The 112,434-nt window shown below is 33.7% G+C and overlaps 7 protein-coding genes across 10 annotated transcripts; 5 read left to right on the forward strand and 2 right to left on the reverse strand.

The window, feature by feature from the left end:
* Positions 1-5,184: 5,184 nt before the first annotated feature.
* On the forward strand, positions 5,185-10,359 carry LOC105334151 (uncharacterized). 2 transcript variants are annotated; one of them, XM_034443962.2, is made up of 2 exons: positions 5,185-5,320; positions 8,758-10,359. In XM_034443962.2, exon 2 carries the CDS (start codon positions 8,765-8,767, stop codon positions 9,686-9,688), a length of 924 nt encoding a protein of 307 aa, XP_034299853.2. In that variant the 5' UTR covers positions 5,185-5,320; positions 8,758-8,764; the 3' UTR covers positions 9,689-10,359. The 2 variants fall into 2 exon arrangements, with proteins under 2 accessions (XP_034299853.2, XP_034299854.2); XM_034443963.2 differs by having other exon boundaries at positions 5,188-5,324.
* Positions 10,360-19,008: 8,649 nt separating this feature from the next.
* On the forward strand, positions 19,009-21,770 carry LOC105334150 (zinc finger and BTB domain-containing protein 49). Its single transcript, XM_066074789.1, has 2 exons — positions 19,009-19,077; positions 19,602-21,770. The coding sequence occupies exon 2, from the start codon at positions 19,623-19,625 to the stop codon at positions 20,898-20,900; it is 1,278 nt and encodes a 425-aa protein (XP_065930861.1). The 5' UTR covers positions 19,009-19,077; positions 19,602-19,622; the 3' UTR covers positions 20,901-21,770.
* Positions 21,771-25,342: 3,572 nt separating this feature from the next.
* On the forward strand, positions 25,343-32,794 carry LOC105334149 (A-kinase anchor protein 17A). Of its 3 annotated transcripts, none has more exons than XM_034443966.2 (7): positions 25,343-25,426; positions 26,800-26,938; positions 27,509-28,152; positions 29,182-29,330; positions 29,779-30,019; positions 31,636-31,833; positions 31,986-32,794. In XM_034443966.2, exons 2-7 carry the CDS (start codon positions 26,812-26,814, stop codon positions 32,397-32,399), a joined length of 1,773 nt encoding a protein of 590 aa, XP_034299857.2. In that variant the 5' UTR covers positions 25,343-25,426; positions 26,800-26,811; the 3' UTR covers positions 32,400-32,794. The 3 variants fall into 3 exon arrangements, with proteins under 3 accessions (XP_034299857.2, XP_034299856.2, XP_034299858.2); XM_034443965.2 differs by having other exon boundaries at positions 25,350-25,426; positions 26,778-26,938; XM_034443967.2 differs by having other exon boundaries at positions 25,350-25,426; positions 26,778-26,938; positions 32,004-32,794.
* A 2,036-nt stretch (positions 32,795-34,830) lies between these two features.
* Positions 34,831-75,902, reverse strand: LOC105334153 (arginine--tRNA ligase, cytoplasmic). Its single transcript, XM_034443964.2, has 15 exons — positions 75,756-75,902; positions 72,154-72,300; positions 71,685-71,867; positions 70,436-70,525; positions 70,020-70,198; positions 69,728-69,911; positions 68,379-68,508; positions 67,990-68,094; positions 67,558-67,736; positions 65,286-65,395; positions 41,863-41,968; positions 40,705-40,818; positions 38,178-38,236; positions 37,138-37,385; positions 34,831-35,068 (listed from the first exon to the last, which is right to left on the reverse strand). Exons 1-15 carry the CDS (start codon positions 75,795-75,797, stop codon positions 34,959-34,961), a joined length of 1,986 nt encoding a protein of 661 aa, XP_034299855.2. The 5' UTR covers positions 75,798-75,902; the 3' UTR covers positions 34,831-34,958.
* LOC105334147 (uncharacterized) lies at positions 51,670-54,298 on the forward strand. Its single transcript, XM_011437481.4, has 2 exons — positions 51,670-51,802; positions 52,197-54,298. The coding sequence occupies exon 2, from the start codon at positions 52,310-52,312 to the stop codon at positions 53,990-53,992; it is 1,683 nt and encodes a 560-aa protein (XP_011435783.1). The 5' UTR covers positions 51,670-51,802; positions 52,197-52,309; the 3' UTR covers positions 53,993-54,298.
* Positions 75,903-78,579: 2,677 nt separating the features above from the next.
* On the reverse strand, positions 78,580-87,423 carry LOC105328886 (low-density lipoprotein receptor-related protein 4). Its single transcript, XM_066075305.1, has 19 exons — positions 86,986-87,423; positions 86,396-86,648; positions 85,931-86,078; positions 85,677-85,787; positions 85,081-85,332; positions 84,648-84,798; positions 84,280-84,408; positions 83,976-84,084; positions 83,444-83,582; positions 82,685-82,804; positions 81,646-81,873; positions 81,183-81,363; positions 80,907-81,034; positions 80,580-80,736; positions 80,356-80,468; positions 80,118-80,243; positions 79,744-79,914; positions 79,092-79,251; positions 78,580-78,993 (listed from the first exon to the last, which is right to left on the reverse strand). Exons 1-19 carry the CDS (start codon positions 87,408-87,410, stop codon positions 78,723-78,725), a joined length of 3,372 nt encoding a protein of 1,123 aa, XP_065931377.1. The 5' UTR covers positions 87,411-87,423; the 3' UTR covers positions 78,580-78,722.
* Positions 87,424-91,271: 3,848 nt separating this feature from the next.
* LOC105328887 (sodium/glucose cotransporter 4) lies at positions 91,272-96,184 on the forward strand. The gene is made up of 15 exons (XM_034443969.2): positions 91,272-91,563; positions 91,674-91,745; positions 91,962-92,066; positions 92,202-92,261; positions 92,363-92,467; positions 92,629-92,734; positions 93,265-93,345; positions 93,439-93,644; positions 93,730-93,865; positions 93,951-94,058; positions 94,306-94,456; positions 94,632-94,800; positions 95,138-95,353; positions 95,449-95,581; positions 95,687-96,184. Exons 1-15 carry the CDS (start codon positions 91,480-91,482, stop codon positions 95,920-95,922), a joined length of 1,968 nt encoding a protein of 655 aa, XP_034299860.2. The 5' UTR covers positions 91,272-91,479; the 3' UTR covers positions 95,923-96,184.
* Positions 96,185-112,434: the final 16,250 nt, after the last annotated feature.

The raw sequence follows: 112,434 nt of genomic DNA on the forward strand, positions 1-112,434 counted from the left end.
AGTCAGCACAACAGTCATAGCCGCAGGTTTCGCATTTTACTTCTGATTCTCATGTACCTAACACAAGGGTGCTAATCTACGTCATCACCGGGATGACGTGAACATACACAGTCAGCCATTTTCTCTCGGTTCGAATAAGAGGTAAGGTTGTTTTGTACCCAGAGACTAAATACTTATTAAATACACCACTCTTACGGAATTACATTAGACCCACTCTATTATGCCAAAACTGTATAACTTTCCAAACTGCAGTCATTTCTGAAAACACCTCGCATTTATCCAAATGTATGCCGAGGTAACGTTAACGCACTTGCACTATCGTACATTCAATTCACACATTATATGCATGTTTTACAGATTATAAAACATATTTTTTAACAAAACTTATTATTAGCGGTCTTTTAGCCATAAATGAATTCATCTAGTCAATTTCAATCTTTAATTTGATATTGTTGACATTATTTGATGCTATTACTAATATGTTGATAACGTTAACACATCCATTTTTCAATGATAACGTTCACACTTTACTTATAATAACGTGTTTTCTTATTTTATCAATCTTATAATTATATACTTTTAATTTATAGGTGAAGATGGTTAAACGTAAAAGTCGATTGTGGCTAAATCACCCAAGATCAACGGCTGCAAAAATAAATTCTAAAAACAAACATATAGTAGAAAATATACCGGTATGTACTAGTGATTCGCCACACAAAAACAATACTCTAGCTTATTTTGAGACGAAAGATAAAAGGGACACCTTCTAAGTCACCTCCTTGTAAAGTATTCAAGCAGCGTTCGACACCATCAAAATCTCCATTTATCAAAAGACTGAAGAAGAATACGATTTTTGGGAGTTGATTTTAATCAACTCTTCTATGCAGTTACTCAGACAAACCGAAAGTGAAACAGTGTTTGGACCTCAGCACAAATCATCGCGGCTGACAAGACTTAGTTCTTGAAAATGATTTATGAATGCGATGTAATGTATGCTAAAGCATTGTTTTTCAAGGAAACTTATTTATAAATACCTTGAAAATAGTCAGATTTTAAATGGTACGAACAATTTAAATATTTTTTGTAGTCGTATGTATTCCTACGCCAGAGTTCAATATAGTCTCGTTCAACTCGACGTTCGGCTGTCTCCGTAAATGCTTGTCGGAGATTTACGGTGTCAGCCGAGCGTTTGGTTAAACGAGACTAGAGTTCAATATTGCTTGGATCCATACAATTTTCGAGAAATATTTTGTATTACTGATACATAGTTTGATTGAATCAATTTTACTCTAAATATTATTTAACAATATACATATGGGGGTTTCTCGACATTCTTGTCGAAAAAGTCAAAAAATTCATATTATAAAAATGTGTGTAATTCAAATACAAATTAGAAACTACATGTACTTGTCATGCAAAATAACATATCATTGATTTTAAGATAAATAAACATCGACAAATTCAACTCCCGTCAGTTCTTCAGTACTTTGATTTATGTATCCCCCTCTGTATCAAAATGTCCGTCGGTTTCATTTAAAATAATTAAAAATGATTTTGATCAAGAATCTCCCGGGTCGTCTGATGAAGTTTTGAAGTGTCAAAACAACCAAATAGAAAGTGAAAGCATTGGAGTAAAATGCACAGGGCCTTCTAAGAGTAGGCGTGCTCTGCTTGAGCGGTTTGAAAACAACACATGTGTTACATTCTTGTATCCAGACATAAATCTTACAAACTTTCCCCCAAATAAACCCCATCCAAATTACCAGAAGGATTTGGTTTCATTCATATACCGCATGGTATTTTCATTAGCGTACCATTCAACAACTTCCAACCACAGTTTAAATGCAATGTTTTTGATCGGGAATAAACCCTTCTGTACCAACTCGAAAAAAAAAGAACAAATCTTCTTTCAAGACCATGTTCTTTGAGTTGTTGTAAAACTTTTAAGATCATTGCATGAATATCAGCAGTGTCCACCGAGTCTGAAATACACGTATTGCCTACAGGTATTATACCAGTCTCGTCTGAAAAAGAAATGTTTGAATTGTTTTCAAACCGCTCAAGCAGAGCACGCCTACTCTTAGAAGGCCCTGTGCATTTTACTCCAATGCTTTCACTTTCTATTTGGTTGTTTTGACACTTCAAAACTTTATCAGACGACCCGGGAGATTCTTGATCAAAATCATTTTTAATTATTTTAATTTATTTAATTACTTTACAAGGAGGTGACTTAAAAGGTGTCCCTTTTATCTTTCGTCGCAAAATCAGAGTATTGTTTTTGTGTGGCGAATCACTAGTACATACCGGTATATTTTTAGGTCACCTGAGTCACTCAGGTGACCTATTGCAATTGGTCTTCGTCCGTCGTCGTGCGTCGTGCGTTAACAATTTTACATTTTAAACTTTTTCTTGAAAACTACCAGGCCAATCGTTACTATTTTTGGTGTGAAGCATCTCTATGGTAAGAAGAATCTAAAATGTGAAATTCATGGCTCTACCACCCTTGGGGTGCCCAGGGCGGGGCCAAATATGCAAAAAAGCCAAATTTTCAAAAATCTTCTTCTCTACTCCCACGCATGTGAGGAAAAAATCTGTTGCATGGTTATGATGTCCATGAAGCCCTCTACCAAAATTGTGAAATTTATGGCCCCAGGGTCAGGGGTTCTTGCTCTAGGGTGGGGCCAATATGGCCATATAGTAAAAATGTATTAAATCTTAGAAAATCTTCTTCTTTACTACCATATATATTTTTTAAAAAACTAAATGCATGATTATGATGTTCATGAAGCCCTCTACCTAAATTGTGAAATTCATGACCCCTGGGTCAGGGGTTCAGGATCTAGGGTGGGGGCCAATATGGCCGAATAGTAAAAATGTATTAAATCTTAAAAAATCTTTTTCTCTACTCCCATATATATTTGTTAAAAACTAAATGCATGATTATGACGTCCATGAGACCCTCTATTAAAATTGTGTAATTCATGACCCCTGGGTCAGGGGTTCAGGATCTAGGGTGGGGCCAATATGGTCAAATAGTAAAAATGTATTAAATCTTAGAAAATCTTCTTCTCTACTCCCATATATATTTGTTAAAAACTAAATGCATGGTTATGATGTCCATGAAGCCCTCTACCAAAATTATAAAATTAATGACCCCTTTGTTAGGTGTTCAGGCTCTAGGGTGGGGCCAATATGGCCATATAGTAAAACTGTTTTAAATCGTAAAAAATCTTCTTCTCTACTCCCACACATGTGAGCAAAAAACTGAATACATGGTTATGATGTCCATGAGGGCCTCTACTAAAATTGTGAAATTCATGACCCCTTTTTTAAGTGTTTAGGCTCTAGGGTGGGGCCAATATGGCCATATAGTAAAACTGTTTTAAATCTTAAAAAATCTTCTTCTCTACTCTCACACATATGGGAAATACTGAATACATGGTTATGATATCCACAATCTCCTTTACCTAAATTGTGAAAATCATGGCCCCTTGGTCAGGGGTTCAGGGGTTCAGGACATGAAGGGGGGGGGCGCAATATGGCAATATAGTGTTAATGCATTTAATGTTTCAAAACTTTCTTCTCTATTCCCACACGTCTGTATTATAAAAACTGACTAATAATTATGTTTACCAGGAAGTCCTCTACTGAAATTTTAATTTTCATGTCCCCTCAAGGATGGGTTTTGACTCTAGGGCAGGGCCAAAAAGGATGTATAGATGTTAATGCATATATCGTTAAAAAATTATCTTCTTTACTCCCACACACCTGAAAGGAAAACTGAATTCATGATTTTGTAGACCAGATCTTTTAGTTTTTCCCCAAAATTATAGGTTTTACAGTTCTTTTTGAAGTAAATGTGGTCGTCATTACAAATTTATAACCTAATTAATTAGATGCATATACGAGACTCCATGACAAGTTTGTGTATGGGATATATGCTACTCAGGTGACCGTTAAGGCCAATTGGCCTCTTGTCTACTATATGTTTGTTTTTAGAATTTATTTTTGCAGCCGTTGATCTTGGGTGATTTAGCCACAATCGACTTTTACGTTTAACCATCTTCACCTATAAATAAAAAGTATGTAATTATAAGATTAATAAAATAAGAAAACACGTTATTATAATTAAGGTGTGAACGTTATCATTGAAAAATGGATGTGTTAACGTTATCAACATATTAGTAATAGCATCAAATAATGTCAACAATATCAATTTATAGATTGAAATTGACTAGATGAATTCATTTATGGCTAAAAGACCGCTAATAATAAGTTTTGTTAAAAAAAATGTTTTATAATTTGTAAAACATGCATATAATGTGTGAATTGAATGTACGATAGTGCAAGTGCGTTAACGTTACCTCGGCATACATTTGGATAAATGCGAGGTGTTTTCAGAAATGACTGCAGTTTGGAAAGTTATACAGTTTTAGCATAATAGAGTGGGTCTAATGTAATTCCGTAAGAGTGGTGTATTTAATAAGTATTTAGTCTCTGGGTACAAAACAACCTTACCTCTTATTCGAACCGAGAGAAAATGGCCGACTGTGTATGTTTACGTCATCCCGGTGATGACGTAGATTAGCACCCTTGTAACATAAGGGGTCTACATATTGCATATCAATTTCAACAAGAGACACCCCTCTAACTAATGATAATCATTAAAAATCATTTCATGAATTTTAGCAACACTCATAAGCCTTCAAGTACAGCAACTCTCAATTTTACAAAAATATTGACCGGGTACTTTATTCGAAACTGTCCCTTGCTACCTTAACAGCTGTTCAATATATAAATGTAACGGTCAAAGGTGCATGAGTTATCTCTCTTTTTAAATCAGTTCTATTGGAAATGTTGCACATATTCAAAGTGCAAAATTTTTGCAATAAAACGATCAAATGTAGTCATGACGATGAAATTCTCAACAACACATGCATGACATCAGAGTTCTCCTCACAGATTTTAGTTCGATGCTAATCTAATTCTGTCTCCTCAAAGTTCGTTACGGGACTGATCGTATTAAATAATTTGTTCAGATTTAGCCTTAGATTTAAAGCGATTAAACAACGAAAAGCAAAATTTATTTGTCAGGTCGATTCCTTGAGGTAAAATTGTCATCTTAAGTTTACGCCAGAAATATATATTTATAGATTATCATTACCTATCAGTGGTCACGTGAATTTTCGTCCAATGAATGCAGACATAACTCGTTCGCCAACGCCCGTTATAATGGTGAAGCAGTAGAATTTTCAGTTTGTGGAACATTTATTTATATTTCAGTTTGGAATCTAAACTATAGGATATAACTCTAAAAAACGTAAGTATGTAATATAATATTTTTTTCCACTAGATTTCGCCTTTTGCTATGCTCACGGAAGGATTTGGGATTTTTTTAGTCATTTAAGAACTATAATTGAATTATAAATCAATCATAAAATTTATTAACAATCATTTATTTTGAAATTTAAAGTTGATTTACTGTTCGTTATTGCATTGTCGATGATTTATATACATGTAGTTGGTTTGGCACATTGGCGGCAATATTTTCCAAGATTCCGCCATTTTGTCACGGTATAGAAAAACACTTATAAAGATCAAATTCTGCAGAAAAATAATAATAAATTCACAATCATCAGACACCAAGTTTTAAACTATAACAAGTTATTTCCTATTTGATGCAAAACATTATACATAAAGCCGCCTTAAAGCGATTTTTTAAAATCTTGCACACTTAATGTTAATTGCACCTTGTAAACCTAATACGGTAAATGCGCTGATCTCAAATTTCACCCATTTAATTTCTCACAAGTGATTTTTTCAGTTTGCTCTTTAAACACAATGGTAACTATATTACAAAAGAAAATACCCATATAGACGGGAAATTTTACGTGGCTTAGAATGATAAGTATGTACACATCGATCCGCGTGATCTTTGACACTGCACACAAACATTGTCACTAAACGTCGGGGTTTTCAAAAACTGGTATTGTATATACTTTCCTAAACGATAAAGAGGAATTTTAAAACTTACGAGAGTTTCCAATAGCTCAAATAAAATCAGATCTACAGGTGTTTAACCGAGGGGGGTATAAAAATAGATCCTTTCAGAGGGGAGTTTGGCCGATGTAGATGTGCTATTAAGATCAGATTACATAATATATGTTATTATGTATAATTACATATACCGCTATATTTATAATCTGAACGTTAAAATGTTAACTTCCTGCAAAAACCACCTCAGCATATTTTTTTCATGCAGCGGAAACATGGTGTTTCCTTCCTTCCGAAATGTGAGAGGAATAACGTTAAAAATCTACGTCTGAGTTTAAAGTTTAGAAATGTAAATATTCGAGTGCATATTTTTTAGACATTTAGTCTTTGAAACAACGTTATAGGTCCCGAAGTTAGATGGTTATCCAGATTTTATAGATAATGTTAGCTTGAGGATTTCAATGGGATTTTATTCACCAGTATACTTGTAACACATTATATTACTCCACATGTTAGTCCATCGGTCAGCTGCCATAACAAACAAGTAAGCGATTACGACTTAAAGATAGCATACCAAGTACGAGTCCCCCGGGGATCTAGATGATCTAGATAATGAATGGCCCTCGAATACCTTAGTTAAATACCTACATTACTTATCTCCTGTAAACATCTTAGCGAATGCATTCATTATTGAACGTTAGTTTAAATACACGCCCATCGATGTATGCAAAGAAGGCACTCATAAACAGATAGAATTGGGGGGGGGGGTTGAAAATGTGAGAAATCTCATCCTAGCCATTTCTCATCTCCCCGCTCGCTTCTAAGATAAGCGGGCATCATCAATTTGCCATCCCCTCCAGTAAAATTCAGCAAAACTTGGTATGGCGTTGGATTCATTAAATGCCCGCGGAATTGCGATATATCCCTTATCAAAAGATACAAACAGTCTCTCTTTTCATCAATTTGGTTAACGAGTTTTCGTTTTAACTGACACCGTTGGATGATGAGTAGTAAATCGATTGAGGAGAAGGCACATCCGGGGGTTTACGTTAGGATTAAGGAGAATCAAACTGACTGAATATGTTTACTCGAAGAGCGTAAACTATTGAACATACACACTCGATGCTTCCATCCGCCCGGCATACTCATCTGATCACTGAGGCTGTGTAGAATTCAGACGGAATTACAATCCAATCAAAATTTATATCATACGGCAGCTCAATCAGTGACGCCAAATCAACCATTCTTTTTCTCATATCAACCTAATCAAACATATGCACTCAATTGTCACGATTCCTGATAAAAATGTATTGAGAAATTTTTAACTTGGAAATGAAACTTTTTCATTGGTCATAAAGAACCCTTCCTAGTATTTTATTTTAAGTATTTCCATATTTTCCTCTATCTTTATATAAATCTCTCCTTCTTAAGGAGATTGGTACAGTCTAAAACAGCTCTCTTATTAACCTCCTCCCCCGCAACCACACACTTTAACGCATACATGTGTATACTGTCCTTTCCGATATATTTTATTTTATCAAATAAAATATACAACATGACTACTTGTTGTATATTTTATTTGATAAAATAAAATATATCGGAAAGGACAATACCTTTGCCCCAACAATCACTCATTTTGACGCATACCTTTACCCCAATATCACGCACTTTAACGCACGTTTCGTTATTACAAATAACATGTAACTGTCACGGCTCTGAAAACACTTATGTTGATGCAATTATATTGAAAGACAACTGTAGTAAACTTGTGTCATTTGATTAATTGCAAAATATTTTGCAAAAATGTATATTTTATAATTCTTACAATGTTCAAGTCGCCCGATTTGTTCGCTTACTTCGTGCGACAAAAGTTTTGATGGCGGCGAATAAGTTTTACTGATTCTTCCAACGATGGCGATGGTATAGAGACGATACTCCTACACCTGCCCTCTACCACTGTCTCCCCAAATGACATCTCGTTAAGTCACTGTGGGAGTTCCTTCAATTTTGTTTAAACTACCCCCCCCCCCCCAAAAAAAAAAAAAGAATTTACATAGTACGGAAAATCAGAGGAATTTTTTTTTATACTTTGAATCGGCTTGTTCACTTTGTAATATATATGAATATGACTGAAAAAAAGTGTAACTTTTCATTAACTACTGATGACGAGTAAAATAACCCCCCCCCCCAATATTTTTTAAACACACAAGCTTCTCTGAGGCCGACTTTACACCACCTCCTCAATTTGCTCGGTGCAGCAACAGAACAACGGATTTTGCCCATATTGATCAGCTGTACTTAAAAAAAAACTCTTTAGAAATACTTTTGGTGAATTTTATAGAAATCGTTCGATCGATGTCCGGAAATAATTGGATTGTATCTTCAGTTTTTCAATGGGTAGATATAAAAGAAAAACGTCATAGGAAGGCCAAGTAACCAATGGTCGATATACCTTCATTTCGTTCTGAATATTTTTTGTCGCATTTCTAATGAAAAAAATCAAGTTTACCAAGGTTTAAATAAATGCAGTCAGATTGAAATTTGCATTGCACTTGCTCAATAACTGATCGGAAACTTTCGGACACAAACCGACTACTTCGAGCATATCAAAGAAAACTTATTCTTTAAAAAACGGAACACAACGAAATAAAAACACAGCATTTTATTTTTCCCGGGGATAGGAAGGATATCCGAGGAGAAATGTTGTTTGTATATTGTTAAATGTTATTTCATTATTTTTTTTAACCAATAATTTTTTCATAGATTGACAATGGGTTCTGAGGACAAATTCAGAATAAATCTACAGGAGCTGTTCGAGGACTATGCTTGGCAAAGGTTTTCTGCCAGAAGAAATATTGTTAGTCGGATATTCAGCAGACGTTCCAAATACTACATAGATATAAGGTGGGGCTTCATCGAGTTCAAGCACGAAACAACTAGATTTGAGGAGAGACCGGACGCGGTAGACAACACCCCTGCGCAAGTGTCCGTTTCCGGTGAAAGCGGAGCCCGCGAAAAGCCAAAGATATCGAGAGACGTTGTTTTGTACAAGTCCGACTACGAAAACAAGACACCATTGAATCAAGAGTACACCTTTAGTTCGACTAGGCAGACAACAAACTCCACCACAGTAGAGTTCCAGGAGAGCTACACAAAGGGAGGGGAATGTAACATAGAAATCAGTGTCCCTGGGGATCTGGTGACCGTTGGGGCGGGGCTTAGCGGCGAGTTGTCCGTTACCAAAACCGAGAGTGAGACTTTTGAAACCACCACCTCATGGACAGTAGACACAAAGGTCGGGGTCAAGACAGGTCACCGGGCCGAAGCACAGGTCCACGTGTCGGAGCGGAACTCGGTAGCAGACTTCGAGGTCAAAACGACCATGAAAATCACGGACGGCAAAGAGCTTCCGATCGCCATCCGCCGGTTGTCCGATGATAAAGTTGTCCACGTTGTTGTGGTACCGGATCTGCTGGACGTATTCTATGATCTAGTCCAGAAAAATCAAAATGTGACCAAGTCTGAATACATCGACAAATCAAGGAAAACTCCGCGCAAACGCCACAACGTCATCTTGTACACGCGCGGCACGTGCAAAAGTATTTCATGGAAAAACCAGCATGTTGAGGTTCATTCCGAGAGGATTGCATCATATTCTTGCAGTGATGACGATTCATTGAAAGGAGAGGATTAACGGAGAATTGGCTTCTTTAGAGAGGTGCTTGTGCTCGGATTACGGAATTATGATCCAATTCTGCTGTTTGTATGACTGTGATATGAAACGTTGGACGCGCACTTAAGTGTACTCGCATTTACATGAATACTTCTATGTGTATATGTTACATTAAAAGTTTAAAATTTATCAATTTAAACTTAACTATAATATTATCACAGTGCAAAATTGACTGTTCTATAATTATCTTTATTTCGGACTTCACTTTTCAAATACAACATTTATTTTTTGTCATATATTCTTAGAATTTAATGTTTACAAAGTGAATCAGCCATTGACACTTGGCAGACTCTTTATTTAATTGTTATTACAAATCAGACAGATGTTTCTCCCAAGAACTGCTAATCTCTTGAAACAACATTGCGTAATTATATGCCTTTCATGGCCTGGCCATCAAAGACTCATTGAGTTAATCATATTACCTAATACCTGTGAATCTTTCACTCAATTCATTTGATGTCATCAAATTGTCACTTTTACTCATTGTTTAGATTCTTATATATACTGAATTGTATTTGTCAATTTTGAGTTCGGAGGCCTGACGCATTACCGGCCACTTCCGTCTGTGTCGCTTATTTGTTTGTTATTGTTCATCTTTTAAATTCGATTGATAATAAATACGGAATCCTTCATCACTTGGTTTTATTTCTCTGGAATTGCATATTGGTGGACCCTTGGGAATACGGCATACATAACCTTCGTTTTTAACTTACGGCCCACGGCGCGCCTCAACCTTATAACTTGTTACTTTTACGCCAACATTCCCTCACCCGGTTTGTACTGCACACGACCGATGCAGATCCAGAAGAATACCATAGCACCGTAAAAACTACGCGGTCACATATATATCAAATACAAGTTGTGGATGAATTAGATTTTGTGATTTACATACCCATTATATAATAGTTGTGCTGCTAAATTGTAATACATATAGTAATAAATTTGAATAAATGATAGGTTCATAACTTCATATACGCTTTGTTATGTGACATGATCCAAGTAATTCTTGTTATCTGGGCAATGGACGTCTTTAATCTCATGAACACGCAAAATATGAGGTTTCAAAAATTGTCACTTTTTGCAATATATTCCTTTATGTTGACAGATGATATTTCTATAACAACCTGATTCCATTTTAGTAAAACAATTGATTTTAATCGATCAGGGCTTACCTTACTAGCATTTACCATGGTAACGCCTCAGAACAGTGGTTTCCACTTTATATTAATTCATTCATTCTGCTTCAAATTTAAAACATGCATGTTCACAAAAAAAACAAACAAACAAAAAAGCAAGCAAAAACAAATAACCAGAAAAAAGAATTACAAACAAACAAAACTGCTGAAATAGAGCGCATTTATCCGTTTACATAGTAATGATTTTCATCCTTAAACAAACTGAAGGTTTTCTTCTATTCCTCTTCAATTTACAAATGAAAGTGAAAAAGGATGGCCAAATGTCCAGTGACAAAATTGCATTTTGAAGATGAAAGATCAAACAACATTCCCAACAAAAAATGTTTTACTCATTCGGATCACGGTGTCTTCCCACAAATGTTTATTTAAAAATAAAATTTGGCACCAAATTTTATTTTTAAATAAACATTTGTGGGAAGACAACGGTAATGATACCAACAAGCCTAAGTGGGCGAACGCATATACGTACGTGTACGTGCGTGTTTGGTGTGTAAAAACGTCGTGTAAATTAACCACGTTCTGGCGGCTGGACACACCATGATGTTATTTGCTGGGTGTGTTCAATGTCTTCAATGTATTTTGAGATATGATAGACACAATTAATAGACCGTTAGCGCTGCAAAGAAAATATTTTTGACCTAAAAATTTGGTCTTCATGCATAATTTAATTACATAATACACGTCAAAGGCGTATAATGATTAAGAGCAAGTATCGGACATTTTTTTTTTTGGGGGGGGGGGGTATTTTTTAAATACTTTAAAGATCTATCAAATAAAATATATTGATGTACTGAACCACCTTAGCAATACATATCCGGTTTCCAAAACAGACAGAAAAAATTGTTTACCTATACACGTGCTTGTTCAGACAGGCGATCTCAAACAAATTATGCAACCGTCTTTGCATGCATGCTCGTATTGAACGCACACGTTATATAAAGAGTATTTATTCACTTGCTTACCCAATTATGATAAACCACAAGTCAAAACTTGATTCAAATTCAGTATTTTAAATGTATGCTATTTAAAAAATCATCATTCAATTTTCTCTCATTGCTGTGTAAAATTTGTTGTTCATGGCTAACGAGCAAAAAGCACTATTTGATTTAACCAAATCTCTGAGTAACGGGTCAACCTTTTGGAGCAAGAGCCCTTTCCTTTTATTCCAGTATATATGGATGAATATCATTGGGTTTTTTCCAATTTGTAATGCTAGTTTACTACTTCTTGTGTCTTACATTCTGGGTTTTTTTTTTTTACATATTTCTTTGAGGCGATCAATTAAGAGCAACAAACCAAAACCTTCACAAAAAACTTCGAGGCTTCGTGTGGTAGACAAAGCAGAGTCAGCAATGTGGCTCGACTTCAAGTCCCAGTGACCCTAGCATTCCTGTGTGTAGCACAGGTGCATGAGGACAGGGCCCTCCCCCACCCTGGGGTGGTAGACGAAGCTGTATTATTCAAAGAGGTGGTGTGATCTTATAAAAAATATTGGGGTTTTTTTTGGTTATTTTTATGCTTTGACGTTTGATCAAAAAGTGAAAAGTGTATGTGTTAAGTTTTGTATATTTGGTGAGATCGATTTTTATGTGGTAAATGTTTAAAAAGCAGAATGGGAAAAGTTCACTGGAATAAAAGTATTTACTTGATTTAAAGGTTTCTCTTTTCAACGATAGAAACAAACAATCCCAGTATTTTGTCGGTAGGACCCGGTCTCTCAGAATCCTCTTACGCACAATCGACTCAGCAGTTTCAATGTTTAGGATTCCTAGGTTACCTATCTTTATCATCTTTTTTTTTTTTTAAATCTTGCGTCTTGTTCTATCTTATTCTGGTGTGAGTTTGATTGAACCAGAAAAAGTCATTTTGTATAAACTATACAAATATTTATTTGATATAACTCTTATGCTGTCTAGCTAATTTCGTTAAAAAAATTTAAAGCTAACGCACTTCAGCTTCAGTGCTAATAATCACAAAAATGTGATTTTTAAGCTTTTTTAATTTTCTTGATTAAATTTTATCTTGTCCTTTTACAATATGTAAATAATACACATTTTACCGAGACGAAATCATATTTTAAAGTCAAATTGCAGAAATAAACCGTTAACTAGCGTACAGAGCAATATGACAAACATGGCAATTGCTTCGCAGAACTCATTTACCAAAATTCCTACTTGAGATGTTTGATAACAGAAACATGCAGATATAGGAAAAAACGGGATATATGTAATTCATTTTGCTTTTTTTTTCATTTATATAGAACTTTTCTTTATATAAGTGACACTCTCGTCTTTCTTGTTTATGGCCAAGGTCAATATCAGTAGACTATGAGGTCATATTTGTTCTGATAGACTTTGGATGTGGTCCAGAATTGTAGATTTTCGGCTAGTACTTAAAATACTTCAGTACCTGGAAACCACCAATAACAAACATCTATTTTTTATTTTATAAGACTTAAAAAAAAGAAAATTACAATCGGCCTGGCGTAGGTGTCAGTGTTTTTAGATAATAAAATGCTCTATGTGTTGGTCCATGGAGTAAAAGTAGAGAGCATTGCAGAAAAAAGAACCTTGCCTTAGCGGGTTACGTTAATTTTATTTACAATGGTCGTAGCTTTCATTAACACCATATAAACCATCAAAGAAAGCCTTTATTGTCAATATTTACATCTCTCTGTGTCTCTTCTCAATTACCCATTGTCCATATAAACTTAGCAGAAGTACGTTAAATTATCGTTATCGTTGATCAGTGCGTTTTAAAGAAGAAACAGCCAATTCTTCCATATATGGATCATACACTGCACCTATTTGTAGGTCTGACGTCAGTCTGTTTCGCCTGATCAATCACAAAATAATTCAAGCATATTTAACATCAAAAGAAATTTTTTTAAAAGTAACATTTTTAAAACATATCAAAGGTATTTGAATTGACATTGTCACTTACAGTGTATCAATAAAGTAAACACTACAAAATAACTGCAGTTCTAACAAGTTCAGACAACTGGTTTTGGATATAAAAGGTTGCAATATTTGATCTTCTCCATTTGTATTGTATAAATGTTAATTTGTATTGCATTGTTTTTCATTTCTTTTGTTTAATTTCCATTTGTATTGCATAAATTTATACTTGGTTTTGTTTTGTATAAATTTCATTTGTACAAACATTTCCTTATCAATATTACATGTATATATTTCAATCAGGTTGTTTTATATGTTGTTTATGTTTTTTCATTCTTATTGTGTAATTTCAATTTGTATTTGTTTATGTATTGTTTCTCATTTGTATTGAATAATTTGTCATTTGTGTTGCATAATTTCTCATTTGTGTTGCATAATTTTGCATTGGTGTTGTATAAGGTTTTTTTTTTCATTTCTATTGTATCATATAGCCATATTTTCGCCTATTTGTTTTAAGTTACCTCTGATGTATGAAATCAATCGATAATTAAAGCAATTCTTATTGATATATATTTAGGGAAATTGGATATTCTCCTTTCTCTCCTTTTTTGGAAATAAAACTTATAATAATTTACTTGAATATAACAAAAACCGGATCTAACCAGTATGATCAATGACAATTTTAACTCAATTGCCGCGCCTTTGAACGTCAGACTTAATTTCTGGCAAAAGAAGCCGTTTAAAAGAAAAACTATTTTCTTGCTAATTGTTTAGTTTTTTAAATTGTAACAATAATAAATGATAAATCATGTTGATATTTTTAATTTTTTTAATTATGTGTTACATAATATGTACATTATTTTCTGCAATGCAACCTACCTTCCCCACCTGACACCCTATAAAGTTTATGACTGTAAATCATTACACTGCCACTCAATCTAGGGACTTCAATACCTTTTTATAATTTTAATACGAATGCCAGTGATAAAATAGGTATGTTTTAATAAATTCTACTCTCAGGTCTCGACCCAAAACAGCAAACACCAAACAAGCCTAGCTATCAGTCAGAGGGACTTACTTGTCCTATGGCTTTGTATTCGGAGATCAAGGGAATAATTGTGAGGTCCGATCGATTAGAACCAAGGAATCCCAAAGGTTGGGTAATTGACAGTATCATGGTCGTGGTTTGAATAATTCATGAGTGCGCTTTACTGCAAACATAGAAATGTTATCTCGACCAGCAGCACAAACGATGAACAATTGTAACAGTTAATTTGATTATATCGCCATTACCTGGAGCAGGATAATTTTTTCTCGTCGATTTCCTCATGAATACTTTATGATATCAACAGAAATGAGGCGATATAAACACACATTTCTTCAACGACTGATACACAGCTGTGAGCATGGTACCGAGCATTTGGTTGGAAACAAATCCTGAAAATAAACTGCATACAACGGGCACCTGTCGTCGAATTCTTTGAAGGCGTTCACCAATCAACAGCAATGGTACATGATGTCTTGATTTGAGTGAAAAAAAAAAATTCAAAGAAGACATAAAACAACTTCAAGTTTGATCAATCAACATTTCATAATTCTAATTTTGATATCTATGAATGTTCATTTTAGCCTAAACTATAGTTAATGTTAAGTCGATAAACTTAGTTTATCGATTGTGAAAGTATGTTTAGCTTATTTTTATGAATTTGGCGTGCCGCATACAATATATCATATGATAAAGTGTTGATATTAAGAACAGATATACATGAACCATATGCAGGCACGTAGCGTTGGGGGGGGGGGGGGGGCGCACCAATAAAAAATTGAATTAACCTTGAGTTGGCCATAACACCCCCCCCCCCACACAGATTAGGATTTTGAAGATTTTTATAAGATGTCTTTTTTTTTTGCTTGTGAAGATTTTTTGGATGAGTCCCCCCCCCCCCCCCCCCCACCCACACACACACACTTTCAAAAGCGATGCTACGTGCCTGATACATGCATGTCGGTCTAACCATTTTATTTAAATGTTCATTGAGATATACTGAAATATACAGTTTTGACTGAATTTGTATAGGCCTAACCTTTCTAACTATGATTTCGGCGGAAAAGCCCGACCCCATGCATTCGGAAAAATATTACTGTTTGACGTTACGCAATTTTTTTAACTGATAGGCCTATAGGATGAATACGATTTTTTTTCAGATTACATGCATGTATCAGCACGAACACCTTTTAATAAACATATATTTTGTATAATTAATTGGAAAGTAATATCAAGTAATACACATTGGCGGATCCAGAGGAGGGTTCCGGGGGTCGGACCCCCCCCCCCTTCTCTGGGACATATGATTGTTTTAAAAAACGTTTAATGCCTATTCAAAGGCAATTTTTCCAATTTATAATAGAAATACTGTAATTATCTCAAAAAATGCTTTTAAAATTGCTTATTTAAAGAATTTCGTACTGCGTCCCATAATTTTGTTCTTATGTGAAAAAACCCTATCGATTTTTTATCGAAATAAAGTACATTGTATTCCCCTTCAGCATCTGGTGTTTACTACACTGAGTAAACATGTGGAAAATTAAAGAAAAAATACATAAAATTCAGCAGTATCACTAAAAATACAGATTTAAAATAACATCTACAATGTATTTTTACTCCTGACAAGCCATCGAGTAAAACGACGTTCAAGTACGAGTACACGCATTCGTTTTACTTTAAAAAGCCGCTTTCAAAGGTATTGTTTAGTTCATTAACTAAATTTATCATAATAAATTTTACTTCGTTTCATACGAAAAATACAAAGAAAATTACATGACCCGCTTATGCGGGTTATGCTATTTTTCTGGAATGCTAGCTACCTACATACCCACATGAAACACAAAAGAAAGCCTTTTTTTGTTTTGTTTCCAAGAATCGGAAATTCTATTACAAAAATGCCATGTAAAGGGTTTATATGTAAACCATTATGAAAATGCCCAACTTTTCAAAACTTTTCTAAATATGATCGCATCTGTACTAGTGCTGGATGATGAAGCGCACCCATCAAGTTCCCTGGGACGACAATTTTAACTGCTTTTACCATTGCACATGTACCATCTATTTAGCAGATAAATTATTTCCATTCTTTTGTCATGTCCTATCATTAAGACCTTCATTTAAGGGTGTTATTTACTCAGGGTTTGAGTTCTCAAATTCCAATTGTTAAAAAGTTCAATGTAATGAGTAAAATTTGTTCTAAACACAAAAAGTATTTATGAAATGAATTATTATTGACAAAACATTCAATAGTTTTACTTAATTATGGAATTATGCTCAAACAAAAATTGACTTTTAGCCAAACAGAGGAAATTCGGACTAAATTTTGCAGATTTTGTTTTCTGCTAAAAGTTTTTTGGCAGTAGTCTAATATTAAAAGTTAGGATTTTATATTTAAGTCTACGTAATTTTGCATATTTTCCGTTGGTTTTACCTCACTTACTTATGGCCCGAATAATAATAATATTGAAAAATGCTTAAAAACGATAAAAGACATCATATCTCAAAATTTTGATCATTGACCTCATATAAATTTTATGCCAACAGAATAAGGTCAATATAGGTAGGTCAATATCATAAATGTTTTTGTATTATCATCATTCAATTTTTTGTAAAATTGAATCAAAAATGGGTAGGGATTTGAAAACTGATAGAGGAAATTCGGACTGAATTATTTTTAAAAAATGATGCTGAAATCTTAATGTTGTGTACTTATTTAGTGCCACTACCATTTGTAAACTGTATCTTATTTTTTAAAGTGTTTAATTATTTGTGATATTTTTATAATTAAGAAAATCTCAATTGTAGTGTAAAATTTTATGGGATTTTTCTTGAATTTTCAATAAATATTCAATGGCCATTAACTCAAAAAGTAGGTCATTGACCTACTTTTCTGAAAGTGAAAAATAACAATACAAGCAAAGGTCTGTAACACACAATAGATGGTTTTTCATTATCATCAGTGGATTTTTTTTTCATTCTGAGTAAACGTCATCCTTAAGAAGGCAATCGATAGAAATCAAAATCGATAAATAGTTCAGAATTTAAAAACATCAAAGACATAAAAAAAATTACCAAAATAAACATTTTTATGATAGTTTCTCGTAAATAGGCTGTTATTTTTTTTGTTTCTTAGTGTTTCTTTTCTATCAAGCATAGACGCACTTTCTCATTGCTGGAGACTTGGGTTTCTTGAGGCTAGATACTATGCAAATCTTCCGTACCTAAACCAAAACGCTCAATAATGCAGTGCACTCTGCTGTTGAAATAGATGTGAAATAGATGGTGATGAGATAAATTTTTATTAAATACAGTTGTATACGCACGGAAAACGTTCAAAAAGTCCTTGTTTATTGACAAATGATAAATTTTGCACATATTGGTATTCATCAAATGGACCCCCCCCCCATTTCCAAATTGCTGGATCCGCCTCTGATACATACTGTTGGATTATATTTTAACGGATATAGAAAACTGTTGTCTATATAATATCGGAGGGGCAACCACGTTAATGCTAAATGTAACAAGTTTAAGCTGCACGGTCGAGTCCAATCCCTACGAGTGCTTCGATCACTTGTGTACAGTGGCGGATTCAAAAGGGCGCACCCCCCCCCCCAAAAAAAAATGTCAAAATAAAATTTAGGAGGCTTACTTTAGTTTTCATTGCGTATCTTTTACATCGTCCCGTTGAACATGATTTTTTAAACTGATTAATTTATTTACAGCCATTCCTAAGAAGTAATAAAAAGAAATGTTTCTTATATTTCTGCAATTTTAAGGCAGATTGTTTTGATGGGATTACTGCATGTATCTACAAACCTTTGAAAATTATAAATAATTTTTACACTTTTTAAGTATAATTACGAGAAGAAATATCACAAAAGTGAATATTTGAAGACTTCATTTTTACCCTACAAAATCTAGCGATTTTGTAGGGTAAAAATTGGCACCCCTTTATAACTTCAAATCCTGTGATCCGCACCCTGGTGTATGTTTAAGATTACATTACACCATTTTAATGCATTTATGAATAAACAGATACATTCTTCTCCATATTTACATCAACATCTACTTATAACATAAATAACAAATAACGTTATTGCATTCACGCGCGGCACATAGCAATAAATAATGATTGCGGTTACGGAAACTTTGGAAGATACGGGCATTTATAGAAATTTTAGGAAGGCTTTCATGGCGAAGTGACAGGCGAAGGTATTGGTGTTTCTTTTCAGTTGAGAGCCTGCCAACAAATGTGGGCATTATCAGAGCGATAAATGATAGTCTCAAGTCCTTGCATTCCAAATTTTTATAACACTCCTTATCGGTTTGTTGTGCAGAAGAATTAATTGTTGGTTCGAGGAAATTCTGACTAAAATTTAAGATCCATAACTTCTGAAAATTTGTCGTGAATAAAGACCTGTTAAATGGATAAGATCTTCAGTATTAACAAACAATATATTGTGTTATGAATTGTGTATATGCAGTTGATCCTCAGTTTCTTTAATTAACGGAAGGTCATCTTATTTCAATATAGTTTCATGTAACATATTACATGTATCTGTTTTATGGCTGCTTATCTTTATATGTTGTATTAATGAATTATACACAAAGGAAACATTTATTGCAGATTATAGATGTTTGTCCCTGTCGCTTTATTTAAAGCAAGTTAATTGTATACATCAGTTTTCAAAATGCAATATTAAAATTTAAAACATTATCAATACAATCTATTGCAGATAAATGCTGGAAGATTGACCATGACCGAGTACAAGAGACAGCCCAAAGAGGATGTGTGTCACTTGCTGCAGTCTGTGATTTTACAGATCTGTGAGGAACATTATCAATCACGCGGGGATGTAGAGGTGGACGCCATCATATGTTTGTCTACCCTGGACTCAGAAAGTCAAGATGTGGTCAAAATACACAAAGTTTTACCCTCTGGCAACAGAAGAAGTAGACCAGAAAGGACATCTCTTGATGCCAAGATTAAACATTCCAGAAAGCTGAAAAATACAAAGCAGCAACACTTCAAAAGAAATTCTTATCTATCTAGATATCCAAGAAAACAGTACAATGCAGTTCACATCACAAATGACCATCGCGAAGATCTTGGAGACACTGAAGCTTGTAGCTCTCAGATAGAATACATAAATGATGATGTTGAAAATAATCTAACACAAAATGTTTGTCATGTAGAAGGAGAAGAGTTGTCGAAAGAAGCTTCAGATGAACATCATGATCTGGATAATTGTATAGACTTTCCAAAGGAGAGAAAAATGTCAACAGATGAAATTGAACAAAATAACTTTATTCCGAATCAAACTGAAGAAGAAAGATTTGCCGTGTCAGATGTGTCCACAATCAAGATAGAACCCAGGGAACTAACAGATGAACAGGAATCCGAGACAAACCTGCCAAATTTTTCAAGTCGTCCAAAAAGAAAACAAAATCCGAAAAGAATTATACGCCTGCATGATTCCCAAAACCATTATCAAAATGATACAGGGAGTTTTGAAAGTGAAACAGAGGAACAATATTCCAATTTGACTCCAAAAGAAGAATTTGTAGAGGAGAAACAGGTGGTTGAAGACAGTGGAGATACTGATGAATTCCAGCTATGGTCAGCACAGATTAAATCCGAATTATACTCTCACAATCCTGAAGAAGATGAAGATTTGTTTGGGGAAACAGAGTCCAATCAGGATAATGTTGACATGGAAACCAGACACTCCTCCCCAGGGCAAGTAGAAACCCCTCCAAGGAAAGTTTTAAAGCTCGAGAATAAAAGGGTGACACAGAGTCTTAGACACAGTGAAAGCAAAGTATTTCAGTGCAGTAAGTGTGGTTCAGGGTTCAGCAGTAAGAAATCTCAGATGAGACATGAGCGGTACAATTGTGGGGACATTCCTCATTTTGAGTGTAACGTGTGTGGGAAATTCTATTCCAGGGCAGACAGTAAAACTAGGCACCTATGGAAAATACATGGTATTAAAATTTCCACCCCAGATAAAAATAATCCTACCGATTTTCCATAGCATTCTTGCAAAGAATTCTTTCAAACTTGATAATTTACAAAGATTAGTATGTATAACTGTAAAAGAAAGACATATCATTTTTTTTAAACACTTGTTAATGTCTTAATAACTTATATGATAAACCTATGGTATTTACAATGTAGAAGTATAGTACAAATACCTGTGGGTTAGAAGTTTGCATGGACTGTGGATATTACATGTAGCTTGGGTGGCTCAGTGCTAGAGCACCTTACTACAATGATGCAAAGGTCCCAGGTTTTATTCTGGGCCAGACACAAATTATCCAGCCTTTTCAATTAGTTGTGTAAATGTACTTACTAAATGTTATTATTTTTCGTTGTTACAATTATGTGTATGTTATTGGTAGCATCACTCGTTTTACCAGTTCAAAAGTGCCAGTATGTATGATTTTGGTAGCTCTCTGACTTTCTCTTTGGAAAAAAAATAATTGATGCTCTGTATTATACATTGTAACATTCAATTTGAAACTATTTTTAAATTCAAGAACAATTAAGAATTGACCCGTGACTATTAATTGGTATCATACAAATGTAGATTGTATAAATGGAATTTTCTTTTGATAGATACTTGAGCACAATAGTAGTATACATTGTATTCTGTCAATTTCTGTGACATTTTACTTAGGAGGAGTTGATTCCAGGTCTTATGGTAACAAGACTCTCGGTAATCATAATATAGTTGGTACTGTTTATATATTTGAGCAAGATATTTTTCCCAGTTTGTGCGTCATATCGATTTTCAGGATTATGAATCAATCATTTAGCTGTCATTGTCTTAATGTAAGAGGTCCTGAAGAGAATATACAATGTAGCGGTACATGTACATGTATATGTAGTATATTTCAATGGTTTACACTTACTGTCTTACTTACAGCAGACCTTGATGACTTGTTCGTTCAGATTCCATGAAACGGGTAGGTAGTGCTCATTCAACAAATACCTTTTTTAGGTCTTAGTATATCTTGTAAACTATTAGTATTAAAAAGATTGTTATTCAATATTCTTTACCTCAGGATATTAGAGACCAATGTTCATCTTCTTGTGATAAATAATGTGTTGATGTTATACTGAAAATTATTTAAATTTAGGGTATGTTTATGCACTTATAATACAGTGTAAGTAATAATTAAAACAAGTTTCTAGCCTGTTATGCAACATTTAGACATTGTTTTGTTGAGCTTTTTTGCTGATGTATATCTTCCTTCAATACAATTTAAAACAAAAAATGTGTACATATTTTGGTTCAAACAATTGCTACAGTTGCTTTAAAATGGTTTAAAATATAAGAATGTTTTGTTTTAAAATATAAGAATGAATTTAATGATTTCTTTATAATATTTTTTCCTGGTCAGGTATGAAAACAGGAATAAGCATGGTTGTGATTTTATAATAGCCCCATTTTTGTTTCTGGGTTTTTTTTTTCAATGTATACATGTACATTAGAATCGGGTCATGAAATGCAAGCTTTTAGGCTACCACTCAAGTACCAGGTAGTAAAGAAATTTGTAACAACCAGTATTAAAGGTGTAAAATTACATGTGATTATATTTGTTCAGTTGTTCATTCACCACTTGTAGATATGAAATATGTGACTAGTTTTAACATCAATCTGAAACTTGAAACTTAGTGTTTTATGAAAATTATATGACTTCATTCCACATGATAATAAATGGCTATCATTTGTTTTCAAGTCTTGTTTTATTTATAAACACACATTCGTGGCACCCCCCTGCTGTGACAATGTCTTTTGCTGTGTCTCTGTCTTCACCTTTATACATGTATTTTTTGTTTGATGATATTAAGAGGGCTTGATAGTCGTGACCATTTGTAGACTGAATTGATCTCCTTTAGAAGAAGAGCTCTATATAAAGATATAGGAAAACACCCAAATTTGAATGGTAGGTCATATGGACTTTTTCTTTACTAAGTAATTGTATATAGCTAAACGAATCGTATCTTAAAATATTAGGTAGATCTGATGGTTAATTTGTTGACCTTCCAGCCTCCTTTAAGGTATATATGGCATATAGTTGTCAACTAGATCAAAATTTTCAAAATATTTCACTTTATTACTTGTCTAGAGACATAGCCTTACTGTAATTTATATCACACCTGTCTACGAGTTTATATTTCAAGTAATTTCAAATTTTACAGCAGTTTATGCCAAATTTTAATTAATATCACCTCTAGAGTTTTCACTGCCTCAGGGCTTTATTACACAAATCGTACTACCAGCATGCAGCACGCGCAGATTGTACAGCAGTAATAGCATCCAATCTGTTTTTATATAATTGCATTAACATCTTCCTGTATTACATGTAATATCCTTATCAGTAATTTATTTTACATCTAACATCTCTTGAAGTTTGCATAATATTGTATGTAATAAATTCTTTTATGTTTATATTTCTAGTATTATACGTAATATTTAACTGTTTTTTTTTTCGTTTAAAAAAATAAACATCAAGGTAAAAACTTCACCGATATGAACTTGGTTGGTCACGTGACCAAATCCGGTAGAGCGTCAAAGGGCTTCTCAAAAGATTTGATCACGTACCAACCATGTTCATATCCCGGTGAACTTTTTAACGTTGTTTATTACTTATATTTCCGTTTAAAAAAAGCAAACCGTTCAGAATTATTACAATAAGCGTGATTAAATGTTACAATAATGCAGGCGATAAACTCGTGCGTCATTAAAAAGTTCACTTAAGTGAATGTTTTCTCTATTCCATTTGTTCATATAAGGAAGCATATCTATTTAGATTTCCTGAAAATGATTATTGCAAATATGAATTATCAAATAATTTTATAATAATGTTTTATTACCAAAAAATTAAAACAAGACAGAAGCGATCCCTAATCTCAAAAATTGATGAAAATCATTTGAAACTGCATGTATGCTTCATAATATTCATTCAAATTGACACAAATTATTTATTGCATTTTAATTCAATTACATATCTTCTCCTGTCTGTAGTTTTTAATACATGTAATATATTTCAAATTTACATGTATAAAGTTCCTGTCTTTAGATATTCTCCCTGACTGTTTTTATAACAACTTTGAGATAGATTCCCATGATTTTCTTATAGAATCAAAGGTACCACTGCGTCTTCCACTCAAACTAGGTTATAATTCAGACAAAAAGGTGATCAATGACAAACCTTTCCGTGATCTATGATCAGATATATGCACATGTAATCAGAGAGTATACATATAGCATCTGATTAATTTCTCTCCTGTTTTAAACAGCTATTAGAATATCACTTGAAATCAGCACCGTATTTTTTACAAAGCAACACGATATCAAAGATTTGAGGTAGTGTTCTACACTTTCCTATTTGAATGTGTTCTCGAGTAAGGGTTTTATGATTGTGCAAGTCAGTGGCGTCGGAAGCAAATTGAAAGGGTGGGGGTGGGGGCCTAGACTAATCATCAGAAATCTTGACAAGAAAAAAAAATACCAAAATCTATCTACTTCAATTTTCAATATTTCAATCTTTTTAAGGTAAATTTAGGAACACTTTTGTTTGCTGCTAGAAAAAGTGAGGGGGCAGAACCCTCCCTGATGCTATGTTCCTAATGGTTAGGTCTAACTTTGCAAAAAAAGGGGGTCTAGGCTTAGCCCCCCCCCCCGGTTCCGACGCCTATGCAAGTTGTGACATATATGTATATACATGTATATGTGTGAATTTCTTTCATTTTCATCTAAATATTTCTTCAAAATAGTTATAAATCTCTTGACTCTTACGTTATAACTAACAGGAAAACCAGTGGAAAAGCTAATTAAATCTACAATTTCATGATACTTTCTCAATTAGATTCAGAAACTTTTAAGGGCATCACCACTAGACCCGTAACATGTCTTTGTCCTAAACCTATATTGCTTAGAGGCCTTGTGAAGACACATAGAAACACGGGCCCATACCCCCTCCCACTTCCTTTTGCAAATTTTATCGACCCTTCTCTCAAATTAATGTCCTACCGTTCACCCCCTCCCCCCCAAACACACACTCACACAAACTTTTTGTCCCGTTTCTAAAAGCTATTTATTTTCTGTCGAAGATTTCTTATATGTACATACCTTTAGACGAAAGAAAATTTGCAAAAAGGAAAATTAAATAAAACTGTAATCAAACAGAGAGTTGAGATTTTCATTCGTTGGAGAGAAGGTCCACGAAATCAACGAAAACTTAGTCACCGCGAATTCTATGTAACAATTTCAAAGTACACTTGGTAGAACGGAAGGGATATATCATTTTACTTTTATTCTGTTGTTTGTTTAAACAAATACTTTTTTACTTTTATATGAATATATTTGGCAAATTAATATTTGTTCTACACCAATGTTGTTATGTTATGTACCGTTTATTCCGTCTTAGTTTTATTCTTCATTCCGACTCTTTTATTATTGCCCTTCATAATTTTCCGATTTGTTTTCTTGCCAAAGCCGAATGGAGGGTAACGGATAGCTTTGAAATAAAGGACTTCCAATGAAAACAGGTACGAAATGCAGAATCATATTTAATTCGTAGTTTTTTAAAGGAAAGTTTACATTTTAAAAGATTACATTCTTTTAACTTAATCATCCTGTTCATTGGAATACTTCGATCAGCAATCTGATTAGGGACGTCATTTGTACGTTCCTGCCTACGACTGGTTACACTTACGAGACATAAACCTGTCCACATTACTATTCCCCGTAATCAGCATGCCTAGATTAAAAGCATTGATCGTTGGAATTTTAGATTTACAATTAAAATATATATGTCTGCCTGAATTACCTTTTATGAAAATCAGTAGGTGAATTAAAAATATATTCTTATATAAATGCTGACAAAAATACAGAATGTATACAATCTTCACATTATTGATGCATATTTCCAATAAATATGAAGGCTGCATCAAATCTTTGTGATAAGATTTTTTGTAAAACAACCCAGGAGATTTGGACGAGGGTAGAAATTCCAACCTAGGCCTAAAAATTTAATGACAGTTATTCTGGGGTTTTTTTCATTCAGCAGTTTTAATTTAACTTTTAACTACTGCATCACAATTAAAATTGAAACATAGATGATTTCACAATACTTTTATAAATGGTGGAACTATTTTAACTTTGAGTACATTGACAATCATAAGATCAGAAGTGAAATAGTGAATTTTCTGAAATTGTGAACCCGGATAGTTTTATAGGCTGTGTGAGATATTAGAGAAACTGGGAGGGCAAATGAAGGACAATGCATTTAAATCTGTCAGCAAAATTTTTTTCTTAAAGAACCTCATGATCAGTGGTTAGCTCTTCACTCACCCAATTTTCCATCGTAAAAAGATGTAGTTTTGACATTGGTATTGAAAGATTAAAGTGATATTCAAGCAACGATGTGTGTATACAAATTAAGAAATGAGCGTTAGCGCATTATGAAAATTTGTTTGCACACACCGTTGCAGTTATGAGACTACATCTTTCAAAAGGTATGGATTTAATACTTAATTTTACATTTTTTAACTTCTTTCTTTGTCTGCAAATGTGAGTTATATCTTAAAATTCTGTTATTATCCTATGGGTACATGTAAGTTCAAATTAATGGAATAGCCACTTTATCAGCCACAAGTTCATTTGTGATGTTGCACTTTAACATGTTCAACGTTTGTGACATCCCAATAAATTAAAATTCATCATTTAATCTTTGAGCTCCTTGTGTGTTATGGTGTGCAGTAGCTTTACACATACTTTACATGGAAAAATATGTAGAACATAAATATTACCATAAAACTTTAAAGAAGCAAAATAAAAGCACCAATATTCTTATTCAAATTATTGATCTATATATACAAAGTTTTCAATGACTTTTACGGTACCATACATCTCTTCCAAGGATCTCTGAGTCATGGCTGGGACCACACTCTGCACAGATACTTCAGAAGCTGTAGAATTGTTCAAAGCACAAGGACTCTACTTAAAACCTATTGCCAAACTTACAGTATGTGTACAACTGCCAAAACTGAAAGAAATGGGTACGTCTCTTTTTCATTGAACTGTACATTTGCTTGTGAATCTAATTATTATTTGAAATTCTGTTTATTCACTTTAGCAGCTACACAAATCAGTGTTCTCATTAAACTATAGTGTAGAATAAAACTTTCTACCCTCTTAAATCTGTGGAGCAGGAAATGAGTATATTTTAATACACTTTCATGTTAGATATTGAAATCTGATTGGTTTAGATGCAGTTTATAATCCATTTTATTACCTACAGCGTTAGCAACACACTTGACAACAGGTATTGTTACATGTACATGCCTGATGGTTTGCCATAGAATTCTCGTCATTTCTAATGTTTTCTTTAATTAAGACAAATTAAAAGATTCAGTATGATAAAATAAATAGTGCCTGTTTGGAAGGGTAACAGTTGAAATTGACACCCCTCCGCTTCATGTCGGTTGACAATGGTTTTATCGGTGGTGTCAAATTCAACTTTTACCCTCCCAAACAGGCACTATTCATATTATGTTGTAGTTTAGAATTTTTTTTGTCAATATTTAAGACTATTATTTGTGAAATTTTGCATCAAAATCTTGTTTCAGGGAAGTCTATCTCAAACTGGGAGGTGATGGAAAAAATTAAACGCATGGCCAAACCTCACTCCTTTGTTTCCCTGAAGATTATCAAAAGCACAATGGAGTTTATGAGATTGGAAGGAGAGGCAGAAACAAAGACGGAAATCAAGGCCATTATTCAGTGTCTGGATGGCAGGACAATAAAACTGAGTGGCTTTCCTGAGGTTCTGAAGGTCAAGGCAGCAGAAGCCAAGGTCAGTCACCCTTCACAGCACGACTGGGACTCGTTCTTCAGAGACGCCAAAAACATGAATGAGATGAAACCAGGAGAGAGACCAGATACCATACATGTTAAGGACCTACCAACTAAGTGGTTCTCTCACAGACAGAAGGACAGACCCAGTGAACAGGTGGTCAAGAGAGTGTTTGAGAATTTTGGGGAGGTGCGGTGCTTAGACATTCCTATGTTGGACCCATACAGGAAAGAAATGACTGCAGTTAAATCCAATGGTCTGCAGACTTTCAGCTTTAACACAGGGATTACTTTTGATTTGTATGTTCAGTATAAAGAATATATAAGTTTTGTTAAAGCTATGGACTCACTGCGAGGAATGAAGTTGTTATATGTAGCAGATGATGAAGAAGAGAAGGCATATACATCTTGCATTAAGGTACACCCTTAATCTATTTCCTGACCACATATCAATTGGCTTGATTCAGGTCGGTCAGTTTTGTTATGAGGGGTATTGGATATTTGTACATGTCAGTATGAGGGGTATTGGATATTTGTACATGTCAGTATGAGGGGTATTGGATATTTGTACATGTCAGTATGAGGGGTATTGGATATTTGTACATGTCAGTATGAGGGGTATTGGATATTTGTACATGTCAGTATGGCCATTACAGGGACCATCGATTGTATTCTCTCTCCAAGTTAGCATGTTTTGATGAAGGAAAACAAAATTTGTGTATTTGATACTGTGGTTTCTTCAATATTCATTGAATAACAATTTTCGTGGATTTCGTTGTTAAGTTGATCCACAAAATTAAATGTTCATTGAAGTGCAAATTCAATTAACATTGTGTATTGATAGGGTCATTGGCAACGAATTTGCGTATCCTTGAAACCACAGCAAGCCATTGCTTTGAGACCCATTTTTCTGTGATACTGTATACAGGGTTATTTTTGCCTTATGTTGTTTTTGCAATTCTACACCTGCAAACAATGTAGCCCCATCTTGAATCCACGCAGACACAGTTTATCTAATTAACACAGCTATATAAAAATATTTTCGATTTAGCCCAGTCTTACTGGTAAATTTGTCTGCTGACAACAAGGGTGAAAGAGGCAAGAATGAAACAAAGGCAGGTATTTCCCTGTATACAGTAATGTGATAAGAGGCGGTATGACTACCAGGTAGTAGTCTAGTACAGGCACCATCAATTGTTTTTCTCAAGTCTTCATGTTTTGATGAAAGAAAGTAAATCATATCAATATGTTTAGATACATACATGGGATGTAATTTGAAAAATGATTTCAAAATAAAATAAAGCAATCTAAAAAAATTTCCCACACTATCAACCAACAGTTTAAACATTAAGAAAGAAGAAGAGGGCAAATAACAATATTTTAAGAGATGGCCTTAGTAAAGTTAACATTTACCATTATACTTAATGAAAATGTTAATATTATGTAGGTGGACTTTGACAAAACAAAGCATTTGTCGGACAGATCCATTAAAAAAAGAAGAATGGAACGAGAAAAATTAGAGCAGCTAGAAAGAGAAAGAGAAGAAAAAGTTCGCAAGGAAAGAGAGGAAGAAGAAAAAAGAATCGAGGAAGAAAAGTAGATGAGTTTATATATAAAACTTGTTTGATAAGAAATAAGATATAGTTCATATGATTTAAGGAGTGAATGAAATATTTATTAGTTTAATACGATATAAAATGGTTTGGGGGAGTTTATGCTTTATAAACTGTGATGCGGTTTATAAAAAAGTGTAAACTGTTCCAAACCATTTTATATCGTATAAAACCAATAAATATTGAATTTATTGCTTATAATTTAATCGTTTGCAATTAATTGAAGATAAAAAAAACAGTCAATAGACCTTTAAAAAGTCATTAAATCATAAAAAATTCAAACATAATGTCAGGCTGATTGATGCTACTCCACCTGGTATAAATTTCAATTAATTATACATTGAAATGATTTGCGTCTATATTGCCAGTATTTTTCCAATTTTGATATTTCAAACAATTTCCAACTGATTAAATGAATTCTGATTGCCTAGGAGGAAAAAAGAAGAAGAGGAGAAGGAGAAAGAGAGAAAACGTGTAGAGAAACTAGAGAAGAGGGAAAAGCGAAGACGTGAGAGGGAAGAGAAGAGGAGACTGAAGGCCCAGGAGAGGAAGAGGTTGGAGGAAGAGAGGCAGTATCAGGCGAAGATTCAAATGGAAGAGAGGCGGTTCTTGGTAGCCCAGAGGAAACTGGAGTCCATCAGACTTCTGGGGGAACTGTTCTCTAGAATAAAGGTGATTGCAGAGTGTTTATTGCATTTTATTGTATGTGTTAGAGAGAGAGACTAATGTAGACAGGTTTTGAAGCTGTGGTATATTTTAGTTCAGAGGACAGCATTAACACCTTTTTGTCTAATGAATTAGTTCATTTTATAGTTCATTATGTTGTTGATACAGGAGTAGCTGCAGAAATGTAGCTCTAAGGAAAAATCCTGGTTCCGGGTTCCCATACTGTACAGTTCTGTACATGCAACATAATTTAATTTAAACATATTTTATTGAGTAATCAAATGGATTAGGCAACAGGCAAAGCCTATATAAACCCTCTCCAAAATACAAAGTCAAGAAGTGGTGTTATAAAATAATCATAGAATATAGTATATAGTATAATTTACCAGTTTACAGATTGATATATTATTGATATTTTTTGTCTACAAGACAAAGGATAATTTGATAATAAATAATAAGCTTGACTTTTGTCATATAATTATAAATTGTAAGTTAATTTGTTGTTTAACATTTACATGAACACATTCATTCCTACATTTATAAACCCATCACCTCATCACCATACATGCAACATTTGCAATTTGCAGCATATAAAACTTTGTACTAATTTTGGACTTATTAAGGTAAGGTTTGTGGTTACAGGGAGATAACTCACACATTTTCATTGTGACGTAACACCAACTACCTTTTATTTCAGTTATGACGTCAAAATTTATATGACGTCATAATTGATTTCAGTTTTTTTTATTTCGAGAGGTTTTTTTAGTTTCAATGAAAAAATTAGAGGACACAAGCATTTTATCAATTTTCACGAAAACGAAATCACCATCATATGGTTTTGAATAGTGTTTTAGAAACATCAGATTACACATATTCTAAGATACGTTTTTCCTGAAATCGGTGGACTTGGAAAGGTTTCAAATAAGATGTTTTCGTTTACATAATAGTAGTTCAAAATTAAGACTTTTGTTGCATTTTATTCTATTTTTAGATAGTTCATCAGAAATCAATAAAAGTGAATCATGATATTAATAGTGATATTATTTTCGAACATTTTAAGCATAAATAACCCCCATAATATTCACGTATAAAATGTACATATTTTCACAAAATTGTTTACATTTCATCAAAATGAAAATTGGAAATCATGAACTTTGACCTTTTGTAGTTATAAAATGGGACGGGCAAAATTCATTTGAATTTCATGAGAAAAAAGACTTTAGTATAGTGAACAAAATGGTATGTAACTTTGGTACAACCTCTAAAAAATGCAAGCTGCAAACCTTACCTTAACCTTTTTTCTAACACATTTTATGTAAATATTCAAAAACAAAATTTCTGATACATTTTACTAAATATGTTATCAATTTACTTTGTTTGGAAATTCTTTTAAACATTCAACAGCCCTGTAAAGTAAAGTAGTGTGGTTTGTAGAAGTCAAAATGGATCTCCACAAAAAGTGGACACACTTTACTTTCTGAGGTCAAAGAGGACCGGTAGTTTAAGAGAAAGTTTACGGCAAGAAATGTGATATAAATATATATTACATGTCTATGTATATATTAATTTGAGAAGTTTGTTGATTTACTTGGTACATGTAGTTCATTTTGTTGTTTTTGCAGGCAGAGAAGTTGTCCAATGATTTGGTTCAGCGAGAGTTGGAGCTTGAAGTGGAAAGGCGGAAACAACTAGAGGAGGAGAAAAGAATCAAGGAGGATATGAAGAAGCGGAAACTTGAGGCAAAGAAGAGGAGGAAGGAGGAGCTCAGACATCATGAAACAGAACTGAGGGAGAAGATCCTCAAAAACTGGAAAGACAAGGTAGTGGGGTGGAACGCCAGCAACTGGACATAACAATGCTCAAGTTGTTTCCCTTTTCCAGTTTGAGATATTTTAATGTTTTGTTTGTAGATTTGAGAAGAATTTCATTTCATGTTTTGATACATGTTTGACTAAAATCTAATATTGTGTAGTTTTGTGTACATACACAGGAGGAAAAGAAAGAAGAAGAGATGAGAGAGAGATTGAGGAAAAGATTACAAGGAAAGAAGATTCTAAAGAGTGCTGCAGTGAAGCCAAACTTTACAAAAGTGACAGCAAGTTCAGAGGTCAGGCCCGCCCCCTCCCCTCCTGACTGGCGGCAGCGTGGGGAGGAGTGGATCAGAGAGGAGTATCAAAACAAAGTCCTGCCCAAGGACAGAAGACTGAAAAAACAGGCAGGGCACAGACTTCATAAAGGTATGCCTTATAATCCACACATGGAATGGAAAAAGAGGTTAAAACGAAAAGAGTCAGAAATGAGAAGGTGGAAAGAATGGATGGAGTGGAAGAAGCAGTTTTTGTATTGGAAACACAAATTCTCCATCCCTGTTCCTTATGTGGACTGATTGCATTATTAATTACAAGCATAATAATGTTCATTTTTACAGTGTTTAAAAAACACAAGCATCAACATTTCCTTTTTTTTAATATGTTGATTTTACATCTTTTTTTTACTTTTACTGTTTAAAACATTTGTTTTTCATGTGATATCGAAGGAAATTCATTTCTTTATGATTTTAAACTTTAATTACGGAGAAAAGTAGCAGATATTTCAAGGTAGAATATGTTTGAATTGAGTTATTTTTCTTTGTTCATGACAAGATTTTTCATACTGAACCAAGATCTGTTCATATTTTTTACTGAATGAAGAAATCAGTTGTTTATAAATATTTGTCAACAAAAATTCAAAACATGGAACTGACACAAGAAATCTTACAAATAAAAAATGTTGAAATTATAATGGTTTTGTTATTTTGATGTATGGTCCAAAGGTCTACATGTTGTCCTAGATTCAGCATTTTTATTAGCTCTACTGAACCAAAAGTTGTCTATCTTCTGTCTGTGAACTTTCATGTTTTTTACTTCTTTTCTACAAGCTAAATTTAACCAAACTGGGACCAATGAATTTTTATGGGAAGGGGATTCTAAATTGTAAATATATAAAGGTTGAAACCATTTTCAAGAATGAGATTATCACAAAACAGTGAAAATAAGGTGTTTATTAGAAAATTCTCTCAAAAACCACAGATATACCAAAACTTTTTATTTTTAGAGAAGATTCTAAATATTCAGAATATGGAATATGTTTAAAATCTTCTCAAGAACTACAATGCTACAATTTGTGAGATTTCTGTGCAAGCATCCTCAGATAGTGTTTATTATAAATTGTTAAAACTGTGACCCAAGGCCAATACTCAGGCCCGAAGAGGGGATGTTACTTTTCTACTGGGTCTGATTAAGAACATACATTGACAAAATTTGAGATTTTCCAGGGGTATCCAAGGGATAGTATTGTTTTCCAGCTTTAAAGAGTCATTTTCAGCTTTTATATAAAGTGCATTAGATCACCATGAGGTTGCATTCTTCACTCTTTCTGCTTTTAAATGAATGTTTAAGGAGACAACCCATTGCAAAATCATAGTACAGTCAAACTGGGCCTGTTTAAAAACTTGGAGATATCCGAGTACTCAAGATATCGGGGATAAATACTTTAAAAATCAAAGTACTGAAAGCCGGGCTCTTTTGATGTGTCATTATGCATATTGTGTAGTAAAAACTGGCAATCTCTCTCTCGTGCTTTTAATGTCGGAAACGCCAGAGAGCAACTAAATTGTTTTGTCAGTGGCTATAAATAAAATTATGTCTGTATAGTAGAAAAAAATCAACAGTTTCATTGAAATTTGAAACAAGCGTTATAAAATCAACCCCTTCCCCTCATTACTTCTATGTGCAGCTAAACACCAATGCTTCGAAAAGTAGTTCATGGAAATTCATGCGCATTGTATATGTGCCCAAAACGCATAGTCTTGTTTAAAAAACACGTAATTAATAAAAAAGAAAAAAATTCAACGCTAAATTTATTCGTAAACAAATAAAAAACCAATAGATTTGACAAAACATGGCTCTCCGTGTAACTATTTGGCATAGCGGAAGCTTTTACTCTGACGCTGCTCGGTTTTTTGTTTACCGGTACTTTTGAAGTTGTGCTATTTATAGTATCATTGGCGATTTGTCTGCCTACAGCCAGGACTCTGCTTTCAGCAGAGCCCGGCTAATAAGTGGTTGTGACTTACAAAGTACTATTGTGACTGGTGGATGACCTTTAAATTATTGTATTTCAAGTCATTTTCACCATACCAATTTAAAGTTGGTTGTTCTCAAAATGTATGGGATTTTTTATGAAATCAAAATATTGTATTACATGTAAATACCATACCTGCAATTTTTATTACTGATTAAATACTGATGATACATTACTATGGTCAAAGATTGCAATGCTTAACAGCAAGATATATCATATTACATTTACTGCAATAACACAAGATCTTTAGGTCTGACCTCTGCCGTATCACTTAACTGTTCACATTGTTTGCTGAAGTACTATATTTCATGTAATAATGACAACAAAGTGCACTCCATTCCCACTCAATGGCTGATAGGAATGGTATCAAATGGAAAATAAATAGGAGGTATTATGGAAGCCTATAGGTGCACCTCACAAATCACTACAGTGTTTCCAGAACCTGTTCCCTGGAATGGTGTAATCCATCCTGAGGGGCCTTGCTACCTATCCATCACCAGCCCCCTGTTTTGTTTCAGTACACAAAACCACATTACTATGACATTCACTCAACATGATGAAGTACATTTTCATGGATTAATCCTTGTAAAAAACATTACTTGACAAACTATGTTACGTAAATCTCATAAAAAAAAAATCCTCGCTAACTGCCAGAACCTTAACAAAAAAAAAATTCATGATGAAAGAATATAATGTAAATTTGTGATAAATACAATTTATTGCATTCACATTTTCTGTTTACTAAAGTTGTACAATTGGATTTAAGGTCTTCCAATTTCGCTGTATTGAATGGCTTTGATATGGATTTTGTGTGTCAATTCTATCACATTTTCTCCAGAGGATTTATTCCCAGAACATGGAATCCTGTAGCAATAACATTAGCTGTAGCTTCACACAACAAAAGGCGGCTCATATTGACTTTCACTATTGCTCCTGGAATAATAAAAAGATATGAATTAAAGCAATGGGTAATGATATATCCCTCCAGGAAAAAGACCCTACAATTAAAATCCTTTAGGCAGTACCAGGATATGACAGTAGTATCACCGCTGTCGGCTGATTCTACCTACAGATCCAGTTTTCAATTACCAGGTACATATTACCTAATATTTTCTGTTTGGCTGTTGTCTAGTCTATGAGAGAGAAAGTATCTACTAAATACAGAATGCAATAAGGAGTACTGAATGCTAAAGGGTTTATGTACCCGCAGGCAAAGATCGAAGATAAGAAAACTATAATGGGGTATACAGTACTTCCCCCTTGATGAATCATATTCTCTCAGCTTCAAGAAGAGTAATCATTAGATCAACTGTCTATTGGCTTTCCCTCCTAATATTTTTTACCTTCTACTTGGTATCACCAGCAACATGAAGACAATGTGATATTAATTGAAATATGCAGTTTTTACTGAAAACATCATAAAAACAACACATTAAACAATCATTAGCACTTGACCATTCACTTTTCTTGAAGCAATTTATAGCTTTTGGTTTATTTTTGATTTTATCTTTGGATAGAGACTGATTGTAAACAAGTATGATAAACGAGATAATAATTCAGCACATCAAATGCATACAGGAGCCGTGACAAAATCAGCTTCATTTTTAATGGGATAATGTGCAATATTTGATAGAGGAAAAATTGTATTTATAAATCATTAAATCAAATTCCCACTGATTGTGCTTGAGAGCCTGACAAACAAGAGCCAATGTCATGGTAATGAATTACAGCACTTGACCTTCAGCTCCTCTCTTGCTTTGTGTCTCTTGTTTTGCATTCTGATGTCACCACCTCAATTTCCATGAAAATGTTTTGCAAACACTCCTAATCTGTGATCAAACATGCATCTCTGTCAGTTTCAAAGCGCGCCATCAATCTAAGCTCCCCTGCTAATCCTTATCAGCCGCCAGCAATGCCATCCGGAGAGTTCCTGTCAAATTCTGAATAGCCAATGGCCGAACACAATGCCATAGCAATGCAAGAGACTGTCAGAAATTCTGAGTCAGCAAATGTCTCCACAGAAATGCTTAATACTTTGACATACTCATCAACTGACATAAATGGAGTTCCAGAAAGTCATTTGTTCATAGTCTGATTACATTTCTTATATTTCTTCGCATGCTTTAACCATTAAAACCCTTCTTAGCAAGAAAAATCCCATCTGTCCCTGCTCCACTTGAATTTCAATTCCCGAAAACTCAATCACATTCTGTTTCTAAAACTAAAGCAGGAGCCAACTTCATTCATCAGTTCGATACCAAAGAAGAAATGTAATTGATTTACTACATTAAATGGCAGCCTATTCCAGTAGAGATTACAGGTCTAATCCCTATGTATCCCCCTAGGTCTTGTCTTTAGTGGTATATACTATGTGAAGCTCTTTCCTGTGTTTCAAAATTTGCAAAAATGGAACAAATTTTTTATTTCATTCTAAATTTTGGCAAGTTATTTTTTGTGAATTTAAAATTATTTTATAGCATATAAAAACCACTATATTTTCTCTGTTTTTCAATATTGCCAAAAATAGATGATCATAATGAAAAAAAAAAATCCCCATTCAGCAAACTTAGAAACTAAGACATGTACTAAACAAGGAGACTGGTATATGTGGCAACGCACTTTGAAATTTTTTTTCAAAGTGCGTTAAATTATTTTGGACATAATTAACTCATTTTGAAAATTTTTCAAAGTATGTTAAGTTTTGGTTCAAATCAAGCACTTTGAAATATTTTTTCAAAGTGTGTGTTATGAGTGTAGACCAACTTTTTTTTATATCTTAATTGACACTTAACGCACTTTGAGAAAATAAATTTTGAATTTTTTTTAAACATTTAGATGTATAGTTGTCTTTATTTATGAAATATTAATAGATATTTCGTTTTTGATGAAGCGATACGGTGATCCATTCTTTCAGCATGTATATGTAGTGATATTTATACATATTTAAAACATTACAAATTAAAAGGTGCAATTTACTGATATTCTTTTTAAAAACTAGCTACCTGTTGTTTTGTCTTTCTCTATGCAGTAACAACTGTCATAGAATTCAGTGAAAGTGTTAGATAGTTCATAGAGGTATTCACAGAGCGTGTGCAGTAGCAGGTCGTCAAGGCAACGGAGAATGACCTCTGGTAACCTTAGGATGCACTTAGCGAGCTTCCACTCCTTGGGATGACCTAGATCTATCCTTGTTGTCCGTGCAGCTTGTTTCAAGTCTTCTTGAGAAATGTTTGAATTCCTTGCTATTGATCTGCAAGCAAAAATGGAGAACATTTTGAGGGATACAGAACTTTTCATACAAAGCATGAATAAACTTGGGGTATTAATGAAAACTCATTAATACCAATATTTTCTTTATACTTAAGCCACACTGATAAATCTCATCAACTCTAGTATTTTAATTATCCCTTTTGACATGTCAAGCTACTGATATTGATTTGAAAATACATGTATACATAGAATGTGCATCAGCCATCTCGAAAAAAAACCCCCTAAAAACATGCAATCTTAAAATTGCATTTGACATCTGTTTGCTTGCATGCTAGGATAGTAATATTGATAGAAAATTAAATGAAAACTATACATGTAGCATCAAAAGAATCTTCATCTTTGTAATATTTTTATCTAAAATTTATCCACAGCACATTTGTGAGTGTATACAAACTGTCCATTAAGACAAATTTAAGCCTCAGTTCAATTCTATTCATTCATTTCCAACTGGTTTCCCTTTAAGTAATTCAAACTTTATGCCTTTTCTGTACTTGTTAATCATTTTAATCAAACCAAAGCTAAAATTCCCCCATAACTATAGTTTAAAAAATTACATTTGGGAAATGCTTGGTGAAAATAATTACAGGTGCAATACAATTTATTTTTTAAAAAATGCATGTTATAAGATTATGTCATATTTAAAAGGAATATAATTTCTTTTTAGCCTTTTTATCAATTCCCCCTCTCTTTCATAGATTCTGGTGTTAAGCATTACCCATTTACCCATTCCCTTATTTTTTCATCATGCAGCCCTTCGGATACTACTAATTACCTGATCCTTGTCAGAGCGTAGAGTAAGTAGGCAGCTGTGTTACCTCGATCATCCAGCATCTGAAAATTAATCATCTCCTATATTTATTTGCAAATAGATTATCTAGTATTTAGCACTGTAATTCCATAACATAATAAGAATATTGAAAGCTGTGTCTCTTATATCACAGAATTAATGTCAACAGGCCTCAGTATTAGTAAGCTCAAATAAAATTAGTTTTCAGGCTACCATTCACAACACACACACAACAAGAATTGTCCATCTGCTGCCACAAACAGAAGCAGCTCTGTTCAATAAAATTATTTCCAGTATTCGGCTGTCAAATGTACACACCTTCTGGTGATTTGTGTTGCAAAAAACCTTGTGTCCATCAATTAGTAAATCCATTATAAAATTATACGTGTTACCTTGAAGCCACAATGAACACCACATAATTATTTTTTAATCCAATACAAAACAAAATTCACACTGGTGAGAGCTATAAGCTACTATCATACCTGTTAGAACATGAATTATATACACCAGTTGATACACATGATTAGATTTTGACTAAAATCATTATTTAAAAAAAAAAACAACATAAAAAGGACCAATAGCAACGCAAAGCAATTCTATTCAAGCTGTCTATTGGCATCTGATAGGGACAGTCGATCAACAAAACTTCCAACCATCAGTCTTATCAACATCAAAATGATTTTTTTTTCTTTAAAGAGATAAGAACTAGATACGGTTTCAGTCATATTTTGCCCTGTTTTAGAGTGATTTTTAAAAGTATCAACAAATATGAAAATGAAACATTTATTTACACAAAAATACCCATAAACTAAGAATCTATAAATAGTTACCTGCTTAAACTTTCACAAGGGTAATTGTGACGTCACAAACAGTGCATTTTCCCGTAATTTTCATAAAACTGAGCAGAAGACACCAATTCGTATGGGTTTTTTTTTAACAGAAAACTATGTCCGCAGCCATCGCCCACGATGAAACTCACATTATAACTTTATCATGTTTAAACACATAAAATATATTAATTTTGTTGTGGGCGACGTCTGCGGACACATTTTCCTCTTCAGAAAACTATGAGAAAATGTGTCATTTTTCACCATTTTTGACTAAATCTTAGAAATGTGCCAAATTGTTGAAGTCATAATTATTTTATGAAACAAGATAAAAATGTATATTTTAGCATTTCATATACACAACCTGTTCAAGATATTATATGTGTATTTTCAGGAGATTTAAACAACTTTTCAATTTTAGGGCAAATATTTTAAAGAAACTGTACCTTCTTCTTTCTAAAGAGTGAAAGAGATGTTTCATTGTTTAATAATAAGTTTTTGCTGTGCCATCTCGGTTACCTTTGTTCTGTTTGGAACATGTGCCCTTCAGGGAGGGGACATGTGCCCTTCAGGGAAGGCTTGCAATGTACATTACCAACTTAAAGACTTCAAGCCAATCTGTTTATTCTAGGACTATTGTCAAAGTAGCATTATATTAAGGAAATATGAGATGTTTTTAGATTGTACCAGGGTAGATAAATTTCCCTGAAAATTTTTTCATTAATTATTTGCATTTAGACGTGTTTATGCCAAAAAATTCAGCGTATGTTACCAGACTACTTTTGCAGTTAGAATATTCTTGGATTTTCTTTATTACAGTTTGCAAAATGCAACTGAATTCAAATAAAATAAAGTCATCATAGATATTTTCCATAGAAAAGTACCGGAATTACGTAATGGAAACTGACATTTTGTGAAGTTAGAAAAAAATAGGGATAATAATGGAAGATAAGTTCTGTCTGAACTTGAAAGAACTGTTTTAAACATACTGATAAAATCCATACAAGAGCACCTGTATTTCGATAAAGGATATTCAGAGACTATTTAAGTCATAATTTCTTCAATTTGTCAGATTTAGACTTCAGATACTCCCTGTGCTGAAAGTTATGATGAGGAATTTTACAAAAAATGATTTAATTTGTCCCTCCAGGTTATGTATCATTTTTCACTGGATCAAAGTTGGCAGTTACAAATTTGACTGAAGGGAACAGAGAAAATGGCAGAGAAGATCGACAATTAGTGTGATTGCTGAGTGCACCGGGGGAATATAAAAATCAATGCCTGCGTGAAAACCAGTATTCTAACTAGTCACAATTGCTAAAATGAAAACAGAGTACATCAACAAAACTGTTCACTCAAGAACTGAAAATACAAAATCCGATCTCAGCTTAGTTGCTTTTAATTATGGGGATGCCCTTTACAGAAGACAGTGGTATAAATCTCTCAAGCCTTGTGGAATGATATTTCTAAGCTTTTCAATAATTTAAGCATGTTTCATTAGTATTTAAAGTAAATTTAAACACTTGGTAGCTTGTACAAAAAAAAGCACATTTATGAATTGGCCTTTTTGCAAAATGCAGCACTGCATGGTGTCAATAAGAAAACGATCTAGACGTTACTTCTACACATGAATTACCATACAAATACTATTGATTGGCCATTGTTTACTGGAGACTTCCTTGTACCTTATCAAATGAGAAGACGTAATCGTGGTTTCTGTTGTGAGATAAGTCAGCATATTTGATGCACCCGTAGGCCACCGCTCTCTTCACTGCTTCCAACTCTTCTTTTGTCAGTTCCTAGGAAAGAAGAAATAACTGAACCTAATGTATTGCCTTGCAACAAATCATAGATGTCTTTTGTACTTGCATTCCCGTCTTAGACCGCATTATAGTACATAATTCTGTTTGGTTCTGACATTGCCGTACATTAACGAGTCCTGCAGAAATCAATCAGTTATGCTAACGGGACCTCATTACGACTCCAAATGATCGGGCTACTATGCATTGTCAGGCACTTTATTTGTCTGCTATGATCATCATTATTTTCTTTACAAAACTATCCCTATGTCATTTCATCTTAATGAGCGTGGTTTATTCACCTCAAGTCCTGTAAGCAATCACCCCTGCATGACCAAAAATGATTTGGGAAAAACTCAGTGGATATTTTTGCCTTTAACCTCTTACTTAAGTACTTGACAAATAAGCTCAATTACTCTTATGAACTGTGACAGCAACTTAAAATACATTGAGTTTAGTAAACAACAACAAGTGTCAATAAGAAACAACTGATTATCATCACAAAGATGTAAACCGTTTGCTTCACCAGTCTCCTGATCTACCATATCATACAAATAAATCTCTGCTCTGTATTCCATTTTCAGCTATAATTAGATTAATATGTATTTTGAACATACTATATAGTAAACGAGGCTTTCAATAACACCTGCTAATTGCACTGTATATAAATCAGTTCATTCAATGTAAATTTTGATGGCAGAAAATAATTTCAATTAAAGCAGAATAACAATAGGAAACTATTTATTTGAAATATCATGTTACAAAAGACTTCACTATTCTCTCTGAAATGCATTACATGTGTTATCAAGTTTTTGAGCAACCATTAAGACTTTCAGTCACTATGACCAACTACCGTACAACCTTTTTTTGTTTCTTTACATTTCTTTACTTACTCATCCTACTTTTCCCTACTTACAGCTACATGTTTGAATTGACACTTGTTCTTGATATGACATCTTGGCCTTGAATTTTATTGAGGTCAAAAATTTACAGTTGACCTTGCACATTCAGTCATATGTTTGACTCGTGGCCTTGACCCCTCACCTTGTCTCTGCCTTTTTCCACCAGTTTCTGCTCTGCCCTGCTTATTCCTTCATCCAACAGGTCTACAAGACGTACTGTATCCCCAGATCGAGTTTTGAACTTTTTTCTGCAAACATAATACATGTACTGATATGTTAAAATTGTAATACCAATAACATTTTTTTCAAATTGTTTTTTTCCTTGCAGGAGTCAGTGAACTTTTATAAAGAAATAAACAGAAGTGTTAAAATGTTCACTTATGAAATAAACAGCAAGCTAAAAAGTTCATCGGGATATGAACTTGGTTGGTCAGGTGATCAAATCATTCATGTGAAGCCTGAAGGGCTTCTCAGAAGATGAAATCACATATCAACCAAGTTCATATCCCGGTGAATTTCTAAACTTGCTGTTAATTACTAAATGTTTACATCTGAGAAAGGCAAATCATTTGGAATCCTTTATATAGTACTGTTTATACGTTTACAATAATGCAACCATCAAAACGATAAGCAAGAGCGATAATCATTGTGAAATCATGAAAAAGTTCACACAGAATTGAAAGTTTTAGTTATTCATAAGGTTCATATAAGGAAGCATATTTGTAAATGTAAATACAAAATGTACTAAGATATAAATTTGGTTGGTCACATGATCAAATCCTGTGAAGCTCAAAGGGCTTTTTAGAAGATTTGATCTCGGTGAACCTTTTATCACTGTTGATCACTTGTACATGTATTTTTGGGGGGAAAGTCAAATTGTGCAGAAATATGAACAAAACCATGTTTTTTGCTTGTAACCATAAAATCATGAGCGCATTCAGTGATGCATGTGATATCAAAAATATGATCTTTTGACCCATTAAAAAGTAATAAAAAAGAAAGAAAGAAATAATCGTTTTTGCTCCTCTGTATGTTCATTTAAGGAAAATATACTGGTACTTGCAAATGAAAATAATACGCAGTATATGTATTTCAACAAAGTACAAAAAGGCACAGTCAAGTCTTCTACGAAATCCACTTGGTTTATGGACTCCCTTTCATACAAGATATTTTTCTTTACTAGATTACCATTTATTACTTTTGTCTTTGGCACAAAAATCTATCAGTTGCATAGTCAACACACTAAAATCTAAAATACAGTAAATGTTCACAAACATCTGTTTAAAAAGTTCAAAGCTTCTGGCAAAGACGAAAACCAAACGACATGATCTAACTGATTGATGACAAAGTTTTGCATCATAATCTGTGATTTATGTGGCAAGTCTTGCCTACTGTTTGTAATGGCCTGACAGAATCAACTTCACCATGCAAACTTTGTTCACAGCTAGAGCAGCTCAGAGGGTCCAAGTTACAGACATATTATCTTTTATGTTTACAATTATTTCTCTTTCTTTAAGCACAGAACTTCGCTGGAAGACAAGACTAATTTGGTTGCAAAAGCTTTTGTCAGTAGTAACTAACTATATTTCCCTGATGATTTGCTAAATTCTCTAAACCCATAAAAGCTTTCAGCCCAATCTTTTAAAACAAGTGAAGTGTTGAATCGACTTTCTAGCTGGTCCTTCTGTATATATCAGTACATATATCACTGGATATCATTTTAGAGAAAATTTCAAGATAAAAACTTAAACATCAGTTTATAAATGTAAAGCTAAATATCGGGGTGTGATAACATTCAAAAGAATTACTGGAATTATAAAGTTATTTCAGGTTGAACACTTTTGGTTGTTCAGTCAAGTGGATTCAACACATGGTAAATAAATGTAAAAAGTCCATTGCATAAAATTTTACTATTCACCATTCATGTTAAATATAAAGTCCATGACATAGAATTTACCATTCATCACACATATTAAGAACCACAGACAAAACTGAAATGGACAGACTGATAAGGGATGAGATAGTCTAAAACAGACATGATATGATCCCATTGTAATCTAATCTAACTATCTATGCATATAAATCTCTACAAGATATTCTCTTTTTTAACAAAATTAACCTTAAAGAAATTAACCAAGTCAATTAAGTTTAGAGAACAGTGCTGTAAAACCATTAATAATAACTAACCAAAATTGAAATTTTGAAAATTTTTATGCCCCTGTTACCTTTTTATGGTGAATTAACAATTATTTTAAGAAGAATTTCTTAAAAAAACATGTCTGAAAGACATACAGATAACAATGGTGATTCTATTATGACCATCGATATCTCCCAACAACATTTGCAATCCGGTATAAAAAAAAAACCAACAGTTTATTAAAAAGATTTGCCACTGGAACCCAAATTTCTGGTTATCCAACTTGAATTTTCTGTGTTTTGATGAGGGCTACCACTAGGAAATGAAAGAAGCAGGAAGATGGTAATGACTTTTCTTCCATAATCCCCACTCCCACGACAGATGGACGTGACCGGAATTCTTCTGTGTGCCGCGGTGAATCAGGGAGTCTGTGACTGCCCTTAACATGGAACCAAGGTCTCCATCCATAGAGGGATTGTAGAAACCATTACATATGCCATATTTGTCCTAATTGATGCCTTATTCCTAAGCTTTGACTTCAGCATGATTAACAGAGGTTTGATTTAGGAGTGACATATAATATACGATGACAATCTTGCATATTTCTGGTCGTGCTCTCAAAGGTCTTCTCATTGGTATTTCAAAATGTAATTGATAGATACTACCTCCAGCTTCCTCCATGGTTTAATAAATTTAATAACTGATACTTAATATTAAGTAAATGATCATCTTGCTATCACAAAGCCACAAAATATCCTTGAAATTTCTATGGTAACATAAAAAGTATCTCTCAATCTTGTGACATGAATCCCTTCTCATTCATCTAGCACAGGAAATTACTTAGTTTTTCTTCCTATGAAATCAAGCAAATACTGTTATGAAATCTCTAGTCACTAGATCAAATAATGACAATATGGGGAAAATTTATTAATTCTTAACATGCCTTAAGCCAAGGATATTGGATTTATGAAATTTGGAAGGCATAAAATACACTAGAGTATCAGTGCTTGGTTTGACTGGGAAATTCATAAAGTCAGGCCATTAATGTATTGCTTTCCAATCATGACTTATTCATATACAAACTATGTACACCCTTCTATGTACACACTAATGTGTATTTATATCTGGTTGGTTGAAGAGCCACTCAGATATACCTGTACAACTATTTTTTCACAGGAACATGTTCAACCAAGATAAATTCAATCATTGCATGTATTCACAAAGACAGGAGCTGGTGCATTCCATAGAAGTCAGTAAATGGAATGGCTTTCTTGATTTAACGTTCATTTTCAAATACATGTACTATCTAAGAATCCTAAACTGCTCATCTTGGAAATTTAAAGAGTATTCTAAAATACAAAAAAGACCTCATAAAAACTCAAGTGGTGGCTTTCGAATGCTTCAATTATATCACAGACAAGAGCATGGACGTATACCTGGTAAATATCTCTAATCACTAATATTCAAAACTACAGAAACTCAATAGAAGAAACTTCAATTTTAATTCCCAAAATAATCATCTATGCATTACTGTTTATTCCTAAAATGATTAAAAATAGGAAATTAATATCCATGTAAAATTGTGAGAATTGCATATTTATAAATTTGACTTCTATATTTCAGAGAGTTTAATGATTATAAAATATTAGTGCTTTAATTGAATTGCAGAAATAAAGTCACTGACAAATGTGTGAATAAGGAATATACAGAATATCACAATCTTGCTCCTAAATAAAATCAGTTGTCAGAAGAAAAAAAATTGAAACAGAATTTTTCCCTACAACTTAATTCCTATAATGCTGTTTTCTTGAAGGATCTAAAGCTCTTTTGTTCTGATAGACATCTGACTCCGGGTTCTGTTACTTTGACCAAAATGGTGCATAGACTGAGGAAGCTCTCTCAGACTTCATGCCTTCTGTCATCATTATGTTATTATGAAGGACATGTAACCGCGGTGTTCGATGTAAATGCAGGCTAAATTAATTGAGCAGACAATTTAATTGAAGCTAGAACATCAAATTGCACTTTGCTTCTGTTTTTAAATGACATTTACGACTGCAAGAAATGCATTATTTTAATAATGGATGGCAGATCCAATTTAGAGTTTGATCCAAAATGGAAAAAGGAGCATTGCTATGAAAGTTGGTGTTTCTAATTTAAAATAATTTGTTCAAAGTTAACCAAGAAATAATTAACATGCAGTCTTGGTAGGGAAGTCAATGAATTGTTTCCCACGAGTGATTGAGTTGCCAATGTCAGCTCCTGTACTGCCTCTCAATTTGAGGTAGAAAAAAAGTAATTAAGACCTAAAAGCATCTTGTACCTGAAACAGTACCAAAACCTCTTTTTTCAATAACTGCAAATAATAAAATTTTGTTAACAGTCATGATATTATCTGATAGTGATAGACAAGATGATGCGGTAATCACCAGTCATTTTATGTTTTGGGGTTGGTTAAACAGAGAACCAGTCACTTTAACAATAAAATGCCACCTTGGTGTTTCATGTACGTAGTAAAAAAGAAATTTCTGCAAGGATCGGTCCCTTCTGTATGTAAGTTCATTGCTCATATGACACAACAAAAAAGAATTTCATATTTTTACAAAATCCATAACTTTTGTTCGTGGTTTATGTAAAGTTTTCTGCAATATGCTTGCACTAAATTTTAATGCTGCTTTGTTGCTAGGTTAGATACAGCCTTTTGTCAGTCTATAGCCACTTTACTATACATTTGTGTCTTGTTTGTAGCATACTGGTTTAATCGAGTTTTAATGTTTTATTACAGGGTCTTCTGTAAATTTCTAATTAAATGCGAGGAATTAATATCTGCATAAAATCGCTTGAAACACCTCTTGCGGATTTTAAAATCTCAATTTAATTTTTCGGACAGATGTAAACTATTTGGAATTATGATGAAAATTCGGCATTTGCAATTTTATATTCTCATGATTTAATGCAAAACCATTGAATCGCTCATTAAAGTACTCACGAAAAATAAGAAATCTACAGTATCTAGACACTCTTATAATATCCTCTCACCACAAATACACATCGATTTTTTAAAATTAATATAGTAGTAAGTATTCAATCCATGAATATTCAACATCTCAATAGGTTTGAAGAAATTGCAGTTTTGAATTAACAAACAAATCCATTTTTTCAAAGAATTGTTTGTTCTGGGTTAGTTTTAATTTGAGAGTAATTTTATATTGGAAAAGAACATGGTCTTGTAAGTTGTAAATCATGAGTTTCTTTGGGATATACTTTACAGAGGCTATGTTTATAACTGACAGATAAATCTACAACATTTCCCGGCCACCCCCTCCCCCATAAAGTTTAGAATTTTTCAGCAATATTAAACATAAAATTAATTTCAGAGACCTAAGTTTCTCTGTCCTACAATGCTCACTCAATCAATATACCGGTAGGCCTGCAGCATTTGATAATCGATCATCACAATGTAAGTGGCCTGTGGTACATATTATCTGTGAGTAGATCAAAACAGTCAAGTTGTAGATACCATTTCATGTGTGACTGGTGATTAAACCAAGCACGGATACTACAGTACTGGCCTACCTCTACAATTGTTACACAAATTAGACTCCGATAAAGGGTTAGACTAAGTTCAACCATGGTAGAGGATGCACATTAAAAGAAACCTCACATTTCATAAAAGGATTTATAGATTCCTAAGTGTTCTGTGGAACTAATACAGACTATTTGAGATCTGAAATTGTTGTTCTTTTCCATGACAAAGCATAATTATTGGTGTCAGTTACACAAAATGTGGACACTATGTATGAAAAATCCGGATTTAAGGGCCACACATTATTCCACGATGAAAGTCATCTTGTACAAAACTCCCATCTGTTGTTTCATTGATTTGTCTTGCCAAAAAATCATTAAGACTGTGATATAGAGAAACAGTCTTCATATATAAACGAACTAGAATGACAAAGATTGGCCTACTTCAATTATCTACACTCACTGTACCAGTACTCAAAGGATAGGGAAACTATAATTTGAATAAGTGTGACATATTTTCATTATCAGCAATACAGTTCAGTTAAACTTGCGTAAAGCGAACATAAAAATAGCAAAATCTTGGATATATAAATGAAGTTTTGTGGAGTCCCCAGCAAAATTTCTAACAGTTAAATCCTAAAAAAATGTTATGGTTATAATGAACTATGGTATAAAATGTTTAGTGCAGTGATTTTGAGTCCCGTTTGTGAGAAAAATACAGTAAAACATTCTTATAACGAAAAAATAATAATTTCATGCATTTACTAATTTGTGAAATGTACACATAATAAATCATAAATATAGCAAAGTAAATCCAATGGTTTCTAGGACCTCGCTATAACCAAGTTTTACTGTACTAAACTTCAGGTGTGCATGGTTTGGTAACAAACTAAGCATCATCAGTCATTGGTATTGTCTGTGCTTCATTAGCAGTGCGATATAACAGTGAATAGTCAAGCAGAAAATGATTTCCTTTGTGGGCACACAGCCTACTGACTGTGTTGCAATTTGAAAGGACAAAATCTTGACATTTTTGCTGATGGTATGAGTAATGCAGTCTCGATTCATGAGTGATATGTACAGTTATTTATTGATGCAATCCTAGTTCTCATCTGATAAACTGGCCTTCATACTGCCCATACATTAAAACTATACCTCACACCTTTAATTAAGTCATATATCTTGCTCTATCAATTAATTTTTAACATATATCTTATGTTTTTGTTTTTAAAACATGAAGCCATCACTTTAATATTCACCTTAATATTAACCTGGGACACAAAAAATCCTGAAACCACATGAAATGTTTCACCAAATACCTACAATCACAGTTGAGATGTCTTTGAATCCAAGGCCTCTAACCATTGTTAAATTTAAGCCAATACTTTGATTGTATCTCAGAAACAATGGAAATATGACGGTTTATCCAAAAGTAATGTCATAGATGGGATAAAGGCATGAACAACTGGTGTAAAATAACCCTTTTTTAAATTTGCTCTGATTAAAGGATAATGTGATACACATGCAGCCCCCTAGTAACTTGAAATAAAAAAAAATTAAATACCTAGTTCCGCATGTTCTTAATACTTTATATGTGCATGTATTCTAATTTTATCAAAAATAAAATGATCTGTTGAAAGATATATATACTTCTGTATGCTGTAAGGTATATAAATAAATCTCACTGACTATTGAAGTCCCACTTCTGAAAGACCTCAAAAAAGCTGAAAATGCACTTGAATAATTGAGAGAATTTTTCTCCTTTGGCTGGTTATTGCATTATTTCACAATGGTTATTGCACTATTTCACATTGGTTATTGCACTATTTTAAAATGGTAATTGCACTATTTCACAATAGTTATTGCACTATTTTACAATGGTTATTGCACTATTTCACAATGGTTATTGCACTATTTTGTTATAATGGTTATTGCACTATTTCACAATGGTTATTGCACTATTTTACAATGGTCATTGCAATATTTAACAATGGTTTATATTGCACTATTTTACAATAGTTATTGCACTATTTTACAATGGTTATTGCACTATTTTACAATGGTTATTACACTATTTCACAATGGTTATTGCACTATCTTACAATGGTTATTGCACTATTTTACAATTATTATCATATATCAAAGTATTTTACAGGAAAAAATTACTTCACTGCAAATAAATATGTAATTTTCTTAACATTTGAAAATCCAATTTGTCTTCTCCATTAGAAATAATTTGTGTTAATGTGGTGTGTATACACTTCTCAGTATTTTACACATCTGTACCATGCATGTCACGTCATTTACACATCAGTTAATGCGTTTGATCAGAGGTGTATAAATCCATTTTCCTTCATTATTGGTAATTTCTGAGTTTTTCCTTGATTGGTAAGATTTCAGAGATTGACAAACATTCGGCGGACTCCTCCCACCCCCCACCCCCCCTAAGTGTGTGCATGTACATCATTGTTTTAAGTACTAGTTACATAGGAAACCACCTCTAGTATGGTAATTAATTCTCGGGTGTATCAACTCTGACGAATTGGCTATCCCAGAAGTAAAACTATACCAAATATCAAATAACCTGTTAAAAGGCCAATTTCTCTATTCCTGATCACCATTTTAAGACATTCGTGACCCATCTAATCAATGTCATTAAGGGATCCCTCACCAATAGACTTGACATCTGAGAATTTATAGTATGGGCCCTGTAATTAGTATCTTGTCCTGTGCTTTGTACTAAGGACTGTAGAGCTTTATAAGGGCACTTAGCGACAGACATATTCTAGATTATGCATTACTGCTCAACTAAATGATGCAATCCTGCTCAAGACCTTTTCCATATACAATTAATAGACACATGCATGAACAAAATGCACAATTATATTGATAACACTTATAACAATGATTCTAATAAATAACGATAATTAAGATCTATATTCATATATGTCAATTGAAAACATAACCATGTTCAGCAAAATGGCTGAAAAAGGATGTTAACTACATAATAACTAAATCTTTCTGGTCTGGCTCAGAAATGGTTGATGGAAACGGCCTAATGAAAGTTCATTTCGGCAAAACGTGAGTGATCTTATCACGGGATTTACTGATGAAAACATGTGATCAGAATACTCGGAGTGTCAGTTTGAGATGAAATCAATAATGTACAGTGATTCAAGTCAGCATATGATACATACTATAACTTGTTAGGATTCCTCCACACAAGTTTGAGGCTAAAGTTTCACATAATAAAAATTGGAAATGCTACATTTATCTAATATAGTGTTGAGACGTTATTCCCCGGGTGAAACACGAGACCTCCCTCCATTTATTTTTGTTGGTATTATTCTGTTAGTAGATAATGCATCCCTGATGAGAGTGAAGGCGAAAAGATCTTTAGTGTAGTGATCAAACAAATTTTTCCTGATTATCTTGACAAAATCAGAGGCAATAGAATATATTCCTTGGGCAAAGTAAATATCTGTTTAAGTGCATCAGTATAAATCAATTACTTACAATACACTATTGAACAAACAATAGTTACAGTGGCAGAGAACCTTACCATGAAGGATTTACTGCAAATTTCAACACAAACTAAGACCATGCTAAACAAACGGAGAGCGACAGATTTTTAGAATGTATCATGTTGGATGATAAAAATGTTTTCCTTTTTTGCACGTCATTCATTAGTGGATGGAAAACTGATGTATTTTTAGTCTTTGTGAATAATAATCCGCAGGGAAATTTATTAATCAAAAAGTAAAAAAAATCAAACTCCAATTTTATTTTTATCACTGAATGGAAGCATTCAGAATTCAAAGATTCTCTGCCATTTATGAAAGTTAAGTAGCAATTCATTAATAAACTGGAATAATCAAGCAAATTAATTCCAAAGTTTTCATTGATTCATCAGGCACATTCTAATCATTCCAAAAGAAGAAGCAGGCGAAGGAGAAATCTGATCATAGTGAGGAGAGAGTCGACTAGATACCTTCATTATCAAGTTTTAATCTATAATCAATGAAAATTTAAAGCTGACTTTGAGTGCCACAATGTACCGACAACAAGCTGTTAATGGCTATAGACTAAGACTTTCTCTACCACATATTGATGTTTGTTATTAAATGCATTTCTAATGGCAGTTTATTGAATCTAGACAATAGACTTATCAGGTACTTAAAATCTGACTGTACTGAGAGTGGTGTGATGTAATTTTACCACTGAACCCCACGGACCTTTACTTATGGTTGTAACAGTCACAGGAGATGTGTATTTCTGTGCTCTCTCCTGATACAGATCAATACAGAGGAGGAGAGTATATATAAGTGACAGTTGGCTGATCACAGTCAGCTACACACCGAACACTGGGAAACAGTCACAGAAAACAGTCACTCTCATCAACCAGGATCTTATATTACAGGTAGCTTAAACAATACACAAAACAACCAGGGACTATGTGACTATTGTGTACTAATGAGTGAATATCAATTAAGCAAAATTAACTGTCTTTAATATTATTTGTGTTGAAAGAGTGAAAATATCCTGATGTATTTATACAATCATATAGGAAACTGACTGTGCAAATGGAGTTTTATTGTGTCTATGAAATAATGTGTCTAACAACTGCCCTTTGAACTGAGAGATTTTAGTCCTCTCAGAATTGGTTCCAGAGAGGTACTGCTCAACAAAAGAGCTCATGCAAGGACAGCCCCCTTTCATGACAATTTTATGACAATTACTCAGACAAATTGCTTTTATATGTCAACGAAATTCCCATCTGCATCTTTTACAACTCATGAAATTTATTTTTCAAGGAATGGATCCATAAAGCACAAGGACTGTAAAACATTCCCATCAGTTGCTGGAGTAATTTGGATTTTAACAAGAAGTCTGCTTGATGTCTAATGCATAGCCTGGAACAGACAACATGGGTGAAAGCAATAAGACTGTGGACCTTAATGTTACTTCATCCTACAGTGAAATTCTGGAGCAGCCAACCGCCATTCTCTCTGTCAGTGTTTTGAGTCTGTCTGTCCTAGTAGGAACAAGTGGGAATGTCTTTGTGTTCATCGCGCTGTGCAGGAATAAATTGTTCAGAAAGGTACGATATGCCTTACTCCTATTGCTAACCATTGTCTCATTGTCAATGGACCTGATTTACTGTCCCATTGAACTAGCCAGGATAATCCTTTTTCTAAATTCTAATATTGCATGGATGGAGCTGAAGTATGTTTCTACCAGTGCATATTTGATTTTCTTTACTGCCATATCTTGTGTTTTGTTGTTCATAAGTCTAAAGAACCTCTGCATTATCACAGAGAAATTCACTCAAATCTACAGATATGCACTGTGTGTATTTTGTGTGATTTCAACCATTCTCGTCATTCTCTGCCCTGCATTGGGATACGGCATTCTCTCAGACATAGAAGAGACAACAGCGTCACCTAGTGCATCATTCCACATTCTAAATCCAAAATCCTTCCTCTTCAGAATTATCTACTTCAGCCTATGGATTCTAATCATTGTATTTGTTTTGGTTGGAATGATATCTTTCATTGTGGTCACATATCGAGCAAAGCAATCAGACCTGGACTTATCTTCCAATTTCTTGCAATCTCACACACAAAACAAAACCATCATCCCAAAGGTGCTTGTGAAAAACTCCAGAAATCTTCGACATTCTGACCCAAAAGAGGAAGAGGAAGAGGAGGAGGAAGGGGAAGAAGAGGAAGAAGAGGAAGAAGCTGAGAACCAGTTTCTAGATGCCTACCAGGGTAAAGAAGATAACACTTCTACTCTTGGGGATTTGCCGTCCCCATCACGATCCAAGGGGAGTCACCTAGGAGTCAATATGGCTGCCTATTTGGGGCGACGTCGTCACACGATTGGACAGATAGGGACTACAGGGATAGAGCCACTCGAGAGAGCTAAACAATACAATTATGTTAGAAAGTTTTCTGTTGATATTCAAGCATTACAAGCACAGCTAGAGAATCCAAAGAGACATGCATCTGATTTTCCTTTTTCTTCCGACACAGAAATTCAGAAATCTCTGCAGAAAGCAAATGATAAAGATGACATTATAAAAAGAATAAAGATGGCTCAAAAATCGCCATTAGTAAAAAATAACTGCACTTCAGAGAGTGTTCAGGATGAAGAAAAAAAATCTCAAACCAGCTGTATAAGTGAAAAGAATTCAAATGAAATTACCCCCGAGTTACCTCCCCTCTTAACAATATCAGAGACAACAGCCGATGAGTTTCGTGAGAGAGCGCATGAGAAAGACCCCTCATCATGCTTCATCAAACTCTCTTGCTCGCTAGTATTAACCTTCTTGTGTTGTGTGCTGCCCATGTTTATAACAGACATACTTAAATCATTTCTCTCAGCTTCAAAATATGTCAACTTGATCACCTTGACAATAGCTCTTTCTACAGTTCAAACCCTGGTCTTTCCACTAATCATCTTGATTCTTGACCTCAATGTTAATAAATGCTTCCAGAAAATTACATTTTCACTCCACAGGAAGTGCTTTGGTTTGTGTTATCAAAGAGAGGCTGTTCCAACATCCAATCATGAGGAAGATCACATTTCCAATACACAGGTCTGAATACTGTAGACACAAATCTATGGACTTGTTACTGCATTCATTGTAATTATATCATGAAACTAGAATACTTTCTGTGTATTATCACATTGTTTGTTTTGACAGAGTTTTGAAAAAAAGCTTTCTAATTGTCAAAATTTTGCAACTGTCGTTTACATAGGGTCTGAAGAATGTAACTTTTTAACCAAATGGTCTTACAATATGAATAACTATAGTGTTCATCTAAAAAAATAAGCAACAACAAAAAAATTCTTGCACATTAACAAGTTTTTCCTTACAAGTCTAGACAATAAAGATATTATGAAACTCTTCAAGACTAATTCTATTGTGTGTACGTAAGACTTTGTCAGTATACTAGTACTGGAACCAACAATGAAACTTTTGGCAATCTTCCAGATAAAAATTTTCTTTTAGCATCATTCTTCCTATAAATTCATATAGAGGAAAATCGCTGATTACCTACATTAAGACTCACAATGTTAGGATAGATAGCACTGTGTTAAATGTTTTAGTCTCTGAAGTTTTTATCTGACAGTTTCAATAACTTTGATATTAATTGAAATTTCTGCAACAATATATCTGTGAGCCAATGCTCACTAGTGATACCCCCGCTCTGATGTGAATATGCAAAATAAGCAAAGTCAACATATAACAGAAAGCTGGCATCCAATTGGTACAGAAATATATCACACAATATGGCATGCCTAAACAAATAGTGTGTTAAAATTTCAAGCATCTGCTATAAATAGCTGCTGAGAAATCTTTTACGAAAATTTGTTTGAAAATTTTGGCTAAAATAAACAAAGTACTCATTTAACAGGAAGTTGACATCCGATTGGTACAAAAATATATCCCACCATATGGCATGCCTTAACAAAGACTGTGTCAAAATTTCAAGCATCTGCGATAAATAGCCGCTGAGAAATCTTTGACGAAAATTTGTTTGAAACTTTTGGATAAAAATAAACAAAGTCATTATTTAACAGGAAGTTGATGTTCGATTGATACAAAAATATATCCCACGATATGGCATGCCTATACAAATACTGTGTAAAAATTTCAAGCATCTGTAATAAACAGTTACTGAGAATTCTTTGACAAAAATTTGTTTGAAAATTTTGGTTAAAAAATAAGCAAAGTCATCATTTAACAGGAAGTTGACGTCCGATTGGTACAAAAATATATCCCACAATATGGCATGCCTTAACAAACACTGTGTAAAAATTTCAAGCATCTGCAATAAATGCGACAGAAATTTTTGTTACGGACGGACAGACAGACAGACAGACAGACAGACAAGGGTAAAACAGTATACCCCCTCTCCTTCGGAGCGGGGGTATAGCAATCCAAGGATTGTTCAAGAGAGGATTATAACTCTGCAAAACCATATTAATAACTATGTACCAGAAGACACTCTTGAATGAGGGCATCTGAAATTTGAAATGTTAGACTGAATTGAATGCAATGTATATCAAAAAATGAAGGTTGTGTTAATAAAGAGATCATTGGTATGAATATCATAATTACAGATTTCATGACCTTTTTTATATGTACATATTAATTTCTGCTTGCTTAAATAAATAATGAAATCACCACAGTTATCAAATTAAGCACCCTCCTAGAGACACCAACCTGATAAACAATTGAACAGTTCTACCTATTGCCATATCCAAGTATGAAATGCTTAATATTTATGATAGGTGCCTTAACCAGCATTCCCCTATCAAAGTATTGTGTATTGTCCTCTCATTAAATCAAAAAAAGAATTCAACATACAGTTGAACTTTGATATCTCGAATCTGTAGTTCAAGATAACGAAGTTTGACTGTATTTAGTTTTCTTGAACAAAGACAGTTAAAACGTTTAAGAAATCTGTCTGATGCTGCCTGGGACTTTATATCTGATATCTATGACTCACAGCATGATTAGCTATGCCCACTAGAGTTGGGAAAGTTCTATCTGGTTAATGAACTCATTAAATATCAGGACACTCACCTCAATCAGTAAGTTCAAATTTAACTTACATATTTGGATAGAGGAACTGTATAACATAGGATGATGAAGGATATTTCAATGAGAGGGAGTAACATGATGTTAAGACCACTGTAATGAAATAGGCAAGGTTAGGCCTTACCAGATAACCCCAACAGATGTCCAGCAAATAAAAAAACAGCCACAAAATGCAGTCTGTTGGTTACCCATTGATTAATGTCACCCTCACTACTGCTAAGAGATTCCCTGTATCAGGGAAATTAAATGTATAAAACAAATAACAACTGAACAATTACAAACAAAAAATTCCATAAAAGGGATGGTCAACTAACCACAATTTTGTCATTGACCATATAACATCAACAAAATGTTGTCATTGACCATAAAATATCAACAAGATGTTGTCATTGATATCATAACCAACAATTCACAGATGAAGCCATCATGAGACACTGACAAAACAATTTTTTAAATTGTAATTTAAATTTAAACATGACTGTGTACCAGTCATGTCAATGTTAGTCCAGTTTATATTTTTCACTGCTGTTAGTTGTCCATTGGTGACAAGGGTCCAATGGATATCAACAGATATCAACGAAAGCAGACCAATAGAAAAAGAACCACAGAAGTTTGTACAAAACACATGCATTATAAATACTATACTTTATGGAATATGACTTAGTCCAGTAGTGTCTGTTCCAAATTTACTGCCAAATACAACAAACTTTACCAGACCTTTCATGACATAGAACATATTTGCAAAAAAAAAAGAAAAGGACGCATGCAAAATGTAAATGAATGGATATAAAAGTTTTACTATTGTTGGACATTCAATTTGAGTGTGACAGTGTCTTTATATCTAATATAAAGATTTACATCAAGGAAATAAATATGCTTTATACAGCAGTAATGACTGATTTTTTTCTGTGGCCTTAGATTTCTATACTTCTGCAACCTTTACAGTATTGATTCAACTTCTACAATAATTCTCTAGAGTTTTCCTTGTTTTTATATGTTCTTCACTCCTACTCATATAGAGATCATCAATCTCAAAAAAATAAGTATTTACGTTCAAGATTACTCCTTATTCAATTTATATCCAGACGAATGAGCTCGCTTTTTATACTACAAGTGGGAAATTTGAGATGAATGTAACTCAGTGCCAGACATTTTATCTGTTTCGTACTAACAGTATATAAAAGACAATCTTGGCTAATGTTTGTTCCTAAGAAGTCACACAGAGGAGTGTCAGTTATCTGCAATAACTCGCGATTATTCACCTTCCCATCATCAAATGATAAAGAGAACTGATTTTCAAAATGATATGAATCTTTCTATCATTAGTATGCTGGTTAAATTTTTTCATGCTTCATTTATCCAGACAATTTGGACAATCCAGATTGACCCGATTAAATGATTAAGATTAGACTCCTCCATAAAATAGTGCACAAGCTATACATACTGATTTGGAAGTCCTTAAATACTCTGAATTTTTTTTTAAAGACAATTATTTTTTCATTATCCTTAAAGTGTACATAGGTTTCATCAATATTTGCTGAGGACCAATTTTGTGGATTTTTTTGTTGAGTTGATGCAAGAAATTCATTAAAGTGCAATTTCTAATTTTAATTCTGATCCAAATTACCTGTAAGGTAGATCACTTCATCAAACCTTATGCTTTATAAGACACACCATCACAAGATGGCAAAACAAATACTTTGTAAAATTGCTTGTATTGATCAATTTGATTGAATATCATCATAGCTTAGTGGTTAAAGTATAATGGTATATTTTTCCTAAGAATTTGCTTATTTTTGCCTATATGCTTTACATATTCTGTTGTTAATACCAGGTGCAGTAATGTGGATAAGCTCCAATTATCTATAAAATGCTCCAAAAAGGTTTGCATCTAAAAATATACTACAAATGTAGTTATAATGATAGTTAATTTCATCATATGATAGGATAATTCCCGATCCTGATTTCCAACATTTTAGAAATAAAAATGCAATATTCACCTGGAGTAGGCCTTCCAGGTGAAATAACATATGACTTTTACTCTACATTGGACCAAAAATCTACAATTTCTTAATATTGATATGATTGGTTATCGTCTTCTTAATTGTCAACTAATGGAATACCACATCTCTCTCTACATTTGGCCATGATCTAAGCAAGGTGTTAATTCACTTAACTACTTAATTAAGGCTCAAATTGATAAGCTTTTAATTATCATTTAATCACTATATCATCTAAAAATGCAATTACTGTTGGGTATTTTTCGTACAATATTAGCCCTGCCCTAGTGAAATTTGTACTTCTTGTATTCTTACTAGACACAAAAAGGCAGTAATAATTGTATACCAATTACAAATCATAATATCGGATATCTATTTTAAAAAAAGACAAGAATTTAATGATATTTATTGAAAAAATTAAAACAAAAAATTCTATACAGTTGTTGTCTTCCATATTTCGTATTTAAGGTACCAGTATATATACTATGGATCTTTTATATCAATGAATTTGCCAGATTGACAATATCAGTTTGAATTTCCCCTTACAGAAAAACCCATGTTTTGTTTGCTTCAGATAACTAAAATATGATGGATCTTTGGGTGGAGAAGAGCTACACATTAAACCGATTCGCTCATGCAGAATTATCATACAGATTGGTTAAGATATAAAGTACGGTAAAACCAGGACAACCAAAGCATACAAAATACAAAAACTCTGAATCATTTTTCATTAAAAGCCCAAACAATCATTTCTGTATGCTAAACAAGTCTTATTTATCAGTTGTCAAATTTACCAGGAAAAACCTATTACCTGCTGACAGACAAATCTTATGAGTAAGTGCAGTAATTATTCCATAAATAATCAGAAATTGTGTCCCGGTTTTACTCCAAATCAATACACATTAGAATAAAAAAATATCTCCATACCTGAAAAGATCAAATAATGTTTAACTAAATAAAACATGACAGCTAAGTAACAAAAAATACAATAGCTTGTTGATTGCAATTTTGCTAGGACAACCCCAGAGAAAAGACGTGCTAAAAAGAAACAGTCAATCATTAATAGGCAATTTTCCTTCCTAACCGTAAACTGTGATCTAGAAAACCTCTATTTTTCCCTGATGATTCTATTGATTATTTTCATAGACATGACTAAACTCAAGATGAGAAGAATAAAAAATATGCTGTTAGGGAAAACTGATGTTTCACTCTGACTTCGAGGCAGTGTTGATGATGGGCCATCATCTCTGATGTGCATTAAGGAGCACATCACAGGAAGGCACCAGAGAACTGACAATTACTTCCATCTTCTTTCATTGTGCTCAATCTCGAGCACCAATTACAAATCTCAATCTGCATTTCTTCATGAGAGAGGAACAGTTAACACAATTAATTGATGTGGTCCACAGTTCAGGGATAAAATTATAACACTTGCTGTCAGTTCACCTACAGGTGACATGAACTACCGGTACAATATTAACTATAAGCTTTTATTTTTTTTTTACTGTTACAGCTGAATAATATCAGAATTTCTGAGAAGTATAACCCAAATCAAAACATCCATTTAAGCCTGTTCTCCAATCCTCAGCCTCAAAGTATTTTTTTCATCATAAAATTGTTAATTATTCCTCAAACTTTATAAAGGAAATAAAATAGAAAGACATTTTTTTGGTGGTATCCATTCATTTAACAAAGCTATTGCAATTTTGGCCACAATGACTATAATGGAATACTATAGTAGACAACATATACAAGCTGAGATCAAATTAAAAAAAAAAGGTTGTACCGGGGCGCATTGGTGGCTCATACTCCTGTACCTCTAGGTCACAGTGAAGCCACTAAAACAAGCAGTTCGTTGAATGACTTAGCATAATATTAATACTTCAAGACTAATTAAATTTTTGAATTTTTTATCGAAGGCAGATTTATGGTACCAATAAAAAAAGTTCTGGATAATTTTAGAAATGTGGAACATTGCTAAATTTGTTTATATTAAAGGCAAATTTATGGTACAAATAAAAACAAGTATTCCTTTTAAAGAAATGATTGGCAATAATGATATATTGATAGCTAGAAGCAATCAACACGATCAGTTTGATGTAAAATAATTAAAAAAGTACTGTATTTTTCATCAGCAAAGTGGACCGAAAACCCTTGGCTAGCTAAGATGTGTATTTTTACAAAATATAGAATATTTTGAATCTGTACACCATAATTTCATCATTATAAACCGTCAACAAATTTAATTTTGAAATAACTTTGGGGAAAACCGATCGTAAACTCCTTGTCTAGTTTTATATTTTTAACGTAAGTATTAAATTTTAATGTATCTTCAGAATACTGAATAGGGCTCTTCAAAGAGCATTAATTAACACGTATACAAAGAAAGAGTTGTATTAAATAATTTAATGCGACTGAAAAACATTGAACGCCATCATAACTTGCTCCTGAGGTCGCATTATAACGTAACCTTGTTTATAAATCAAGCCGTCTTCCTAGCTACTATTATGCAAGATCAATAGATCGAAGTCAGTTCATGGATCATCTTCTTATGATTGAGGTCAGTTCATCGAGGTCACCTGCATTACTGAATGAATCTTTCGATTGAAATTCTTACGCGTAAGACAAAATATGCATTCATGAATTAACAGGTCGAACTGTATTTTATGTATGTTTGCATCTCTTAAGGTAAATTAATTGAAATAAAATTGAGTAAAGTGTTATATAAATACTAAACCAAAATTTAAGTTTTTATAAGAACTACTTATGCAAGCGGAATGTGTGCGCACGTGGAAGCATTTGCCGGATGCCTCATATGGACACAACAGTGATCGGCCGAAGCCGATCACAATAAAATACAGATTATTTAGAGTTGTCGAACATTGCTGAGGATCAGTGTTCATTAAAGTACTATTCTAAGTGGAAGAGATTTATCATCCTAAACAAATCAATAATACCATAATCGAAATTTATAAACCAAATCCCATAACCAAAGGTAAAAAAAAATTACTGTACTTTAAGATACGAAAGTGGATGCTAAAGACTACCCCAATATCCCATTAATTCTTTGTATGAAGTGTGAAAACATGAACTTTACAGTTTATATAACACAAAGTTGTATATAAAATATGAAATAGTGAAAAAATAGTTATTTAAGTAAATTTTGATAGTACTATTCAATTCTTCTCACCAATGATTATCCTTGTAAGAAGTTTGATAAGAATAAAAACACAAAATGAGATATAGTTAAATCAAGGTCATAATAAAGGTGAAGGTTAAATATTGGAATAATGAATTCCACTGCTCTCATCAATATCAGCATTTTCAAAATGTTTAATATTTATATTATCTTGAATAGTTTTTATAATACCATTTTCTGAAACTAAAATTATTGCAAACTGTGACAATGGAAGAAAGGATTCTACACCAATTTGAACATTTCTTTCCAAATAGTTTTTGAGAAAAAGATTTTCTCTAAATATTCTAATGTAAAACTTGATCCCCCAATTGTGGCCCAAACCTACCCCAGGGGACCATGATTTGAAAAAACTACACTACCTGAGGATGCTTCTACAAGTTCTGAGCTTTTCTTGCGGAATAGTTTTTTGAGAAGATTTTTGAAAAATACCATAATTTTTTCAATAACAGGGTAATTCTAAATTATATCCCCTTTAAAGAGGATGTGGCCTTTCATTTGAACAAACATAAATCCCCTTCTCCATACCTGTTAACCCTCATGCATTGCGCGGGAGACTCCCGCAAAACGGCCTAAAAATCTAAGATCTCCCGCATGCAACCTATCTCCCGCGCAGGAGACAAATTTCTCCCGCAATCGTTTTTGTCTTCCCAATACCCCCCCCCCCCAAAAAAAAAAAAAAAAAACTTCTGAAACATTACATGCAAATTTCAACAACCACTGCGGGTTTTTCTCTGATTTTGAGCTAAAAAAAAAGCTGCTGTGTAGCTTGAATATATCAAAATCCATCCAAGTACTGTCTACCGTGATAATAGTATGACATGTTATAGTCCAGTTTACTTTTTACGATTACTTCCGGTTTTGACTTAAATCAGTTACGTATTTAGTTATGCATAGGCCTTATAAAAAAAAATCTTGATTTTACTCTGTAACACCAAAGAAAACAATACACAGCCAGTGGTGTCACTTAACAGGTGCACAGGTAAAGCACCCAAGCCATGCGCAGTGAGTCGTGACTAATTCTGTCTGGCCAGCACGGTCGGTAAAAATCAAAGTGATTTTGGAACACTGAGTGTTTATACAATCTACTGATAAAAAAGAGATTTTAAACTTTATAGTACCGGTACTATGAATTACAGGGATGCTATAGATATTACAACAGAGATCATTTTTAAATGATACTGGAGAAATACATGTTTTGTGAATTAAAAATCTATCCTATATATAAGGCAAAAAAATAATTTTAATGAATATTATTTACTGGTCTTTTCTTAACGGGGTTTCACTGCAAATTCAAAATACGCAAAATAAATTTTCTGTGTTTACCCTAGATGTCAGCATGCAGTGATGGTTCAATATACTGAACAATAAGAAGACTTAATATAAAAAGTGGCACTACTGACTTCTTGTATTGTACCATGCAAACAAAATAATAGTTTTCTGAACATGTACAGCAACACAAGTTGTAACTGCACACTGGTAGTCATAGAAATAATAAAATTTAAAACGATTGCAAATGCATTAATTACAATGGTAAAATAAGGTATCTAACAGTATTTTTAATATATATTTGCATTTCACGTGAAAAAACGTCGTTTACGCAAAATCTCCCCCTTAGCCAAGTTGGTAAGGGGGAGATTCTCCCATATAGCAGCTTTGAAAGGTTAACAGGTATGCTTCTCTCAGTAATGCTTTGTGCCAAGATAAGTTGATATTGGCCCAGTGGTTCTGGAGAAGAAGATGACAATGTGAATTGTGAAAAGTTTTACAATGATGAAGACAATAACAACAGAAAACAATCAAATCTTCTACAGAAAAGCTGACTTTAGCCTCTGGCTCAGGTGAACTAAAAAAGACTAGACTTCTGAGATATCTTTATTTGTCTTCTTACGACTTCTTCGTGAAAAAACTCGTCAAAATTACAAACATCAAGTCTTCAAGATTCACAATTTTAAGGATGAAAAATATTTCACTTTCAATTTGCCCTGTTCAGTTTCAGTTCCGGTTTGATTTTTATGTGATGGGTTTTAATTCAGCCTACGCAAAGATGTAAACTGGTTCAGATGGTTATGGCTGGTAATTACCTGCAATTGCTAGAAACAGCTGTTGACATTTAAGTAGAAATATCAACAGTGTGGCAGCTTGCTGCACAGTCATCTAAACCAAAGGATTGGAAAACAATTTAGTCAAGATTATATAAAACAATCAAGTTTCATTTCTTGTTTGTCATCTGGACTAAAATAAAATGTTTGAACAGCACTGCCAGGGCTGTTTAGAATGTGTATAAACATCACAGTGCAACACTAGCACTTACGCAGAGAAACACTTCCCCTTCCCTGGATACCCTACTGATTGATCAGACTGCTTAAAAAAGTTTGATAATTAAGTTGAATAACTGGAAAAGAAAAGGGAAAGTTGTGTACAGAAAATAGGTAAGGAGTGGACACCCTTGGGATTCTTGGAACTACGCACCCAGAAAAAATCATACACTTAGTATAATTGGACAGTGTGGCTCCATCAACACTTTTGGAAAGTTTTTCTTCAATCGATACAAATTGAGTTTTGTTAATATGGTATTTATGTAAATGAATCTACTCATAAAAGATAAAATTGACAGTATGGAAGCAAAATAGTTAATATAATGCTTTGTACAATAAGACTCTCTAGTATACATCTTTTTTTGCCTACTATAAAATCCTTTATTATTAAAATATTGGGTAATTTTTTTTAAGAATATGATAAGTCTATTGTCACATGATTACGCTACATTAAAAATTCTCAGACTGTTAAAAAACACACTTTAAAAACACAAATTCAAAATCTGCTCACTACAATTTCATTATACAACTATTATTTTTCACATGACACTTTGTCATACAATACTCAAACAAGAGATCTTTGTGAAACACTTATACCCCCCCCCCCCTTCCTCCCTTGGAAACATTCATGAAGAAAATGAACAGAAAATGCATATGATTGGAATTTTTTTTTAAATCCAAGGAGTGTAACTCAGTTGAAAATGGCTCTCTACCCAAAATTGAAGTTGACCTTGATATTATTATGATAAATCTGTAGACCAAATTTCATTTCAATACGTGCTACCTTAGCAAAGAAAATCAACATAAACTGCAAAAACCGGGTAATTGGAATTGTTCTATGTTTAAATTTATTTGGAAATATACCAATATTCTTTCCTTTTATATCTTACATACTAACATTAAAGGGAACAGTTAAAAATGGTTTTTAAGAAATGAAAATTGCCTACCTTAGATATTTTTTATAAGTAGACAAAAATTTACGTTAAGAAACATAAAGATATCAAAAGGTCAGAATTATATGATTAATTCCCACAATGGGAATACTTTTATTGTGGTAATAAACCATTTCTATTACAAGTGTCTATAGCGACACAAATAACATACAATTTTATGGAAGGTCATCCATCTTTATAATTGGATTTGTTCACACTGAAAATGCTATCATATTACACATGTATACATATTTAATATTATGTATTCTTTGGAAAGTTAAATCAATTCAAATTCAGATGAGCACATCCCAGTCAAATCTACAACTTTCTGTCCATTAGGTTGTCATGGAGGTTTATTTATTTGGCTTTCCTTGTGATCCTATTTGCCATCATTCACAATGACAACCCAACAATAACACTCAAGGTATGGACATAATTGCACTAGAAATATGAACACAAAGGGCTAAGAATTTAAAGTCCTGATTGGCTAACTGATTGATGAGAGCATTAATGGTCTTTCACTTTCACTAAGTGATAATCCTATAAATGCTGTCAAATAATTTGTGTGAATTGCGTACCACACACAAAATGCTTTCAGGACATTTATGAAAAATTGTTTGATTGCCCTCTTTGAACTCTGGATCAGTAGGGAAGGAAATTAACTGTATGACCCCTTATCACCCCCTCCAATTCTGCAATTCAATCAACTTAAGACTGGAACCTGCTGTTGCAATAAAAATGCTTACTATTGTAATAACTATTGGAAGTAATGCACATATGACCAAGTCATAGTTCTTGCATTAACGGTAGTACCACCACATTTAGAGGTCCGATACTTACTTGTCTTCGCCTAGGACCACTCCGAACGCCACGTGTTCCACCCGTGTCAGCTTCTTGTTGTACCACCCAAGGTCCTCAGCAGCGGCAAACACTTGCTGAAGGTGGGAACCCTGTTCAAAAAATCAACCTTAATGTATTTGTTGAATGACATTGAAAATGGTAGTGAAAGCTTAATGTGCTTAATTATATTTTCCATGATAAAAAAAAAAGATGTATGTAAATGTAGTGCATTGTAAACTACTGCATGAACAAACAAAAATGGTGATTTTATGTTCAAATTTTGAGAAGGGCTGTGTTAATATTTTCATGAAATTTAATAAAATCAATACTTTAAAGTACTAAGAACTCGATGTACCTTTGAAAAATGTTAACCTAAGAACTAAAAATCTATAAAAGTCATGCTGAGTATCAATATAAGTCTAACGGATGTTGCTCCGATAAGCCCTACAAAGGGAAAGACAGATCTAAACAGATAAATTGGTACTGGTAACCTTTTCTTTTATGCAGACAAAGCAATCTAAAGCAAATCTAAAGCAAATGGGAAGTAATCTAAAACTGATTATAAAGAGATCTAATATGACCTTCACATTGACATGGTTCAACATCACTGCATACCATTAACTAAAAGCTCTGTTTAAGTAAAATACATGTATTAGCAAAATAGGGCTAAGTGGAAAGTATTTATTTATATGCTCTTAATAAAGGATTTCCGTGTGATCCGATATGACCTTGACACTTGACCTACAAACATCATTCAAGGTCACTGCATACTATTTGATCAAAGGTGTCATGTGAGTAAAGTCTGAGCCAGATTGATGCAAAGGGAGAAAAGATATCCTCCAGACAAGGATTTTTCATATAATTCTGCTGTGACCTTGAAATTGGTTTCAAGGTCACTACATAACATTTACTCAAAAGCTATGTTTATGTAAAGTATGGCTCATTGGTAAGTATATATATATATATATATATTTAGAATTTTTGCATCAATATGACCTTGACCTACTAACTCATTCAAGGCCATGAATGGACCTAGGGGAGAGAAGATATTCCCCGGACAAGGATTTTATATATAATTCTGCTATGACCTTAACCTTACATAGAAACACAAAACAGTACCTGTCCTGCATCTAGTACATAGATCAGCTACATAGATACACACAACAGAACCTGTCCTGAATCTACTATATAGATACACACAACAGTACCTGTCCTGATTCTATTATATAGATACACACAACAGTACCTGTCCTGTATCTACTATATAGATACACACAACAGTACCTGTCTTGTATCTACTATATAGATACACACATCAGTACCTGTCCCGAATCTATTATATAGATACACACAACAGTACCTGTCCTGAATCTACTATATAGATACACACAACAGTACCTGTCTTGTATCTACTATATAGATACACACATCAGTACCTGTCCCGAATCTACTACATAGATACACACAACAGTACCTGTCCTGAATCTACTATATAGATACACACAACAGTACCTGTCTTGTATCTACTATATAGATACACACATCAGTACCTGTCCCGAATCTATTATATAGATACACACAACAGAACCTGTCCTGAATCTACTATATAGATACACACAACAGAACCTGTCCTGAATCTACTATATAGATACACACAACAGTACCTATCCTGAATCTACTACATAGATACACACAACAGTTTCTGTCCTGAATCTACTACATAGATACACACAACAGTACCTGTCCTGAATCTACTATATAGATACACACAACAGTACCTGTCTTGTATCTACTATATAGATACACACAACAGTACCTGTCCTGAATCTACTATATAGATACACACAACAGTACCTGTCCTGAATCTACTATATAGATACACACAACAGTACCTGTCCTGAATCTACTATACAGATAAACACAACAGTACCTGTCCTGAATCTACTATATAGATACACACAACAGTACCTGTCCTGAATCTACTATATAGATACACACAACAGTACCTGTCCTGAATCTACTATATAGATACACACAACAGTACCTGTCCTGCATCTACTATATAGATACACACAACAGTACCTGTCTTGTATCTACTATATAGATACACACAACAGTACCTGTCCTGAATCTACTATATAGATACACACAACAGTACCTGTCCTGAATCTACTATATAGATACACACAACAGTACCTGTCCTGAATCTACTATATAGATACACACAACAGTACCTGTCCTGAATCTACTACATAGATACACACAACAGTACCTGTCCTGCATCTACTACATAGATCAGCCAGTCCGCCTTTTCATCAAACAGTCGATGCCGAATGGCGGCCATGTCGGATGTGTCGTAGGTAAATCCTCCATCTGATTTAACAATGGTCATAGGAACTGAACATCCTGGTACAAACATGATCTTCCTCCCATCATCCAGCTCTAGCTTCCCTGTATCAGACAAAGAAGCTTAAAGGTTACAATGCTCACCTGGATACAACAATTCTAGTGTTTGCTTCCTGCAGCGATGGGGTTTGGTTTTCAAATTTTTGCAGTGACATGGTGAGATTTCAGATTGCTAAAGATCTAATGGCATTACTTCATGTTTGGCAAAAAATGGGGAATTTAATTTAATTTAATAAAGACCTCTTCCAGCCAGAGTAGGCAAGTACCCAGTATCCATTTGTAAGCTATTTACACTGACCTTTCTCTTCTAGTAACTTGACCACATCTTTCATCAATTCTTGGTAGAACGATTCTCCTCTTTCAATTATAGACACACCAAGACGGTCATATATCTTTTGGAACTCTGTCAAAAGAAGTAGAGGAATTCATCAAAAAATAGTCATTAGTACATTGTATATCATTTTGAAATGTTGATGGCAATAGAATACTAGTAAAGTTTTGTTGGAATGAATATTACATGAACATGTTACTCACCATATCAAAATCTGAGAAAATGTATTTAAAGACAAGGTTTTAATTACAGCTGGTATTAAAAAAAATTCTAAGCATTTCCCTCTCTCTCTCTCTGACATTTCGCTGATAATTTCAGATAATTTGTTTTTAATATTAAAAAAATTGAGGACAGACCTTTTCGTGAGACATCACAAATAAGTTTCCAGGCATTGATGTGATCTTTGTCATAGCTCTGTAACTGAACCACTGCTTCATATGCCTTCTTTTTGAATGCTTCATCAGAATCAAATCGAGCTTTTGACTCCTAAAAGAAAATCCGAAATACATCAAATCATAATGTAAATAAAAATGTAAATTACACAAAGACTAACACAATTCTAATGTTTAATCACTTGAATCTTCAGAGTTATTTAATGAAATATCCCCATAATCATATACATTCCTTCAATTTAAAAAAGTCCATACTGTAATATCTCAAGATTTTACATACTACTGTGGAATCATTAATTTTCGTGGGGGCCAATTTTCGTGGATTGCTTATTTTACAGGTTCGTGGGGACGTAATTTCGTGTATCCTCTTAAACCTACAGAGGAAATATGTCTTTTTTATCCTAATTTATTAATTGTTGGGGGATATTAATTCGTGGATGAGAGGTACCCACGAATTCCACGAAAATTGAGCCACCACGAAATCTAATGATTCCACAGTATATCAATAATCCAGTTTTTAATTAGTCATTGAGGCAGTGCCACTTAGATAAATCTAAAGGTAATTTCTAACAGCAATGGGGAATTGGTTACAGACTGGTCTACTTTTAGGGGATCTATTTGGTCACTGAGAGAAATTTCATGTTCACCATTTAACTGTTTCAAGATTTGGATTTATCAGCCTTTCAAGGCAGAGAAATACTAGGATACAGACTTTTTACTAGCAATTCTATATTTTGGAAATTTGAATAGGTTACAGATTAAATGTCAATAAGATAAAAATACATTGCATTTTATTAATCATTGTTACGGTAAAGGTTAAAAATAATGACACAATTAAATTACTATAATTAATCCATATGCAAATAAGTCAGGGTCATAGGGAAGGCCAGGGTTAAAAAAAAATTACAGTAGAATTGAGCATACCCTCGTGCATCAATAAAAGTAGGTAATTGTTTCTTTGAAACTGAGCTAAATGCAAATGAAGAAAGCATGATAGAAGGACAACAGATTGACTGATGGATGTTGAATAGACATGATAAAACAATGTATGCCTGGACAAATACATAGTGGAGCATAAATGTACTCAGGACTAACAATCAAAGCAGTCCTACGGTTGTGGTAATAAAAGGAAGAGGAATAACTCTAAAGAAACTGATTATGTTGAATAAATCAAACAAGTTAGATTGTTACTAAATACAAATCTGACTTGGTTTCTATTCTGGTTAGAGCTCAACATCATTCAACAAAAGATATACATAGAGTAACACCTACTGCCAATGGTTCTGAAATCAATCTTGTTTATGACTGTGTACCTTGTAGAAAGCCTGCAGGTCACCAATGGGTGGGGAGACCACCTTGTAATTAGGAAATTTGTCCTTCAGGTGGGCGATGAGCATGCCAAACTGAGTGCCCCAGTCTCCAAGGTGATTAATCCTCACAACATCATGGCCGACCCATTCAAGCAGACGGCAGATACTTTCTCCAATAATTGTAGACCTGCCAATATATTTGTCTATGATATTATCTTGACTGAGAGCTTATAAAAGGAGAAACAAACTTCCTTCGTTTTTAATATTCAATATATCTATATCTAAAAGTATTTACCTAAGATGTCCCACATGCATTTCTTTGGCGATGTTAGGGGAGGAGAAATCCACGAGTGCCCTTCGTTTGACCCCTAACCTTGGTGGCCTTACCCCTCGGTTCAACAGCTCACCCACTTGGTCAGCTACAAAGTCTTTGTTGAGAAATATATTGATAAATCCTGGCCCTTGAACCTCAACCTGCAAAATGTACAGATATGTATACCTGGTACATGATAATTCACAACAAATTTATTTATACATGTATTGCCAATGTGTAGTACCTATAACATTTTTAAAAAATAATTATTTACTGTGACTTTTCTTGCTCAGAATATTGAGCATTCATCTTAAATTTTAGCAGTTTTGCTCATATTAATGCAAGGTAATTTCAATTTAATGATTCAGTAACATTAATTCAAATTATTCGATACATACCTTTTCAAAGTAGTCAGACTGAGGGAGGTGTTGAATGATTTTGTCTGCAATGTCACGTGGATTGGCTCCTTGTCCCTTTTCCTTTAGAATCTGTAAAAAAAACAATAATGAATTAGAATATATCATATTTTATAACTTTAACAACAATTCTAATTAATACGAACATGTATACACATGATGTGACATCAACAAGACCCAAGTAAATGGAAATGTTTTCTTTATATAAAATAGTCAATTTTATATAATACTGAGCTCAGAAAAAAATGACAGCAATGTCAAAATATCATGATTATGGAGCACCCCTGCGAATGTTATTGTCATTCAAATTTTAGACCACGTGGTTTTATTTGACCTTTTCAGTTTCGCAGTAAAAATCGTACCTCGTGTATAAAGTCTATTTCACAGTACATGTATCTAGGTTCTTAATATAGTAGTCAAATATAAAATCTAGCGGTTTATTGATTTTAAACTTTATCTTCATTAATTGGTGAATAAAATGTGTTCTAGAAATAAATGTGACTATACAAAAATATTAGTTTTTGTCTGCTGTTGCAACAACTAACATGCTTAAAAGAGATCCCTCCTGAGGATTAATTTTCGATCCGCGCCTGACCTAGTAATAACATCAATAGTGAAACAGACTATACCATTTTATGCAGAATGTTCCTTGAAAATGGCTCGATATACTAAGTTTTAATGCAAAACAGACACCCATTATTTTTTTTCAAACATGGTATTGCACACCACAAGCATCAAACATGGCTATGATTTTATTAAGCAACCCAAATGGTTCTATTTTCGATAACGATAACTCTGTTCTGAATATTATCGTTTAATATAAATACATCTTGAAAGCTTTTCCCGTTTTAACATAAATCACAGTAGGATATGATATGAAAAACGACCAGTACTTACGTATTTTGAGAATATTATCCGAACACTTATACTTCCGCTCGAAATTTCACAGGAAGTGAACAAATATCGGTGAAGTCTCGTGAACTTTCATTCGAGCACCTCTGGATTTATTACTTAATTAGCAACGATAAAGAAAACATTCCGAACACATTCGCAGGGGTGTGGAGGATAACCATGAAAAGTTTATCAAATCAGGGGTCAATATTTCACATCCACAGTTTTGAAAAGAAAAGGGAGTTATATTAATAACTGTTTTTAAGACATTATTTCTAGCAATTCATGGTCACTCAGACTCATTGGTAATTTAAGGATCAAGTAACAGGTTTGTTCATACCTTGGCAATGTTCATTGCACTGTTACACTGATAGTCAGCAAATTTTGAGCTACCCTGTATCATTACAGGTGGGTTATCGACATCAGGGAAGGCCTTACGAATCGCCAGCCCAAACACGTCCTCCACGAGGCTGCTGATACTGATCATGTGGTTGGGTTTTCTGGACTTCTCTGTTGCTATACTCTTAAATATATAAAATAACTACATTTCTTATACAGGTCACCATAATCATCAAAACTTCCTTTCTTTACAAAATGAAAGTAAAAGCAAATACATATCAATTAGATCCAAGGTGAATGAAGGTTAAGCTTATTACACAATTTGCAATTACCGTACTACAGCAATTGTGTTAAAACAAAACTGCCAAAATTCAAGTCTTTAAGAGGAAAAATCCAATTCATTACGTATACCATGAGAATACAAATGTCAAACACAACCTGTCCTCAATAATAATTCGCTGACATCTTACCCTTTTTAATATGTTGATCTGATATTTGAGCTTGGAATTCTCATTCTGTAGAGCTTCCAACTGAGGGGACACCACCCCCTCCGCCAAGAGCTTCTGAGGGTTCTGTAGGGTCTGTATCTCTTCTTCCAGTCTCTTGATCTCAGCCTCCTAATAAAGATGAAGACAATAACATGTTTTAAGTAAAGAAATAATTGGTTTCTTCCTTGATGCATATGCAGCATCATTTCTAAATATATTGTTATTCACAAATAGTTCATCAATTTAGATGAATTGCCATATTTGATCATGTTGATTGGCTAAAGAAATTTATCTCAATTGTAAAACACAATTTGCTTATGTCACAATATGATCAGGTCCAGCACAATCTCATGATTTAGTCATAAAGCTTGAAAAAGTATTATATCTTAACAAGATCACCACAAAGCGAAGCATCCCCTAGCAAATGAAATATTGCACGGGGAAATGCATTACATGTATTTAGGAATATACATGGAGTTGAAGAGACCAAATATCTTTCTTCTTAAAACCACTTTGAATTAAACTATTTATTTGAATATAAGTGGTAATAAACTTGTGATTTTTTGTATAGTTCTTATAGTCCGAGACATATATAACAGAGATTGGCATCTCCGCCATTAGGCTAGCATGTTTTCTTGTTGAAAAATGTTATGGGACCAACCTTACTTTGAGAACTACATATTAGTAAATTGATATATTGATCTTAAACCAAATGTATATTGATTTTATGAAAAATGTGCATAGGATTTAGAAGTTTTTGAAACAATAAATTTAAAAATAAGATTAATAAATAGAAAATATATAGGATAGCTATTAGGATAGGATTGCTATTAAACTTTTGCGAAATCTCAGATGACGGGTTGCCTACTGCCACCTGAAACCCCTCTTTTAACATTGTTTATAAGAAACAAAATCAACATAAATTAAAAAATCATATAATATTTTAAATATTTTGGTATTAGTATTTAGTTGTTTTTATTCTGATATAACTATTTATTAGAAAGATATTCTAATTTCCTTTTTAACTCAGAATACTTTACAATAGGGACAGCGGGATTTTGCAAGATTTTGATCAGTGCCAATCACTGTTATTTATGTCTCTGTTATAATTAACAATTTGGAGAAAAACTGCAGATAAATAGCTAATAAAGCTTTTCTGAATAGCTTAATAAAGCTATATATAAATATTTTTTCAAGTTTATAGCTAAATCAACAGATTGTGCTGGACCTGCATGATGATGCGTGCGATGTGTAAAATATATTTAATACCCTTAACGTTACAACGGGCCTAGAAAATTTAGCACAAGTAACTATCAAATTCTTCTTATGATTATTATTCTCATACGTTCATTATACATTTAATTAATGTCTACCAATGTTATATGTGTAAAACAGTGCTTGGAACAGTGAACTTAGGTCTCTCTTTGTGAACAGGTGTATGGATTTCTCATTTATTATGTTAATATTCTATGTTAATATATTACATAGTATTACGTATTTTCCTGATTCACCATATATCTATACTGGCCTGCGACCAGTTCTCACCGAGTACCATTTTTCGCCAGTATATTGTGACGTCATTTTTCGTATATAATTTTATGTGTTGATAAAATGACGTCACAATGTACTGGCGAGAAATGGTACAGTCGTTTGACCAGTTCCGAATAGGGTACAGATTTGGCAGTACTAGAAATGTGCCTGGGTGTTATATTTAGATATGACTTTTTCGCCGATATACACCATATTCCTGCTGATATTAATGCAATATTGCTGTATCTAATTTTTTTTAAATAAAATTTTATTATAGCAAATTACGCGGGAAGCCATTTTACCAGTTGCGAATAAGCCGATGAGTTCCAAATAGCATAACTGTTTCTTTTCATATCGAATGTAGATAAAAAAGTTTCGGCCCGAAAACCATCCATTGAACCTGTTGAATAACAGGTTTAATGCAAACCACTCAGTTATTGGTATTTTCTTAACCTATACAGTTTGATTTGCACGGAAATGACAGACAAAATCACCGTAACAATAATTTAGACTGGTTTCTAACATCTTATCGAAATACAGTCACCGCTCCTCCAATTATCATTATTGTGGTACAATATGATTTATTCAAGACTGAGAAAGACATCTAATGAATTCTAGAAGTATTTGTTTAATCCATCCCTTCATTTAATTCTAAAACAGACGGAAACGAATTGGGTATTCGGAACTCGAAAATGATGGCTCAATAAAATTCAGCATCCACTTATGTTTTCATTTTATTTTTTATCCTGTATGCTTTTGGGTATGTTAGAATACTAATAAACCTACGTTTAATAAAATAAATCTTGCTACAAGTGAATATTTAATTAAGACACCGACAGACGATTCTATGCGCATATTAGCATTGCAATGACCTGGATTTATTACAAAGCGAAAGTAGGTCGGCTAATCTCAGACTGATATCAAATACATACATGACAGCTAAAATGAAACTACTGCAGAATTCAAACAAGCATTAATATGTGATTATATTAAGAAATTGATTTTTTTCTCCATTTTTTATTTCATTTATTATTTGCTATTTAACTATTGAACTATTCGGAACTGGTCAAAATTCGTAACTGGTCAAACGACTGAGTGTACTCGGCGAGAACTGGTCGCACGCCAGTATGCCCCATCTATTTTTATTACCTAATCAAAGGGATTTTGTTGTTTTATTACAAATTAAATATTTGCGTCTATTTTGAACTGCCGGTCAATAGACTGCGATCTATTAGGCCGCCGGTCAATAGACTGTGATCTATTGGAACGCCAGTCAATAGACTGTGTTACATCCTTTCTCAGGGAATGTATATTCCTTTACATAGAGGCTGTTTTTAGTACTTGGTGAAACCAAATTCAATGTTATCAAAATGGAGTATCAAATAATCAACAGTTTTAAAGCCTCATATATGGTAAAAGACTATTTAAAATCTAATGGGTTGAAGACTCTTCCTTCATTGTGTAAACTGATATTAAATTGAGATGTTGTAATGCATGCAACAGGTTTGGTGCATGTAAAAGATGAGAAAAAAATCTTAGAATATTGCATAATGGCACGAAAACCATCTGCAATATGCAAATTGTAAACCCGGAAAACTAAAAAAGGAATTAGGTAATAAAACAATTATTTAAATAATGCTTGAACAGTCAATAGACCAGAATGTTTTCCCTTGGTGCAGGGAATAGATCATACTGAGCTGTTCCCTGCACCTCTGGAAAAATATTCTGGTCTATTGACTGCTCAAGCATAAATAATTGTATATTATTTACTACATCCTAAGATGACCACCACCCCCACCCCTACCCACCCACACATTTTCAGATTGATTTAAGGGAATTGCTACAAAAGAGCCCAGGTGATTCTGTTCATTTTTAATGTATAACTTTAAATGTTTAATGTATAACATTTCAAATGTATAACTTCAGTCATTTTCCAATGTTTTTGTAGTTAATTTTCCTGACAGACTCCGGGACTGATGTGTTCGTCAACTGCCGGTAAAATAATTATCAAGTTTTTGAAGTAAGGACATAGATAAATGATATTCATTACTAACCGCCTGTTCAGCATGAGCCAGTAACACTGATATCTCCGACATGATGATGAAATATGTCTGCAATCACCTACAGCCCTTATATTTATAAGGTAGGTTTTTGATGTCCCACGTTGGGTTGTGTATTGAAATTCTAAAAGAGAGACTCATCTGAGAGATAGCAACATATCCGGAAAATGGGACAGTAATATCAACGCTAGTTTTTTTTTTTTTTCAGGGGCGTCACCTATATACATATTGCAGGTGGATGGTACACGTAGTTTTAATATTGTTTTACATATTCATCATTATTTTAAATTCAGACTTTTCACGGATGTCTGAAAAAAATCAAAGTACTGAAAGTATCAAATTAATGCCTAGGTTTGCTGGATATAAATTAAACATAACTGTATATAATAATATATGGTTAATATGTTTTACGGTGTAACCGTTGGAACGAGCGCAGAAGAAACCACACATCTGTCATCATTGTTAAATGCAACCCGTGGACTTGCCCTAACCAAAAAACTTTGGCTTTGTCTCGAAAACTTTTACCACCGCAATTAAGGAACCCGAAGTTACAAAACTTTTATTCCAATGGTCCATTCCTAACAAACTGCCACTGACAATTATTTTTATCATTACTTTACCTTTAAATAATGATCATTAAAATCAGTAAACAATAAATTGTGTGTCTGTGTTATTTCTCATTCTATTGTTATTATTATTCCTTGCTGTTACCTGTGTTTTAATTATTTTCCTCTGTGACATCAATTTTTTTTGTACGCTCTATAAGTGTTGTAGACATGTGCCCTCACTCTTTTTTAGTGTATGATATCCAATATTTTTGAAAGGTTTGACCACATATGCAACTATAACAAATACACGTAGATATTTTAACAGTTCGATTGTTTTCCTTTTATCTATTCATTACAAAATGACGTGGCTGCACGTAGATCTACATGTAATAATGATTGGACTTTTCTTTTTTAATAATTTTTGTCACCTACCCAACGTATGAATATATGATTGGATCAATATGACAGTAAATTTAGCATGGAACTTGCATGTGTATTTACTAAGCAAAACAAATTATCAAAACAAAACTAATCAGCCAAAGAGTCACCGTTAACACTGATACTGAGTACTTCCTACACGTTACATCCAATACAGATGCTTGATCCACCTCTAAATGTATCGCGGGAAATTAAAGCGCGAGATCACTGTGACGTCATATTTAACTTTCTTTTGCGCTCGACAGTTTTCGTAGATTGTCGGACAAATTCGGGGAAGGAAATGACGTCATATGTCGATAGGTACAGGTTTTTTTTACGTAAGCATATATGTTGTTTACTTTAATGTTTTTAAAAGTATTTTTTATATTTAAATGAAGATGATGTATGCGATTTAGAGGTAAGAATTTTCCTTAGAAACGCTTCCTGTTCGACCATGTTGCTATGTACCGCAAAGGATCACTGGGATAGTAGAACTTTTTCACGTGGCCTCATAAAAATTTCTTTGAACAATGTGCACATTTCAACTCGAATTTCCTCCGTTCGTACACGTTGTCTATGGAGCTCGCTACGCGAGCGGCGCTTCGCGCCGCCTCGCTGCGCTCGCTATAATAGTTTTCTCGAAAATCTATGACCCCTTCCTAATATATTATTCTTTTTGATGAGGCAGACATATTATGTGTTATCAGATTAAACTGTGGTACCTAGTCTCCAAAGATCGGTCGATAAAATATGATGATTGATCAAAAACTACATAGTAAACACAATTAATTTTATCAAAGTTTACATGAAATAAATCAATCCAATTAAATCAAATACATGAAAAAGATTTTGATTTTTAAGAGATACTTAAAACTGCCAAAAATTCACAATATGCAGGGAAGGGTGCCATGCATATGAAATAAGTCGGAATGGTAAGGGGGTAACGTGTAAAATAGTATTCCAAAACTAATCCTTTATTACGTATTAGCAATATTAATACAATTATAATTGTCAATCTCCATGAAATCAATTTATAAATAATGTGAATTATCAACCACTGAGTATATATTTATAAGTGTTTTGTTGTATTTGGTGTAATTTTAAATAGTTTTTGTGAGGAGAGAAATTCTATAAAGTTCATGACATTTGTTTTTCAGTCTGCAGCGGTGGTTTAAAACTTATCGCATGAACTGCACATGTATCACCACATAATTTTATACAGCAGAATTCATATAATTTGATTAACCAAAACAAGTTATGTTTTTAAGGAATAAGGAATCATTCTTTGAGTATTATGAGGTGATAATTTTGGTCGGGGGTGATCAAATCCAATAAAGCCCGAGGGGCTTTATGATTAATTTGATCACGCCCCGACCGAAATTATCAGCTCATAATATTCAAAGAATGATTCCTTATTCCTTATATTTATATAATTACAAACCATCGTACGATTAAATATTTAAATATAAATAAGAAAACCCCGCTGGCGCCTCAATTTGGCGTCATTTGAAGTTATGGGTTATATAGTACATAATCGATATGTAGTGTTATCACAGGCAAAGACACTGGAAAATGTAAATATAACATGATAAAATAATGGTCTGAAATATACATCTGTCTTATCATTTATTAAATACGTGGAAATAGTCATTATATGAACCAGAATTACTAATTGACCCCTTCCAAAGATTTTATTTGTTTGTTGGTTTCTTTGTGATTTGTGTGTGTGTGTTTAAGTTTTTTCAAGGCTTTTTTGCATATACTACATACGTAGTGTTCCACTGATAAATGAATGATAAAATCCAATGGGCTATAGCAAAACGATTTGTAAAATTTTGCATTTTCATCATTTAATAATAATAATTATATTACACGTAACTAAGACTTAAAAAGGATATACAAAATTAATAATTGCATTATAAAAAAACATCATACAATAAAACAAATTCTAAAACAAGCCTATATAAAATCAAGACTTGAATAAAGTGTCCCTGCTTCATATTGCTTTCAGATATGGACTCTCGGTGTGCTCAGTACACGGGATGAAGTACGTGTCAATATCCCGATTGTCACACGGTTTGAGATACGGATTCTGGGGGTCAGTAGTCCCGCCCCCCGGGGCCTTCATGTCCTCGTACATCATCATCTCGGCTATGGTGTTGTACTCGCCAGACTTGGGCCGGTCCATGCAGCTGTTCTCATACCCCCTGTTCATGAACGCCGAGTAAGGGTTAGACTCCGACGTCACTGAGCTCTCGTAGTGTAGCCTGAAAGGGACATAGATTGTCACAAATGGCCTGTATTATAAACAACAACCACTGGCATCTATAGCAACTACTGGGTATATGATATACTACTATTATACCTTGGTGGTTCCTTGGTTTTACGGCGGCAGACAAACCGCCGCAGGAGAAGAGAGACGGGCACCAGCACCATCAGGAGGGCGCACCCACCCCCAATGTATATGTACAGGGAGTACTTCTCAAAAATACCAGACTGGACATCGTTTGTAAAAACTGTTGCTGCTGCATGAAAGGAAGGAACGCTCGAACAATGAATCACCTTAATTTTAAAACGTTCCAAAAGACAACAAGAAATAGTACTTATAAGGATTAAGGACAATTTATGGCCACTTTTTTTTTACAGTTCAATGTCTATCTTGCCTACATCCTTACAAAATAAAACACGTACACGAAAGAATGTCTAAACAAAAAATGTTTTCGGTCATTCCCCTTTTTCCACAAAACTCTTGTCCACTGGCAACTGCTTTAGAAATACAAATTTCTTCCTTTGAAGTCGTAAATAATTATATTGGATTTTGGTCATGTTAACAGTCCTATTGAACTTGTTAAAATCAAAATAATACAAAAAACAAACGTTAAGTTCCCGGAAGCTGTCCTTAACAAATTTAAAACAAAACGACAATCTACGCACCCCTTGCAGGTGTTACAAGAACTACGTATTTATTCATCATTTAGTACAGTAATCAATTATGATAATTAACAAAAAACAAACACCTGCACAGAGAGTATCCGGGTTCACGTTCCACTGGCCCCCGGGGGTACAGGTCAGGGTGGTGTTGAGGGTGAGCGTGAGGCCAGGCTGACACTGGAACCGACAGGAGAGTCCCGCGGACGGCTCACAATCCAGTAGATCCAGACCCGTGAGATCGGACGTACAGCGGGGAGCTGGTGAAGAAAGTCCAGTCCATAATAACAATCATCTTTTGACGTTTTACTTTTCAAAGTGAACTTCGAAAAATTCCACGTGGTTTATTTTCTCATGCCGATGTATTCACGACATCAAACTAACATTTTAATTTTAGAATCTCTTTTATGCCTAAAACTTCAAATCAAATAGATCGATTGTACACTAACTGAATTATGCCTACCTCCCACACACGTCTTGTTATTTGGTAGTAAACTGACGCTGTCTTGACACCCACAAATTCCACCATCGGGTGTCGGGAAACAGAACGTACTGCATTGTCCTTCCCCATTAGAGCATGCCTTGTTTACTATTTTTAAAACATAAATTGATTTCACAAAATTGTCCTCTTTAAATCTCCTAAAATGCACATATTATAACATTATGCAAATCTTTTATCTTGTTTGACCATACAAACGCACCATCAAGAAAATCGTTGGCAAAAATATCCAGGCTGTCTAAGCGCCCTAGTTCTGGATTGTCCGCCATAAATGGAGCTTTAAGACCCGTTGTCATATCAATTTTTGTCACAATTCTACAGAATGGTAATTATGCATATGGATGAAACACCAAATAAATTTCACACACAAATTTTATAACAAATGTAGGGTTTTTTAAAGGCAGAAAATGACTTGTCTGCACATACTGACGATTCCACGCGGTGTAAAACAGGAGCTGCCCATTGACCACAATGTCCATCATCAGGGCGCCGGGGTCAGAGGTCAACACCTGTCTATTGCCTCCATCAATGTCTGAAGATTCAATCTGATTCTTTTCCCCGTCAGTCCAGTAGATTCTATTCGCTGATGAAAACAATAGATGTAAAATAAGATATTTTGTTTATTCAGTATTTGCAATCAGCTCCCTTAAGTTTTTTTTTGTTTTTGTTTTTTTTTTTTAATCTTAAGTTAATTGTTGAAATTATCTCGAGAGGACGTATAACAACTACTATATAGTAGCGACGGGATATAACCTTCATAGTCTATGGCCAGACCGTTGGGAACTAGGATGTCACGTGAGACTATGTACTCTCTAGAAGTACCGTCCATATGTGCGCGGCCTATTCCAGGAAGTGGTCCAATCTCTGTCCAGAACAGCACTCTGAAATACATTGAGACTGAAAATGTTTAAAATCGAACTGTAAAAATAAATAGAACGAATCTTGGAAATATACCACGAAAATTGTTTTTAAAATCCCTGTTTAATGGATCCAAGACTTGTGTACATATAAAGAAACCGATGAACGCACCCTTTTGACGGATACAAAGCAATGGCCCTGGGAGTTTGGAGGTTGGGAATCAGAGTTCTGTGGATACGTAGGGTTCGATGAATGACTCCGATGTAGCTGGAGTTGGACAGAGTGGAGAGGGCTGTGAAGTAGAGGTGTCCTGTAGAGGCGTCCACCGCCATACGCTCCGCAAAGTAAAAACCTTCATAGAAAAGAACAAAACGTTGACATTGTACAGCAGTGTACAGACATCCATGGAACGTTTCAATACACTGCACTGGATTACATGTATATTAGTAAAATGATAATGTACAACAAGGCATAGTACTTGTTATTTAAAGGTCCGACAAAGAAACTTCATTAAAGGAGCGAAAAACTTAAAAATTTTATCATTCAAGATCAGGAACATTTTCAACAGCTTGGAAGATACTTTATTAAAAAAGAAATAGAGATGCTTAATTTCTGCATTTACTAGTACATGTACCTGTAGTATACAAAACTGTCGTGTTCTTTGTGAGTAGAGAGAAAGATTGTATGGTTTTTAGAGTTTGGTCTGAGTAGAGGAGTTCCCGTGATGCTTGGTCCAGACTAAGTCCCGTACATTTCTTGACGGTCAGGGGCAGCCTTGACATCTCGCCCGTAATCATGTCTATTTGCAGTATACGGTCGTGAGAGAAATCGGTGACTACCAGGAAGTCATCGGGTTTTACATCTATTAACAGAGAGGTTACTTAATTGTTCTTTAAAGCTTTAAAACGGAATGTGTAAAATATACGGTAATACTAGTATGAAGTTTAATTTTTTGAATTCGTCAGACTGAGTACAAAAAGTAATCAAGGTACCGAAGTACTGACGGGAGTTGATTTTATCGATTATCATTTATTTTAAAATCAGCGATATGTGATTTTGCATGGCAAGTAGTATCAGTAATCGAAATATTTTTGAGAAATTGTATGGATCCAGGCAAGATTGAACTCTAGTTTTGTTCAACCAAACGCTCGACTGTCTCCGTATATCTCCGACAAGCAAGAGAGCCTCTCTGTTTTGTCGGATATTGACGAAGACAGCCGAGCGTCTGGTTGAACGAGACTAGTACATTGAAGTCTGGCGTATGAATACATACGACTTCAAAAAATATCTAAACTGTTTGTACCATTTAAAATCTTATTATTTTCATAGTATTAATAAATAGGTTTTCTTGAAAAAACAATGCTTCAGAATACATTGCATCTGAATTTATCGATTATTTTCAGGAACTAAGTGTTGTCAGCGGTATTGATTTGTGCTTAGGTCCAAACACTGTTTCACTTTCGGTTTGCCCGAGTAACTGCATAGGAGAGTTGATTAAAATCAACTCCCAAAAATCGATGATTTTTATTTCATATTTATTACGGTTTAAAAAAATTATTACTTTTATACTTTATTTTTATTTATAATTATTATTTTTTATTGGACTTTATTCGCATTAGTTTTATCCTCAGTTATCTTACGTGGTCAATGACGACTGATAGCGCCCCACTTACCGGTACTACACGTGGTGGAGTCCGACTGGAGCTGTGACCCAGCGTCACACTTACACTCTCGGCCTTCACCAGTCGGAATACAGATGTCATCGCAACCACCATTTAGGATTTGGCATGTTCCTGGTGATTTTGTTATATAAGATAAAATAAAATATGAATATTTTTAGGGACAAATAAACAAATAACATAAAAAACAATAAAACAAATAAAAAACAACTCCAGAAAGTACTCTTAAAATCAATATACCGAAACAGCTATTACTAAAGCCTAGCAGCATCTTTTTTGAATGAGAAATTTAAAAAGGTGTAAATAATAAAACGCGAAATAACGCATGACTGTATCATCTCAAACTATCATAATCCTTAGCCTTTTAAGCGAAAATATCAGACTCATCATCTATATTATATTGTTTTAAATATAAAACAATAACCAAACAAGGGATTGGAGGACAGAAATCCGAACAGCCAAGTGCCCGGATGAATTAGGTGTAAGCAGGCTATAGTATACACCGTCGTAAAGTTCATTTGACGTTAGTAAAGTTACACTCTATGGACTAGATTATCTTTAAGGAGTTAAATAATTGTCTGTTTGCAAATTTAGCGAAAAGTATAAACAAAAAAAGAACACCGAAAATTTCTTTGCTTGGTCCTAGTATAAAGTAAGTCCAAAACGACCGTCGGTTTTATATCATAGGGTCACTAAAGCACCTCCGATGGACTTTAATATTTTACTAGCATTGGATCATTTTTAATATTTTACCTTGTAAGTTACTTTGTAGAATCGGGTCAAAAACAACAACTTCTTTTGGTGTTGCAAAAATATTAAACAACACTTCAGATGCAACGGACGTCTGCTTTGCGAAATGGATTTGGTTCCCGCTCAACCAACCGAGGTAATCCTAGAATTTAATTAAATAAAAGTCAGTGCCATGTAATTTCGTCAGCGCAAGGCAGATATTTTCTATACATTATGATTCCAAAAATGATCTTCTTTAACACTTTAGTATATAATTTGTTTCCTTAAACTTTATAGTGGCTTCATGACGTAATTTTTTTTAAATTTCAAAATTATTGAATGTCAACAGTGCATATGAATCTAATGATTCTTTTTGATACAATATGAAATACAAAAAAAAAAATAACCAAAAAATGCCAACTTTACTTTAAAAAATAACAATTACGTATTATGCACTTCACGTTATTAATGTATTTTTATTTTTACTGATTTGATTTGGTTTAGAATGTATGCTTGAAAAGTATATGCAGAACTGTAAAAGTGAAATAGCGAGAACCTTGTATACAAATATATTTGTCGCATTAAAAGCTATCACGTGGCTCTTTACGTCTGCTCCATTAATCAGGCAGCTTTTGATAAACATCCCATTCTCCAACCAAAATAACCTGCAAAATATCATCAACCGTCAAGAATATGCCTACTACATCGAAATCTTATTTGCCTTCAGCTTTGTTCATTATATATATTTTAAATTCCAAGAAGCTAAGGATGGATCTTTAACATTAAACAGTTTATTTGATATCAAATGTAATCCAGCAATGTGTGTTTGTCCTGGAACGTTTTCAGACACTGACACCTACCTCTGACTAGAAACGTCGTAATACAGGTGCCTAGGGCTGGTCAGCGACGGCAGGACGACGTGTGGAGACTTCCGGTCTCTGCTTCCCCGCAATATAGCCGAGGACGCTCTCGATATCCAAAAAATATAACTACAATGATATGGATAACAAATTAGTTGTTATGATTTTAAACCAAAAGTCTCAATCAATGAATTTTTAAAATGTTAATATTTAATTACAAAAAAGACTATAAGTGAGTGATTATAACTAAATCAGTCATTTCAGCTCATTTTATCATACTGCTTTTTTGCCGCATTGGAAAGCAGAGAATCAGATCTTTATTCATGCAGCCAGATGATTGCACTAATGAGATACTGTTTCATACAAACCCATTCTGGGCGTCAACCGTTAGTGCTGTAGGCTGCTGAAGATTCGAGTAGATGGTTAATATTTGTCCAGAGACCAGTGAAAAAGTTCTAATGGAGGAGTGGTCGGGCTCAATCCACACGAGAGAGTTCGTCATCCAGTCATACGTCAGATCTTTAACATATTGAAACCAACGTATCATACATAGAGCTCTGATATTTTGACAAAGAAACTTTACTTTAAAGCAATATTCCAGTCTGGATTTGAAAAGGATTTAGAAGTATTGTCATCGACATACTCTTGTGCTTTTTACCGTTCTTGTCACGTTTTGCACAGTTTTGTTACAAGATAAGATGTCTGCATTACTTAATATAAAACAATATCTCATTTTGCTGATTGGTACTGACCAAAGTTCAAACTTAGATGGCATGCCTGTTGGTGGTTTTGGATTATTACCTGCAGCGGGCGCAGTTGAAGTAACCAGTCTATAGCGTTGTGTGAAAAGGTTAAGCTCGTACAGAGAGTTGGTTTTTGCGTCAGCAAAGTAAATTAATCTTGAATGGGCATTAACAGTGAATGTGGATATTATTGATGACGTCACCATATACGGAACTCTTCCTCCTTGGCCATTGATAAACCTTGTGTCGAGCATGTAGAACATTGTAGCATTGTTTATGATCAGCCCCTTATCATGAAACCACGTCCTCACTGAAAAACATGGTAAAGTAGGAGTACGGACTTGTGAAGCATACCATATGATGGCAAGGCTGACATATCCTTGCATTATAGAACCATTTTAACAAGAACTTGGACTTTGGGTAGTTGAGTCAAACGACAATGTGACGAAGGTCTGTCTATTTCATTGTAGGCCACTCAGGCATGGCTCTTTGAAATCAACACGATTTGTCTTGCTTTTTAGCAAAGATTACGCAATCGGTGTATATTTCGCTTGAAACCAGCGTCATTTTAACTTGTTTTGACGCAAGAAATAGATCGTTACATCTTAGTAAAAGTCCAAGGTCTTGTTAAAATGGTTCTAATAATCAAAATACCTTTGCATGACAATCCGTCAGCTTCTAGCGAGAACCCCTCCCCACACAGACAGGTGGGACCGGAGGGCGTGTTCACACAGATTTGCTGGCACTGTATCAGAGAGCATGGATCTACAAAAGCACGAGAAATCAAACCACTGTATTTCCCACTTTAGCAAGACCAGTAAAGGGTATACATGTGCATATACCGTTCTCTTTTGTGTAATTTTTTGTTTTAATAGTAAACTAGCTAATGATCATAGATACTTATATACCGATATTAGAGATGTTGACAGCGGCATCAAACACAGTGACCGCGTAAGGGTCTCCCGTAGGTATCACCGAATCGTACACAATGTCCCCGGTATTGGCATCAATACCAACCACTATTCTCCTGGCCGGACTGACTCCGTGAACCACGTTCTGCAATCGACAGAAAAATCAGGGTTAAAAAAAATCCGTGTAAGCTTTCTCATATTGTTATAATATAGAACAAATTTGGGACATATGGGAGGAAGCAATTAAACGCCGAATAAAAACGAGAACGACAAATATTTTACTATTTTAAAAAAATAGTACAATATTTGTAGTTCAGAGCATGTGATTAAGCTGTATAGTACAGAAGTTGAGGGAGCTTCATCCCCACAAAGTCAAATCTGTTAAGTTCCTCAAACTAGAGTGAGGAAAGTAACATTGCATGAACATAACCATTGAAATTGTGAAGATGAGAAAGTTGTTACTTCATAAAACTGCAGGCCACTGATGGACACGCCGTTCATACGCCGGAGAACCCTCCTGTCGCTGCCATCATAACCACACGTCTCCAACGTGTGTCGCTCGTAGTCCGCCCAAAACACCCGCTTATCCTCCGTATCCAGGGAAAGGGACATCACTCTGATCAGACCGGAGTATAGGAGAACCGTTCTGTTGTCTCCACTCATTGAGGCCCGCTCTATTCGACAACGTTGGTAGTTTTCAGAGAAGAACATCAGTCTGTTGTATGGAATTTGGATTAACAAACACGTTTTATTTTGAAACTATTTATGTGAATTTAGATTATACATGTATATGCTAGCCATCATCATTTGTCAAAAATTATGATTTAACTATAAGAACCATGTGATTAGTTTTGAATTTGTTTAACGTTTTACTATAACACTTCCAAAACTAAAACATTCTTAGATGACTCCAATGAAGTGAAAAGTCAAACTTAAAAGGTTTTGTTTCGGATATTAAAATAATTTCTGCAATGGTCCCCCTTTTACATATCAATACGCTTTTAACTAAACCTTGGAATCAACCTCGACATAAGAACTATATATAACCCTACCCGTCGTGAGGATCCAGCGCCAGGCCCTCGGGTTGGTGCAGGTCCCTGTCAATCAGGACTCTGTACGTCAGGCTTGTGGTGGCATTGGTCACTGACAGCGGCTTCATGGCTATCCAGTCGAGGAGACCGTCACACCAGTAAATATTGTTAGACAGAACATCCACAGCAATCTGACCCACCCAGTTAGACTTCCCCCGGTATACGGGGGATATCGTGAAGGACTCGTTGTTCCATATGCTGTAGTTACTTATCTCATATATCCCTCTCTCCGCGGAGAAATACAGCGAGCTTTCCGGGCCGGCTGCTATACTGGTGATTCTTGTTTTAATGGGCGATAGATTGAATCTGAAGTTGTTGAATTGGACCAAATTTGAGTCAGGTATTCCCAGGGTGGTTATAAAGGAAGCGTTATTCCAGACTCCCATGACTAATCCTTTGTCTTCGGATAAACCTATTTTTGTTTTGATAATATGATATGTCAATATCATAATTATATAGAAAATAAAGAATAATTGATACATATAATTAAGATATAAAGATTTTTAAAAATCATGACAATTATGAAAATAGTTTTGAACAAACAACATGGCACGTCATTGTTTACCCTTTCCAGTGTCTTTGCCTGTGATAACACTACGTATCGATTTTGTACTATAAAAGCCATAACTTCAAATGAAGCCAAATGGAGGTGCCAGCGGAGTTTGCTTGTTTATATTTGAATATTTAATCGTATTATGGTTTAAAATTATATAAATATAAGTAATAAGGAATCATTCTTTGAATATTATGAGGTGATAATTTCGGTCGGGGCGTGATCAAATCTATCATAAAGCCCTTCGGGCTTTATTGGATTTGATCACGACTGAAATTATCACCTTTTAATACTCAAAGAATGATTCTTTATTCCTTAAATATTGCGAAACGGAGAATTTGTGTTCTTTGAAAATTTTGTACTTTATCTAAAAAAAAAAATAATTAAAAAAATATTTACATTGAGTCATAAGAAATTCATTTATGAAATTTGTCGCAGATTTAAACAAAATTGCATAATTCACAAATACATACCATATATTAGTTGAAACGGTGAAAGAAATATGAACACGATTATAACAGCCATTGTTTATCGGTAAGTATCCCCTTGTAGGGCTGTAGCCTAATTAAGAGTTTCCTTTTACGTTGTGTCTTTTTTACTTTAAAAGGATCACCACTATAGATATGACCATTCATCCGTTTTATTCAAATTATGTTACCCTTTTGAACTATACATAACTTTTGATGATCAAAGACGTAAATAATTCATGATCTTTTAAATGATTAACTTAATTTTTCTTATTTTCTGCGAAGTTTTTCATCTTCGTGAGCATTTTAAAACTTTTACATTTATTACTTGATATCATTATATTTTCTTTATATAATCTTATATCTGTATATTGTAGTAAAACGGTATTGAGATCCAAATGAATGAATGAATGAAAGTCATTTTGCTAGAGTATTTAATTATCACCATAAATAAATAAATCCAAAATACATCTACGTTTTTTTAAATACACAGTTTTTTAAAATTAGTTCTAGGCTTTAAAATATTTTTGATCCAGGATTTTACAAAAAGATGAAGGAATATGAGTTAAAAAATTTAATGTAAATTCACTTCGTATAAAACAAATGTAGCATTTTGTCACTTTTATTTTGAAAAAGCATAATTAGCTTTAAAAATCTTTCAGAAAATGAAAATGACAATGTAATTTTTCTCTACTTTGTGTTCAACAGATGTTTCCTCTTTCTGGAATTTCTTTTTTGAAATTTATTTTATTTGGAAAACCACATTCAAAAAGACATTCTCCTTACAATAAGAAAAATAAAGAACAATAACAATAAAGTAAATATATGGTGTTTACAAAATAATTTCTACGCAGTATGAACACACATTACTTTCTTTTTACTGGTTATTCCCGGAGGCCCCAATTTAGATGGCTAATAGGGTATAGAACTATATATTTCCTATATTTCCGTATTGTTAAGTTAAACCGCTTTTTAAAAGATAACAGGTATTTCAAGGCGTCATTTTATTCTTCAAAGTTATAAAACTTATTAACTTATTTTTACATGTACTGCGTTTTTTTTAAAGAAAGATTTTAAAATTACGAGGAATATATTATATATATATATATATATATATATATATATATATATATATATATATATATATATATATATATATATATATATATATATAATATTGCGGAAATATACTTTCCAATATTCCAAACTACAAATTCATATTTAAATTTAAACTTGTAAACTGTGCGTTTTGTTGATTAAATAGGCTTTTTTTTTAATTGAAAAAAGATGATGATTTATGATAACCATAACTATTTCCATGAATAGTTGAAAATTTTGATTTTTAGATGAGAATTCGCAAATTTTCTACAAATATTTTATCCAAATTTTAATCTCTCTGTGTCTTATTTTTTCGCTTTTTATATAACATACTTTAAAGGAAAACTCTACTCTTTACACCTTGAGAGTAGCCTGTACCCTTCTCCCTGTTTATTGCTTGCATTTATAAGGGCAGTTTCATACATCGTAATCATCGTCTTTTCAACTGACGTATAAAGCTTATCCATGGAAAATTTTTAAAAATATTGAAGAGATGCTGTTATTGATTAAAGAATCTACGTGTCTTGTTGATACGAAGTTTACTAGCTGTGTAATTAATAGAAGCTTTTGGTATGTCAGTGAGTATCTTAGAAACATTTTTATTCAATTTCATAGAAGCTACGATTCTATAACAAAATCACACATTAACTGCATATTGACAAATATTTTAAAAATTCTTTAATTACAGTTACGTACATGTAGATGTCTGCTGTATCCATAGATACAAGCATAAACTTGACGTCAATTAAAAATTCACATTTCATCCTTTTTTTGTCGGCCCGCACGAACAAGCCTCCTCTGAATACAAACAAAATACAATTATTTCTTTTACCCCTACATAAAAGTAGGAAGCTTCAAAGAGATCAGTGATGTCACAAAGAGTCGGATCCTGGTATAAACAAGACAAAAAACAAGAGGCCCATGGACGACATCTCTCACCTGACCAACAATAGGCATAATAAAATTAGCGGTATTAAGTCATGTAAAAATATATGGACAATGAAGTGAAAAAGATTCTGCATTAAAAGAATTTAAGTTCTGCCTCTAGAAATTGTTATGGAAAACATTGAGCCCCTTTTATAATAGGATGATTTCATTGTCATATCACACACTGAGCATAAGAAGACGATTTTAAAATATTTTTCTCTACTTATTCCCATGTAAAAAAAAAAATCAACCCCCATTGTGGCATCTCTCTAACCCTGGAGATCATGATTTGAACAAACTTTAATCTACTTCACCTGAGGATACTTCCACACATGTTTCAGATGTTCTGGCCAATTGGCTTTTGAGAAATTTTTAAAAGTTTTATTTCTATGTAAAAAACCGACACCCTATTGTAGTCCAACCCTAACCCTTGGGATCATGGTTTGAACAAAAATAAATCAACACGATATGCAGATGCTTCGATCCATACAAGTTTAAGTTTTTCTGACCAAAAAGTTTTTTGCTTTCAGCTCAGGTGAGCTAAAAACCTTATTAGTTGTTTCAAGTTGCAGCACTGTCTTTTACAAAACAAAACAGTAGCCAATAGGAAAATAGAAATCACGTCGAGCTTAGACAACAACTTCGATCCAATTAATGAATAGAAAAATAGAAAAAATTTCCTCCGAGAACGATAAGTAAATATTTTGACTTTCGGATCTTAATATAACATGAGCACAATTTGAGCAATATAATGATAAACCTAAGAAAAAACCAGTGTGACTCAAGCCAGCCTCTACAATTTTACTTCGTAGTACAACGAAAAGAAGTATAAGAGGCTGGCTTTAGTCACACTGATGACAAAACATAACTTGCTTTCTAATATGCATTAATAAACACACACAATATGAATACACATGTTCTATATCTAACCTAAACATGTCGGGAGATACTTTTGTTTCCATAATTAAAAGACACAAATTGACCAATTTCCGAACTCATAAACATGAGTTAATAATAAGGAAAATGAGTAACAGTTCTTCTCGAATCACTTCAAGTACTGAATAGCCCAGTAATACATTCTTTGGTATCTATTCAACCGCGTACATATGTAAATGCAGTAACTGCTTATAGCATATAAAAACACAAGGTAAACATTTCGGAGATGTCTTTCTTATCTCTCTCAACTGATTGTAAATTCATCAGATTTAAGTAGAACGTAAGCCTGCAATGAATCCCGAATCTAGGGCGATTTTTGCGCTGATTGGAGCTTCTCGCACTGCCTCTAAGATAACAGTTCCTTTACAGAAAGAAGATAAACTTTCCCCGAGTTAAACTAAACAATTAGTAAATGAGGTCAGATTCTGTGCTGGACGCTACCCTCGCTGGTTCAGTGTTAATTCGAGGCTAGTGATGGCGACCCCGGGGCTGGATCATTGGTCCGACATCGTTGTTGTTGTGATCTATTTCATTGGGGTCCTCGGAGTAGGATTATGGGTAAGCAATCACTATAGTTTCAATTAACATGTTTTGCTATTTGAAAAAAATAATCATTTACCAAGCACACCCCTGTTTAACCTGAGCACTCACTGGTATATTTATTTCAGACTGTTTTTCGGGGAAACAGGGGGAGCGTCAACAGTTATTTTTTGGCGGGAAGAAGTTTGTCATGGTTTCCGGTAAGCATGCTACCCTTATATAGAAGTTATAACAGTACCAGAAAAAATGTTGCAAATTTACTGTCAAATGCACTATTTAAAAACATGATACCTCCACTTTACGCAACTTATATATCTTTCTATTGCATTTCTATTGAACTGCTAGAAGATAAAACAGATAAATCTTTTTTTAGCACATGTAGCACGTATATAAACGGAATATCATTTCATCAACAGGTGGGTGCCTCCCTCTTCTCCAGCAACATCGGCAGCGAGCACTTTGTGGGGCTCGCCGGAACAGGTGCTGCGGCGGGCATCGCTATGATCTCCTATGAATGGGCGGTAATTACAGCGAGGCCGTAGATATTGAGCGATAGACTGTATTAGATAAAAAGCGATAGATGCACTCGGTCTCTGAATACATTAGTAAACCGAAAATTATTTTGAATAAATACAAAATGTTTTCTTTAATTTCAGAGCATGCCCCTAGTCCTACTGCTTGCCTGGCTTTTTCTTCCAGTTTATATTTCGGCTGGAGTAAGTACTGAAAAAATAAATCGGTACACAATGAAAAATGAAATAACATTTGCTCAAAACGAATTCAAATTATACATCAAAATGTATGAAATATTTCACAGGTTTATACACTGCCGGAATTCATGGAAAAGAGGCTTGGAGGACGGCGAATTCGGATATACCTCAGCGTTTTAGCCTTAATCCTGTACATTGTGACAAAATTGGCGGTAATTTCAAAATAGTGCAATGTTTACATGTATTTATCCAGTGTTCATGATCGTATAAAAGTATTGTATCAACTGTTTCATAATCGTAAGTATAGTGATGACAATTGTATTTGCCAAGGTTAGAGCTTACGTTTGTAATTTAACCGTGTATTAAAATGTAGGTCAGCATTTTTGCCGGGGCCCTGTTCATTCAGCTGGCATTGGGATGGAACATGTACGTCTCTATTGTGGCTCTCCTGGTCATCACAGGGATCTACACAATACTGGGTGAGATTATTTAATATATGATGTCAAAATACTTTATTCCAAATTGATAAACAGAAACACCGAACTTATTCTGCCTCAACTATTTAAAAAAATCGACAAATTCAATCACATCTTACTTCAAATGTTTGCTGGTGAATAGGAAAATAGGATCGAACTAAATGTGTAAACGGATTTTAATTCTCGATCAGTTTTCAGTATTCTTTAATTCAGAGAATAAATCTACCTGAGTTTTCGAAATGCCAAAGATGTAGATAATTTTGATGACATATTTGTCGAATTAAGTCACGAAAAGTACATGTAGTTTGATTTACTTGGTACTGATTAATGATTTGCAGGTTCAAATTCTTGGTCATTTAATCTTTCGTCATGAAATTTTCATTTTGTTAGCTTTAACTCATTAGCATATAATCCAATATTTCCACATTCATGACGTAAATTGGTTTCGGACTGGGCCAGGGCGCGTTCCGTTTGTCCAGTAGGCAGGTGCGTTGGACATGACCCGATCGATATTCTACTGTTTCTTTTTTCAGGGGGACTTAAAGCTGTGATGTATACAGATACCTTCCAAACAGTGGTCATGACGCTGGGCTCATTCGCCTTAGTAGGAATCAGTAAGTTAAAAAATTACTTATAAATCATCCATTTATTTTTTTTTCGTTCACCAGATCTAGCCCATTTCCTTTTAACTGAAAAATCTGCTGCAGGTTTTCATAAAATTGGTGGATATAACAACCTAAAAGAGAAATATATGGACGCAATTCCTTCCATTCGGAACCCCAACAGCACATGCGGATTTCCTCGGAGTGATGCGTTCAATATTTTTAGGGATGCCGTTACGGGAGACAACCCGTGGCCAGGACTTCTTCTGCAGTCCAGTGTTGGATGTCTTTGGTACTGGTGCTGTGATCAGGTACCGGCGACCGTCATTGAACAGAAAACACAGCAGAGATAAGGGAATGTAAAATGTCTTTAATCATTTCGCGGTTTTGTTTTAGGTGATTGTTCAACGATCTCTTGGAGCCAAGAACCTGACTCACGCAAAAGGCGGATCGATTTTGGCGGGCTACCTTAAACTTTTGCCATTGTTTATGATGATCTTTCCTGGAATGATCAGCAGGGCTCTATATCCAGGTAAGGATCCGTAGGTAAATGTATGTATTACCCCACGATCTCTGAGTATATTCGTACAATGTTGTTTTTCTACGCCGTTCTGTAGACGAGGTGGCTTGCGTCGATCCAGAGGAATGTAGGAAGGTGTGTGACAATCCTGTTGGCTGCTCAAACATCGCATACCCCAAACTGGTTCTGGAGTTACTGCCCTATGGTAAGTAATATAAATGGGAATTTAATATTTTTAAGGCAATTTATAAATTTGAAAAAAATATTGGTTTTATGTAAATGTGTTTTCATAAAAGATATGAAATTAGATACTTTTTTTTATTAATTTTAAAATGTTTAAATCTAGAAATTGAAAATTTTGGTTTACAATTTAGCAGAATATATTCATCATAACAAGTTACCTAGAGCGTACTCGGTGATCTCATCGGTAATCCATTCTTTCTTTCCCACAGGTGCCCGCGGTCTACTGATGGCCGTGATGCTGTCCGCCATCATGAGTTCTCTGACCTCGATTTTTAACAGTTCTAGCACCATCTTCACCATGGATCTCTGGCGGCGCATGCGTCCACAAGCTCACGAGCGTGAACTTCTTATTGTTGGAAGGTATCGCTTTATTTGTAATGAATTTTTTTCGTGATCATGAACCCCTATCACAGAACACCAAACCGACTAACACATCTCGACAATTACCAGCAACACTCAATGAAGCTAAAAAGAACTGACTTGAAACACCGGATTGGGCATATTGAGTTTCTCTCTAACTCTTGTAAATTTTCAGGATTTTCATCTTGTTCCTTTGCGCTGTCAGTATTTTATGGATCCCACTTGTTCGTTCTTCACAAGGAGGTCAGCTGTTTAACTACATCCAAGCCGTGCAGGGTTACCTAGGAACACCTATAGGAGCGCTGTTTCTCCTTGCCGTCATGTGGAAAAGAATGACAGAACAAGTAAATTTTCATCCTCTGAAAGTTAGGGCCAGTCTCGCATACACCAACTGACCATAAGCCAACTCGCTTAGTTTTTCTCGTTCTCTAGAATGATACAAACCCCATTCCTCTAAAATTAAGGAATTTCATTTACTAATTGGTGGGCTGAAAATAATCAATTTTAATGAGGACGAGAAAAATTATATGAGTTAATCTACATTCAGTAACCGTATGCAAGACTAGTTGTAAGTTCCCGTCACCTATATATAGAATGGAATGTCGATAGGAGCTGAAATGTCGTACTACATGTAACCTAATACATGCATGTACATTGTATATCTCATTCTGTATCGTTTAGGGTGCATTCTGGGGGATAGCTATCGGTCACACCTGTGGCATCATCAGGATGGGTATAGATTTGGCGTACCCCGCTCCCGACTGTGGGGAACCGGAAACAAGACCCGGAGTTCTGTTGAACGTCCACTACACGTATTTTGGAGCGTTGATGATATGTGTTACCTCTATTGCCATTATTGTTATCAGCCTTCTTACGACGCCAAGGACCGAGGAAGAAGTGAGTGCGTCATTCTATATTGACAACTTTACGTGAATTCATATCAATTAATCAATTTGTAAATATATATTGAACATTTCTATTTATGATTCAAGCTTAAAGGGGTAACATGGTTTACAAGAATCCGAGGTGATTCGTTGGAAGATAATTTGGAAATGAAAAATTCCAAAGATAATAGAGAAGAACCACAAAGTGAAGGTGTAAACAACGATGCAGAAAAGCAAAAAGGTATCTGTTTTATCAAGAGAAGCAATTTTAAGCAAAGATACTAGTTTTATGAATTTGTAAGTACATGTACGTGTACCTGCTATTCTTGTTAACATTTTTTTTCAGATGAGTCGATTGAGGAGGTAATGGACGACACTAGCGATGACCGACCCACATGGAGGCGTTGGCTGGACCAGATTTGTGGGATGCCTTCAAAGAGTCACAGCCAAGATGACCCTCACATTGGACCGGAAATGACGCAAAAGTATCTGAAAGAGTCGCCAAAATGGAAGACTGTATTGAATATAAATGCAGTAGTGGGTCTTATTCTGACCGCCTTTCTGTACGGGTTTTATCATTAACATTAAGACAACAAGCCAATTGTAATAGCTATTTCAGTGTTGTAAAATACATTTATTGTGCCAAAGGATAAGTGAGATATGACAGTCAAAAGTACTTCAAGTGCCTGGAACAAAGACGAATAGAAGGCACTCCACATGGAGAAGTAATCTGTTTGACTACATGTAGCATATTATTTTTATATAGATTTGTGTTGATGACATTGCTTGTGTCAAAGAACTGTATTATAACGTGTATATATAATAGTAAATAAAAGTAAACGTTTTTATTTATTGTAATTTGTAATCGTAGCGTGATGAATGAAGTATTGTGTACTCCGATAAGTCAGGACATTCTAGATTGTACGGAATATCAATAATTTCCACCACTCTACATGTGCATATAAGTTTAATTTTGCTCAAAACCAACATACAAAGTTATGTTACAACAACTTACAACAAAGCAAATAAATTAATTGATAAATGTTTTATATTTTAAAACTAAAGATTTTGAATTAAAAATAATTTCAATCTAATCATACGTAGATAATTTATTCTGCTTAAGTAGATCATTATACATCTTGTATGGTATCATCTCTTAGTACTTTGAAAAATAAACCCTTTTAGTTTATAATAAATGCATGTAAAGTTTTCATAATTTTTTAAAAACCTGGGGGAATAAGCCGAAGCATATGCCAACAAGTGGCCACAACCCTGTCACTAGTATGTTTCAAGGACAATCAAGCATTAGTATGAAATGTCTATTAACTTGAAGTATTTTTATTCCCGTGCTTACATATCTTCAGAGAATTTATGTGCGTGTAGATATAAAAAATTCCAATAAAAAAATCCATAACTTGTACCCCCTCAACGAATTTGTTTCGTATTTAAACATAAACATTAAAAATAAACAAAGATATAAAAAATATTTAAAACTCGATTAGAATCAAACAGCTACATCAACATACTAATATTCCAAGAAGTCCTTGCTAACCACTACACTATGGAATCACATGTTTGAATCCATTTAAATAACAGACTCAATTTAGTATTGCGCAAACATAATTCGGTCTTGGCCATTTGATTGTCATCTTAAAAATTGAAGGAAGAAGACTTACTTTTTACCATAGAGTGGGTCTTGGTACCATTTTTTCTTAATTAAAAAAGATAGACATTTACATGTTTTATCGGGAAACGTTCTTAAAAAAAAGGTATGATGACCCGCTCTATAAAAAAACTATAGTCTGTACAACCGATTTTTTTAGCCTTTTGTTGCTCAATTAGCATATGCATGCATATTTTGATGTCTTTATATCAATTAAATTTGCAGTCAATTTTTGAAGGTTTTGGCAATACTGAAAGCAAATGATATGTTTAATAAATGTAACAAAAGTGATATTTGTAAAGAAAAAAATTGTGAGCTTTTCAAATGGACGTAAGTGGTTTTATGCCTCGTCTTATTCCCACACGTTCAAATTTTAAAGTAATAATGAACAGTGTTTATCATTTGAGTAGAGGAATAACAAAATTGACCAAATTCACCATTCTTCTTGTGGACGGAGTTTGTTTGCTTGAGACAAACCAAAACTTTTCAGATAAAAAAAAAGATTCTAAAAGCACCAGGAAATCAGTGTGTCCTGGAACATCAGACCATTAACATTTTCGGCGATACAATTATAACCACTATCTTTATTTTACAAAATTCTAATTTCGAACCTTTTCGATGAAAAAAAAATAACCAATCGTTGACGACCTTTTGTTTAAAAGCAACCAATTATATCTACTCAAAATATGTCAAGTGTCTTTCAATTTGTTTGTATTATCTCTAACTAAAAGGAACAACGAGTGAAATCTAATCTTGCATCACATAAAACTACCTTTTATACTTGTTGTCAATACTTAATCAGTATGTTTTAAAACAAACCCTATTCATTATAAAAACTATAGTACATTTTGAGAGAATCATATTGGTTGAAGCAGGCCAATGAAATTTCAACAAGTTTCCAGCAGTTTGATATCCTCCATTGTCTCCAAAAAATATAAAAAGGCTTACTCAAGTGCGTTCTGATCACAGGTCAGAGATTTTGGACTCTGAGAAAACAAAAAGGGTAAGTATTAAGATAATTTCACTATAGAAGTTACATCTATATAGTTACTCTGTTGAAATAACCAAGGTGAGATTGACTCCAGACTCTATTAACAATATCAATTAAGTATTGAAAATGACGATTTGCTTTCTTTTAAAATTTCTCATTCGCAAACAACATCTACCTTTGTCTTACGGATCATTTGTATATAGCAAAAGAATTGACCCATAGGGGAGATTGCTTTCCCGGAAAAAAACATGCACTTTTAAAAGTCAAAGTTTATTTGATATATTCTACTGTACATATTTCTAGATTTTTATAATTTTCATTTAGAACCTGGCATATTGCTCTTGTAATTCTTAAATCAACCTTAAAAGTTGGCATAAACATCATTTTTTAGTAAAACGGTCTATTTCTGAATGAATTTTGGCCTAGAAATCCATCAGGGCAGGCCTGTCCCTAAAAAGCTAAGGTATTTTTGATCAAAGGAAAAAATTAAGATAGAATTTTTCTAGGAGCGTTCGTTAGGTCGAAATAAAAAAACCTACAACAATTTGAAAAACTTACCTGTATTATAGTGGTTTACATAATACGTTTTACACCTGTAAGGTTTGAATATCTCAGCTGGTTTCACCGCTATCACTTACTGCATATCTAAAGGTTGTTTTGAATGCTGATTCCACATAATTGCAAGATTCTTTTTAATTATCGGCTTGTATGAACACCTTTTTATTTTTTATTATCTAGCGTCATTTTCTTGAAATTTTACTCCCATTTTTTAAATGCACGTTTGCTCTTCAAATTGAAGACATTAATGAAAAAGTATTTTCTGAGCTGAAAGCAATCACTGTAACTATACCTTAGTGTAAGCACGCTTTCATGGCTTTGTTTGAGGACAAGAATCATTCACTCTGGTTACTCAAGACAGGTGCCACGTAAATAAAATCATGCCGAGCATAAACTCTTGCGTTTGCCTTTCCAGAACATCTAATAAGGAAATGGTACAATTGTGGAGAAGTGCTGCAAAGTAGATGCAGTTCGTTCTTTGCAAAGAACGTGTGCATTGGTGACATTTTATGCCAAAAATGCAGGAGGAGGGTTTATAGAATAGAAAAATAGGGGTGGTTAAGGTAGAGTTTTCCGTCCTCTTGCCACCCCGGCATCAGGTACGTCTCCTTAAAAAGGGATGCAGCTGATGAAGGGACAAGGTCACGATTTGGGTCAAATTTTATTTCTTTGTTTTTATTATTTACAATGCTTTTAAGCATGATACAGGGCTCACAATTTTTTGTCCTGTAAACAAGGTTCGTAGTTTGTTTTTGTTTACAAAGATTTAATATACCAGGTAAAAGTCTTTTTCAAGCTAATTTGTCTAGTCTATCTTCTTATTCATTCTAAGCATAAACAAACAGTTCCTAACGTTCAATACATTCATTTTAGGTCTAAAACTGGAATTTTTACTTCAACAGTCAAAACGTTAACAAAAGCTTTCTTTACATTGCATAGAAAAGTAAGCTCTGTAACTCGCTTGTAACTCAACAAATGGCACTTAAATTGTGGTTCCCTATCAAAAATGCCTTACTAAATCATTGTAAACATTAAAAACGGAATAATAGCTCTTGATAAAAAACGTGACCATGCCTTTATAATACGGGAAAGAGTTCAATTGAATGTACAGTTAATGATAATAGTGTTCGAACGCCTCGTAAACATTCTTCTACATCTTAAACCATCACACTTTCTGATATTTCTATTGCAAAAACTAACTAAAGGCAACGTGCATTATTTGTCGCAAAGAGTCAATTTTGAAATATCGGGTTCAAAACTGAATAAGATCTAAGGAAAATGAATAACCGATTTTTATGTCATTGTGGACTCGGCATATGGGGGAATTTAATAATCGTGATTATGATCCTTTACGAGAATTAAGTGAAATAACACATTCCTTTTTTTTTTAAAAGGATACTGTGATAATGCTTTCAATAGAATAAAAGAAAATTGATGCATAAAATGATCTTTAGAATCGCGTCACTCGAGACTTCGATAGTTGCTTATATGGCCTTGGCTGTAAATAAACCTATATAAAAGCACGTGTATCGCGTTATAGAAAGTAAACTGAAAATAAAATCTAGAGATAATAAAGTAAAAAAAAACTTCATAACTTTGCCTCATACTGCTCAGACAACGACTGTGACTTTTTTCCAATCACTATACAGTACGAGAACTACATCCTAAGAGTTTACACTGTGTGTGGCCTCAAAACAAAAAGTGGAAAACCGATGTTTTTTGTAAACACAGAAACCAATACCGGCGCTACAAGTCAAGTCTTTTGTCATACAAGTTTAGCTTTTTATAAAAAAGCTTACCGTCTTTAGAGCAAACTCTTAACAGCAATAAGATATCAAAGACAATTTAATTATTTTTTATATAAATGTCGCCTTCTTCTCCATGCAATAGCGAGCCGAACTTTTTAAAAACATTATGTGCCGTTTAAGTGTGCGTGCTTAAAATTGAAAATTATTTACAGCATGTTATTTATTTGAAATCGACTGTACGTAGTAGGTAAAAACAGATCTTAGGAAGGATTGTATCACTGTAGTAAAATCAAAGTTAATACAACTGCATTCAGTATCATTCATTTTTACTGATATTAGTTTCACCGTATCTAATATACAAACTTGTTTACTGATATTAGCCATACCGTATCAAATTTCATTGGTATTTGTATAATCAAAACAAAAAGAAAAGAACAAATTATTTCAATTGATGTTACAGAATATTGCTTTCAACTAGTTAACAGAAAAATGAAAGCCTGAATTTCGCTAAGAGCCATTTTTATAGTTCTTTCGTTTTCTCACTTTTTAAGATTTGAAATCTACGAAAATTGTTAAGTCGTACGTAAAATCGATCATCTGAAAATTATCTCCCTTGTGCCGAACAGTATATCAACCAATGAAATAAATGTAAATTTTCACATCATGTATTTTCTACCAATCACAAAGGAGAGGAAGTGTACAGCCCGGAGAATGTAAATTATTTCAACTCTTTATACCGTCTTCCTTTATACCGTCTTCCAAGGAAGACGGTAATAAAAGTGATGCTTTGAATCAAGAACGTAACTTGATTTAAGGAATAAAGAATCCCGGAGGGCTCTGTGATATATTTGATCACACCCGACAGTATTTGATCACCTCAGGAAAATTCAAGGAATGATTTCTTACTGCTTATATTTATCTAATTTTTAGCAATTGTACAATTAGATATAAAAGAAAGTCATTGATGAAATGTATTGAACTATACATTACACAATCGATTCGTAGTATCATCACAGACAAAGACATGGAAAATGTAAATATTCAATGATAAATCGCCGGTATGTCACACTGTATTCAATTATATCTTAAATAAGGAATCATTCTTTGAAAATTAAGAGGTGATCAAACACGGTGAGGATGATAATTTTATGAATAATGTTTTTCTTTACTTGTAATATATACATCATTTTTTCGTATCCATATAAAGCTAGCAAAGGCACGTCCGTACTTATTGACGAACTCTTGCTTTAGATAATGGTGTAGGTGATAAAATCATCAGTTTTACGAATGATAAAAAGTTATCTAGTTAATAATCTGACGTTAGTTCTTTAATTTGAATACGTTATCTAGTTGTAAATGTAGATAAAGTCAATCACGAGTTAATCCATGAAAGTAAAAGCTTAAAATTATAAAACAACGCATCCAATCAACATTTACTTTAAGGCATTCGAATAAACGCCGCACAGTGAATTAAAAATTTAGAACTTGACTGATATCATGTCGTGGATAAGGAGCCGTTTTATCAACAGCATGGACTTTTGGCAGAACGTGACAAAATCCAATTTATAAATGAGGGCGTAGTCTACTCGTGATTAACTGCCCGGTCATTGGCGAAAATCTAAGCTCTTGTTAAAACGACTTTACATGTATGGATTTATAAAAAGTATATATGTATTAAAATCTTTATTATTCCAAAAGTACATTCATACCGAGATATATACGTATCATTCAAAGTACTTTTCGGTAGAAAACAAGTATATGGTTTTAGGTAAACCTAAATAAGATGCAAACATTAAACAGATCGTAAACATTAGCTTTGAAAAGCTTTGATAAAATAATCTTTGCGTATTACTAGACAAAACGATGGTTTAATTTCAGATACTATGATTTTTCTGGATGTTCTGATATTTGCAATCCTTTTGGAATGTAAGTGTTGTACTTTGATTTATTTCCTTTCAAATAAAACTGCTTTGTGCTGTGCATATCATAAACATGAAAAGAAATTTGGAAAAACAATTTATTTCACTATGAAGGTCTGAAACACAAATACTACATGTAGCTTTGTCTTTCCCTTTTTCAGGTCAATCGGTTCAAGGAATCATATTGCCTGTCAAAATATGGAGGGCAAAGCATTGGGCGAACCAAAGGTTATTTCTGGATGGTGTGGGATTTAAATCGATCAGGAAAAATCACGTATTTCATTTAAAAGAGAGCCAGTCATTTACTGACAGGTATGGGTATCATATTCCACAACCTGCTACGTTGAACTTTCCTACCCCGATTCCTCAAACGGACAGACACGGCGCTCCTGTATTAGAATGTACGGATGAATACGGTTCTAAATACAGTGTCCCTTTTTTTTTTAATCTATATGTAGGTAGAACAACAAAAACGCTATCTGGACAATTACCTATATCCAGTATATGTGAAAATTTTCTTGCAAGTTTGACAACATCCCCAACCAGTCATTCACCCACTTCAACGGTTGTAACGGAGATCGCCACAAACCCCCAAAAGTTGATTGACATGATGACGTATGTGTACATTGGGGCGGGTCTAGCGACGTTGCTACTGGTTACAGGCGCACTGATCTTTTTGGTAATGTGGGCGCAAAAGAGGAAAACTCGACAGCGCGTGAATAATACAGATTCCTTATAACATGTTGCTGATTGATAAATATATTCTTTGAAATTATATAATGCAATAAAAGTATAGAACTATCTGTAAAAATTGACATCCATTATTGTTACCTTTTTAGAATTGATTTTTCTAATTGACAAACTTGTGTTGCTTTAAAGCACAACATGCTTTCGTATGTTTCATTTAGATGAAAGGTTTATAAATACGGCTACGTTTATTCATAGACTAAATATATGACAATAAACTATATATATATATATATATATATATATATATATATATATATATATATATATATATATATATATATATATATATATATATATCTGTGTGTGTGTGTGTGTGTGTGTGTGTGTGTGTGTGGTGTGTGTGTGTGTGGTGATAGGTGAACTTTCGTATTTCAGTATTCACGAGCATTGGAAATTTTCATTTGTTACAAAAACGCCTGCATAATATATCATAGATATGTTATGAGTAAAATTAATTTAGTTTACATTTGAAATTTATTCCATTTGTGAAAGATGGATACATTAGTTTACAGCAAGATTTAAATAAAAAAAATGAATGAAACGTAAAAAATGCATATAACCAATGGTATTGTCATGTCGATTAGGGCATGTAAATTTAAAAAGAAGGAAAACGTATCAAGGGTATTTCTAAATGATTTTATTCAAGTTTTGAAGAACTTTGAGTCATCGAAGTAATACTAATCTACTCTAACTCAGTTGAATTTTTGACAGCACGTTTGAAAAAAAATAAAATGCTTTTTTTGGTGATTCATGCGGAATATGAAGGTGGTGACATTGCAGAAAAATACATTACCCGGTTGTGTAATTTATTTCTACAATTATCTCTAACATCATAATCTGCATAAATCACCAAAGAAAGCATTCTATTGTTTATATTTACATCTTTTCTTTTAACAAATCAATAAATTGATTGTAAAAAGTAAGTAAAATTCACTAAATTACTGTCAATGTATATCAGTACTATAGCTAAAAGAAACAGCCAAATCGTCTCCTTTGGGAATTTGAGTCTGGTATTTTAGATTTGATAGATTGGTCATTTGAGTAAAAATTCCACCAGGCAGAAGTTAACATCCAATAACAGCAGTCACTAAGCCCATAGAAGCTGGCAGCCAATAAGAAAAAATAATCAAAGTACTGAGAGTACTCGAACAGAAAATTATATCTTAGTTTATCAACTGCACAATTTAATAAATATCAAATTGATCAATGCATCAATAATTTGAACGGGCATTGACGACTCGAAGGCAGTAAAGCTCTCCTGCATAAGAAATATAAATGCGTCTGTGTTTAATAGAGATCAAACCAATATTGATATGTGTCTATACGGCTCATAAGTTATGAAAATAATGTTATCTAAAGTGTAGTCTTATTATAAATGGGAAAAAATCAATGCGTCGTATAAAGTAATATGATAATGTATGATAATATATACGACATGATAAAGTAATTTATAAAGCATATGCGGTACTACTTTTAGTTTTTTCAACAATATTCTCCGAATGTGTTTACCAAGCCACACATTTTAAATATACGTTATGAATTGAAAGCAAATGTTAGGGGGAAAATCCTGACTTTTTAAAAATAAAAATAAAATGCTTACTTTACATTTTATTAACATTCTCCCTTCCTTAAAAAACAACAATAACAAAAACAATAACAAAATACACAAAAAAAAAAACCAAAAAAAAAAAACAAATAAACAAACAATCCACTGAACATAAAACAAAACACACATGATTTGGCAAGATAGTTTGTTAAAGTTAAACATGTTTGTGTTTAAAATTTATCCTCGAATCTTTTCACTTCCTCTCAAACAGCATGTACCAAATATTTAAAAAAAACTTTGTTTCAGTACAGAAATAAGACGATCAGAGATCTAACGTTGTGATTTTATTCTCATAACAAATTGGCCTGTCGCAGTAAAAACGGTAAAAATATTAATCCTGGGGTAAAATTGGTATTATTTTGATCCAGCCATGTTTTGATGTGAACCTTCGAGGAAACAACTGAACTTTGTCATTTTTTAGCGTTTTACAATTATTTAAGGAATGAAAGTTGACTGTGTTATCATATCCCTTATCTTTGAAGTGAATACGAACGCATAACAGGGCAGTGTAGGGGACCTATTGGGCTATTATTTCCCGGTTTCAAATTAGGGCTGTAGGGGTACCACAAGGTGGCCCCCAGGGGTTTAGGCTCATTTTAGGGGTTTATATCCCCTTTGATTTTGATGATAAGAACAGGGTTTAAATAGAGGAACTTTCTAAATATTTGTAACAAGCGTCAGAGGGCTTCTATCACATCATTTTAGCTCACTAGAACGTTGTCAATTTGTTTAGGTTTTCACAACGATATTGTAGTGAATGGTGGGTCGTTATCTCCCTTTTCTTCAAAATGTGCATCAAAGGAATTACATGGCGGTGTAGGAGACCTATATATCTATTATTTCCATGTTTCAAATTTGGGCTGTACGGGTACCACCACTTGGTTCCGAGGGGTTTATATCTCTCTTGATTTTGACCACAACACGCATTTATATTTCTTATCCAGGAGAACTTTACTGCCTCCGAAGTTGTCAATGCTTGTACATATTAATGATGCAATAATCGTCTTCAAATTAATAAAAGTGTGCCGATGATAAAGTAAAATATATTTTCTGTTCGAGTACTCTCAGTACTTTGATGCTTTTCCTTATTGGCCGAAAATATAGTCTATATATAGTATAGTCTATTCTTTAATTGCTAATTAACCGAATTATGTTTTATAGTGTCTTGTATCTCGATATAATTTAAATGTGTTGTCACTTGTAATAATGAGATACATGTAAATGTAACTCGTTAAGATGAAAACCATACTCCAAAACATTACGTCAGTATATTGTTATAACGGAAGGATTTTTATTTTCTAAGATATACCCCTTCTTTCAAGTTTATTTGAATATAAATTATAATTTCTATTACTTTCTGTAAACTGCAGTGGAAATTACAATATTGTAAAGACTATTTCACAAGTAATAAAAAATTATACTGAAAAACTTAAATTTATAAGGCTGTCATTATTCAACAGGGGTCAGTTTTCTTCATGTAGAGTGTGCTCATTTTTTGGAGTTGATTTTAATCAACTCTCCCATGCAGTAACTCAGGCAAACCGAAAGTGAAACAGTGTTTGGACCTAAGCACAAATCAACACCGCTGACAACATTAAGTTCTAATCAATAAGTTCGATGTAATGAGTTCTTAAGCATTGTTCTCCAAGGAAACTCATTTATAGATACCTTGTAAATAGTCAGTATTTAAATGGTACGAACAATTAAGATATTTTTTGAAGTCGTATATTTTATGTATTCCTGCGTCAGAATTCAATATAGTCTCGTTCAACCAGACGCTCGGCAGTCTCCTTAAATCTCCGACAAGCATAGAGTTCCTCTTGCTTTTTGATGAATAACGGATGCAGCTGAGAGTCTGGTTGAACGAGATAATAGTTCAATTTTGCTTGGCTCCAATTTCTCATAACTATTTCGATTACTAACACGTAGTTTGATGGAATAGTTCTTTGAATATTACACATCATGATTGATATTGGGTTTTCACGAAATATCTGTAGGATTCAGATTATAAAAATGTGCGTATTTCAAATACTTATAGGAATTTACTTGCCACGCAAACTAACATATCGTTGATTTTAAAATAAATAACAATCGATAAAATCAACTCCCGTCAGTACTTCAGTACTTTGATTATGAAAATGCTACTTATTCTTCAGGCAAACGAAAAGCATTAAATATGTTAAAACATTCTTTGAAAATCCTAAATAACCGTGATCCCAAGGTGTGTTTAAAACTTTTTGACAGCATTATCGTTCCTATTCTAACATATGGAGCAGAAGTCTGGGGAACTGATATCAACGAAGAGATTGAAGCTGTACAGAATGACTTTTGCAAATGGATATTGGGAATAAGCAAAAAAGCTACCAATATAATGGCTAGAGGAGAATGTGGAAGACTACCCCTTTATGTTATATATATGATAAAACCAGTGAAATACTGGCTAAAAATACAAAATATGGAAACTACAAGATATCCAAGACAGTGTTTCGAAATGCTTTATAATTTGGATTTGTGCAGCAATCGTTCAACTCCAAACTGGGTATCTAAATTGAAATCAGTCTTAAATCACTACGGCTTTGGGGACGTTTGGTTAAGTGGTGGACCCGGAGATCCAAAGGTCTTTATGTCAGAATTGAACCAAAGGGTGAGAGACTGAGGGAATTGATAGTGCGGATAGATTATGTCAACTTTGTAATTTAAGACAAATTGAAAATGAAGTACATTTTCTATTTCACTGTCCAATGTTAGCGGACTTAAGAAGAAATTTTTTATTTCACTGTCCATCAGAAAGAAAAGATGTTCCAATTTGTATTGACCATCTTTTTAACAGCAATGACCAAAATGTCATCAAATGTACAGCAATTTTTATCAAAAAAGGTCTGTCAATAAGACAAGAAATGCTAACTCTATGACAATCAATGTTAAAACAATACAGTATTGTTACAAATTTTCTATGTATATGCATTATGTATATAACATGTTTATGTTGCATATAAATATGATGCCTAGATGTACAGTGGGCAATGGCCTTTAAGTACCAAATAAACATCTTATCTTATCTTATCTTATCTTATCTTATCTTCAGGCAAACGGGTCATTTCTTTACGTAGAATAATGACCGGGGGTCATTATTCTACGTCGAAAAATGACCCCCGGTCATTATTTTACGGGGGTCATTATTCTACTTTACACCGGCGCTATAGGTCAAGTCTGTGACGTAACTTGATTTAATAAGGAATAAAGAATATCGGAGGGCTCTATGATATATTTGATCACACCCGACTGTATTTGATCACCTCTGAAAATTCAAGGAATAATTTCTTATTACTTATATTTATATAATTTTTAGCAATATTCCAATTATATATCAAAAAAGTCAGTGATGAAATGTATTGAGCTATACATTACATAATCGAGTTGTAGTGCTATCACAGACAAAGACATGGAAAATGTAAACATTCAATGATAATTCACCGTTATGTCACACTGTATCATGTATCATGTATAGGAATCATTCTTTGAGAATTAAGAGGTGATCGAAGGTTGATAAAATTTAATAATTTTTTTCTTTCTTTGTAATATTTACATAAATTTTTCGTATTCATATAAAGCTAGCAAAGGTACGTCCGTACTCATTGACGAACCCATGCTTTAGGTAATGGTGTAGGTGAGAAAACCATAAGTTTTCCGAATAATAGAAGGTTATCTAGTTAATAATCTGACGTTAGTCCTTTCTTTGAATACCTTATCTCGTTTAAAATGAAGATAAAGTCAATTAATCACGAGTTAATCCACGCAAGTAAAAGCTTAAAAGTATAAAACAACAAACCAGTCAGAATTTTATTATAGGCATTGGAATAAATGCCTCACAGTGATTTAAAGATCTAGAACTTGACTGATATCATGTCGTGGATATAGAGCCGTTTTATCAAGAGCATGGACTTAGGGCAGAACGTGACAAACTCCGATTTATAAATGAAGGCGTGGTCTACTCGTGGTTAACTGTTCGGCTACAGATATGAAATCATTGCACGCATTGACACTTGTCCGACTTTATTCAGGGGTTTATATTTCAGTTGAAACAGCGTCAATTTCACACAACAGATTGTTCTTGGGGAAAAACGTTCCGATTCTGACAGTCTATGGATATTAATGAGCTTCTCTTAGCAAATTAGAAGAAATGAGATCAATTCCTGACAGCTGGTTTTGATGAGCAAACTAGATAGTAATATCCCAACGAAAGTCCAAGCTCTTGTTAAAACGGCTTAACATTTATGGATCTATAAAAAGTATACATGTACTTTTATTACAATCTTTATTATCATACCCGCACTTTCTAAAGAAAGTTCGGGTATATTGTTGTTACCCTGTTCCGTCCGTCCGTCCGTCTGTCACGTTTTACTTTCTCAAACTGCTCTTACATCTTATAAACCAGCAAACTGAACTCTTGGAGTTTGATTTGGGGTATCATGTTGTTTTGTAAAAAGGTTTCAAAAATTCTCTGTTAGTCCTGGGGTCAAATAATTGGTAAAAAATGATGTTTTTTCACAAAAAACCTTCTTCCTCGAACTCCTCCTACATTTTCAACAGTAGACAAATCATCTTTTGGAATATGTTTTAGGGTATCCTATAGATGAGCAATAAGGTTTCGGAATTTTCAATTTTGTCCTGGGGGTCATTTAATGGCTGAAAAATGACGGGTTTTTTTTTTACAAAAAAACTGGTTTCAAAAACGTCATTATACCCGCACTTTCTAAAGAACGTTCGGGTATATTGTTGTTACTCTGTTCCGTCCGTCCGTCCGTCCGTCCGTCTGTCACGTTTTACTTTCTCAAACTGCTCTTACATCTTATAAACCAGCAAACTGAACTCTTGAAGTTTGATTTGGGGTGTCATGTTGTTTTGTAAAAAGGTTTCAAAAATTCTCTGGTAGTCCTGGGGGTCAAATAATTGGTAAAAAATGACGTTTTTTCACAAAAAACCTTCTTCCTCGAACTCCTCCTACATTTTCAACAGTAGACAAATCATCTCTTGGAATATGTTTTAGGGTATCCTATAGATGCGCAATAAGGTTTCGGAATTTTTAATTTTGTCCTGGGGGTCATTTAATGGCTGAAAAATGACGTTTTTTTGTTTTTTTTTTTTACAAAAAAACTGGTTAAAAAAACGTAATTCTTTTTGGGTAGAAGCCAAATGATATTTTAAAATATGATTGGGGGTGTCATATTGAAGTGTGATCAGGTTCCAGAATTTTTTTTTTTTATTAAGGGGATCAGTTGGCAACAAAAAATGACGTTTTTTTGCAAAAAAAGTATGGTTCCCGGAACTCCTCTTACAACTTTTGGAGTAGCTTCGTCATCTCTTGGGATATAATTGGGGCTGTCCTATAGATGTGCAATAAGGTTTTAAAAATTTTAATTTTATCCAGGGAGTCAAATAGTAGCAGAAAATTGACGTTTATCACTCAAAAAAAGCATAGATCCCTGAACTCCTCTGATGATTTAATGGATAGACACATCATATCTTGGGATATGATAGGGACTGTTCTATAGATGTGCAGTAAGGTTTTAAAAATTTTAATTTCATCCAGGGAGTCAAATAGTTGCAGAAAATTGACGTTCATCACTCAAAAAAATAACATAGATCCTAGAACTCTTCTTATGATTTAATGGATAGACACATCATATCTTGGGATATGATAGGAACTGTTCCATAGTTGTGCATTACGGTTTTGAAAAATTTAATTTAACCCTGAGGCCCATTACCTACATACCTTTTGAAGCCCTTTAAGGATCAAGAATATATATGGTTAAGGGGTGGGGATCTCAACCGTTTTCGAGATATTCGTGCACTTCCTGTTCAAGGGGGGTCATGACCACCCCCGGGGCCCATGACCATTTGGGACACTTAATAATAAAGATTAAATAGAGATAGGATCATCAAACATCAATAATTTAAAGATAATTGACAATTTCTGATTCTAAGGGGGTCAGGATGACCCCTTAGGGTCATGACTTACATGCCATAATGATCTGATGCGCCTGCATGACCTAAGGAGGAATAATATCTTTTGATTAAGGTGGGGATCTCAATGGTTTCTATGATATTTAATAATTTCAGGAAGAGCACTTGGGATCATGACCTACATATCATCTTAAATGCCTTGAACAAAGAAACAATAATATAATATGTACATGATATATGATTCAATTTAAGAACCCAGATATAGATCAATCATCTGTTTTGTAATACTTCCTATGTATATATACATGTACATGTATTAGTTTGTGTTTTGTTCTATATTATTCATGTTCATGACTGTAGTATGGCTTAGTCTTATTTTAAATTACATTAAAAAATTGTCAAATATATGACTTGGGACACCCACTCCCAAACGAACTCAGATACCGTATATCAGGTTTTTTCCGCGTGTATCCAATTTCCGCTTTGTTCGCGACGATTTCCGAATCGCGGAAAATATATCAGCGTAAATTTGATACAAAGTGTTGTTCTTATAATATAGTTCCCTCTTTCATTATGAAGTAAACAGGTATGTAAAAGTACAATGAACTGTGTTCAGTAAGTTTAGAGTAGAAATTGCGGGATCGGAAGCAAGCGCAAGATAATGTAAGCCTCATAGTTTATTTAATAATCCATTGACAAGCTAATTAAAACGGTCGCTTTTCTTGCGTAAACCAATGTCTAATTATACCTGAGCTACTGGTATATGTAATGGTACATGATCTATTTATCTATGACTGTTTGCGTCTCTGAAAATAATTATCGGTAATTATTGAACATTAAGGAAATCGTGTAAATGGTTTGTCCGAATTTGTTTTTATTATAATGAGCGGCAATTTAGATACTTTTACCCTCTTACTTCACAGGGTTAAAAAAATCTTGAATTATATTTTCACTATGACATTGAAATAGTGAAAATTCGATTCGCGTAAATTTTATATACCGTTCTAGGTTCTGAATCGCGGAAAAAACATGACGCGGAAAAAACCTGATATACGGTATAAACTGTTCTCCCCCCCCCCCCCCCCCCCCCCCTTGTCGAATGATCTATTAAAATCAAAATATAATTTGGGTGTCTAAAAACTTTTATAAACTGGTAAAAAATGTTATTCTTAAAAAAAATTATATTACACCTTGCATAATTGACAAATGATCTATTGAGATATGATCAGAGGTCATATTTCTACCTTGGGATCAATAAGTAGTATTCATTGACAAGTTAAAATTAATAACAATAAATGATTCAAATTATAAATGTTTATACTCCACATTCACCCCCCCCCTCCCCAACAATCTAACCTGGTTATAAAGATTCAGTCTTCTTAATACATTGTTACATGTGTACAGTAGCAAATTTTAAATCATTTCTTGATTGCTTTTTCTCTCGTGATTCACATTAACATTTTGGAAATTGCTTAATTCAATTTTTAAGATTTATAAACAAAATGTTATATGCATCACTTCCCTTTGTATTCGCCTATTTGGGGCAATTGTAAAGTCTCCTAAACAAAGCAGTGACATCATTAGGCTAGGAATTACCCACATAGATCAAACACTACTGTATAACATATGAATAAGATAAAATACATTATTATTTCTAGTTCTAAAATGTCAGGGGGTCTCCATGCAAGGGGGCATAATCTATATACAATTTTACGCACAATGACACAAAGAGCAAAAATAAATTATATGGTTTAGGGGTGAGGATCTCAGATCTCAGAAGTTAACAAAATATACAGTGTATCATATCATTTCCTATTTCAGAAAGGGGGGGGGGGTTAAAGACAACACCTGGGGGTCATTAATGTACTTTACACCATTTGATGCATCATAATGGC

Source organism: Magallana gigas, chromosome 2, assembly GCF_963853765.1.
Source record: "Magallana gigas chromosome 2, xbMagGiga1.1, whole genome shotgun sequence".
In the NCBI taxonomy this organism is placed as follows: domain Eukaryota; kingdom Metazoa; phylum Mollusca; class Bivalvia; order Ostreida; family Ostreidae; genus Magallana; species Magallana gigas.

Bases quoted from the DNA above. Each gene is read 5' to 3' on its own strand.
- LOC105334151 (XM_034443962.2), top strand. From the start codon at position 8,765: ATGGGTTCTGAGGACAAATTCAGAATAAATCTACAGGAGCTGTTCGAG.
- LOC105334150 (XM_066074789.1), top strand. From the start codon at position 19,623: ATGACCGAGTACAAGAGACAGCCCAAAGAGGATGTGTGTCACTTGCTG.
- LOC105334149 (XM_034443966.2), top strand. From the start codon at position 26,812: ATGGCTGGGACCACACTCTGCACAGATACTTCAGAAGCTGTAGAATTG. The intron at 26,939-27,508 runs GTACGTCTCTTT...ATCTTGTTTCAG, and splicing joins GCCAAAACTGAAAGAAATGG to GGAAGTCTATCTCAAACTGG. The intron at 28,153-29,181 runs GTACACCCTTAA...AATATTATGTAG, and splicing joins CATATACATCTTGCATTAAG to GTGGACTTTGACAAAACAAA.
- LOC105334147 (XM_011437481.4), top strand. From the start codon at position 52,310: ATGGGTGAAAGCAATAAGACTGTGGACCTTAATGTTACTTCATCCTAC.
- LOC105334153 (XM_034443964.2), bottom strand. From the start codon at position 75,797: ATGTCGGAGATATCAGTGTTACTGGCTCATGCTGAACAGGCG. The intron at 71,868-72,153 runs GTAAGATGTCAG...TATATATTTAAG, and splicing joins AGATCAACATATTAAAAAGG to AGTATAGCAACAGAGAAGTC. The intron at 67,737-67,989 runs GTCAGTGTAAAT...TGTCTGATACAG, and splicing joins CAAGTTACTAGAAGAGAAAG to GGAAGCTAGAGCTGGATGAT.
- LOC105328886 (XM_066075305.1), bottom strand. From the start codon at position 87,410: ATGGGAGTCTGGAATAACGCTTCCTTTATAACCACCCTGGGAATACCT. The intron at 86,649-86,985 runs GTAGGGTTATAT...TCCATACAACAG, and splicing joins GCGCTGGATCCTCACGACGG to ACTGATGTTCTTCTCTGAAA. The intron at 78,994-79,091 runs GTATAATAGTAG...TGTCCCTTTCAG, and splicing joins AAAACCAAGGAACCACCAAG to GCTACACTACGAGAGCTCAG.
- LOC105328887 (XM_034443969.2), top strand. From the start codon at position 91,480: ATGGCGACCCCGGGGCTGGATCATTGGTCCGACATCGTTGTTGTTGTG. The intron at 92,468-92,628 runs GTAATTTCAAAA...ATTAAAATGTAG, and splicing joins ACATTGTGACAAAATTGGCG to GTCAGCATTTTTGCCGGGGC. The intron at 93,866-93,950 runs GTAAGGATCCGT...GCCGTTCTGTAG, and splicing joins CAGCAGGGCTCTATATCCAG to ACGAGGTGGCTTGCGTCGAT.